The 141903-nt window shown below is 38.3% G+C and overlaps 4 protein-coding genes, 2 long non-coding RNA genes and 4 pseudogenes across 9 annotated transcripts; 7 read left to right on the plus strand and 3 right to left on the minus strand.

Annotated features, from left to right (window-relative positions):
• Positions 1 to 3971: 3971 nt before the first annotated feature.
• On the plus strand, positions 3972 to 12420 carry LOC137002362 (tripartite motif-containing protein 16-like). 3 transcript variants are annotated; one of them, XM_067361931.1, is made up of 6 exons: positions 3972 to 5222; positions 7295 to 7390; positions 7467 to 7700; positions 9638 to 9788; positions 9984 to 10043; positions 11718 to 12420. In XM_067361931.1, exons 1-6 carry the CDS (start codon positions 4632 to 4634, stop codon positions 12251 to 12253), a joined length of 1668 nt encoding a protein of 555 aa, XP_067218032.1. In that variant the 5' UTR covers positions 3972 to 4631; the 3' UTR covers positions 12254 to 12420. The 3 variants fall into 3 exon arrangements, with proteins under 3 accessions (XP_067218032.1, XP_067218033.1, XP_067218034.1); XM_067361932.1 differs by having other exon boundaries at positions 9638 to 9782; XM_067361933.1 differs by having other exon boundaries at positions 11704 to 11951.
• Positions 11936 to 23861, plus strand: LOC137002361 (tripartite motif-containing protein 16-like; annotated as a pseudogene).
• An 11869-nt stretch (positions 23862 to 35730) lies between these two features.
• Positions 35731 to 43633, minus strand: LOC137003729 (tripartite motif-containing protein 16-like protein; annotated as a pseudogene).
• Positions 43634 to 44163: 530 nt separating this feature from the next.
• On the plus strand, positions 44164 to 63425 carry LOC137002365 (tripartite motif-containing protein 16-like; annotated as a pseudogene).
• Positions 63426 to 67248: 3823 nt separating this feature from the next.
• LOC137002363 (tripartite motif-containing protein 16-like) lies at positions 67249 to 79302 on the plus strand. 2 transcript variants are annotated; one of them, XM_067361934.1, is made up of 6 exons: positions 67249 to 67870; positions 68495 to 68590; positions 73307 to 73540; positions 74038 to 74188; positions 74375 to 74434; positions 78401 to 79302. In XM_067361934.1, exons 1-6 carry the CDS (start codon positions 67280 to 67282, stop codon positions 78934 to 78936), a joined length of 1668 nt encoding a protein of 555 aa, XP_067218035.1. In that variant the 5' UTR covers positions 67249 to 67279; the 3' UTR covers positions 78937 to 79302. The 2 variants fall into 2 exon arrangements, with proteins under 2 accessions (XP_067218035.1, XP_067218036.1); XM_067361935.1 differs by lacking the exon at positions 68495 to 68590.
• A 3363-nt stretch (positions 79303 to 82665) lies between these two features.
• On the plus strand, positions 82666 to 86075 carry LOC137002367 (uncharacterized). The gene is made up of 3 exons (XR_010891840.1): positions 82666 to 83121; positions 83320 to 83465; positions 84449 to 86075. It is a non-coding gene; the product is annotated as an uncharacterized lncRNA (long non-coding RNA).
• A 1589-nt stretch (positions 86076 to 87664) lies between these two features.
• Positions 87665 to 94495, plus strand: LOC137002366 (tripartite motif-containing protein 16-like protein; annotated as a pseudogene).
• A 441-nt stretch (positions 94496 to 94936) lies between these two features.
• fzd8b (frizzled class receptor 8b) lies at positions 94937 to 97367 on the minus strand. The gene has a single exon (XM_067361927.1). It carries the CDS (start codon positions 97251 to 97253, stop codon positions 95529 to 95531), a length of 1725 nt encoding a protein of 574 aa, XP_067218028.1. The 5' UTR covers positions 97254 to 97367; the 3' UTR covers positions 94937 to 95528.
• A 12495-nt stretch (positions 97368 to 109862) lies between these two features.
• Positions 109863 to 118662, minus strand: LOC137002357 (uncharacterized). The gene is made up of 3 exons (XM_067361926.1): positions 118621 to 118662; positions 114673 to 114784; positions 109863 to 114550 (listed from the first exon to the last, which is right to left on the minus strand). The coding sequence occupies exons 2-3, from the start codon at positions 114764 to 114766 to the stop codon at positions 110736 to 110738; spliced, it is 3909 nt and encodes a 1302-aa protein (XP_067218027.1). The 5' UTR covers positions 114767 to 114784; positions 118621 to 118662; the 3' UTR covers positions 109863 to 110735.
• Positions 118663 to 119527: 865 nt separating this feature from the next.
• On the plus strand, positions 119528 to 131074 carry LOC137003643 (uncharacterized). The gene is made up of 3 exons (XR_010892017.1): positions 119528 to 119731; positions 121155 to 121225; positions 121813 to 131074. It is a non-coding gene; the product is annotated as an uncharacterized lncRNA (long non-coding RNA).
• Positions 131075 to 141903: the final 10829 nt, after the last annotated feature.

A 141903-nucleotide genomic window follows, 5' to 3' on the forward strand; every position in this document is an offset into this window, starting at 1 on the left:
CCAGTAGCATCAGTTATCTTGTGTCGTCTATCTGAGTGAAACTCCTCATGACGCTCAAAGTGAGTTTGACACTAATACGACTCCAGACACAAACACACTTGGCAAAGGGAGCAATGAAAGACAATGTAATTTTCCTCATTATCTTCACCTGGGATGTTCCCATGACAACACAGCAAAGTGTCCATTAGCTGATTGCTGTTCTTATGACAGAAATTACTTATTATTGCTGTTAACATAAATGTTGCAAATAAATATACATTTTATATACATTTTACTTTAAAAAATAAATTTACAAGGTCTCATTGAAAAACAAGTGTACACAGTTATTAAGCATAGTAGCCTATCGAGTTTGCTTTATTATTATCTTATCAGCACTTTGAATCCACAACAGTTTATTTAAGGTGCAATATGTAATATTTTCTGTCCGCTAGAGGTCTATTCAAAACAAAGGTGTAGCTTGATGATGCCAAATTTGAGCACAGAATCTTGGGACATGTGGTCTTCACATCACAGCCGGTGGAAATAATCGGGATAAGACTTATTATTAATAGGATGCGATTATTAACGTTACTGTAGTATGAAGCAGAGCAGGACCGAGTGTTGTGGGAGCTGAACGAGGCCACTAGAGCGATTGCGCAACACACGCCTCAAGAGCATCAAAACTTTTATTATGCCACAGTAGACGGCATTGTGTATGAGGTTACGCAGCTCTGTTTATCATATTAGATACATCTGAGTGTGTTGAAAATGTTATAACGTTAGCTCGTGGCACCGTAACGTATGCGTTCACTTGGTGGCTGCTGTGAGACACTGCTGCACACTGCAGTAAGATAGATCGATTTTAGAATATCATATTAAATGCTGGATGACTAGTGTTGATAAATGGCATGCAAATAATTTTAAAACGTATGATGGAGAAAATTCTGTATTACTGTTACTAAAAACAAAGCTGCATCAGATCATGCTATGTTTGCTACTTGACAAATAGTGTTTTTCTAATGGTAAAGCATGGTACTCGCATAATATCAAGAAAATTAGATTTCAACAATAAGACTAAACGTGTTGAGCTATATAACAATAATTCGTTTTCTGTGTATAAATGAAATCAAACAGTTGTTCCCTTGTCTATAAAAACATTTAAATATTAAAGAGTCTTTGCGTAAATTTCATCGGACAGTAGGGGGGGGACAATAAACATAAAATTTCTCAAGAGCAATTTTTGAAGGGGACACAAATAATACAGCCACAATTTTACTTATAAAGGATAACGTTATATGTAACGTAATGTTACACAGAAGAAAACCTTACTACTATTATTAGTGTAGCATGTAGACTGCCATTATGCTCAATGTTTCTCTTTGGTTCAATAAAAAAAAACTTCAAAATCATTTATTTATTGGAATATTTTTGAAGTTTTTTACAACCAAGTCACCAAAATACGATGAATATACTTTGAGCAAAACCCAACACACAACAGTAAATCTTCTAGCCTTATTACAGTTCACATATTCTTATCACACGGTTAATTGTTGTTGGTGTGGGTGACATAGTATCCAACAAACTATTGTAAACAAGCTACCAAACACGCTAGGTAACATTATAATTGCTAAAATATCTCACGGAAAAAAAAAATCATGTTATCATCTTGCTTTTTTTGTTATGACTAACTTAATTACTCAGCGTCGTCATCATTAAAGCAAAAATAACCACTTCATCCGATGTTTTTGAATAAAATAGCCTTAACAGCCGACTTACTAGAGCTCCTCTCAACCACCGCCTGTGTTCTCCCCCGCCGGCGCCGCCGGATTTCTACACGCACGAGTGTGACGTGCGCGGTGGACCAAACCACTGTGAGGCAAGGGAGGGGTGACTCAAAATGTTTCTAAACTTAAAACGCCTGTTTGCATTTGTATTGCTTTAATTCTTACACAATTATTTTAAAAATATATCATTTATTTACAATACTTAGAGTGGTATTTAATTATATTTTTTGGGGGGGACAGCACTCAGATAAGGGGGGTCATGTCCCCCCCGTCCCCCCCGCGATTTACGCCCCTGCCCGGAACCTTAGTTAAAATCGCAATTTTCTCACGATTTACAAGTAGTAAATATATAACACATAAATGCAAACAACATGGAAAAGAGCGCAGGCGTCGAGACGTGTTTTCAGAAGTTGTACTTTTAACTTGACACAGCGTTTTAAAAAGTGGCACGAGAAACTGAAAAAACAGATATGCAACGGTCTGCTTAACTCATTCATCTATAAAGGGTATGCAATTGACGTCACCGTCGACCGTTATGACTGCGGGTACGCCCACTGAGTGGCAAAGCGGCAGCAGCGTGAATGCCGCGGAAAACACTCACTATACTCCAAAACGGGAAAGAGTTGTGATTGACTGTACAAATAGCTTTGACACAAAACCTGAGGTATATATTTAAAAACTGCCGACAGCTACAGAAAAAAGCAAATGGATCACATAGAAACAGCGGACTCCAGGCAGAGAAACATGGATTTGCAGTTATCATTTTGTGTCGAATTGTTGGATTTTAAGGTAAAATCATAGCCTACCGCATACTGTATTGTTATATATTGTGTTGACTTGACAACTCATCAATTAAATATTTACATTCTGCATAAATTGGTGTTTTTAAATAAACTGACAAAAACTATACAAGTTTTATGGCCGGACAATATGACGATATATAGCATTGATATCATTGATCACTTGGATTTAAATTCTACCTATATTGTAGCTACAATATTCACAGGCAGATTTGCAATATTGTCGAAATCAAATACAAATACGAAATCAAATGTCGAATCAATACAAAGCTGAAATTGCGGCATCTGCAGCCACAGACTTTCTCCGGCAGCTGTCGCTGTTTGTGTCACCTGCCGCTGATCATTAATTCTGTGTAATATTTTCACTTTAAAACTATGTTTGAAGAAATTAATATTAAGATACACAGGACTGTCATTACATTAGCGACTGTTATATACACATGGAGTAATTTCAGCGTGCTCTGATAGCAACTGCAGCGTCAGAAAAGGTCTACATATTAACAAACTTAATGATAAATGCTTACAAATGACAGTCATGTGATATATAATGCTATTTTGTTGCAATGTAGCTTTTTAAAATTAGAAGAATATCCGTGGCTGCTGGAGATGCCACCTGAAATGCCGCTACGAGATGCCGCAATTTCAGCTTTGTACAGCATAGTCTATCAGAAATTAATTTCTGTATTAACTAAATATCAGTTTATATTCATGTGCATTTCAAAGCAATGGATAACATTGCAGTTTTTACTTTCTCTTATGTAGTGGAGCATCAGAACGTTATTAACAAAATTTGTGATAAATGCTGAGCCTTCTGGTATATTAGGCCTATGTTATTTTGATTAAATGTAGTTTTTAAAATAAAATAAAAAACAACATCGAATTATAATGGCCAGCTGCAGGTGCTGCCGAATAAACTGGCTGCTCTAGATGCCGCTCTAGCGACAGCTGCCGAAGAAGTCACTGGCCGCTGGAGATTCCGCCGGAAGTGCCTCTACGAGATGCCGATGCCGCGGCCGCTGGAGATGCCGTTCTAGCGATAGCTGCCGAATAAGTCCCTGGCTGCTGGAGATGCCGACGGAAGTGCCGCTGCGAGATGCCGATGCCGCATTTTGCGCTCTCGAATGGGAGTGTATGAGGATCACAGAGCAGGAATTCTGTCCTTCTCTACAGCTTAAATAAAATAATTTTTTTGATCTTTTTTGTTGTTGTTGTTGTTGTTTGGTCTCTTTGGTCATTTTGTGCAAGATGCTAACGGTCTCATCAGATCTGAACTATGCTAAAAGTGGTACCGCCAGACCCGGAGATTGGCTGAATGGATTTGAAAACGGTAAAACTCAACTGTTTAACTCTAGGGGAGTTTGAAAATGAGCCTATTTACAAAAAAAAAAAAAAAAAGTGGAGTGTTCCTTTGAGATAACTTGAGGTTACCCACAAAATAATGTTTTGTCTTACATATTTTACCATACAGTAGTGAAATGGATCACAATTAAATAATTTTGCTGTTTAATGTATGATTTTCTATTGCCTACCAAAATATTGACATTTCTTACCTATAGATGTAAACACTGGCCCAACTAGGTTAGCCTAGGGCAGGCATTGAAAAACACGTCTGCGTTTCAGTGGCATCTTCTGTTCCATTTATCTGTGTATTTTCACAAACTACTACACTGGTGAGGTACTTTCAGTTTCTCAAGAGCGGAACCAGGGAACGCTTCAGTAAACTTAAGGTCTTAGTGTGTGTAATTTTGTATACATAAACGATATAATTTTGTATACATGCTGTGGAAAATTAGAAGTGAATATTAAGGTGCTCAGGACCCAGCTGTTTCTGGATCTGCTGAATCTCGTGCATTCAGGTTGCTACACAGCCTATTATATCCACATGTGCAACGCAGTGATCTCTCAAGCAGTCAGACTCGTGTATGTTCTTTTATGATCAAAAGCAGTCACACCTTACAAACACCTCTTTTGCACACGTCTCGAAACAGGAAGCACTTCTCAGTTGAGAGAAATAGAAACTTATGTGTTGTTCAGCCGTTGTCTAGTGTCTGTGTGTTCGTGCAGTAAAATGGCAGAATCCAATATTCCAGTGACTGAAGATCAGTTCAGCTGTTCGATCTGTCTGGATCTACTGAAGGATCCAGTGACCATCCCCTGTGGACACAGTTACTGTATGAACTGCATTACAGACTACTGGAATAACGATGATCAGACGAGAGTTTACAGCTGCCCTCAGTGCAGACAGACCTTCACTCCAAGACCTGCTTTAAACAAGAATGTGATGCTGGCTGAAATGGTGGAAAATCTGAAGAAGAAAAAGGTCAAAACAGCTCGTTCTGCTCTCAGTTACGCTGGACCTGGAGATGTGGGGTGTGACTTCTGTACTGGAAGGAAACGCAAAGCTGTGAAGTCCTGTCTGGTGTGTCTGAACTCTTACTGTCAACATCATTTTAAATGTCATGAAGAATCTCCTTTAAAGAAACGACACAAAGTGACTGATGCCACTGGACGCCTGCAGGAGATGATCTGCCCTCAACACAACAGACCTTTGGAGGTTTTTTGTCGCACTGACCAGCGATGTATTTGTTTGATATGTGTGATGGATGAACACAAAAATCATGATACTGTTCCAGCTGAAGCAGAGAGGACAGAGAAACAAGTATGAAATTAAAATTATTTTATTTAATTGATTGCTTTTCAAATTAAATGACATGAATGTGATCAAAAGTTAAGACTTCACTTGTTGTTCATAACAGCATTTTTCTAATGGGTGATTAACATTGTGTGCTTAGAGATGAATTGTTATTGTTTTGTTTTGTTGCTTCAGCGCATATTGATAGGTAATAAATGAATAGTAAAATGTGGTGTTTCATGCTGTCAAGACGAGACAACTTAAAGGGTTAGTTCACCCAAAAATAAAATTTCTGTCAGTATTACTCATCCTCATGCCGTTCCACACCCGTGAGACATTCGATTATCTTCGGAACACAAATTAAGATATTTTTGATGAAATTCAATGGCTCAGTGAAGCCTGCATTGCCAGCAAGACAATTAACACTTTCAGATGTCTAAAAAGCTACTAAAAACATATTTAAAACAGTTCATGACTACAGTGGTTCAACCCTAACGTTATGAAGCGACAAGAATACTTTTTGTGCACGAAAAAAAAAACAAAATAACAACTTTATTCAACAATATCAAGTGATGGGAGATTTCAAAACACTGCTTCATGAAGCTTTGAAGCTTTACGAATCGGTTATTTTGACTTTGGCAGTTTGATTTGCTCTGAACCACTAATTTGAAACAAAAGATATGTAAAGCTTCGAAGCTTCATGAAGCATTGTTTTGAAATTGCCCATTACTAGATATTGTTGAATAAAGTCGTAATTTTGTTTTTTTGGCGCACAAAAAGTATTTTCGTCGCTTCATAACATTAAGGTTGAACCACTGTAGTCACGTGAACTGTTTTAAATATGCTTTTTAGTAGCTTTCTGGGCATTTAAAAGTGTTAATTATCTTGCTGGCAATAGAGGCCTCACTGAGCCATTGGATTTTATCAAAAATATCTTAATTTGTGTTCTGAAGATGAACGAAGGTCTTACGGGTGTGGAACGACATGAGGGAGAGTAATTAACCCTTAAATGCATGACAGTTTTGCCAATCATTCTTACATATTCGGGTCTTTAACGACCCGGAACTATATCTAACACTGAAGGATCTCTACCTGTCACGATAATATAAAACTCCTCTGATATTTGAGCAACAATTACAGAAGAATAAAATAAATCATATTTTGTTACCTTTTGGAGCTTGAAAGGGCTCCGTTTGAGCAGATGTTTTATGCTATCACCACTGTCCTCGTCAGAGCTCATTTGCCAGTAAATTCAGCAAATAATAGGCTAGTTTTATGTTTGAGGTCACAAATATGAGCCCATTCGCGATCTCAAACGTATTCTCAAAACAATATAATTTTCAACATCTTCAAAATCAATATTTCGATCGCTAACAGCTTCACCAGATCCATCCAGTGACAGTTACAGTCATATTTGATTGCGTTCATACTTGCTCTGCAGTAAATCGCTGAGCCAATTCATGTTTTTCTTATTATTTCGTTTTCTGTCTGAATGAGTCGTCACTTCAGCATTGTGTATCAGACATTGCCACCTTGTGGAATAAAGGTGAATTGCAATTATTCCATCATCTAAGATTCAATTATTGTTGTGAAGAAAAAATATACCTACACATACACACCTCGGGTCATTAGAAACCCTATACAATTTTTCCAAAAAATGAATACAAAAATAAGCATTCTTTTATAATTTTATGATTTTTTTCTTGTTATATTCTTTATAATGAATTGATTGAGGAATACCAAGAAGGTTGATATCTAACTTTAAAAATGAATGAGGAGGAGGGTAATGAATGATGTCCCGGGTCACTAAAGACCTGAGGTATGCATTGAAGGGTTAATGACAGAATTTTGAACTAACTCTTTATTCAGGAATATTGCAGTCAGCCATACAAAAATTACTTTTGTTTTTCATGAGTCTCTTTCTTCAAGTCCAAGACTAGAGTCAGTAGTTCCCGAGTCACGACTTAAGTGCGACTGGAGTCCAAGTAGCAGACTCGAGATAAATTCCAGTATAAAAAATATCTAGATGTAGTATGTGAAATCTATTGAGAGAAAACTGAAGTCTTCTAATGTTTACAATTATTTGTTCATCCTCTCAGAAACGGGTTGGAGAGAGAGTAATAATATTACAGAAGAGAATTCAGGAGAGGCAAACAAAGATCCAGGAGCTGAGAGAATCTGTGCAGACTCACAGGGTGAGTTTTAAAAAGAGGAGGAAAGTAACTGTCATATTGAATGGACTGATTCTAGTGGTTCTCTGTGTCTCTACAGCGCTCTGCACAGGCGGCAGTGGAAGACAGTGAGAGGATCTTTGCTGAACTGATCCGCTCTATTGAGAAAAGCCGATCTGAGGTGACACAGATGATCAGAGATCAGGAAAAGGCTACAGTGATTCGCGTTGAAGAACGACTGGAGCGACTGAAGCAGGAGATTGATGATCTGAGGAGGAGAGAAGCTGAGCTGGAGCAGCTTTCACACACAGACAATCACATCCATTTCCTACAGGTTTAGAATGATTTTAATATTATGGAGCAGACTCTTTAATTGACATTTGATTTGAGACACCATTATAGTTTACTGTTTAAGGATAGGGAAACACCAAACCGATGCCAAAGAAATATCACTGATAAAAGCCGACTGCAAGAGATCCTGTCAGCCAGCATTGCACATTCTGCATAATTCAAACTGTCAACAAAGCAGCACATGCTTACTGTTTTGAATATCATTCATGCTGATCACTTTCTATATTCCACTCGGCTCATGCTACACTCACTCAGGTAGGCTACATGATGTAAAATTAGAACAGTCTTCTGTCTGTACTGCCTTGACTTGTTTACTCATTTTCATGCTTCAACTCATTCACTAAACTCTCTCTCTCGCCTGACATCCCGACGCCGATTCTACATGTTAAATTGGACCCAAAAAACCTGACAGCATCCTACTAGAGCCAACATTGCCCAATGGCCGATCGTCGACCCAAAAATGAAAATTCTGCATTAATTACTCATCCTCATGTTGTTCCAAGACCTTTGTTCACCTTAGGAACACAATTTAAGATATTTTTGATGAAATCCGAGTGGTATATGACTCGTCTACAGACAGCAATATAATCAACACTTTCAAGGTCCAGAAAGCTACTAAAGACATTATTAAAACCAGGGGTGTCCAATCCTGCTCCTGGAGGTCCACTGTCCTTCAGAGTTTAGCTCTAACCCCAATTTAACACACCTGAACCAACTAATCAAGGTCTTACTAGGCATAGAAACTTCCAGGCAAGTATGTTGAGGCAAGTTGGAGCTAAACTCTGCAGGACAGTGGCCCTCCAGGACCAACTTTGGACACCCCTGGTTAAAACAGTCGACGTGACTGCAGTGGTTCAACCTTTATTCAACAATCTCTTCTCTGTCATTATCTTTATCTAATTGCAGCTGTAAGCACAGTGAAGGCTTCAGTGTTTAGGTCCGAATTCTGCCTCAGTATTGGCCAAATCTGATCACATGAGCAGCACGACGTATGCGTATGATGCTGATGCAGGAGCTGGCCAATAATGAGTCACGAATTTTAATTTTTGGGTAAACTAATCCAACTGCCAGTTGTTCTGCTCGATGTGAATGTTGACAAGATTGTATTAGACCAGGTATTCCAAAACTTTTCTGTCAGTTGAACCCTGTAACCTAAAATATTGACTTGAAGTACCCCCTCAGGTTTTAAAAGGTTAGTTCACCCAAAAATGAAAATGTATTACTCACCCTCATGCCGTTTCACACCGTAACACCTTTGTTAATCTTCAGAACACAAATTAAGATATTTTAGTTGAAATACGATGGCCCCATGAGGCCTTCATAGAGAGCAATGACATTTCCTCTATCAGGATCCATAAAGGTACAAAAAATCTAAATCAGTTCATGTGAGTACAGTGGTTCAATATTAATATTATAAAGCGACAAGAATATTTTTGGTGCGCCAAAAAAAACAAAATAATGATTTATTTAGTGATGGCCAATTTCAAAACGATGCTTCAGGGAAGAATCGGCTCATAAATGAATCAGTGTGTTGAATCTGCTGTTTGGAGCGCCAAAGTCACATGATTTCAGCCGTTTGGCAGTTTGACTAACGATCCGAATCATGATTCGATACACTGATTCACTGTGCTCCGATGCTTTCTGAAGCAGTGTTTTGAAATCGGCCATCACTAAATAAGTCGTTATTTCGGGAACACGAGACCGGACAATGAACATAGAGAAAACAGGAAATTAAATACACAGATGAATTAACCAAAATGGCATACAGCTGTGAAGGATAACGTTAGTGTCCATGGTGACAGATGATTGCGGGAAAACGGAACAAAGGAGAACATGTGACAGATGACAACCAAAACAAAACAGAATGTGACTTAGTCCATGACAATATTTACCATATGTCTGTTGTCTTTTTGTATGTAGAGTTTCCAGTCTTTTTCTGTTCCTCCTGCATCTACAGACGACACTGTCCATTCTGGCTTGTCTTATGATGATGTGAGAAACTCTGTCTCTGAGTTAAGCAGTAAATTTATGAATTTCTGCAAAGAGGAGATGGAAAAGTTATCTGGTAAAGGTAAAGTACAGAGTACAACAAAATGAATGAATAAATATTGTGTGGATGTGAATAGAAAAATAATTATTATTAATAATTATTATTATATTATTATTTTTGTTATTATTGTTTATTATATTATTGTTTATATTTTATTATTGTTTAGATACTTTTATCAGCACAAATCACACTTTAAATATCTGTTTGTTTCTGTAGCGCAATACATTCAAATCTGCTTAGTCACTGGACCCAGAACAAGGGAGGACTTCTTACACTGTAAGTGTTATAAATATTCATACAAATAAAGCAAACACATACTTAAAGGTGAAGGGTTTCATTTCTGTGTCACTATCAGCAGGGCCGCGTTATCCTAATGGGCAACATGGGCTGCAGCCCAGGGCCCCGAACACTTGGGGGGCCCGCGAGACAATCCTCTTTTGCGTTTTAAAACGCATCGTTGTCACACCCGAATCAAGAGTCACAGGCGCGCAGCGGACACGCACGCAGGAATACAACCAGGACAGTGTGCGTAGCGTCTGGATATGCACGTGCATATGGGTGGATTGGTGGCCCGCTATTACATGCTTAACACCAAGGTATACTTCGGGCGTTCGCATCGCGTAATTTTCGTCATCAGGAGGGTTCGCAGATGTCCGCGCTCCCCGTCCGCGTGCAGCCCAATTTTTGTGATGGCACGGACCGTGTGTGTACTGTACAACAGCCCATGCAAAAGTGAATTGAGTGCTTGAAAACAAAAGTCCACTAGATAGTGCGCAGTGCACACGCCGAACGCATCTTTCCGCAGCCAAATACTTTTAGCACGCGCGTCTGTGCGCGAGACAGAAGCCGTGTGCATGTTCATAAAAATGAAGCATAATAGAAATAATGTTGTCAATAACTTGCTAAAGCTTATCTATGTTGTTACTACTAAAATCATTAGTAAATGGACAAAGAAAGGGTCCATACAATGTCTTAACGATGATCTATTGCATTTGACCGTCATTTTTAAGGTGGGTTTCTGAAACTTATGCATGCAGTAATGTTGGTACAGAATTTTAAACGAGTCGTATTGGTTTTCTGAAAAAAAAAAAAAAAAAAAAAACGGCCACATCTGCACATTTTAAGATATTGCACAAGTGAATAAATGTAACTCGTACACTCGTTGGGGTGGATACTTTTTATTCAACGAAATAAAATGCACATAAAACGTGATGAAAACATATTTAGAGAAGAAACTAATAGTACATTTATTAGGTATAAAACGTGCATTAAAAAAGTCTGTGACAGAATAATTAACTAGAATAATCTTCGGACACATCGCATCTGAAATGATGCTATGACCATTCTGAAATTCCAAAGCCAGAGTCGAATCGGTCGAATTTAAACTTGGACTTGGTAAAAAGCCGTTTTTAAATTTAAATTTTATTTTTTACATTTTTAGATCAGCAATGCAAAGTCATAATGATGGAGGAGCGCATATGAGCCTGTTGTTTTTGTCAATCCATCCTAGAAATGTTTTTACCATTTTTGTCCGCATGTTTTAAATTGATATCTTATTCATATTAAAATCTTCATTCGCATAAGACGCGAGATTATGGATGTCGAGGGGGAGGGGGGCCCCCTTTGCGTTCGTTAGCCCAGGGCCCCGCGAAGGCTTAACGCGGCACTGACTATCAGCACCAAACCCTATTGCAGTGGTCTGACATGTTTGAGTTTGGGGTTTGGATTAGCTACTCTACAAACTATTGTTTGAAAGTTGTCATGAAAGCAGTCATTATTTTGCTTTCATTTTTAAATAAACTTAATAAAATCATTTCACTTGAAAGCTTGTGGAATAGATCAGTGATCTTGTCGCTATATCTCAATTATATCTCAATTAATGCTTTGACAGTATTACGACATTACTGTACAGTATTACAGTGTTTTTTAAATGCAGATTGTGTGTTTCAGATTCCCATCAGTTTACTCTGGATTCAGAGTCTGTGCATAAAAACCTCCATCTGTCTGAGGGGAACAGAGTGGCTACTTGCACTGCAACAATCCAACTGTATCCTGATCACCCGGACAGATTTGATGTTTGGCCTCAGGTGTTGTGTAGAGAGAGTGTGTGTGGACGCTGTTACTGGGAGGTGGAGTGGAGCGGGAGTCGTGGTGTGGGAATATCAGTGTCACATAAGAGCATAAGCAGGAAGGGCAGGGGGGATGAGTGTAAATTTGGAGGTAATGATCAGTCCTGGAGATTGTTTCTATTTCCCTCTGTATACATATTAAGTCACAATAACATTAAATCTGAACTCCCTGTGGTCTCCAGCTCCTCTAGAATAGGAGTGTATGTGGATCACAGTGCAGGAATTCTGTCCTTCTACAGCGTCTCTGACACAATGACCCTCATCCACAGAATCCAGACCACATTCACTCAGCCGCTCTATCCGGGGTTTGGCTTAAATCAGGACACATCAGTGAAACTGTGTCATCTAGAAGTATAGATGATATAGAGCTTCTACAAATCATCACAATGATATGACATTTAGACTCAAATTAAGTTATTAATGATTTTAGTATTACAATCATTCATTTCTCCATTTCACATGAGCTTTATGAAAGATTTTAAAGGATTAGTTCACTTTTAAATAAACTTTTCCTGATAATTTACTCACCCCCATGTCATCCAAGATGTTCATGTCTTTCTTTCAACAGTCGAAAAGAAATTTAGGGTTTTTGATGAAAACATTCCATTATTTTCCTTATAGTGGACTTCAATGGCCTCCAAACAGTTGAAGGTCAAAATTACAGTTTCAGTGAGGCTACAAAGGGCTTTAAACGATACCAGATGAGGAATAAGGGTCTTATCTAGCGAAACAATCGGTCATTTTCGGAAAAAAAAATACAACTGTATATGCTGTATACACAAAATACCACCTACGGACCTACGCCTTCCTTATTCTACGTTCAAAGCGATATTTTGTGTTTATAAAGCATATACAGTCGTTTCACTAGATAAGACTTATTCCTCGTCTAGTATCGGTTAAAGCCACTGAAGCTGCACTGAAACTGCAATTTTGACCTTCAACCATTTGGAGGCCATTGGAGTCCACTATAAGTTGAATAATCCTGGAATGTTTTCATGAAAGCCCTTAATTTCTTTTAGACCGAAGAAAGAAAGACATGAACATCTTGGATGACATGGGGGTGAGTAAATTATCAGGAAAAGTTTATTTAAGTGTGGACTAATCCTGATTGATAAATTTTCTTTTCTACATTGCACTTTCACAAAACAGAAATAACTTTTTTTCTTTTTTTTTTAAGGTAACGGTGTGGATTTAATATGTTATGTTTTTTGTTTTTTTTTCCTAGAAATATCCCAGTACAGTACACTTTGAAATATTGTAAAATAAATGTGAACACAATTAAATCTATATTATATTGAACGGATTTTAATTATTTATTGTGGGTCTTGCTGTGAGTTTAGACCTCACATTTTCGTTTTAGACACTATATATGATTGTGGTTTGTAAATTAATAAAACGTGTCATACTTTAATATGGTTATGAGACGGAGTTTAATGTAGGCATTGTGTGAGCGCCCTCTACCGGCCACATTGACTTTGCATTTTCACAAAATAAGTATCAGACAGTTCCTCAAACGCAGAACAAGTAAACAGTCGTTTATATATTTAGGACTTATTATCTATTTAACTGTCTGTCTACATGTCACTCTCTCTAGAATCTATTATCTGGACGTTGTTGACAACATATTCACAGATTCGAATTTTCCGGATAAAAACTTGTGAGATAAACATCTCTTTTCAATCGTAGTAACGTAGACAACGAACTACACCCTAATTTTCCTTAAAAACAAGCCTTCATCCGCACTGGACAATAGCTACATTGATCTCTATTAGATCTTAAAGGTGCCCTAGAATCAAAATTTGAATTTACCTCAGCATAGTTAAATAACAAGAGTTCAGTACATGGAAAAGACATAGGCCTACATTGAGTTTCAAACCCCACTGCTTCCTCCTTATGTAAATCTCATTTGTTTAAAAGACTTCCGGTGTTACAATATATTCGGTTCCTGAAATATTCTGTTCCACTGGGTGGCGCTTACGCGAATATTCATGATATCCTTCTATTGTGGGCGTGTCCTTGAGACAACGCACAAGCGAATGGAACTGAAGATATTAGTACACGCTCCTCAAATCACAACTGTTTAAAATATGCAGTGTTAAGCAACAGTTCATATGTTCAAAGCAACCGGTCTCATGGGAGAGACGTACCAGTGGGCAAGTTTTCGCGAGACAAAATTACGTACCTGCGAGTATGTCTCGCCGCAGTTTCTGACAGAAACGAACGCTAGAGGCCGACAAAACGTTGATGAACGCTTTTGCTCGTTTTCACGCACGGTTTCGAGGACGGCCGGGGTCGGATTATGGATTCGTAAAGACTCGTTTTGGCGTCTCCTCGCGCAATATCACGTCACGGCTTCAAAACGCATCCGACCGGAGTGCCCGATTTGTAAATTAATGTACTTTGGACTCTCCGGCTCTACGCGTTTCGCTTTATTTGACCGTGACCAAACTTGCTCGGTAGCTCTGCCGATACGGAGTCGGACTTAGGGCGAGGAGTTGACTCCCCCTGCGAATCCCGCGAAAGGCGACTGACGGCAAAAAAAAAAAAAAAAAGAGCTCAAAGAGAGATCTAAACTAGCTGAAAAACGAACGCTTCTTACGTCACGTTTGCTTTTATTAACACTATCGGGTAGGTTTAGGCGTGGCGTCGGTGGGAAGTTATTTTAAAACGAAACGGAGCGCAAATGTCAAATCGAGAACCGCGGCGATTCGTCTAAAAAGCAACGTCATAAAAACGTACCGCATTCACCCTATTATCTGCTCCGGCAAAAAAATAGCGATATGTACTCACTGGTACGTTTTTTGCGACTCGCGAAAACGTGCCCACGGGTACGTTTTCGTCATGAGACCAGGTTGGTTCAAAGCAATGCATAGTTTGTGTAATATGATCAATCGTCAGAGCTATTTTGCCTCATTGAGTACAGTACCGGACAGGCATTCAGATAAACAGTTAACGTAATGATACATCAGAGCAAACATGAGCAAATAACCTTGTTTTACACTGTGGTTTTCCGTTTAGCTTTTTTATGTGTGAAGCTTTAAAAAGTTTTTGAATAGTTTGATTAGTTTGCTTCCTTTGTTGTAATTCTGTGACTAGGCTACTGCATAGTGTTGACAACTTGAAACAAACCTCTACAAATGTATCTGTGGCCTAATAAAAATATTTTCAGTGTTTATCACCACAGTAAGACTTACTACCCTTTATCAACACCAAACTACAAATATGTAATGTTTTCTTACTGGATATCATGACAAATTATCATTATAGTCCAACAAGTAAATGCACACTTGATGTTATTTGTGACATATTTTTGTTGCAAAGCAATATCAATTTTTTTGTTGAGTTTTTCACATTCAACTGTTTTTCCAGCAAATTTCGTAACGTGTAAATATTTGTACAAACAAAAAGATTCAACAACTGAGACATAAACTGAACAAATTTCACAGGCGTTTGATCAACAGAGTATCTGAAAGTCTGATGTGGCACCAGCATATCATCCTCATGGACAGCACCAGATTTGCAGTTCTTGCTGTGAGATGTTACTCCACTCTTCCATCAAGGCATTTCACATTCTCAAACATGTCTGGTGGGACTAATGGTTACATGTGGTTTGGCACTGGAAGGACAATCAGCTGTCCTTCTGTCTCCCTGTAGCACTGTCTCAGGCATCTTCATGTGGGTGTGTGATGGAGGGATTCCCACCGCTGTTTTGACTCCTTTACACATTTTAGGAACACTGCAGTTTATTTCTCTGTTCTCGTCTGCAGTCCTCTTGTCTCCTTCAGCAGGACTATGGCACTTTGCACAGGTGATCAGAGACCCTGGGCATCTTTCTTCTGGTGTTTTTCAGAGTCAGTAGAAAGGTCTCTTTATTGTAACTGTGACCTTGATTGACCTATAGACCTTATTTACCAGAGAAACAAGTGCACCACCATCTTTATAAAATTGTCTTTGAACTTCCATTTTGCGGTAGCCCTGTACATTTCTATGGCATCGCTGTCAAAGAATAATTAGTTGGTTAAGTGGATTTACTTGTTGTAGAGTTAATGAAAGATATCATGAGCATTGTTGGTAACACTTTAGATTACTGCCCGGAAAGTACTGCGTAATTACAACAAATTTACAGCGTAACTTTTAATAATTATAGTGTAACTATACAGTAAGTATGTGTAAGTATAGGGGAACAATATGTGAAGTATTGGGAAAGCGGTAACAACCAGGAAAAATGACAAATTATTCATACTTTTAATATTTTATAACTAAGGGTACGTATGACATAACTAAGGGGTAAATATGACATTACGGGCCGTAAATTAAAGTGGTGCTTGTTACACTCTTGTTTCATGTAGTTACAGGGTAAGTAATTAATACAAATAAATAAATAAAAACGCAGTCATATCACTTGGAAAACTTTATTTGAAAAACAACTTATTTCAAAACAGATTTAAAGTTGCAACACTTCTTATTCGTTTCTCTTGTTTGGCTTCCTCCTCCTCTTGTTCCTCTTTTTCTTTCTTTCCACTGATGAATCTTAAGAGGGAATCCCATTTGCTATTCTGTATTTAAAAAATACAGAACACCCGGAAATGTGCTCACCGTTTACTCATCTTTTACCCTCATGCCATCTGAGATCTATACGACTTTCCTTCTTAAGATGAACACAAAAAGGATTTTAAGAAAAAAATTAATCATCTGGGAACGCTTAATAATGCAAGCTCACGTGTTCCTAAAAGTCGATGCATCAAACAGAACAGCAATAACTACAGTAATCCATACGACCCTAATGGATGAATCGATGTTTTCTGAAGTGAAACGGTACGTATTTGTAAGAAAAATACCAAATATTTAAATATTTTTAAAACTTTCGACCAGCTGTCTTCTGCACGTGCATGCGAGGGTTGAGAGCTCATGCTTGACGTAACTTGAAGCGCGACGTAAGCGTGCCGAGAGACTCCGAGAGTTGGATGCCGTCAGGTTTTTTGGGGTTTTTTTTTTAGTAATGCTCATAAACAAAATACACAGAATAGCAGATAATGAGAATGAGAAACAAACAAGACAGAATAACAGAGACGGCAGTTCTCGCGCGAGTTACACACGAATCTCCCGCGAGAACGTCATGAAGCTTCACGTTGCTCATTTCAATGTGCTTCATCGAACGCGAAGTCGACTCTCATGCAGGCTCTGGTGACAGTTGGTCGGAAGCGAAAAGATGAATAGCCTATCATGAGAAAATTTCGGGGTGTACTGTATTTTCTTATAATACAGAACAGCAACGGGATTCCTTCTTAAGATTCATCAGCTGAGAAACAAGAGGAGGAGGAGGAAGCCAAGCGAGAAACAACAACAACCAAAAAACGGACAAAACTTGTTACTTTCTGTCAGGACTTTAGAGTTTGAAATGAAAAGTTGATTTAAAAAAAATTAATAATACGTTTTGTAGACCTGTTTTTAATAAAGTTGTTTTTAGTCAGTGACATCAGATTGTTTGCATTTTATTAATTACTTAACCTGTAACTACATGAAATAAGAGTGTAACAAGCTCCACTTTAATTTACGGCCGTAATGTCATACTTACCCCTTAGTTATGTCATAAGTAGCCCCTAGTTATAAAATATTTACAGTATATATATATAATTTGTCATTTTCCTGGTTGTTACCCCTTTATTCCCAATACTTTACATATTGTTCCCCTATACTTACACATACTTACTGTATAGTTACACTATAATTATTGAAAGTTATGCTGTAAATTCGTTGTAATTACGCAGTACTTTCCGGGCTGTAATCTAAAGCGTTAACTCATTGTTATGTTTAAAGCAGATGTCTAAACAAATGTCAGTAGTTCGGGAAGATTTTAAAACGAGCAGTTCATTCATAAATGTAATATCGCTGTGGAAATACAAACCGGAAGTCAAAAGACAACCAACGCTGAAAAGGGGCGGAGCTACATAAGGTCTATAGGTGCATGTGCAATAATTGAATAACATGACAAACATTGTTAAATAACAAATTCAGTTGTAGCCTATATAAATATTAATTACATTAAATGTTATAACAAGTACAGAAGTAATTAATCTATGAATTCTCTAAAATACTCTAACATTGAAAAGACATTTAAAAATTCAAAACAATGTGTGAAAAGAAGCAATGCTAAATGTGAGGATCTGAGGTAAATATTAAAACAGGTCCTTGGCACTCGGGAACAGCCTTCATGCATGTCCAGATCACACACTGCCAGAGCTATCCAAGACTTCAGCTCTCACATCCAATCTGAAACAGACAGTGACTTTACAAGATGATGAGAATAATGTGGAAACATCACAAGAGCAAAACAGAACCATATTATGACATTGGTGATGATAATAAAAAATAACGTCATCTTGTAAAGTAGCTGTCTATTTTTTTTCTGTGTATTTTTGCTGTATTACCTGACAGAAATAAATGTTATTATTATTATCAGAATTATTTTATTTGACTGCTTTTTAAATTGTTTTAAATAAGATGCATAAAGTTGTTTGAGTATGTGTTATTTTTGACACATTTCAGGGTTTTGTGCTGCAATATCCTGCCTTGTCAAACTTCGAATATAACGAAACTTTACGAATTATAATTTCATAATTATAATATTTTAAACAAAAATAACGTTCTTTAAGTAGCTGCTGGCATGTCCAAGAAGACTGTCATCAAAACAAAGCTCCAAAGATTTATATTCCAAAGGAATATTGTATTACCTTTTCGAAATAATCTATTACACAGTTTTGAGGAGCGTGTACTAATATTTTCAGTTCCATTCGCTTGCGCGTTGTCTCAAGGACACGCCCACAATAGAAGGATTCTATTGAATATTCGCGTAAGCGCCACCCAGTGGAACAGAATATTTCAGGAACCGAATATATTGTAACACCGTACCTGAGCGTGCAATGACTCCTCCCCTATTACAACATTTATTAGCCTTTTTTTTTTTTTTTTTTTTTTTTTTTAATGACTTTAAAACCTAGCGCCGCCACTGTTACCTATTAAACTTAATTAAGCTTTTAACTTTAAAATGAATAACGAGTATTTGCTGGGTCACATGACCATGAAATTATAAAAATGACTTCCTAGAAGTGACTGTCTGTTTTGCACACGTCTCAGGACAGGAAACACTTCTCAGTTGAGAGAAACTGAAACTTAAGTGTTGCCATTGTCTGTATCTCTCTGTGTGGCACAGAAAATGGCAGAAGCCTGTATTTCAGTGGCTCAGGATAATTTCAGATGTCCAATCTGTCTGGATCTACTGAAGGTTCCAGTGACCATCCCCTGTGGACACAGTTACTGTATGAGCTGCATTACTGACTGCTGGAATAAAGATGATCAGAAGAGAGTTTACAGCTGCCCTCAGTGCAGACAGACCTTCACTCCAAGACCTGCTTTAAACAAGAATGTGGTGTTTGCTGAGATGGTGGAGAAACTGAAGACTGCTTGTCCTGCTCCCAGTTACGCTGGGCCTGGAGATGTGGGGTGTGACGTCTGTACTGGAAGGAAACGCAAAGCTGTAAAGTCCTGTCTGATGTGTCTGAACTCTTACTGTCAAAGTCACCTCGAACAACATGACAGTCTCTTTAAAGATAAGAGACATAATCTGATTAATGCCACTGGACAACTGCAGGAGATGATCTGCCCTCAACATGACAGACTGCTGGAGGTTTACTGTCGTACTGACCAGCGATGTATTTGTTTGATGTGTGTGATGGATGAACACAACAATCATCAGACCATTTCAACTAAAGCAGAGATGGCTGAGAAACAGGTACGAGAAGCACATGTGGTGTATAAACTAGAGATGCACTGATATATCAGCCAATAATAGGTACCAGTCAATAAAAGCTAATTTTCACACTATTGGCCGATTTTGCAAGAAGTGTTTGTGCACGAAGGCACCACATGAAACGATTTCGTACAGACTTCTGAGGCAGCAATGGTTTAATGATCTACAGCAAAATAGCACAAGTTTTGGTGATAACTAAGCAAATATTTAAGCAGCCTATTAGAATTAGGGCTGGGCGATGTATCGAATGCTTTTGTCACGCGCATTTCGTCAGTAAAGCCGGTTCCCTGATTGCCGCTAAATCCCCATCACCTGCTTTCAAATGGAGCGCCATTTAATAGACAGAGCCGTAGTTAACTGATAAGACACGCAATATCGCGTCCAATGTAATCGGCTTTACTGACGAAATGCGCGTGACAAAAGCATTCGATATATCGCCCAGCCCTAATTAGAATAGTAATTTCTCATTAGAAAATTACATCAAAAGTGGAAAACAATGGTCAAAAAAGTACATTTACACACAAACTGACCACCAACTGCAACTTTCAGATGCCATCTTTATTTTTTAGCTCAACTGTTACAGAATGGAAAGCACAGGATTGAGCGTTGTGCGCATTTGTGAAGAGCTTTGTGCAAGTTTACAGCAGTTTAACTTTTGAAAATCCAGCATTTTGTTGATCCTGGTAAGCACTCATTGTCACAGTTGTAAACACGACGACGGCATCAAATTCTTCCATGAGGGGGTGTGGCATGGCATTTGTTTCCAGGCGGACCATGAGGCCCCGCTTAGTGCGTTTTTGTTTTAAAGTGGCGTTTTTTTTTTTTTTATCAGACATTCAGCCAATGGTCCGTGGGTGGCTGAAGCTAGAGGAGGCATGGGTCTATAACTTCTCCCTGAATTTCCCACTGCCCTGTATCTTGCTCTCTCATTGGCTGTAGGTCATCGCCAATTTCACACAACAGGATTTTGAATCGCAGACAGATCCAGGTATTTAGCATGTCAAATATCTCACTGGCGTCGGCAAGGCGTCAGTGATTCTCTCAGATCGCGTCTTTGGTAATTCACACTGCCTGATTGTCACTCGTGTGAACGAGCACTGATTTTGGACATTTGTCGGCAATTTCAGTGAAAATCAGGGCATCGTGCAGTGTAAACTCGCATAAGGGCTTACCTAAAAAGGCACGAACAGTTCATCAAAAAAAAAAAAAAACTTCAATGTACAGATTAAAGATTATCTGAAAATCTCTGTAAAAAGATTAGTTTACACAGAAATTAAAATGGTGTCATCATTTATGAAAATGTGCAAGAGCCATTGCCTTTTGCCAACAAATGCTGTCAAAATAGTATTTTATATCCAGTACCAATTTAGTTGATTTTAGAGTGTTGGAGAAGAGGAAGATTATCAGTGAATCATGACTTAAAATCACACAAAGTTATTGTGTGACATCAGAAAGAAAAAAAAAGCACAAAAAAAAAGCATGGATTTAGTCCCTTTCAATTTTATAATACATAAAAGAATGTTTAGAATATTTTTAAAAACATTTTGTGAAATAAAGTCATACAGATTTGAAACAACATGAGGCTAAGTAAATTATTTTCATTTTGGGTGAACTATCCCTTTAAGGAGGATTGCTGATATTTACTGTTATCTGTAATAGAAACTTTTGAGTGACATTCAAACAAAGTTCCAGCAGAGAATCCAGGAAAGAGAGAAGGAGCTTTGTGAGCTGAAAGAGGCTGTGAAGACACATAGGGTGAGTCTTAAGTTTTAATGAGAAATGTTTCCAGTTCTGTCAGGACTTTTAAGGTCATTACATCATTGTGTCACCCAGTGTTGTTGGGACACTTCCAGTCTCACTGAAGACCATGAGTGACCTATGAGTATCTTTACAGCGTTCTGCACAGGCGGCAGAGGAGGACTGTGAGAGGAGCTTTACTGAACTGATCCGCTTCATTGCGAGAAGCCGATCTGAGGTGACACAGATGATCAGAGATCGAGAAAAGGCTGAAGTGAGTCGAGCCAAAGGACTCTTGAAGCGATTGGAGCAGGAGATTGATGATCTGAAGAGGAGAGACACTGAGCTGAAGCAGCTTTCACACACAGACAATCACATCCATTTCCTACAGGTAAGTATAGGAAAACAACTTTAGGATGATATTATTACAGGGAGGTTATTAGGGTTAAACCAACTAAAACATAACCTTTAATTGACCCTAAATTACATAACATTTAAAACCTAAACTGAAGTATAATTAGCAGTTGTTATTCTGACAGGAATGGTGTCCTGAATTGGGTACGTTGTGTGTTGTGTATGCATGTAATGATCAATATGTAATGATCTCTCCGAACAGAAACAGACCTCTCATCTGCAATTTTTAAAAAGTTCTTGAACACTGGAAAACTTTTCTTATTCAATTCTGTTCTGTTTTTGTCCCTTTTCCAGAGTTTCCAGTCTCTCTCTGTTCCTCCAGCATCCACAGGCAACATCAATGTCAGTTCTTTTGCCTCTTATGATGATATAGGAAAATCTGTGACTCTGCTAAAAGAGAAACTTGAGGAACTCTGCAATGAGGAGATAAAAAAGATATCTGGTAAAGGTAAGTACTCATTTGTTCACTTTAAAGGAGTGATGTATCATAAAAACCTCCAAAACAAGCTAAGAGAATTTAATGGAGTTGATTTAATATTGTGTTTACATGTGAATTACACCATGTATGTAATTTTTTCATTAGTGACATACATTGAGATCATTACCACAACTGAACCCAAGTCCAGAGATGAGTTCTTACAATGTAAGTGTTACTAACAAAAAGCAAACACAAACTGTCAGACATTTATGAATTCTCAAGAAGTATATATCAGTTGTTAGCCTGAATTCTAATCTTTGTTATCATCTGAATCTAATTTTCTAGCTTTACATTATTTAAAGGCCACACATCACCTTGGTACTTAACTTCAAGTGTATTTTTTCCCCCATTCAGATTCCAGTCAGCTCACCCTGGATTCAAACACTGCACATAAATACCTTCGTCTGTCTGAAGGCAACAGTGTGGCTTCCTTTATTGGGGCTGACCAGCAGTACCCTGATCATCCGGACAGATTTCATGATTTTTCTCAGGTGTTGTGTAGAGAGAGTGTGTGTGGACGCTGTTACTGGGAGGCTGAGTAGAGTGGGAAGGCTGGGATGGGAATATCAGTGTCATATAAGAGCATCAGCAGGAAGGGAGATGGTGATGATTGTGTCTTTGGATTTAATGATCAGTCCTGGAGATTGTCCTGCTCTGACTCCAGGTGTGCATTTAGACACAATAAGAAAGAAATTGAACTCCCTGTGGTCTCCAGCTCCTCTAGAATAGGAGTGTATGTGGATCACAGAGCAGGAATTCTGTCCTTCTACAGAGTCTCTCATTACACAATGACCCTCATCCACAGAGTCCAGACCACATTCATTCAACCACTCTATCCAGGGTTTGGGATCAGTTTAGGATCAACACTGAAACTGTTGTCTTAAAAGATTCTATGTCATATTACAGGTTTAAGCATCATGATAAAACGGATGGATATTATGTTGTTAGCAGTGTCCTCTCTCCCATCAATCTGGGTAACAATCCCACATACATTTGAATCTGGACACAAACTGTGCAGTAAATCTGTGTCTGATGCCAATCAATCAATCAATCAATCAATCAATCAAAACTGCTCTGTAAAGCTATATGGATCTATTAAAGGATCCAGTGAACACTGTAACTGTATGAGCTATTATTGATGAATTATAAATGGACTGCTTTGCTGCTAGTATTCACAACTACAGTATGTACTTCAAATCACAGAACTCAGATGTCTTATGAATTTGTTAAATAAAATAAAACATTTGTTAAAACTGTAAAATATTACAGTAGCTTATTTTACAGAAGGCTTGGACAAGATAAAATACTCTTGCAAAATTACTTTGATACTAAGGACATTGTTAATTGTTTTTCATTATAAAGTTATTTTATAAATGTCATCGACTGGGTTGCTGTATTTGGCCAATCAGATACTAGCAACAAAATGTTGTATAATGACGCAATAAAGCTCACATGTAATAAGCCTGATGTACACAACTAATAACAAAAATAAGAATAAACAGTTAACTTAGGCCTATTTAATAAAAATATCAGCACATTTGATGACGCCATTGTATTGTTTTTTTAAGATAACATGAGGTTAGCCACATGTACATTTGTATGGTTCTTAAATAATAATAAAAAAAAACAGATATACATTTAAAAAAAAAAAAAAGAGGTTAGCCACAAAATGATGTTTTGTCTTACTTATTTTACCATACAGCAGTTAAATTGATCACAATTAAATAATTTTGCTGTTTTAATTTATGATTTTATATTCTATTACTAAAATATTGACATTTCTTACCTATATGTAAATACTGGCCGAACTAGTACTAGGGCAGGCATTGAAAAACACGTCTGCGTTTGAGCGCCACCTAGGCTAGGCTACTGTCTGTACCATTTTAGCTGTGTATTTTCACAAAATTCACTGGTGACCTACTTTCAATTTCTCAAATGCAGAACTAGGGAACGCTTCAGTATCAGATAGATAGAAACGTAAGGTCTTAGTGTAGGCTATATATAATTTTGTATATATGCTGTGGAAAATTGGAAGTGAAAATTTAAGGTGCTCAGTCAGGACCCAGCTGTTTGTGAATCTGCTGAATCTCGTGTATTCAGTAGGTTGCTACATAGCCTATTATATAGGCTACTATGCTGTGTGCAACGCTAGTGAATTACCTCAGAGAAGCAGTTAGACTCCCTTGTATTTTCTTTATGGTCAAAAGGCGAGCCACACCTTACAAACACACCTGTTTTGCACACGTCTCGAGACAGGAAACACTTCTCAGTTGAGAGAAATCGAGACTTAAGTGTTGTTCAGCAGTTGTCTAGCTGTGTCTTTGTGTTCGCGCTGTGAAATGGCAGAATCACGTATTTCACACGAAGATCAGTTCAGCTGTTCAATCTGTCTAGATCTACTGAAGGATCCAGTGACCATCCCCTGTGGACACAGTTACTGTATGAGCTGCATTACTGACTACTGGAATAACGATGATCAGAAGAGAGTTTACAGCTGCCCTCAGTGCAGACAGACCTTCACTCCAAGACCTGCTTTAAACAAGAATGTGATGCTGGCTGAAATGGTGGAGAATCTGAAGAAGAAAAAGGTCAAAACAGCTCGTTCTGCTCTCAGTTATGCTCGACCTGGAGATGTGGGGTGTGACTTCTGTCCTGGAAGGAAACGCAAAGCTGTGAAGTCCTGTCTGGAGTGCCTGAACTCTTACTGTCAACATCATTTTAAATGTCATGCAAAATCTCCTTTAAAGAAACGACACAAAGTGACTGATGCCATGATAAATATTACTGTTTATATTACTATAAATATACTTTAAATAATAAATAATAATAAATAATATTACTATTGTTACTGTTGTTGTTCATAACAGCATTTTTCCAATGGGTGATTAACATTGGTATGCTTAGAGATGAATTGTTGAGTTTTGTTGCTGCAGCGCATATAGGCTAGGGAATGAATGAATAGTAAAAAGTGGTGTTTCATGTTGTCAAGACGAGAAAACTTAAAGGGTTAGTTCACCTAAAAATGAAAATTATGTCATTAATTACTCACCTTCATGTTCTTCCACACCTGTAAGACCTTCGTTCATCTTCGAAAAAGCTGATCTGAGAAAAGCCGATCTGAGGTGACTAGTGATGGGCATTCCGGCTCTTTTTCGTGAGCCGGCTCGTTTGACTCAGCTCCCGGAAAAGAGCCGGCTCTTTTGGCTCACAAACGGCTCTTTAAATAATACATGTTTTAACTATGACTTTGATTATGATAGGTGTGAAAACAGTTCTAATTAAATTATTAAATGAACTCATACTCACAATGTCTCACAATTTCTTTAAAAATGCATTGATTTGTTATAAAAAAGAATACTATTAAACATTTGTATTTAAATTACAACTTTTTAATGTATAGAACCAACATTCAAAACAAATAAAATCTGAACAACATAATAGAACCCATATTAAATATTAAAGAAAAATAAATAACTGAAAGGATTAAACTGGTCCCTCTTTTTCTCTTTTTTTATTGCCATATGAGCTCTCACTAGTTAGGATATATTATTCATAATGAACACACACACACACACTGCGGGCCATATTTTTTATTTTATGAGAGATTTGCATTCAGAAATGCTGTTTTTCCTCTCCTCCGAGTTGGCTGCCTGGATAATTATAGACCTATAGCATTGGCCAGTATTTTATCCAAGGTAATGGAAAGAATCCTCCTTGATAGAGTGAGTGGGTATATCTCTTCCCTGGATAATCAGTTTGGATTTAAGCCAAACCATGGCACAGACATGTGTATTTATGCTCTCAAGGAAATGGTGAATTTGTATAAGTCAAAAAATTCCACTATTCTCATGTGTTTTATTGATGCCTCCAAAGCATTTGATCGAGTGAATCATAAACAGCTTTTTATTAAGCTAAAACAAAGGGGAGTCCCTGGGTATATTGTGAGGGTTCTTGCCTATTGGTATGCCCACCAGCAGATGCATATCAAATGGGGGGGTAGTATATCTGCCCCCTTTAGAGTATCCAATGGTGTTAGGCAGGGAGGTATCTTGTCCCCTCTTTTATTTAACTTATATATGGATGAACTGTCAAGGAGACTTAATGAATGTAATACTGGCTGTATGATTGGTGGCATGCTGGTGAATCATCTTATGTATGCAGATGACCTTGTTACTTTTAGTCCGAGTAGTGCTGGGCAGCAGGAGCTTCTTAATATATGCTCTGATTATGGGGTGGAATTTGATATAAAATACAATTCCAGCAAAAGTGCTGTTTTAATATGCAGAACGAAACAGGATAAATTGCTTAATTTTCCTGTGTTCATGCTAGCCAATAATTGCCTTGAGGTCTGTAAAAAGATTAAATACCTTGGTCATTGTATTGCAGATGTTATGAATGATGATGATGACATATACAGACAGTGTTATAAGTTATATGCACAGGCAAACACCATAGCACGTAAGTTTAGTTACTGTTCTACTCGAGTTAAAGTGGCTCTGTTTAAAGCTTACTGTACACCACTCTATACAGCCCATCTGTGGTCTTCTTACAAAAAATCTAGCATGCAGAAGTTACACGTTGCCTACAATGATGCAATGAGAATTTTACTCAAGGTTCCCAGAGGAGGGAGTGCTAGTCAGATGTTTGTATCTGTAGGAGTAATCACACTGAAAGCACTTTTAAGAAATTTGATGTTTAAATTTATGCAACGTCTGGATGAGTCTACTAACAGTATCATGGTGGCACTCTCAAATCCCTTAGTGAGTTGCTACAGGTACACATCCAGACTGAGAGTGCATTGGCTGAAATGTCTGTATGTATTTTAATTATTGTATTTGTTTTTTACTGTTTGTTTGTTTTTGATCTGTCCTGTCTTGTGTGGCTTTTGGACATGAGTCTGGCAAATAAAAATTGAATTTCGACTACAGACCGTGAGGCTGATCAGACAGTCGAAACGAAAGAGTGTGTGTGCCTAGGCTTACATAGCCTAATTATAATTTTTGTGTTGTTCTTTGAATTATTAGTCTATTGTTTTAAATAAAATTAAAGTCATTCATTACATAATGATTTAATTTCTATAGGCTATATTTTGAAAAATAGAGTCGGCTCTTCAGATATGTGAGCCGGCTCCCGACGTTCACATAAAAGAGCCGGCTCTTAGAGTCGGCTCGTTCGCGAACGACCCATCACTAGAGGTGACACAGATGATCAGAGATCAGGAAAAGGCTGCAGTGAGTCGAGTTGAAAACAACTGGAGCGACTGAAGCAGGAGATTGATGATCTGAAGAGGAGAGAAGCTGAGCTGGAGCAGTTTTCACACACAGACAATCACATCCATGTCCTACAGGTTTAGAATGATTTTAGTATCATGGCTGTTTTTACAGACTCTTTAATAGACATTTGAATTGAGACGCCATTATAGTTTACTGTTTAAGAGTAGGGACACACCAAACCGATGCTAAAGAACTTGCTGACTGCGAGAGAACTACAGCCGACTGTCAGCCAGCATGCGTGTTCTGCGCCTGTGTGTAAAGAGATCGCTGTCTATTTTAGGCCTATTCATCTATATTCGTAATTCTGAAAGGGAGACCAGCACTGCAGACTGCAGATAAACAAACCGTAAACAAAGTAGCATGTGCTTACCGTTTTGAATATCATTCATGCTGATCACTTTCTATATTCCACTCGGCTCTCGTCAATATTAAACATTCGCCCAGTAACACTCAGGTAGGCTACATGACATAAAATTAGAACAGTCTTCTGTCTGTACTGCCTTGAATTGCTCGCTCACTGTTTTGCTATTATTTTCGCGCTTCGACTCGTTCACTAAACTGATCTCTCTCTCTCTTGCCCGATGTCCCGACACCGATTCTACATGTTTACCTGACGGAATCCTACTAGAGCCAGCACTGCCCGATGGCCGACTGTCGGCTTGGTGTGTCCCGGGCTGAAAGGTTACTTCACCCAAAAATGAAAATTCTGTCATTAATTACTCACTCTCATATCGTTCCAAGACCTTCGTTTATCTTTGGAACGCAAATTAAGATATTTTTGATGAAATTCGAGCGGTATATGACCCATCCATAGACAGCAATATAATCAACACTTTCAAGGTCCAGAAATGTACTTAAGACATCGTTAAAACCAGGGCTGTCCAGTTCAGCTCCTGGAGGGCCATTGTCTGCAGAGTTCAGCTCCAACCCCAATTAAACACACCTGAACCAACTAATCAAGGTCTTACTAGGCATACTAGAAACTTCCAGGCAGGTGTGTTGAGAAGTTGGAGCTAAACTCTGCAGGACAGTGGCCCTCTAGGACCAACTTTGGACACCCCTGGTTAAAACAGTCGACGTGACTGCAGTGGTTCAACCTTAATTCTATGTAGCGATGAGAATACTTTTTGCGCATAAAAACAAAGCAAAAATAATGACTTTATTCAACAGTGTCTTCTCTTCCCTGTCATTATCCTTATGCAATTGCCATAGTAAGCACAGTGAAGGCTTCAGTGTTTACATCCGAATTCCGGCACAATATTGGCCAAAACTGATCACGTGAGCACGACGTATGCGTGTGATGCTGACGCAGGAGCTGGCCAATAATGAGTCGCCATTCGGACGTAGAACCTGGAAGCACTGGACGTTAACAACGTATGAGAATGACAGGGAAGAGATTGTTGAATAAAGTCGTTATTTTTGTTTTGTTTTTGCTCACAAAAAGTATTCTTGTCACTTAATTAAATTAAGGTTGAACCACTGTTGACTGTTTTAACAATGTAGTACCTTTCTGGACCTTGAAAGTGTTGATTATATTGCTCATATCATATTGAGTCATATACCTCTTGGATTTGATAAAAAATATCTTAATTTGTGTTCTGAAGATTAATGAAGGTCTTACGGGTGTGAAACGACATGAGTAATTAATGACAGAATTTTCATATTTGGGTGAACTTACCCTTTAATGAATCTGAGAACAACTGCCAGTTGTTCTGCTCGGTGTGAATGTTGACAAGATTTTATTAGACCAGGTATTCCCAAAATCTTCTGTCAGCTGAACCCCATAACCTAAAATAGTGACTTGAAGTACCTCCTGAGGTTTTAAAGGAACACTCCACTTTTTTTGAAAATAGGCTCATTTTCCAACTCCCCTAGAGTTAAACAGTTGAGTTTTACCGTTTTCGAATCCATTCAGCCGATCTCCGGTTCTGGCGGTACCACTTTTAGCATAGCTTAGCATAGTTCATTGAATCTGATTAGACCGTTAGCATCGCGCTTAAAAATGACCAAATATTACTAAAATATTACCAATATTACTTTAAATATTATAGGACTTCTTACACTGTAAGTGTTATAAATATTAATACAAATAAAGCAAACACAGGCAAATATACATACTTAAAGGTGAAGGGTTTCATTTCTGTATCACTATAAGCACCAAACAGCATTGCAGTGCTCTGACATAGCAGTCTGTGTAGGCCTGTCACGATAACTACTTTTTGTTGTGTAATATGTTGTTCCAGAAATAATTGCGATAAACAATATTATTGTCATTTTAAGACCATTATATTTCACCAAATACATAATCATAATACAACAGCATAATAAAGCAAAATAGGCCTACACACTTTCAAATGACAACCAACATTTAATTCATTAGATCATGGAAATGAAGGATCAAAGAATGTAATATCCTAAATATAAAAACTTGAATAAATGGTAAATATTTTCTAAAAAAGTGCAAAGTAACAATAAAAAAAAAAAAAAATGCACAAAAGGCACTATGGAGATTTTACAGATTTTTCCCTAACCTTCCTTTCCCAGTAAAGAGTACTATTGCTGAAAATACAAATCTTACTAAGCAGACAGATGTCCGTGTGAACGAAGACATTTATATTTGCACCAGAACAGTGGATTGCGGCTTTGAAAGCGAGAACATTCTGACTTGTTCTTCCAAACTGTCTGTAGTTGTCAGGAAAACACTGTAACGTATTTTTTTCACCTGTCAATGACTGCTCTATGTAGGAACTGCAGATGACAGCATGATTGGCAAAATGTTGGTGACATTCATTATCATGTAAACACAATGGCCGATATATTGCGTCACCAAAAATTATTGAGGTCATGTACATATATTGCGCTATAAGTCGATATATTGATTATTACGACAGGCCTAAGTTTGAGTTTGGGGTTTAGATGAGCTGCTCTACAAACTAGTGTTTGAAAGGTGTCATGAAAGCAGTCATTATTTTGCAGTACTTTATAACTAGTAGTCAGGAAAGTAAAATTTGCTTAGCGAGGTGTTAAAGGAAGAAACAATTTGTAAATGTTTTTAATTGTTTTGATGATGTGTCTTATTGTCATGGTGATCTTTACTTTCTTTTTCTTTTTTGACATTGTTGTGATCCTCATCTTGGCCGGTTCACTTCTGCAAAAGAGATTTTCAATCTCAGAAAGTTTTATCTGGTTAACTAAAGGGCAATAAATTTGCATTTATATTAAATTTATGATAAAATCATTTCACCTGAAAGCTTGTGGAATAGATCAGTGATCTTGTTGCTACCTTTAATTAATGCTTTGACAGTATTACAACATTACTGTACAGTATTACAGTGTTTTTTAAATGCAGATTGTGTGTTTCAGATTCCCATCAGTTTACTCTGGATTCAGAGTCGGTGCATAAAAACCTCCGTCTGTCTGAGGGGAACAGAGTGGCTACTTGCACTGCAACAATCCAACTGTATCCTGATCACCCGGACAGATTTGATGTTTGGCCTCAGGTGTTGTGTAGAGAGTGTGTGTGGACGCTGTTACTGGGAGGTGGAGTGGAGCGGGAGTCGTGGTGTGGGAATATCAGTGTCACATAAGAGCATAAGCAGGAAGGGCGGGGGGATGAGTGTAAATTTGGAGGTAATGATCAGTCCTGGAGATTGTTTCTATTTCCCTCTGTATACATATTAAGTAACAATAACATTAAATCTGAACTCCCTGTGGTCTCCAGCTCATCTAGAATAGGAGTGTATGTGGATCACAGTGCAGGAATTCTGTCCTTCTACAGCGTCTCTGACACAATGACCCTCATCCACAGAATCCAGACCACATTCACTCAGCCGCTCTATCCGGGGTTTGGCTTAAATCATGACACATCAGTGAAACTGTGTCATCTAGAAGTATAGATGATATAGAGCTTCTACAAATCATCACAATGATATGACATTCAGATTAAGTTATTAATGATTTTAATATTAAAATCATTCATTTCTCCATTTCTCATTAGCTTTATGAAGATTTTAAATCATTCTCATGAACTTTTTAGATTGATAAATGCTTTTCTACTTTGCACTTTAACAAAACAAAATATAAAAAAGATAACGGTTAAGATAATGGTCTGGATTTATTTCTAGAAATACCAGGAACAGTACCTGCACTGTGAAATTGTAATATTAATGTGAACACAATTAAATCTATTATTTTTGAACGGTTTTTGAATTATTTATTGTGGGTCTTGCTGTGAGTTTAGACCTCACATTTACAGTTCAGACACTATATATGATTGTGGTTTGTTAATTTAATAAAACGTGTCATACTTTAAGGGGCTCAGGACCAAGCTGTTTGTGGATCTGCTGAATCTTGTGAAGTAGGTTACATTGCCCATTATATACTATGCTATGTGCAACGCAGTCAGACTCCATGTATGTTCTTCATGATCAAAAGTTGAGTCACAAATACTCCTGTTTTGCACAGGAAATTATGGAAGCACATGTGTAGCAATATTCAATTTAAAATGTAATATGCAAAATGGCAATTTTGTATGACATTTCTGTATTTAAATTTACATTTTCCATACTATATGTGCAATGTTTGGAGCAAAATGATCAAAATGAAGAGCTGATAGTTTCCTAGTGTTTAAGAAACGTGTGCAAAACAGGCGTGTCTGGTGTGACTCGCCTGTATTTTAGTGCAGATAATAAGGAACACCCACTAAGTGTCAGTCTCATGTTGAAGCCAGGACTGGATGATAGACAACATTCAGCAGACACACACACATTAACCCAAATCAATAAACAATTTTTTTTAGTAACTCACTATTTCAACTGTTAAAGGTGCTCTAAGTGATGTCACGTGTTTTTAGGGGGAGGGAGAGCCTCTGTTTTGTTTGACAACACTTTAAACGTCAACAGGAAGCTACTCCACCCAGGATCGCTTAGAGAACCTTTAAATAAGCAATAAACTGATTAAATTAGCAATATACACTGTAAAAAATGGCCGTGATTTTAACAGTAAAAGACTGTAAAAATGCTGCGGTGAAAAACTGTCAATTGGTTTACAGAAAGTTTCTGTACTATATACGGTGAATAACTGTAATAGATCTAACGGTACATTTAATGTAATTTTACGGTAAAATACCGTTAAATTCACAGTTTTTGGAAGTGAAAAATAACAATTCATTGTAAAATTTACAATGAAAAACCGTAAATTGACATTCCCACAATTCCCTGCGTGACACTTCACAATTGATATATTTTCGTTGAAATAACTCAATATTTTTTTCTAATCAGTTATGTACAGTTATGTTACATCTAATGTTGTTAAATTAATGTTTATTGCACTTTTAAAATTTCATGCATGTTACCATGATGGTGTTTAGTGTGTGTGTGAATGACACTGTGTGCACCTTCTATATGTTAGTGTTGTTCTTCTCAACCTGTGGAAAATCTGCTTGTGATAAACTTTGATTTATCATGTGACTCTTATCACCACTGTGTTTGGTGACTGTCAGTGTATTATAAAGGTACAAAACAGATATTAGTACTTCATTAGGTTGGTAAATTAACATTATATCAGTTAATGAAATACGTTATTTTACCGTAAATTTAACAGATTTTTTTTTTACGTTGCTACTGTATTTTTTACGGTAAAGTTCTGGCAACCACAGCTGCCGGTTTTTTAACGTAAATTTTACTGGGATTTTTTTTTACAGTGTATATACACACACACCGAGCAGAACATTGCCTAAACATCACACTGCCTTTGCTGGCTTGCCTTCTTCCCATAGTGCATCCCAGCCATACACGTGATATTAAAGAAAACGTGATTCATCAGACCAGGCCACCTTCTTCCATTTCTCCATGGTCCAGTTCTGATGATCATGTGCCCACTGTTGGCGCTTTCGGCGGTGGATAGGGCACCCTGACTGGTCTGTGGTTATGCAGCCCCATACACAACAAACTGCGATGCACTGTGTATTTTGACACAGGCTTGGCCCTTGTGCCCTACTTCTAACACATTAACTTTGAAGACAAAATGTTCACTTGCTGTCTAATATATCCCACCCACTAACAGGTGCTGTAATAAGGTATTTGATGGGGAAAAGATGCAAATGTAAAATATATAGTGACTGAATGTTACTGGGGAAAATTGAGGTAAGAAAGTAAATATGTGTGCAATAGAGACAGAAACCTGCTAATCACTTTCCAAAATATTTTGAGTTGTCTTTAATTTCACCTACAGGGTTAAAATCCCATTGGCTGCATCATGCTCATTTGCATAGCCCTGCTCAACTTTGTCAGATTGCAAATGGGCTCTGCCACATGTGATACTCGTTAGTACAAAAATCTTGTTGAAAATGAATGATGTCTGGTTGCTGCAGCCACATACTGTGATTGTTTTAAAACGCTTTAAAATGACATATCAGAACCTGGAGATAATTAAACATACTGTATATTGATATGAATTAAAAAATTGAAACATTGTTAAAGCGGAACATTTAAACCCACAAATCCTTTATTAATATTTCATAGTGCTGGTAATGGTGAAAAAACAAATAATTATGTTATATATGAGAATGATTATGTTATATATAATAAAACAAAATGAATATTATAAGAGCAAACAGTAACTGTAAAGTTAAATATGATATTATACATTGTCATGCGGTTGGTTGTATTGAATGTGCATGACAAAGGAATAAGAAAGAACAGTCTTTTGTAAATCTCAGGAGATACATAAACAACTTAAAGGTGCCCTAGAACTTTTTTTTAAAAGATGTAATATAAGTCTAAGGTGTCCCCTGAATGTGTCTGTGAAGTTTCAGTTCAAAAAATTTTTATTCATTTTTTTAACTGCCTGTTTTCGGGCATAATTAGAAATGAGCCGATTCAGGGTGTGTGGCCCTTTAAATCTGGAGCTCTACGCCCCAAGAGCTCGCGCTTGACTTAAACAACATAAAAAAAGTTCACACAGCTAATATAACCCTCAAAATGGATCTTTACAAAGTGTTTGTCATGCAGCATGTCTAATCGCGTAAGTACAGTGTTTATTTTGATGTTTACATTGATTCTGAATGAGTTTGATGGTGCTCGTGGCTAACGGCTAATGCTACACTGTTGGAGAGATTTATAAAGAATGAAGTTGTGTTTATGAATTATACAGACTGCAAGTGTTTAAAAATGAAAATAACGACAGTCTTGTCTTTGTGAATACAGTAAGAAACGATGGTAACTTTAACCACATTTAACAGTACATTAGCAACATGCTAACGAAACATTTATAAAGACAATTTACAAATATCACTAAAAATATCATGATATCATGGATCATGTCGCTCCATCTGCCATTTTTCGCTGTTGTCCTTGCTTGCTTACCTAGTCTGTTGATTCAGCTCTGCGCAGATCCAGACGTTCTGCCCTTGTCTAATGCCTTTCATAATGTTGGGAACATGGGCTGACATCGGCGTACACCCCGACTGTTACGTAACAGTCTGTATTATGTTGAGATTCGCCTGTTCTTTGGAGGTCTTTTAAACAAATGAGATTTATATAAGAAGGAGGAAACAATGGAGTTTGAGTGTCATTTCCATGTACTGAACTCTTGTTATTCAACTATGCCAAGGTAAATTCAATTTTTGAATCTAGGGCACCTTTAACATCGACGATAATGGACAAATGAACTAGGGAACTCAAGGTTTATATACAGTACACAGAGAACAGAACAGGTGGAATTAGGAACTAAATAATTAACAAACAGTGATACTAGGGAACTAAGGAGAACGGAAACAGAGCAAACAGAGTGAAAATGAAACAAAAACAAAATACATGTTACATAAAGTTAAATAATATTATTTGTGTAAATACAGATTTGGAAAAAATCTATATTAATGTAAGACAGCAGTTTAAATTTGATATTAAGAGGATTCACAAACATATCATGCACTGATATTTGTTTTTACGGCAAGCAATTATTGACATTACATGCATTCTTATAATTGTTTGCTAAAAAATGTATTTAATAAGCCTTTATTAATTTCTAGTAATATTCAACATGCAAGAATGGAATTAAATAACTGAGAAGAAAATAAATAATTTCATTGTCGACAAATATGACAACATTATTTATAAAATCCCTATTACCTTACATGACACAGTTTCACTGCTGTGTTCTGACCTACCCAAAACCCAGGATAGAGCGGTTGAGTGAATGTGGTCTGGACTCTGTGGATGAGGGTCATTGTGTCAGAGATGCTGTAGAAGGACAGAATTCCTGCTCTGTGATCCACATACACTCCTATTCTGGAGCTGGAGAATATATGGAGATCAGTCTTTATCTTATTGTGACAGAATGAATAACGGGATTTAGAGCAGAACAATCTCCAGGACTGATCATTTAATCCAAAGGAACAATCTCCACCCTTTCCCTTCCTTCTGATGCTCTTATATGACACTGATATAGTCACTTCACCACTCCACTCAACCTCCCAGTAACAGCGTCCACAAACACTCTCTCTACACAACACCTGAGGCCAACTATCAAATCTGTGTGGATGATGAGGATACGGCTGCTCTGTGTCAGTGTAAGTAGACACTGTTTTGTCCTCAGACAGATGAACATGTTTATTCGCTGTGTTTCGATCCAGAGTGAGATGATGGGAATCTGATAAAGATGAAAACACAATCATTTAACCTAAATCTGTTTCTCAGTTTGTACATGCATTGCATGAGTCTGAGTATGTTTATTTTCAGGGGTGGTAGAGTTAAAATGTAATAACATGAAACATAAATTCAGTTCCATATATAGTATATAAAAACTTTGAAATCTATATTTATCGTCTCTCTCATTGACTTTATTTGTTGCAACATTATTAGCATGTCATATAACCTTTTCATAAAATGATGTTGTCTTCTCACTCAAAAGTATGTGGTGTACTCTATTTGAATATTGTTTTGAAATTTCAATATTCAAAATGCTGTTTTGAATATTTGGATACCCCATGACAAACAGCACTCGTGTCTCAAATTTCGAAGGCTGAAAGTAAAGCTCTAGCAGAGGTGCTAATTAATTAATTAATTTTATTATTTTATTTTTACTATGGAAGGTCCAAAAATCAACTATTATCAACTATTATATACACCTTCTATAGTAAAAAAAAAAAAAAAAAAAAAAAGCCATCCTGCAAACCAGAGGCTGCATATCTGCTAAATAGCATTTTGCTTTGGCCGTGCTAAAACAAGGCAACAGCCTTTATGCAAAACCTTCTAAAATGCTCAGTCATGATATTTTTAATTTTGCTAAAACTAGACATAGAACCTAAGTTAGTATTGTGAATACATATCTTGGTTTCATAATCTGAAAAATCATGAATTTGTGTTATGTCTATTTTCACATTCTCTGTGTGTGTCACTTACACTGTAAGAACTCCTCCCTAGTCTTGGGTTCATTACTGGGAATAATGTTGATGTATGTTACTAAGAAAATAAACACACTTAATTAGAACAATTCTAATAATTATACAAAAAAATTAGGTAAAATTTTAGAATACTGTTCCGCCATCAATGAATAACAGAAACAAATGAGTAACAGTATTATCATTCTACAACTACTATTAACTACTCTGATTAATTCAGTAATAGCAGTTAATAGCGAATTAGTTAATAGCAGTTACTAGAATGCTTATTGTGGGTTACTCATTTGTTCCTCTGTAGTTATTCATTATGGTGGAACAGTATTCTAAAGTGTTAAGTAAATGTTTGTCACTTTACCTTGACCACATATTTTTTCCATCTCCTCTTTACAGAACATCTCCAGTTTTTCTTTCAGTTGAGAGACAGATTTTCTCACATCATTATAAAGGTGGACAGAACTGCTGGTAACTCTGGGTATGCCTGTAGATTCCAGAGGTTCAAAGAGAGTCTGGAAAATCTAGAGAATATAAATACACACAAATATTAAAGATAGAAGATTTAGGCTATATTGCACTTATTTTTACAAATTCATCTGAAGTGATTCTGTACATCCAGCATGAGGGCTGTCAGTCAGGGGCCTGTGAAAACCTTCGAAGAATAATGATATTTATAACTACACTGATCAGCATAATAAAATCACTATATGAGCATGCACGATTTCTAAACCGATTTCTCCACCATGCCCCTTAGCATGCAATGGGAACCAATCAGAATGCAGTGCACCTAAATCCTTCTACAAGCCATCGCTCCTACACCTTTACCAGCACTTACACACATTATCAACACATCTCTCCACACTGGCATTTTCCCTAACACATTCAAGCAGGCTCGGGTAACCCCACTGTTATAGATCTGTCTCTCTCATACCATTCATAGCAAAAACAATTGAACAAGTTGTTTTCAACCAGGTGTCATCTTTCCTCTCACAGAGCAATCAATTGGATGTCAATCAATCTGGTTTCAAGAATGGCCATTCAACCGAGACTGCACTGCTGTCGGTCACTGAATCCTTGCGGATTGCAAAGGCTGATTCCAAATCATCAGTTCTCATTCTGCTCGATCTATCTGCTGCCTATGACATGGTGAATCATCAGATCCTTCTGTCCACCCTCTCATCACTGGACATCACAGGTACTCCACTTCACTAGTTTGAATCCTATCTCACAGGTAGGTCTTTCAGGGTTGCCTGGAGAGGGGAGGTATCCAAAACTCATCAACTGACCACAGGGGTTCCTCAGGGTTCGGTTCTTGGACCACTCCTCTTCTTCATTTACACTTCATCACTTGGTTCCATCATACAGGCACATGGTTTGTCCTACCATTGCTATGCTGATGACATGCGGCTCTTCCTTTCATTCCAACCAGGTGATCCCACAGTAGCTGCACGAATCTCTAGCTGTCTGGCGGACATCTTGGCATGGATGAAAGAACATCATCTGCAGCTCAACCTTGCAAAGACTGAGCTTCTAATCTTCCCTGCCAATCCAACTCTAAAGCATGATTTCACCATCCAGCTAGTTACATCCTCAATTACCAGAAATCTTGGAGTAATCCTTGATGACCAACTGACCTTCAAAGACCATATTGCGAAGACAGCTCGGTCATGCAGATTTGCACTATACAACACCAGGAAAATCAGGCCCTTTCTAACAGAAAATGCAACACAACTTCTCATCCAGGCCCTGGTCATTTCTAGGCTTGATTACTGCAATGCTCTTCTGGCTGGACTGCCATCATGCACAATCAAGCCTCTACAAATGATTCAATACGCTGCAGCACATCTTGTCTTTAACGAGCACAAAAGAGCCCACGTCACACCTCTCTTCAACTCTCTGCACTGAATACCACTTGCTGCTCGCATCAAATTCAAGGCGTTGATGCTTGCTTACAGATCTACCACAGGCTCAGCACCCTCCTACTTCCACTCACTCTTACGAATCTACACCCCTACCAGAAGGAGCTCACTAAAGGAGCAAAGGCTTGTGGTACCATCACAGAGAGGCACAAAATCACTCTCAAGAACATTCTCATTCACTGCTCCATGCTGGTGGAATGATCTTCCTGCCTTCATCCAGAATGAAGAATCCCTGGCAATATTCAAAAGAGTCTGACACTGATGGAGAGACTCAGGAAGAAGTTACAACTTTTAGAATGCAACTGGACGTTTCTGAATGGTTAGTGGATAAATTTATGTAGTTGTTGTGGAGTTGATTCAACTCATCGACTAGCATGTGCCGTCACGTTAATCTTTTGTTAAAATCCAGCATTGAATTGGCCTTGTTTGTGAAGCAGTCCTGAATAGGACTGTTTGAATCGGATTTGTTCAGTGTGAATGCAGAACAACTCAGAGGAGTAGAGAGAAAAAAAAAATGTCTTGGGTGAGGGAGAGGAATAGATGAAGGAGCAGAGGAGCAGTTGGATCAGAACAAGGGAGAAGAAGAGGTATATGAGAGAGGAGTAAGAATGTGTACTGGATTGTGCACATTTTGTGTATAGTTTTTTTCTCTTATACATGTGGAAACTATGAAAGCTTAGTTCTGCCATGCATAGAAAAAAAAAAGTGACTTTTTTCTGTCAGTTCCTATAGTTTATATATCACAATTCTGAGGGGAAAAAATCAGAATTGTGAGGTGTAAACTCATTCATAGGGGACTCATTTGACAAGTGGCTGCCCTGAGCAATTCTGTTACTTTCTTCCTCTTTTTTCTACTGTACATTCTATAAAGTAATGACTCATTCACTTTTAGATAGTATGGTATGCTGCCAAGAAAGCACACATTTAACACTCAACCAAACATGTAGAATGGCTACTTTTGAATGTAGAAGGATTCTACATTTACTGCAGTAAAAGGAAACTGAATTTTAAAACAATGGATTTCATATTTTCTGCAGGTAGAACTGTAACATGACAAGTAATGCAGTTTTCATAATGCCATGTCATTGCACTGTGATGGGTAGAAAACTAGTGCTAGTGTTTTGACAGGACGACTCTCTTTTAAATCAGGTTTGCTGTGTTTTGATACAGTTAGTAGATGTAGAAAAATGTTTTTAGCATTTTAAAATATAGAGTTTATATATATTTTTTTAACAAAATGGTATTGGGCGTAAAATTAACTATTTGTGTGATGTAGGTGTCACAGTTCCCTCGTCTCCAGAACTCCATTTCCCATGATCCTCTTGTCTCCTCACCTGCACTCACTTCCCTCGTCATCTCCTCATCGTCACGGATCACCTGCACCTGTTCCTTATCATCATCACCTCCTATATAATGGACTCACTCCCTTCCATGTCTGTCCTAAATGTTGCTTTATGTGTTTGAATGTTGTCTCTCCTCTAGTTATGTGAATAAATACCCATTGATTGTGGAAATCCGTAAACGCCTCATCTCTACAACAGCAAACCGTAACAGAAGGACAGACCAGAACCGTTGGATTGCCACACTGAAGGAATGGGTATATTCCTTGTTCCCTTACCCCCGAGGCCTCTCCAGGCGGACGAATGACTTTGCCATCTGCGGCAGAGTGGCAGGCCGTTGGAGAGGTATGTGGAGGAGTTTTTGGAGGTTTCTTATTTGGTGAGCTGGACTGATGCCTGCCTTAATGCTGTTTTTCTGATGGGACTGGACAGGGACGTTATTCGTTATAACGAACCAGCCTGTAATTTCTCCTTAGTCGATTCCCTGAATATGATTCTCCTGTTAAATGGTTCAAATCTGGAAGTGGATAGAGTTCTAGAGAACCAGAGTCCTTGTTCAGCCCCATCAGCAGCTTATCAGGCATTACCAGCTCACCTTACCCCAAAGCCCTGCACATACCGCTTCAACGGTCCTGCCCACTCCTGGCCGCCAGCAGCCGCCGCCGCCGCCGAGCAATCCGCTCCAGCCTTTCACGAGCCACCAGAGGATGCTGGCTGGTTGATAGACTTTATCATAGAGCCCATCGCTCCAGCCCTCAACGAGCCCTCAGCTCCAATAGCAGCCGCCGAGCCCGCCGCTCCAGTCTCAGCCGCCGAGCCCGCCGCTCCAGTCTCAGCCGCCGAGCCCGCCGCTCCAGTCTCAGCCGCCGAGCCCGCCGCTCCAGTCTCAGCCGCCGAGCCCGCCGCTCCAGTCTCAGCCGCCGAGCCCGCCGCTCCAGTCTCAGCCGCCGAGCCCGCCGCTCCAGTCTCAGCCGCCGAGCCCGCCGCTCCAGTCTCAGCCGCCGAGCCCGCCGCTCCAGTCTCAGCCGCCGAGCCCGCCGCTCCAGTCTCAGCCGCCGAGCCCGCCGCTCCAGTCTCAGCCGCCGAGCCCGCCGCTCCAGTCTCAGCCGCCGAGCCCGCCGCTCCAGTCTCCGCTGCCCATAAGCCCACACCATTCCGCAGTCTCCTGAAGGCCCTCCTTAACCTCCCCAAGTATTTTTTTGGGGGGGGCCAGGTACCCAGGGGTGGGATACAGATGGGTGGGCCTCAAAGAACACCTGACCCGCCGTGGCAGCCCTCTGCGCCTGACCCGCCGTGGCAGCCCTCTGCGCCTGACCCGCCGTGGCAGCCCTCTGCGCCTGACCCGCCGTGGCTGCCCGCTGCGCCTGACCCGCCGTGGCTGCCCGCTGCGCCTGACCCGCCGTGGCTGCCCGCTGCGCCTGACCCGCCGTGGCTGCCCGCTGCGCCTGACCCGCCGTGGCTACCCCCTGCGCCTGACCTGCCATGGCTCATGGACCTGCCCAGGGCGCCCACCCCCCCTCCCCGGTGTTACATCTACGGCGCGTGGTCGCGCCTACCGGGAGGGGGCGGTACTGTCACAGTTCCCTCGTCTCCAGAACTCCATTTTCCCATGATCCTCTTGTCTCCTCACCTGCACTCACTTCCCTCGTCATCTCCTCATTATCACGGATCACCTGCACCTGTTCCTTATCGTCATCACCTCCTATATAATGGACTCACTCCCTTCACTCCTTGTCTGTCCTAAATGTTGCTTTATGTGTTTGAATGTTGTCTCTCCTCTAGTTATGTGAATAAATACCCATTGATTGTGGAAATCCGTAAACGCCTCATCTCTACAACAGCAAACCGTAACAGTAGGTGTGTCGCTGCGTTAAGAGTTTAGAAAAAGTACTTTAAGTATTGGTAAACGCTTGTTAGCAATTGTAAAGTAAAAAGAAAAAAATGTAAAAGTGAAATCATAATCAACCACCCCTTTAAAATCTGATAATTGTTTTAGTATTTGCTTAAGATTAGAAAAGAAGTCCCTCTCTAATTAAAAGAATTCATGCATGACCACTGCACTGTTCTATTTATCAGCTTTCTTTTACCTGTATAAAATGTATGTGATCATCTGTGTGTAAAAGCTGCTTTAGCCCAGCATCTCTCCTGCTCAGATCATTAATCTCCTGCTCCAATCTCTTCAAGAGCCCTTCAGCTCAACTCACTTCAGCCTTTTCCTGATCTCTGATCATCTTTGTCACCTCAGATCGGCTTCTCTCAATAGAGCGGATCAGTTCAGTAAAGATCCTCTCACTGACATCCACTGCTGCCTGTGCAGAACGCTGTTAGGACACAGACAATCAGACTGTTCACTCAATGTCAGCCTATTAAATACAATGGGTTTCAGTGCAACTGGAAACTCGTCTAACTCTGAGCTCCTCTCACTGGTTAAAGTAAGGTACTTGCTTAGGCTAAGTCTCACCTTGTGAGTCTTCACAGCCTCTCTGAGCTCCTGAAGCTTTTTTTGTCTCTCTTGGATTCTGTGCTGGAATTTCCCTTGTATCTCTCCAACCTTTTTCTGAGGGATGAAAAACTAACTGTAATCCTCCTCAATGGACTCAATGTCTCAGTGAGGAGACTTAAAGATAAATTATCAGTCTGTTTGAATGATTTCTAGATATAGCAAATGTATTATTAATATTAAGATTTAGATTATTGTGTGAAAATGTCATCATCAATTGCCTAATTGGCATAACTTCAAGAATCAACACAGTTTATAAATGTGTTTTCAGCTCATACCTGTTTCTCTGTCCTCTCTGCTTCAGCTGAAACAGTATCATGACTTTTGTGTTCATCCATCACACACCTGAAACAAATACACTTTTGGTCAGTGCGACAGTAAACCTCCAGAAGTCTGTCATGTTGAGGGCAGATCATCTCCTGCAGTCGTCCAGTGGCATCAGTCACTTTGTGTCGTTTCCTTGAACGAGATTCTTCATGTCGCTCGAAGTGACTTTGACAGTAAGATTCCAGACACATCGGACAGGACTTCACAGCTTTGCGTTTCCTTCCAGTGCAAACATCACACTCCACATCTCCAGGTCCAGCGTAACTGAGAGCAGGACGAGCTGTTTGGACTTTTGTCTGGTTGAGTTTCTCTACCACTTCAGCCAGCATAGTATTTTTACCTAAAGTAGGTCTTGGAGTGAAGGTCTGTCTGCACTGAGGACAGCTGTAAACTCCTTCCTGATCATCTTTATTCCAGCAGTCTGTAATGCAGCTCATACAGTAACTGTGTCCACAGGGGATAGTCACTGGATCCTTCAGTAGATCCAGACAGATTGAACAGCTAAACTGATCCCGAGCCACTGAAATACGGGCTTCTGCCATTTTACTGCACACAGATAGACTGATACATACAGCGGCTTATCTACACTTAGGTTTCATTTTCCCTGAAATGAAGAGCTGAAATTGTTTCCTAGTGTTTAAGAGACATATGCAAAACTTGTGCGACTCACCTGTATTTTAGAGCAATATAACACATTCACTAGGTGTCAGTCTCAAGTTGAAGCCAGGACTGGATTACAGACTATGCTAAGAGCCTTGTCATTCAGCAGATATATCATAAGCCAAAGTAAAATTTGTGTACATAATTTGAGTTCTATAAATCAGAGGAACTTTTTTTTTTTTTTTTTAATCGTAGCTCTCTGGTTTATTTATTAATAAACTATATATCACTATTTTAATGCATTGAGCTACGTTAAGCTTTTTTTTTTCTCTCTCTCTCTCTCTGGGGGAGAATGCTATAACTGTTTTGCATATGTCTCTTAAACACTAGGAAACTATTTCAGCTCTTCATTTCAGGGAAAACGAAACCTAAGTGTAGATAAGCTGCTGAATGTATCTCTCTATCTGTGTGCAGTAAAATGGCAGAAGCCAGAATTTCAGTGGCTGAGGATCAGTTCAGCTATTCAATCTGTCTGGATCTACTGAAGGATCCAGTGACCATCCACTGTGGACACAGTTACTGTATGAGCTGCATTACAGACTACTGGAATAAATATGATCAGGTGGGAGTTTACAGCTGCCCTCAGTGCAGACAGACCTTCACTTCAAGACCTGTTTTAGGTAAAAATACCATGCTTGCTGAGTTGGTGGAGAAACTCAACAAGACAAAAGTCCAAACTGCTCGTCCTGATCTCAGTTACGCTGGACCTGGAGATGTGGAGTGTGATGTTTGCATTGGAAGGAAACGCAAAGCTGTAAAGTCCTGTCTGATGTGTCTGGAATCTTACTGTCAAAGTCACTTCGAGCGACATGAAGAATCTCGTTCAAGGAAACGACACAAAGTGACTGATGCCACTGGACAAATCCAGGAGATGATCTGCTCTAAACATGAGACTGTTGGAGGTTTACTGTCGTACTGACCAGAGATGTATTTGTTTGATGTGTACGCTGGATGAACACAAAAATCATGATACTGTTTCAGCTGAAGTAGAGAGGACAGAGAAACAGGTATGAGCTGACAATAGGCCTAATACATATATCTCCAATTATGCTAAATAAAAATAGTGCTCAGTGTAAATGAGTGCACCCCCTTTTGAAAAGTTAAATTTCTCAATGAACACAAAAACAATTTCCAAAATGTTGACAAGACTAAGTTTTATATAAAATCTCTTTAACTAATAACATGAAAGTACGGTTAATAATATAACTTAATTCAGTTTTACTCAAAGTCTCTGGAGCAAAGCTAAAATTTGGACTACAAATGTCTAATTTAACAAGAATTCAACCACAGGTGAGTCTAATTATTCATTCCACAGGTGTCCTACAGACTATAAAAGGGTGTTAAAACCCCTTCTCATTTCATGCTGTCAGCAATGGCACCACATGGAAGAGAAATGTCAAAAGACCTGAGAAAGAAAATAATTTCTTTACACCAGAAAGGGGAAGGCTACAAGAAGATCAGCAAAGCTTTACTTATCAGTCAGAATACTGTAGCAAAAGTGGTACAAAAATTTAAAAAACATGGAATTGCAACCATCTCACAGAGATGTCCAGGTCGTCCACGAAAGTTAACTGCTGTTAACTTCACAAGATTTCGGCATACCAGACAAAATGTTCGAAACAACAGGCCGCAATTCTCCAGTGAAGCTGGAGAAGCTTTTGTGGTACATACGATATTCAGCACATTACATCAAGTCTGCACAGTTCACAAATGAATGGGCTGCAGATCAGGCAGTTCAGACAACGAAGAACATTCTAAAACAGGATGAGACCTCAAAAAAATGACCCTATAGGTCTTCAAGCACCTTATTACGACCAATATGTACATTTTAAAGTCATGCACCCACTAGCTGGCGTAAAAATAATGACAATGTCATGTTACGTCTGTCATCATGAAATGACGTATGAAATTATTGGCGTATTTAAATGCAATGTGTGGACTTTTGACACAGTTCCTTACTCGTGATTTGTCCTATTTCCATTTAGCAAAACTCATTTTTTTATTACTACACCTACCCGAACCCTAAACCTACCCTTACAATAATGCAAATACAGCATTTATGAGCACATGCGTTCCCTGAGATCGAACCCACGGCTGCACAATCACATGATTGCATAATGTTATAAATTGCAATTCTCTACCAACTGAGCTATGCAAATCCCAAAATATTATGCAGATAAAAGGGTACAGTGCATTAAAATGATAGAGGCGTAACTTTAGTAAATGCTCCTATGAATCGTCGTACATGTTGTATATAGGACTTACCTGTTCTTAGACCATGGAATTCATACTTGTTAAAGCTGGATGAGGAATCAAAATGGAAAAGACCTGCTATGGTGCTGGCAGAAAGCACTACTCCAAGGTTATTTCAGAATTTTGGACTCCCTGAGGATATAGTGTCAGACCGAGGACCACAGTTCATATTCAGGGTATGGAACTCCTTTTTCACCCTCATAGATGTGACCTTAAGTCTGTCCTTTGGCTACCAACTGCAAAGTAATGGACAGATGGAGAGAAAGATACAGGATATTGGTTGATTCCTCAGAACCTTTTTGCCATGTTCCATTTACTCACCTGCATTGTTACCATTGTATCATCTGTGCAATAAACTACTGTTTGGGTTCACTGATCTGTCTTTAAGTCTGGTTTATCATGACAATGGAAAGGTGAACAAAAGTAATTGTTTCATAAAAAAATATTTAATTTACTAGATCCTTTCCAGTATAAAGAAAGACCTAGATGTAGTTCCTGTCCTGAGTCTTATTGCGAGATTTTGAGTTTCTTTGTGGTAAAACAAAGTCTTGTTCACAATTATTTGTTCATCCTCTCAGAAACGGGTTGGAGAGACATTAATAATTTTACAGAAGAGAATTCAAGAGAGGCAAACAAAGCACCAGGAGCTGAGAGAGTCTGTTAAGACTCACAAGGTAAGTTTTGAAAAAAAGAGAAAAACAATTGTCAGATTTAATGGACTGATTTTAATCACTTTTTGTGTCCTAACAGCGCTCTGCACAGGCAGCAATGGAGGACAGTGAGAGGATCTTTACTGAACTGATCCGCTCCATTGAGAGAAGCCGATCTGAGGTTACACAAATAATCAGAGATCAGGAAAAGACTGCAGTGAGACGAGCTGAAAGACTCTTAAAACGACTGGAGCAGGAGATGGATGATCTGAGGAGGAGAGAAACTGAGCTGAAGAAGCTTTCACACACAGACAATCACATCTATTTCTTACAGGTTTAATTGCCATTTGATTTAAGACACCATTAAAACTTACTGTTTCTCTATAATTGCTAGCTGTTCTGATCAGTGCAAATGTTATTGTTAGTTCAGGGCTTTCCAAAAAGTTTCTTAGCTGAACCCTGTAACCTAAAATATTTAGGCCCACTTGAAGTACCCCAAGATTTTAAGTTACTATTTTATTAATTTAACAACATAATCATATGCTCACATTTCATTTCTCCATTGTGTCTGTTGATGGTCACATGACATGCAGGTAAACAAATATTTATATAAAATATTTAATCTTTTTAAATAATGTTTTATTACATTTTGGGAGGAGTATATTTGGATAATGTATCCAATCAGTGTGAGAGGAGGCTTATATATAGAGCCAACTTACCTCTGTTCCATGACAGTTTTTCCTGCACTTGGCCCAACCCTAGGTGCCCAAATTTGAGCTCTTCCCATTCAAATAATCTTTCCTCCATAGGAAATCTGCACCGCAATCTAACATCCTAAAGAGCTGTGCATTTAAACAGTACCATTACAGACAAATCTTCCTGGACTAACTCTGTCAAAGCTCCATCCAGGGATAACAAATGCTTACTTCCTAATCCTCCCAGCTCTTTCAACCAGACAGCAAGATTTAAAAAGCATTACAAATCAGAAAAAAAAAAAGATTATACATAAAGGATTTATATAAAATCGGAGTTCGGACATAGCACAGTGCTCAATCAGTAAATGCATATGTTTTGAGTCTGGATTTGAATGTGCCTACTGTTGGAGCACATCTGGGGTCGTATTCACAAAACATTTTATCTTACCACTAAGAGTTCTCCTAAATTGCAGTAAAAGTTCTTAGCTAAGAGTTTTCTCTTAAAACCTATTCACAAAAGCAGCTGAGACAAACTTTTACTAAGGAATAGTTGAAGTTTTAAGCTAAGAGTAAGGGCGGGGTTGACCTCATTGTTATGGAGTATACACACAGTGATTGGCTGATTGGGGGGGGGGGGGGAGTCAGCGATTTAATCATAGAAATAGCCTATTGTAGAATGAGGTGTCATGTTTCTATATTAAAATAAAGGTTTTGAAATACAAAATGTTGCCCTATTCAAATAAATATTTTTTAATAAAAATGTTGCCATAGTCAATATAAAATGTTGCCATATTGTTGCCATAAAGGTTTTAAAAAGTAGGCTAAGTGTCACTAATTAAACTATTATATACAGTTAATTGTGGACCGCCTCTTGGATGTGTGCATCTCAAGAGATTGCAGAATTCAAGCGACAAATTATGTTTTATAAACAAAGTTTGGGAGAAACACATTCAAACGGCTCCTCACTCTCGGATGGAGATACAGGGAGAACTTTGGGTTTGGGCTAAATTGGAGCCCTCAATCCCCTTGGACAGCACACCAAATACGTTTCTTATATATATATATATATATATATATATATATATATATATATTTTTTTTTTTTTTTTTTTACTTTATTCAATCATTTGAAAGTGCGAACTCATGAAAACCACTGCCACAGGTAATCAGACAATATTTATTTATTTGTTAAAGATTTATTTTTGGCGTCTCCTCTTAGATTCAAATCTATAAATCAAAATGTAGTGAAGTGAAGTGAAGTGACATGTGGCCAAGTATGGTGACCCATACTAGGAATTTGTGCTCTGCATTTAACCCATCCAAGTGCACACACACAGCAGTGAACACACACACCGTGAACACACACCCGGAGCAGTGGGCAGCCATTGCTGCGGCGCCCGGGGAGCAGTTGGGGGTACGGTGCCTTGCTCAAGGGTCTCACCTCAGTCGTGGTATTGAAGGTGAGGAGAGCGCTGGACATTCACTCCCCTCACCGACAATCCCTGCCGGACCTGAGACTCGAACCCATGACCTTTGGGTTACAAGTCCGACTCTCTATCCATTAGGCCACGACTGCCCCTTAATTGCATTTATGAAGAAAAGGTTAAGCACCCAAGACTCCATCGCTATTGCCTCAGTGGTGTACAGTGTCTTTGGGTGGATTAGGACTGTTTGTGGTTTGGTCTTAGTGACTTAGGAGTCCTCTTGACTACTCCTAATGTTTTACAGACTTAGGAGCTAGTTTTAGTGCTAAAATGCTTTGTGAAATACTCTGAGAGCAAAAATTTTCGACTCCTGAAATTAGGAATGACACGCCCATTATTTTTAAGAGTTTCTCCTAAATTGGCAAGTTAGGAGCTACTTTTAGCCTTAAGATGTTTTGTAAATATGACCCCAGATCTCTTCTGGAAGCTGGTTCCAGCTGCGGCTGGCGTAACAGCTAAAAGCAGCCTCTCCTTGCTTTGAGTGAACCCTTGGTATTTCTAAGTGACTTGATCCTGATGATCTGAGTGATCTGTTAGGTTTATATTCTATGAGCATATCTGCAATGTATTGAGGTCCTAGGGCATTGAGTGATTTATAAACAGGTAACAGTACTTTAAAATCAATTCTAAATGCAACTGGAAGCCAGTGTTCATGTTTTCTGGTTCTGCTCAGGATCCTGCTCAGGAGCTGCAGCTGTCTTTTGGTCTTTTTGGGAAGGCCAGTGAGGAGTCCATTACAATAATCCACCCTGCTGGTGATGAAAGCATGCACAAGTTTCTCTAAGTCTTGTCTGGAAACAAAGCATCTAATTCTTGCAATATTTTTCAGATGATAGTATGCTGATTTAGTTATTGTTTTTACATGGCTACTGAAACTCAGGTCTGACTCCAAAATCACACCAAGATTCCTGACTTGATTTTTAGTTGTTTGACCCCTAGAGTGAAGATATGCATTCACTTTGAGAACTTCATCTTTGTTTCCAAATGCAATGACTTCAGTTTTGTCTTTGTTTAACTGAAAGAAGTTAAGGCACATCCAATTTTTAATTTCATCAATGCATTGGCACAGGGAGTCAATGGGGCTGTAGTCGTTATGTGATAGGGCAAGGTAAATCTGGGTGTCATCTGCATAGCTGTGTTATGCAATTTGGCTCGTTCTCATTATTTGGCTCAGCGGCAGCATATATAGGTTTAACAGGAGGGGTGCAAGTATTGAACCTTGAGGGACTCCGCATGTCATGGATGTCCATTCTGACTTATGGTCACCAATACTCACATAATAACCTCTCACATAATACCTGAACCATTTAAGGACTATACCAGAAAGCTCAACCCAGTTTTCAAGCCTATCAAGAAGTATGTTGTGATTGACATTGTCAAACGCAGCACTGATCATTTATTATCTTTATGAGCGCTGTCTCAGTGCTGTGATGTGGTCGGAAACCAGATTGAAAGTTGTCAAAGTATTCATTCAAGCTTAAGAATTTGTTCAGCTGATTGAAAACAACTTTTTCAATGATCTTGCCTATGAAAGGAAGATTTGAGATTGGTCTGTAGTTGCTGTTATCCAGATTGCTCTTTTTCATGAGGGGCTTAAGGATTTTGGAAAAGTCCCAGAAAGAAGTGAGGGGTTTACCACTAGAAGATCTGCTTCTAAACAGTTAAACACACTTTTGAAAAAAGATGTGGGAAGTGTGTCAAGGGCGCAGGTTGATGTTTTAAGGTGCTGTAATGTTTCTTCCAAAATTTTTACCATCAATTGCTTCGAAATCAGACATAATATCTACTTTCTGAGGTTGTGATCTGATCTGTTTTACCCCAGTGCAGCTCAAGGATGTGCTGATTACCTTTCTGATATTATTGATTTTCTCAGAGAAGAAGGAAGCAAACTCACAACATTTGCTGTCTGAGAGCATTTCACTGGGAATCTGACTTGGGGGGTGTTGTCCAGTCATTGTTTAAGTTGCTGTTTATAATATTTGAGAAGAAGGTCTGTCTAGCTTTGCCTAGTTCCACATTGAAAGCATGAAGGTTATCTTTATAGATGTTATAGTATAAGTTTTGTCTTTTGCCACATGCACTCAAGCTTTTCTGCATTGTCTTTTCATATTTTTTGCACTTTTAGCTTAAAAGCATGCACATTTGGAGAAATATTGATGGATTCTCATATGTTTATGTCAATTTTCTATACAGAGGAGTAATTTATTCAATATTTATTGTAGGGATGTCCAGATCCGATCACATGATCGGAAATCGGGCCCGATCATGTCGTTTCAGACATTGGACATTACCTCCCGATCAGGACTCGGATATATATGTATTAGGACTGTAAAGTTTGGAATCGGTTGGTTCAGGAATGTGCTACCAGGATGGTGTGTCCATTAAAACACAGTGGATCTAGTACTCAGTCCATGATCTTTATTTGACATTTGGAGGCATAGGAATTGAGCCATGGCAACAGAAGTTTCTGACAGAGTTGTATGGTGTATAATCAGAAACGCATCAACTCTACTAGAGGCTCTCTTTGAGGAGAAGGACAAGGAATGTCAGGTTCAGCTGCATGCCTCACACACACCAAACAACATCAGCTAAATAATGATTCTGTGCACCTGAGGAGACTTAGCTCCACCCCTGGCTGACATTGTCATGTGACCACCTGGGAATTCTCAACAGCCGCCCCCAAATATGGCAACATATTTGCATTTAAAGAATTCTGTACAATTATTTTGAGTCATCTGAAAACTTACTAAGTTCCACCAAACGGCTGACAGGGCGTACATAGGTTTTCCCATCAATAATAACTTCCACAACCCTTATCCTGCCATCAGAACTTGGCAAGATCTTTGTAACAGTTCCTATAGGCCAGAGTCCCCGTGGAAGCTGAGGATCCACTACCATAACTACAGCATCACTTGAAATTGAATTCCCATCCTGTTTCCACTTCTGGCGACTTGAGGAAGGGAAGCATCTTGCCGCCCCATCAACAGTATATTTGGAGTTATAGGATCAGGGTCTGTGATATTAGAAGACACATATCCAAGGGGTTTAGAATTTAACATCTCTTCCACTTCAACAAGTACTGTATATAGAACTTCCTCTGAAAGCATCTGTGAACCCAGTGTCACCCGTAAGGCTGTCTTAATGGATCTGACCTCTCTCTCCCAGCAGCCTCCAAAATGTGGAGAATATGGAGGATTAAAGTTAAATCGAATCTGATATTGAGAAAGCAACTCCTGAAGAGCAGGACTAAGTTGATCAAAGGCTTCTCTGAGCTCTCTCTCTCCTCCCCGGAAATTAGTTCCTTGATCCGATATGAGCTCATAGGGACGACCTCTACGAGCTATGAAACGTCGGAGGGCTAGTAGGAAACGGTCTGTATCCAACCCAGATAGAAGCTCGAGATGAACACATCGTGTTGTCTGACATTTGAAAAGAAGACCCCACCGTTTCTCCTGTCTACGACCCACAATGATACTGAAAGGGCCAAAACAGTCCATGCCTGTTGACCAAAAGGGGGGCTTATAAAGGCGGAGTCTTGAGGGAGGAAGGTCTGCCATCCTAGGGACTGAAGGAGAACCTTTCCATCTCCGACATTCACAACATAATCGTTGAACTGACTTTACTGCTTGCCGTCCACGTAAAATCCAATATTTTCTTCGAAGTTGAGCGAAAATTCTTTGTGGTCCTGGATGACACAAAGTTGAGTCAAAATATGCAATCAGAAGCTTAGTAATTGGATTCTTAGGATCCAAAACTATTGGATGGAGAGCTTCTGACTCCAAGTCCTTACTCTGACGGAGGCGTCCTCCTACTCTTATAAGACATGTCACAGGATCATACTCGGGTGCCAATTCAACAAGCCTACTCCGTGCAGAAACATTCTGACCTAATTGGAGTAACTTAAACTCCTCAGGAAAATCTTCTTCTTGTGCATGACGTAGTAGTAACAGCTCTGCTTGATTCTGACTGAGTCGGTTCTCTGGTGTAGAATCAGGAGAAAAGTTCTCGATGGTATATGAAACAAGCTGTGACCAAGTGTTGAATTGGGAAGGATTTAATTTGGAAAGACTTGATGAAACTTGTGTCTGGCCACAAAACAAAGGTTTCCGCAATTCCAGTGCCACATCATCAGAAACAATACTTGGATATTTAGGCCATTGATGGGAAGGTAAAGTGAGGAAAGGAGGTCCTCGAAACCAGCGACTAGTAGGGGATAACTCAGCCAACCTCTTTCCCCTAGTAATGTCATCTGCCGGATTGTTTCCAGTGTCCACATATCTCCATTGTTCTGCTGTAGTGTGGTCTAAGATCTCAGTGACACGATTAGCAACAAACACCTTATACCGGCAAGATTCAGAGCGAATCCATGTCAAAACTGTAGTTGAATCAGACCAAAGTGTAACTTTATGAAGGGGCACAGAGAGTTCCTTTACTAGGAGATTTGCTAGCTGAGATCCAGAAAGAGCAGCACATAGCTCCAGACGTGGGATGGATATGGTCTTCTTTGGGGCGACCCTAGATCGAGCCAAAACAAATGAGGTGATAACTTCATTCTCATTTGAAAGACGAAGATAGGCTACCGCTCCATAAGCCTGCTCCGATGCATCACAGAATATGTGCAATTCCCTCATCTCGTCATTTGATCCTGCTGATCCATACCACCGTGGAACTTGAAATTTACTCAAGCAGGATAGCTCATTCTCCCAAGCTACCCAGCTCACCTTAATGCCTTCAGGAATATCTGGATCATCCCATCCTCTTCCGGGTTTGATCCACAACTGCTGGAGCATAATCTTAGCACGGGTAGTAAAAGGAATAATAAACCCTAAGGGATCATATTGCCGGGCAAGGATGCGATACAGAACTCGCAAAGTAAGGGTCTGATATCCCACTGGACGATGCTTATACCCCAAAGTATCTTGCATACAATGCCAACTCAGTCCAAGTGTACCCTCACATGGATCATTGCAATCATGGCTCAGCCATAAGTCGGTCTGCAGGGAACGAGCTTCCTCCGGTAAATGGTCAATCACAGAGGTATAATTACTGATCCACTGCCTAATCTCAAAGCCTCCTTCACTCAAAACAGAACATAATTTCATGATCATTTCCTTTGCTTCACCCATAGTAGGAAAGCTTTGCAAGCAGTTATCCACATAGAATGAGGTAAGGACTGAATCTTGAACTTCTGGATAGGTCATGGATAAACCTTGTACATGTCTTTGAAGGGCATAAATAGCACAACAGGGACTTGACGTAGTACCAAATGGTAGAACTTGCCACTCATACACATCAGGTGGAGCATCTCTGGTCATATTTCTCCACAAAAAACGTAATAAAGGCCTATCCGAAGGCAGTAATCGAACTTGATGGAACATGGCTCGAATATCACCACTAATTGCAATTTGATGTTCTCTGAAACGAAGAAGAACTCCAAGAAGAGACGGGCCCAAGATAGGGCCAGGCAACAGAGAGGAATTCAGACTTTTGCCATTATACTGGTAGGAACAATCGAAGACTAAACGATGTTTCCCATTATGTTCAACTAAATGATGGGGTACATACCAGGATTCATCAGTGAGAACAATTTCTTCTGGAGTCAATTTCTTCACATAGCCAGAGTTCACAAGTTTTTGAATTTCCTGATCATATATTGCTGCACGCACTGGATTCTTTGCAAGTTGCCGTTCTGTGCGACGCAGTGATGGCATTACTGATTGCTGGGGAGCATTCAATTTCGGTGCATGTTTGGCTCGAAGTAAGGGAGTAGCATATCTTACAACACCATTGATCTCTAGAAATTCTGTTCTCTGCTCCAGGCATTCGAGAGCCTCTTTGTCTTGCTTTGATCGTAAAGCAGCCTTTGATGTCTGGGAATAAGGTAGTACATCAACCTGCCACAATCTTTCCACATCCCCTTGTAACTGATCTCTAGTTGAAGCAGCTAAAAAATAGCACTGAGAGGTAGAAGTAATTTCTGGTATCAAAGAAGTAGGACCTTGCAATACCCATCCTAAAGGAGTATGTAGTGCAGCTGGACTTCCGGGAGGACCAAACACTACTGGTTCAGTAGAGCATAGCAGGTGGGGATGGTCTGCTCCTACTAACAACAGAGGCTTAACCTGATTAAATTCTTCAAGCGGAATACCTCTGAGATGTTGATAACATCGTTGAAGAGTACGGACAGGGTAAGTCTGTTCAGGTAAATCCAACATCTTGGATGTGAATGCTGCTCTGATCCGATATTTCTTTTGCTTAATGGAAGCTGGAGAGATCGAAAATGTAACATTACTACCTTCAATCTTCTCCGAACCCTGTCGAATTGTTCTCAACCTCAGGGACTCAGCCGCCCCATTCAAACCCAGCATATCCGCTGCAGGAGAAAGGAGCATAGTTCTTTCTGAACCATCATCAAGAATGGCATAGGTCTCCACAGTCCTTCCTTGATAACTCAGAATAACTTTTGCCACCTTCAAAAGGACAGAGTTAAGACCACTTGGTCTACTCAAATAGAATATACCAGAGTCAGGTTTCCGAACATTGATTTCGTGCAGGATTCCTAGATGGCGCCCTTCACAAGAAGGACAATACTTCTTCAAATCACACTTCGATGAATGATGTGTCCGACCACATCTCCAACAACGACGATTATCCAGGATCCATTTTCTCTTAGCATCTACATCAAACTGTTGGAATTCCGGACACTGACTCAGGTGATGAGCTTGATTTCCACAGAAGGCACAGAATGGTTTGGTTTCTACTCGTGGTTTGCGATATGAACTATTAGATGGAAACCTTCCTTGTTGGTTACAGCTCTCATCTTGATTTACACCCTGCATAAAAGCAGCTGTAGAAAAAGAAGACTTCATAGGTTTCCCTTCTCTCACTTGAATCTTGGGTGCCCCTTTTGACTGATCGAATACTTGAACTACTAAACTTTGACATTCTGCTTCCTCTTCAAGCCATTTAGCAAAATCCACAAGATTATAAGGCACATCTGGATTGACAGTTCGAGCATGTCTAGCAAAACTGGAAACATGATGTGCTGGAAGTTTACTTAAAAGCTGATGAACATGAGAAGCACATGCCAGTTCCTTTGCCCCTTCATCCTGACCCCATGACTGAAGCATGCCTACAAATGCCTGGACTCGTAATGCAAACTGACTGAATCCATTGGAATCCCCGGAACGAATAGATGGAAGGCTCTGAATGGAAGCAATCTCCCGCAACACCAAGTGATGAGGCTGACCATATTTCCTTTGGAGGGCTTTTAGTGCTGTAGTATAAGGCTGGGGATCATGAGCATAGGCCAAAGCTAGTAGGGATCACTGATGGACGGCCAAATGATGTCTGAGGTACAGACACAGGAACATTACTAATAGCGGTCACATCTGAGGGTCTAGTAAAAGGCCCTACTGGTCTCATCGAAACTGGAGGTATCGAAGGAACTTGACTAGTTGAGGATGTTACTGCCATTGGAAAGAGAGAGCTTGGATGAACAAATGGACCATAAGGTGGATATAATGCAGGAGTAGAAAAGGGCGCTGGATAATTTGGAAACATCCATGGGAAGAAGGCATTACCCGGCATCTGACTGGAAACAGGCCCAACACTTTGTGTTACATGCTGATCATTGGATGGATAGATTGGATATAATGGGTGTTGTACTGATGATGAAAACCAAGGAGGAACATTGCCAAACTGAGTTGGATTCATACTCATTACAGGAGGATTTTCTGAAGACTGAGACTGCAAATGAATATGCTGTGTAGCAACAGGTTCAGTTGACATTTGTGTATCAGGAAGCTGTAGAGAACATGGTTCTAATGACCCTCTCCCTTCTTGTGGCAATGGTGTAGGCAGCATAGATCGTGGTGGAGGAGGGAGAGTACTTTGTCTGCTGAGTTTAGGAGGAGATGTAGATGGATCAGTATCTTGTTTTGCCTCATGTTGTCTTAGGCATTCACCCAATTCAAGGACAAGAGAAGCTCTGGTTTTGCCATCCTCTTGATTAGGTTTAACAACAGGAGATGATTGATTAGAACTCTGGTCAGAACTGATTGAAAAAGAAGAACTTCTACTTCTTATATGCATTGTTCTCATTGTCTGACTCAGTTCTGACAACATTCCTTTTATTTGCTGTACATCTGCAGCAAGACTTCTCACCTCAGCTTGAGTCTCAGATATGGCAGCACCCTGTGATAATTTCAGAGGCACAGAATGCTCAGAAGTGATTTCTCCTTGTGTACAAACTGGGATACGGGGCTGAGTCAATAAATAATCCTGATGCCATCTAGGAGGTTTTGATACACGTTTAGGTCTCCTAGAATCATCATCCTTCTCCATCCTAGCAGCCTCTCCGGCTCGAAGGACCATGTAAAGTTTGGAATCGGTTGGTTCAGGAATGTGCTACCAGGATGGTGTGTCCATTAAAACACAGTGGATCTAGTACTCAGTCCATGATCTTTATTTGACATTTGGAGGCATAGGAATTGAGCCATGGCAACAGAAGTTTCTGACAGAGTTGTATGGTGTATAATCAGAAACGCATCAACTCTACTAGAGGCTCTCTTTGAGGAGAAGGACAAGGAATGTCAGGTTCAGCTGCATGCCTCACACACACCAAACAACATCAGCTAAATAATGATTCTGTGCACCTGAGGAGACTTAGCTCCACCCCTGGCTGACATTGTCATGTGACCACCTGGGAATTCTCAACAGGACGGTTCTCCACTTACGGACCGCACTTGCACTGCGGTCCATCTCGAATGACGACGCATCTATTGGTTATATGGTTTGTTTAAAATAGCAACGTGGAAAACAGACAGAGTTCAGATAATGTATGTTTCAGTCGATGGATGCACAAAACGTTACAACAACGATAATCAGAAAGCGTGGACAAAACAGTCACTCTTTGTAAGCTGTTAACTGCGAGTGCCGTCTGCTCTAATGTCCAGTCATTTACGCCGTCATCACTCGGGTGTTGATAGCGCGCGAGCGCAGGTGAGACCTGAACAGCACACGTTGCTATCTGTGTTTAAACTAACTCATTTAAGCCTTGCTGATTTAAACCTTAAAGAACAAGACGCGAAAGAGAACTCGCACGCGCTGTGAGAAGATTTGTGTGCGCTCACCCGAAGCGCGCACACGCTTATTTCAGTCAGCGCGCAAATACTGAGTTCTCTTTCAAGTCTTGCGCTTCGGCGGCCACATTCATACAAAAATTATGTCAACATGCCCGTCCTAGCGAGCATCCTAGCAAACATAGTCGGTAATGTCTTAAGTGAACGTATATTAGTCGAGAAAGACAGCGCATGTGGAACAGTAGCTATATGTACGGGATCGTGCATGTCTTAAAGGGAAAACAACTATTCCTGCTGCCTGTATTTAATGTTAAATCAAACAACAAAAAACAAAGAAATCACTCACTGCTCTTGACTGAATACTGAATAGTTTTTGTAACTTCAATAATGATTAATCTTTATTTATTTTATACAGTAAATATAATATGCAGTGATATTTTATATTTGATTACTATGTGAAAACTGAATACCTGAAAAACCTGAAAAGCACTGTTCCTGGATCTGTTTTTTTCGCTCTTCTTTATTCTTTTTTATGTATGCTATTAAGTATCGGATCGGGACTCGGTATCGGCAGATACTCAAAATCAAATGACTCGGACTCGGACTCGAGGGCAAAAAAACGTGATCGGGACATCCCTAATTTATTGTCATCACTATGAGCGCTGGATACTGTGTTTTCAATTCATACTTGCAGACGGAGGGCGCTCTGTGCACATTTAGTCCACAAATGACTCGTCATGAAGAACAAGCATACCGTGTGACATTCCAGGAACTAACAGAGGCTTCCAGAGATTGCTATTACCATGGCTATAACATGCAGATAGACACTTTTGAAGATAATAAATACACGATTGTGAAGATGTATACATGTATTGCCTCAGAATTTGCATCTGAATAGCGCTCACTCTGTGGGCGTGGCCAAATTAGTAGATAATGAGCTGACTCATGGACATCTGACATGTCTCTCTTTTCATACAGATTACATAAAGAGAGAAAATTTGTTTTCGACTTACACAATTTAAAACCTGACATTTCAACGTTTCTTTAGACATAAGTCTCATTTTTGTGCGATTAGTATTTACTAAGTTATACTTCATTTTCTGAGAACTATCAGATTGGACTTCGTTCAGAGGGAGATGACAGATCACGCATCATGTTAGTTTTCTTTATTTTGCAAAAAGTATTTTTCTGTTTTGCTGCAATGTGAAAAAAATCCTACAAAACGCAGTGGCGCATTTCCCGACACCAAAGGGTTAAATAGAGCAGCTACACCTCCACCTCTCCTAACAGCTCTGCAGACATTCATAAAAGTAAAGTTAGGAGGGTCTGTTTAATTCAGGATTGCTGCACGGCAGCTGTCTTTTAGCCATGTTTCATTTAGGAGCATAAAAACTTGGTTGTTTGTGGTTATTAAGTCGTTGACTAGAAGTGATTTATTTTTAAGTGAGCGGATGTTTAAAAGTGCTAACAGTCTTACAATTCTGTCTCTACAGTAATCTTAGTTTGAAGTGTAATAGGCAGCAGATTAAATGGGTTTGCCAAACGGTTTGAGAAGGCCTTAGGCTTTCTATCACGTAATAAAACAGAAATAGAGTAAGCAAAATGCACACTGGGTTTCCGCTTGTTCTGTAAACATTTGACAAAGTCACTGTCATCATAGCGGGGACCCGACACATATCACTGAGAGCTTTGATCGGTTGTTTTTGGTTCACCTAGAACAGATGGAGGAGGGTGAGGGCACTGGCGTTGTGGCAGGGGCCGAAGAGCTCTCGCAGGAGAAGGGGGAGGCTGAGCTGGACCCACAGGCTTTGGTGGTTGAGGGGCTTACTACTTTTCTGTTGATATCTGGGGGCTTGCAGCAAAAGAATGGGAGAGTTTGGTTCCAGCATACACCAGTTCCTCCATTTTCTCTGAGAAACACAGAAGAGGGGATGCTGGAGAGAGGGATAATGTGTTCGGTGAGAGGGGCTGTTGCTCTGGTGTTACTGGAGGCTGTAATATGCTGTCCTGGCTTCCCTAGCCGTTTTCCCGAAAGTCATCCTTGGGTGCTGAATCTTGGAGCAGTTGTAAAACGTCACTGTCTATTGGTGAGCTCTGTGGGCAGGGCTCAGTCAGGATTGTGTCCGTGAGCAGTGGTTGTTGTGGCTCCGTGGTGTTATCATTGTCCTTGTGGGATGTGTCAACCGCATGTCCATTCAGGTGCTGAAATTAAGTCCTGTGGTCAGTTGTACTCTGTCCAGGTGTGTTTGTGCCATTCAGGTTGAGTGGATTTGCACACACTGCTGAAGGATGATGGAGGGAGAAGTAGATATTGTCCTTTAGCACTCTTGAGCCCAGTTTGTTAGGGTGCAGGCCATCATGTGTGAACATTTGTCTCTGACTCCAGAAAAGATTGAAATTGTCGATGAGGTTCAGTCACTTTATGTTGCAGTTTTTTTGCAGCCATGTGTTAAGCCCAAGCAACCATGAAAATCTATTTGTTCCTCTTGCTGGTAGTGGTCCACTGATGAATGACTGAACTTTCAGTCTTCTAAGTGTTTCAGAAAGTTCATTGAAATCCCTTTGAAGGAGTTCTGACTGCTCTTTCCAAATATGATTAGTCGATTTGCAGTCTTATATTTAATCAGAATGTTCTTAAGTTCCCTGTTCACATCAGAAACTGTTGCTTGTGGAAGGCAGCATGTAGTTGTATCCCTGCTGCTAATGTTTCTGATTATGGAGTCACCCACTATCAGAGTCCTGGGCTCGGCTGCACTATGAGCTGAGTACCTTTAGCGGCATTTAGCATCGGTGTTTGCTGCTGGCTGATTTGATCTCTGATTTGATTCCTCACCCACATTCATCACATCTGGAGATTCCTCACCCACATTCATTAACACTTCAAATCTGTTCTCCAGATGTATTGGCGTTGGTAGGGAACCAGTGTTTGTGGTAGAGGATGCTACTGCAGCAATATGTGATACTCATGACAACCTGATGTCTCGAGTGCCTTTGAATTTCGCTCCCTGTTTGTGCCATCGATTAGTATTTTGATCAGTTACGGCACTCAGTATGGCCTGTTTAGGAACACTAGATTCATGGGACTCACCGGCTGTGTGCTGAGGATGTCCATGATGAAGCTCTGTTATGTGTTCCATCTGGTTTGGTAGTCCCGCAAGTAACTTTTTTTCAAGAACTGCAGTCCTTTGTAGAAGTCTGTGGCAGTTTGTGCAGCAGGTAGATTCTTTAACCAGAAGAGGCATATTCTTTCTAATCCTTTTGAATATAGGCAGCTGGGTTTCCCTTCGTTGGAATGTAAGCGGATGGCTGCTGTCAGTGGGATGCTGGTCGAATAAAAATTCCCCTTTTTTTGTAGCAAACTCCCAGTTAAAAATTTTGTTGCTGTCAAGATTTGTCGTTTGAGTGGTGGTAATTTGGGATTCACTGTGGTGATTTGCTGTAGTTAAAATTAGGAGATAAAATATATAAGCAATAGAGCAAAGCGTGGAGCTGTAAGCAAGAGCATCCAAACAGTAGCGAAGCGGGAAGCAGGATTCACACTGATCCCAACACTCGGCCTAGCTCTGTTCCCATGACTCTCAGGCCCGCCCTGCTTGCCACAATCCCATAGACTCACATTGACTGAGAAATTAAGGTTTTATTGTACTGTACTAGGCTTTACTGTTGTTGTCCCTTAGAGGAACTAGTCTACTCTTTACTCTTCATGTGGCAGTGTGGAGTGCAAGTGAACATGATCATCCCTTCCTCTTTAATACTAGTTACAGAATAAACATAATTGAACACCTGAAGGTATGTTGAAAGATAAAGTACAACTTACTGAAAAGTATCTTGTGTAATCACTCAATCAGTGTTTCCTTTATAGAGTGCTCTGGGTTCGGACCAAATTCCGAGCTCGGAGCACCCATATGTGTGAACTTGTGAAAAGTAAACTATTTAATTTGATTTTGTATTTTTTATTTATTTATTTTACATTTTCATTTAATTCATTATTAGCTTTTTATCAATTCACAAACCCCCTGCAGTTCCCCCACGAATCCCCCATATGATATGATGCACAGTATAGAGATCATTGTAATGAACAGGAATAGCAGTCGTACTCTCATACATGTGATCCTCCAAATTCCTTGGCTTTATTTTATATTTACTTTATATTTCTGTTATCTTTTTGTAGAGTTTCCAGTCTGTTTCTGTCCCTTCTGAATCTCCAGACAGCACCATTGTCCGTTCTTTTCGCTCTTATGATGATGTAAGAAGCTCTGTCTACATCTTAAGAAGGAAGTTTGAGAATTTCTGCAAAGAGGGTATAGAAAAGATATCTGGCAGAGGTAAAGTACTGACTCATCTTATAAAATGAACACAACAAAATGAATGACTAAATATTGTGTGGAATCAATAAATGAATAATGGTTAATAATAATTAAAACATTATTGGTGTTAAAAAAAATATATGGATACATTTTGTAATATCATATTTTAAATATCTGTTTGTGTAGTGAGATACTTCAAAATCCTTCCCCTCAGCGAACCCCAAAAAAGGAGGACTTCTTACACTGTAAGTGTAATAATAATAATATAAATTAAGCAAACAGACAAACATGTGCACACATAAAGCTGAAGTGAATGATTTCTGTTTCACTATCAGCACCAAACAGTATTGCAGTGGACTGACATAGCAGCTTGAGTTTGAGGTTTGGATTTAGCTGCAAACTTTAAACAACAGCAGACAGGGGGGGGGTGTTTGAAATTGTTTTTGAAAACAGTAATTATTTTGCAATTCTGACCCATAAGTGGCCAATAAATTACAATTTGCACTTTTAAAAGGCTTTTAAATAAACATTTTAATAAAATCATTTAATCTGAAAACTTACAGATGGATCAGTGATCTTTTTTTATCTTTGATTGTTGCCTAACTTAATACTTTCACTTTGACTACTCAGATTTTCACATTAAAATGCAGATTGTGTGTTTTATCTCCATCAGATTCCCATCAGTTTACTCTGGATTCAGAGTCAGTGCATAAAAGCCTCTGTCTGTCTGAGGGGAATAGAGTGGCTACTTGTACTGACACAATCCAGCAGTATCCTGATCATCCAGACAGATTTGATGCTTGGCCTCAGGTGTTGTGTAGAGAGTGTGTGTGGACGCTGTTACTGGGAGGTGGAGTGGAGCGGGAGTTGTGGGCTCCATATAGCAGTGTCATATAAGAGCATTGGCAGGAAAGGGCGGGGTAATGAGTGTAAACTGGGATGTAATGATCAGTCCTGGAGATTGTCCTGCTCTCTCTCTCTAAATACTTATTTAGTCACTATAACAAAAAATCTGAACTTCCTGTGGTCTCCAGCTCATCTAGAATAGGAGTGTATGTGGATCACAGTGCAGGAATTCTGTCCTTCTACAGCGTCTCTGACACAATGACCCTCATCCACAGAGTCCAGACCACATTCACTCAGCCGCTCTATCCGGGGTTTGGCATAAATCAGGACTCATCAGTGAAACTGTGTCATCTAGAAGTGTAGATGATATAGAGCTTTTACAAATCATCACAATCATGACAGAGTCGCTTATGGAGTTATTAATGATTCTAGTGTGCATATTAATTGTAGTGTAAAAATAATCAGCTTCCGGTAATGGTGGCAACACAAACAGTCTTTTATCTACCTAACAGTCTATTATCTACCTTTCCCCATATTTCTCAAACACCATATTTTTCTACACTATTGTTAGTTTATCATGCCCAAACTGTTAAAGCAGAACAAACCGGACCATTCCCAAGGCTAGTGCTAGCAGCGACCATGCCTGACTTTTCACAGGAGGCTCTGCCACATTGCAGAAGTTGTTGCAGAAGAAGTTTGGTGCATGCAAAGGATGCTCAATTACTCTTTCGCTAAGCTAGAGTCTGGGCTGGACATGAAAGTTGACAGTATCATCAAATGTATCGATGAGGTTGCTGCAGCCTTCGACTCCCTCGTGACTCACCAGGCCGAAATGGAGACTCGTATGTCTGCCTTGGACGATGATATTGCTCAGCTAAAAGGGAAACTGGCTGTGTCTGCACTTGAAAAACTTAACACAACACTTGCAGAGAAGATCGCAGATCTGGAGGGTCATTAAAGATGGGACAATATCAGAATTCTAAACCTCAAAGAGTCCATTGAGGGAAGGGATCCTAAACAATTTTTTTGAAACATTCATCCCAAAACTGCTTGAGTGTGACAGTGAAGGGAGGGCATACTTTCTCTCTTATAATCTCATGTTATCTCTCTCCTATAGGACAATGATGGTATTTTCAACCACATGTGGAATATTCTTAGACTTGTTCATCATATTCTATCCTTGAGTGGACCACCAACACCCTTTTACCAATTACTCCCACAATACAAGTTCAAGGATCAGTTTGAAGAGAGCCTTCAACCTGATCTGGGCTGAACTCATTAAGAGAGGCATCGTTTCCAAATGAACTTTCCAACCATGTTGGTCTTCAAGGTGAATGGCATTCAGAAAAATTTTAGAGATCCGAAAGATGCCAAAGAATATATGGATGGACATTTCATTTTAAGAATGTGAACTCATTTTGTTTGATAGTGGGTTATTAAATTAACAATGGGTGTTTGGTAAAAATGGGATTTTTTTTTTTTTTTCAGGTATAAACTTTTGTTTGCCATGAAGCTTTTAGTTTTTGATAGCTAGGATAGTGAGTAGGTATGCATCTTTTCCCTGTGTTTTTGAATGATTAGCAGATCATAGTTTTTTATTTTGCTCTACAGGGTGTTGAAACATGCTGAAGAATTGCTTTCCTTTTCTTTCTTTTTTTTTTTTTTTTTTCTTTTCATTAGTTAGGCTAGATATTGAACTTAAGTTAGATTGGTTCTTTTCTTTTTTCTTTTCTTTTCTTTGGTGCCACTTGTGTCCTTTACTACTGGTTTATTTTAATTTTTTTTCTTCTTTTGCCTATGTAAACATTGTACATATTTTCCATTTTGTTATTTTGATACTTTTTCATTATTTCTATTATTATTATTATTGTTATCTCACACCTTTTCCTTAATTGTAAAATAAACCATATTTATTGGCAGTTTTGTGTAGAGTTTTGTCTATTGCCACCATCACCAGCACAAATGATCACAATCTCAATGTTGTCTCTTCTAACAATAGACCAAAATTAGGAAGTTGTAACACTACATTAGACACATCATTTAAAACTAATAGCTCTTGTGTTTAATTTAGAAAACAATGTCATTTAAATGCCATATTCATTTTACAATTACCTACACTAAATGTTCATGTGTGAAAACACTTATACATAAATTGATCACTTAGAAATCAAAACTCAATGTTTTGAGAAAGAAATTATTTCCCCCCTTTCAAGTGTAAATATACCTAATTTGATCTCTTAGAAATCAAAACTAAATGTTTTGAGAAACAAAATTTTCACCTTTGCATTTCTGTTTATTTTGTAAATATACTGAATACATGTTTTTTATTTATCATCTGCATGTACTTTTTTGCTTTACAATATTTAAAGGTGCCCTAGATTGTTTTTTTACAAGATGAAATACAAGTCCTAGGTGTCCCCTGAATGTGTCTGTGAAGTTTCAGCTCAAAATACCCCATAGATTTTTTTTTTATTAATTTTTTTAACTGCCTATTTTTGGGCATCATTAACTATGCACTGATTTTTTCAGCACGGCCCCTTTAAGAGATGCGTTCCCTCTGCCCCACGAGCTCTCGACTATACATTGCATAAACAAAGTTCACACAGCTAATATAACCCTCAAATGGATCTTTACAAGATGATCGTCATGCATGCTGTATGCATGTTTTGAATTATGTGAGTATAGTATTTATTTAGATGGTTACGTTTGATTCTGTGTGAGTTTGAGGCTATGCTCTGTGGCTAAAGCTAACATTACACACTGTTGGAGAGATTTATAAAGAATGAAGTTGTGTTTATGAATTATACAGACTGCATGTGTTTAAAAATGAAAATAGCAACGACTCTAGTCTCCGTGAATACAGTAAGAAACGATGGTAACTTTAACCACATTTAACAGTATTAGCAACATGCTAACGAAACATTTAGAAAGACAATTTACAAATATCACTAAAAATATCATGATATGGATCATGTCAGTTATTATTGCTCCATCTGCCATTTTCGCTGTTGTTCTTGCTTGCTTACCTTGTCTGTGCACAGATCCAGACGTTAATACTGCCTTTCCTTGTCTAATGTGTCGAATGGGCTGGCATATGCAAATATTGGGGTCATACATATTAATGATCCCGACCGTTAAGTAACAGTCGGTGTTATGTTGAGATCCGAGTGTTTTCCGGAAGTCTTTTAAACAAATGAGATTTACATAAGAAGGAGGAAACAATGGAGTTTGAAACTCAGTGTATGTCATTTCCATGTACTGAACTCCTGTTATTCAACTATGCTGAAGTAAATTCAAATTCTGATTCTAGGGCACCTTTAAAGGCCACACATCACTATGGTACCTGTACAACTTTTTTTTTTTTTTTTTGCACCATCAGATTCCCACTAACTCACCTTGGATTCAATCACTTCACAGTTAAGGCCTATCTAATAAAAAATATCAACACATTTGATTATGCCATTGTGTTTTTTTTTTTTTAAGATAACATGAGGTTAGCCACAAAATAATGTTTTGTCTTACATATTTTACCATACAGTAGTTAAATGGATCACAATTAAATTATTGTGTTGTTTTAATGTATGATTTTATATTCTATTACCAAAATACTGACATTTCTTACATATGTAAATACTGGCCAAACTAGTACATGGCAGGCATCGAAAAACACATTTGCGTTTGAGCGCCATCTACTGTTCAATTTTGGCTGTGTAGTTTCACAAATTACTTCACTGGTGAGCTACGATCAATTTCTCAAACGCAGAACGCTCCAGTATGAGAGAGATAATATTGTATCTACATGCAGTGGAAAATTAGAAGTGAATATTTAAGGGGCTCAGGACCCAGCTGTTTGTGGATCTGCTGAATCTCGTGTATTCAGTAGGTTACAGTGCCTATTATATACTATTTCCTATGTGCAACGCTAGTGAATGATCTCAGAGAAGCAGTCAGACTCCCATGTATGTTCTTTATGATCAAAAGGTGAGTCACAAACTCACCTGTTATGCACACAAACACCAGGGGCACGTTCAGGCTCAAACAGCTGCGCAACGTTTTGGTTACATGTTTCCTGGAAAAGGTGTGCAACGGGGTTTGTTTGAGACAGCCATAGAGAGACTAGTCGTCTCGAGACAGGAAGCACTTCTCAGTTGAGAGAAATCGAAACCTAAGTTTTGTTCAGCCGTTGTCTAGCTGTGTCTGTGTGTTCGTGCAGTGAAATGGCAGAAACCCGTATTTCAGTAGTCGAAGATCAGTTCAGCTGTTCAATCTGTCTGGATCTACTGAAGGATCCAGTGACCATCCCCTGTGGACACAGTTACTGTATGAGCTGCATTAGAGACTACTGGAATAAAGATGATGAGGAGGAAGTTTACAGCTGCCCTGAGTGCAGACAGACCTTCACTCCAAGACCTGCTTTAAACAAAAATGTGATGCTGGCTGAAATGGTGGAAAATCTGCAGAAGAAAAAGGTCAAAACAGCTCGTTCTGCTCTCAGTTACGCTGGACCTGGAGATGTGGGGTGTGACTTCTGTCCTGGAAGGAAACGCAAAGCTGTGAAGTCCTGTCTGGAGTGCCTGAACTCTTACTGTCAACATCACTTTAAGTGTCATGCAAAATCTCCTTTAAAGAAACGACACAAAGTGACTGATGCCACTGGACGCCTGCAGGAGATGGTCTGCCCTCAACACAACAGACTGCTGGAGGTTTTTTGTCGCACTGACCAGCGATGTATTTGTTTGATGTGTGTGATGGATGAACACAAAAGTCACGATACTGTTCCAGCTGAAGCAGAGAGGACAGAGAAACAGGTAGGCTTTGAACTGAAAAAGCTTTGGATTAATTGATTGCTTTTCAAATTAAATGACATGTTCACAAGTTAAGCCTTGGCTATATTGTTATTGCTTGTTGTTCATTTGTAACAGCACTTTTCCAATGGGTGATTAACACACTTGCATAGGCCTAATGCTGCATGGATTGGTGTGCTTAGAGATGAATTGTTGTGATTTTTTTTGCTGTAGTGCATATTGATTTGGAATGAATAGTAAAATGTGGTGTTTCATGCTGTCAAGATGGAATATTGCTGCCAGCCATACCAAAATTACTTAAAGTAAAGTCACCAGAAAGTCGCAAGTCATTTTTTGTGACTTAAGCGAGACTGGAGACCAAGTTGCAGACTCGAGTTTCCATCTCTGTTAATAGCCTAGTATAGTATTTTTATTAGCACTTTAGTTCTTGCTCTGGGTCATTTGTCGTGTGTTTATCTTATTTTCTTATTGTGAGTTCTTTGTCAGAGCAATGGAAAGGTGAACAAAAGTAATAGTTTCATGAAAATATTTAATCTAACAGATACATTCCAGTATAAAAATATCTAGATAGTATGTAAAAAAAACTGAAGTCTTCTAATGTTTACAATTATTTGTTCATCCTCTCAGAAACAGGTTGCAGAGACAGTAATATTATTACAGAAGAGAATTCCAGAGCGGCAAACAAAGCTCCAGGAGCTGAGAGAATCTGTGCAGACTCACAGGGTGAGTTCTTCCTCTAACATTCTTTCAGTATCTCACTATGGGAACGCCTCCGGCGCAACCGATCGCGGAAGCACCAATAACACTACGTCTGCCAACCATGGCAGACCAATGGCTGCAGCGATCAGGGTGTCCCGCCTCCCTGTATATAAACTGCAGCTACCTGCCTTTTGTCATTCTCGCTCTCTTCCCCGTAAAAGATTTCGGAAGAAGTTCGCAGTAGTCTTCGGGAATTATTTGCTTAACAGTTTACAGATGGAGCCGCAAGGTAATGTCCCAAATGAGATACATTCCTAACGTTTGTTGAGTGACTTGTCGCTTAGAGTGAGATAACTAACGTGTCAAGACAAGTTTTCTATTTATTTTCCAAGTTTTTGGCATGCTCGCCATGCACCAAAAAGAAGGAAAAGGAGGGCTCTCTATTGCAGAACAGTTCCGTAGTAGTTGTCACATTGTGGCGGGCTTACCGTACGAAGAGAGTACAGGTTCCATCATGGCCACTGAAAAAGAGCCAGAGAGCCCCGGAGGAGAAGGTCATCCTCTTCATCTGTGTGATTTCTGCAAAGGATTCACACGGTCTCTGCATCTCCTGTTTGGGCGCTTAACACGCTCGGGCAGCTCTGTCTAACCCCGAGGGCCGCGGTTAGATTGTCGATCGACTGGCCATCCCAACCGGCAGGTCAAGGGGCTGAAAGAGACCTATATCATATTATATTATTTGGGTCCGATTCGCGGTTCGTTTTCGTCATCAAACCAGCAGCTGTTTACTCTGTTGCTTAGTAATAATGGCACAGGAGAAGGTGGCAAAATGCATGAAGCTGCTCTCCTCACATATTTTTGTTTTTGAACCATTGGTTTTGTTCATAACAGCACTAGCGTTTATCAGCAGTGAATGTAAAACGCTGAAGGTGAGCATGGTATGGTTCACGGGTGCGCACCCTTGTTCGGGAAGACAGTGTTCACACAAACGCACCAAACCCTGACATCAATCAAACCTGGGTGCGCACCAAAAGTGCTAATGTGAAAGCACCCTTAGACTCCGGATCTCCCATCCCATTGCCTGGGAGGAGATATGAGAGATTTAAACCTGCGCACGTCCCGCGGAGCAGTTCAGAGTTGCGGACGGAGTATGGGCTTAGCGGTTGTGGGAGAGAGATCGCTATGGCTGGGTTTGTCAGGCTTCTCTGACAAAGAGAAAGTGGAGTTTTTGGATGCCCCCATTGATCCAAAGGCCTTGTTAGGCACAATGGTAACAGTGATGCGTCAGCAATGTGACCTGCAGAAAAAAGAGGGAGAGGCATTCGAGGACTATCTCCCCAGAAAGCCGGCAGCTCAGCCTAATCACCCGAGCCAACTGAAACGGAAACAGTCTTTTGCAGCCGCAGCAGCGAAACACTGGTCGGCTACCCCTCAGGGGAACAAAAAGAGGCGATCGACCTGAGACATTAGTTTGGGTTTTGGAGACGCTCAGGGTTTCTCTGTCCCATCCCTTCAAAACGATTACTAAAGTTCATAAGCATTCAAATCTTCACATTCTTCACAAAAAAACAAATAAAAAAAACTTGAATGTTCAACAGAAGAAATGTATTCAGGTTTTAAACAACTTCTACGGTGAGTAAATAATGACAGAATTTCCTTTTTTTTTCTTTTTCAATTTCTTTAATACAGTAGCTTTAACAAGTAACTCATAACAATTGTGATATATAAATTGCAATTCTGATTTTTTTGTGCTAATTTATATCTCTCAATTTTGACTTTCTTTTCTCAGAATTGCAAACTTATATCTATAATATATTGTATATATTCTGATTTTAAGTCACAATTACGATCCATATAATCCTTTTTTTAACTCAATTGCAAAATGTATTTTTATAATATTCTATACTCTATATTATAATGTTTTTACTCAAGTAATGATTCATAAAAAATGAAAACCAAAACTAGTATGGAATAATTGGTAACTTTAGGGATAAGAAAGCTGCAAACTGTTAATATATTCCCAAAATTAATGTACAAATGATTCTGCACCTCTTCTGGATTAAAATGGATGCAAATACAAATGTTAAGTACTGTAAGAGGTCTTTCATGACGCTCCATATGTAAGGTGAATTTGATAGGTGCTTGATATAAAACAAATGGTGCTTTAAAAAGTTCTTGAAAGTCCTTGAATCTGGTGTTTATGAAAGAGTGGGAACCTTGTGTGTTTCCAGGACTTTCTATATATTTTCTACAGTTAGGCCGTGTGTCCACCAGAGCGTTTTTAGCCAGCTGAAAACGCTAGGCGCTCTGCTTAAAACGCCCGTCTGTGAGCGCTTGAGAGCGCTTCTGCAGCGTAGCGTTTTTTTCCGTTGAGACGCTTTGTTGCTATGATACGGAATATCCGTGTCACTGTTACTTATAACTGATTTTGCAGGTAATTTGTTTCAGGCTAAAAATGTTCACACAATGTGGAATTACTTGCTATGTATGTTCGGAGACCAGCAATATTAATTTCTCATCCATTTTGTTTCTGTTTGTTGATGTCGCTGTACAGCAAGAATGTGACAGTTGGTCGGAGTTGTATTTGTCCCGCCCCTCCTCTACTCTGATTGGATGGCTGGCTAAAAAGTGACAGTGATGAGCGCAGCGTTTTACTAAAAGTTGAACATTCTTCAACTCGGGGCGACCAGTAAAAACGCCCAGCTCTCAGTGCTTGAGCGTGAAAAAGACGCTCAGCGCCTTGTTACGCTCTCTGCGTTTAAAAAACGCGGCGTTCCCATTGAAAACAATTGAAAAAATACGCTAGCAACTGGAAAAAATGCTTAGGTGGACACACGGCCTTAAGGTTTATCTGTTCGCTATCTCATATTGGTCTTGACATGGGTACTATTGTTCAACACCCTCTTGTCTGTCGATTTATGAGAGCTGCACATAGGCTACACCCAGTATCGAAGCTGCTGGTCCCGCCTTGGTTCTGAACGCGCTCTCTAAAGCCCCTTTCGAGCCCATTGATAACATTGTCCTGAAGCTGCTTGCTTTAAAGACGCCACTTTTACTTGCTCTCACTACAGTAAAAAGGGTGAGTGAACTTTATCAGTTCATTCCTCATGATGTTCGCTCCGGGTGGTCAAAAAGTAACTTTTAGAACTAACCCGGCATTTGTGCCTAAAGTGTTTGATCACGCTGGTGCAGTTCAATCAGTGGACCTGCTAGCTTTTCATTCACCACCCTTTTCATCCCCAGAGGAAGAGAGGTTACACTGTTTATGTCCGGTTCGTACTCTCTATACGTATGTACAGAGAACCTGCACACTTCGCAAGAGCAATCAGCTATTTGTCTCGTGGGCTGACCCTTACAAAGGAAAACCCTGTCAAATTTTCCATCAACGCCTTTCTCACTGGGTGGTGGAGGCTATCATGTTATGTTACAATAATGTAAATATAGAGCCCCCAATAGGACTACAAGCACACTCTACTAGAAGTATGGCTACATCCTGGGCTCTATTGAAAGGAAATTTTTATTTGACAAATTTGTGTGGCAGCCAGCTGGTCTTCTCCGCACATATTTGTTTTATTAAGTGCAAATTCTTCATGTTATTCTGTTGTCATCTCCATCTGGAGCTATGATTCAGATAATAACCCACTCATTCCTTAGTCTGGTTTGTCAACATAATGATGCTTTATTAACAAGATTCGTAACAGCAGGTTCAGATAATTAACCTTTATTAGCACAGGTGGAAAGCATTCAATTAATCAACTCGACCAATAACAAGAGGTATAAATACAGCAGACTTACCTCTGTTCATCTGAGAGTTTATCAGTATCCCTCCTCCACCCCATCTCCTCACTTCTAGTTCTATCTATTTTTACCACACCAGGGGAGTTCTCTAGGGCTGCGTTCCAGTTCGGTTTTAGACACGCACTCGCGAACTTCCCTAAACACTTCCCCTCGGGGGAATCCCTGCCGCCATTTTGAAGTGCGTTCCACTTCGTGAAGTGGACGAGGGAAGTTTATATGGACAGACCCTCGCTCCCTCGATTTTGACCGAGGGAGCGAGTCTACTTCATATGTACACTTCAGGCAGCTCCATAACCCACAATGCAACACGATTGTGTCGTCACCGCATATCGCGTTTAATTTACCCCACCACAAACAACTCTATGATATATTAATTATTTTTTAAACATTTAAAACACACATATATACATATAGAATGCTGTATCAAACAATTTTGTAAGGGGAAAAAATAAATAATAAATCAGCTCCAATGCGGATTCCAAGTGATCAAGGGCTTAGGACGTTTCATTTCAGCCCATACAAAGGTTCCGCCAGAAGTGGGCACTCGTGCAACGTAAGCAATGACGTACATCCGAGTCAACGAGACCAAGTAAAGTTAGCGAGGGAAGGGCATTTAAAAACCGAACTGGAACGCAGCCTAGGTTCGGGCCAATTATCCAAGCTCAGATTATTGGATTCAAGGCGGGCCAATAATCCAAGCTTCGATTATTAATCCAAAGTGGGACTCCCTGATCAGTGATTGGTCTGCCATGGTTGGCAGACCTGGTGTTATTGGTGCTTCTGTGATTGGTCATGCCTGAGGCGTTCCCATAGTGAGATACCTCACTTCATGTTATCAGAGAAACAGGGTTACATCAGTAACCTAATGTTTTGAAAAGAGGAGAAAAATAACTATCAGATGGAATGTACTGATTTGGTAATTCTTTATCTGTGTCCTAACAGCGTTCTGCTTATGCGACAGTTGAGGACAGTGAGAGGATTTTTACTGAACTGATCCGCTCCATTGTGAGAAGCCGATCTGAGGTGACACAGATGATCAGAGATCTGGAAAAAGCTGAAGTAAGTCGAGCTGAAGAAGACTTGAATCAACTGAAGCAGGAGATTGATGATCTGAGGAGGAGAGAAGCTGAGCTGGAGCAGCTTTCACACACAGACAATCACATCCATTTCCTACAGGTTTAGCATGGTTTTATTATTATGGCTTATATTGCAGACTCTTTAATTAACATTTGAGATGCCATTGAAGTTTACTGTTTAATGAATCTGAGAACAACCACCAGTTGTTCTGATCAGTATGAATGTTGTCAAAATTGTATTAGATTAGGATTCAGGGATTCCCAAACTTTTCTGTCAGCTGAACCCCATAACCTGAAATATTCACTTGAAGTACCTCTGGTGGTTTTAAGTGAATATTTCAATAATTTATCAGCATAATCACATGTTTATGATTATCTGTGTAAGCAAATGGAATATTTCATCTTTAAGTATATTTATTTGCATTTGCATGATTTAATTCATTATTAGCTTTTTGTCAACTCACAACCCCCCGTACCCCCCCCCCCCCACACACACACACACACAAATGCCCACATTGATGATCTCACTGTAATGTGTCAGTCATACACTGTGTGATTCATATTTACCATATGTGTTTTGTCTTTTTGTATAATTAGAGTTTCCAGTCTTTTTCTGTCCCTCCTGCATCTACAGATGACACTGTCCGTTCTGGCTTGTCTTATGATGATGTGAGAAGCTCTGTCTCTGAGTTAAGCAGTAATCTTGAGAATTTCTGCAAAGAGAAGATAAAACATTTATCTGATGAAGGTAAAGTACATACTCATAAAACAGAGCACAACAAAATGAAAGAATAAATATTGTGTGGATGTCAATAAATAAATAATTAACAAATTATTGTAAATAATAATTAATACATTATTGTTATTAAAAATAAATACATATTATGGATACCTTTATTAAAATAACACTTTAAATATCTGTTTGTTTCTGTAGTTCAGTACATTCAAACCTGCCTCACCACTGAACCCACAACAAGGGAGGGCTTCTTACACTGTAAGTGTTAAAGATATTAATACAAATAAAGCAAACACAGGCAAATATACATACTTAAAGGTGAAGGGTTTCATTTCTGTCACTATCAGCACCAAAAGTATTGCAGTGTTCTGACATAGCAGTTTGAGTTGGGGTTTGGATTAGCTCAAAGAACGGCAGACGGACTGTGTTTGAAACTTTTCATGAAAGCAATTTTGCAATTCGCTACAGTAGCCAGGAAAGTAAAATTTGCTTAGTGAGCTGTTAAAGGAAGAAATGTTTTTAATTGTTTTTAAGATGTGTCTTTATGTCATGTGATCTCTTCTTTCTTTCTTTTTCTTTTTTGACAATGTTGTGATGCTCATCTTGGCCAGGTCACTTCTGCAAAAGAGATTTTTTATCTCAGAAAGTTTTACCTGTTTAAATAAAGTGCAATAAATTTGCTGTTATATTAGGCTTTTAAAAAAACTTGTAATGAAATCATTTCACCTGGTCAGTAGATCAGTGATTTTGTTGCTACCTTTATATCTCACTTAAAGGGTTAGTTCACCCAAAAATGAAATAATGTCATTAATTACTCACCCTCATGTCCTTCTAAGCCAGTAAGACCTTTGTTCATCTTCGGAACAAGATTAAGATATTTTTGATGAAATCCGATGGCTCAGTGGAGCCTCTATTGCCAGCAATGTCACTGAACCTCTCAAGATCCAGAAAGGTACTAAAAAGACATATTCATATTCATAAAACAATTCTTGTGAGTACAGTGGTTCAACCTTAATATTATAAAAAGACGAGAATACATTTTGTGTGCCAAAAAAAAACAAAAAACAAGCAAAAAAAGACTACTTTTCAACAATATCTAGCGATTTCAATACACTGCTTCAAAGCTTTACAAATCTTTTGTTTTGAATCAGTGGTTTGGATTGTGTAAAAAAAGCCTCGTTTACTGAAATCACGTGACTTTGGTGCTCCGAACCACTGATTCGAAACAAAAAATTCGTAAAGCTTCGAATCAGTGTTTTGAAATCGCCCATTACTAGATATTGTTGAAATGTCATTATTTTTTTATTAATTTTTTTTTTTTTTGGCACACAGAATGTATTCTCAGCGCTTTATAATATTAAGAATTGAACCACTATACTCACATGAACTGTTTTAAATATTTATATTTCAGTATTTTAGTACCTTTCTGGATCTTGAGAGGTTCAGTGACATTGCTGGCAATAGAGGACCCACTGAGCCATCGGATTTGATCAAAAATATCTTAATTTGTGTTCTGAAGATGAACGAAGGTCTTACGGGTATAGAACCAGGGGTTAAATTGGGCCATAGGTTTACCAGGGCTCGACATACGATCGTCCGGGACTGCAGGACAAGTGGATTTTTTTTCATGTGAAATAGAATTTTACTTGCCTGACTAGATAAGTAGCTTGATTAAAATGACAATAACAACCAAAACGCGAGAATGATTCATTTAGCTTAAGTGGCGATAGTGCTAGGCTAGTGGATAATATATGTAATGTATATTGGCGGTGATAGACTATTGCGCTGTTGAGACGCATGTAACCTCTTGAGAATTCAAAACAAATGAGCTCTGCTCACACAAAGAAACTCAGTTATCATGTTGAAATAAAAATTCAATATGTGGGGTTTTTATAGCTTGCTATTTACGACATATGATAAAGTTAAGCATCACACGACCGAAAGTGTTGAATTCCTGAATATCACCTTGATTGAAATTGACAATAATTTCATACAACAGTTCAATAAACAAGTAAACAAGTAATTCATATTACTTACGTTTTAGGTGCAATATTGCCTGTTTGTTGTTGTTGTTGTTGTTGTAGGGTGAATTGCCCTAATGTGGGACATTTTTTGCATTTCAGACTTCTGTGACATATTGCAATTTGTAGCCAAAACATTAAATTCACACACAATACCATTTTAAAAAACCCAGGATGTCTCCTAATCAAATCAAAAGAGAAAATGGAGATAACACATTCATAAAAGAAATTATAGACATTAGTGCTCTTAGTACAAGTCGTCTAAAAAAAATCTGGTGCTTCCTAATGTGGGACAGTTGTGTCCCTAATGTGGGACACTGAAAATTCCATGATAAAAGGCCAAAATCTGATGATGATAATAAGAATAATGATAATAATGATGTTAATAATATTAATAATAATAATCATAATAATAAAAGGTCTATGAAAAGGCCAAAGTCTATTATAAAAGGCCAAAATCATTTGATTCATGCAGAATAGTAAAAATCTTCTTAAGTTAGTAATTCTCTTCTTGGTTATGGATGGATTGATTGATAATTGAACATCATCAGAAAAATAATACAATATGATAGTTTTGATGCATTTATTGTAAAGACATTAGGCAACTATTTTCATAGGCTATGTAATGTTATATATAGAAAATAATTAAATGCACAGTCAGAATTCTTTACTGTTCTCTTCAACATATAGCCTAGGCTTATTTGAAGGCAAAATATAAAATCTTGCAACCTGCAAAAAATTAATTTAAAAAAGCCTTGAACATACTTTAGGCTGGATTTAACATTGAGTCAAAATTCATAAAAGTGCTGTGAACTGCATAAATGTTTATTTGGCCTAATGTTTTCTATTTCACTAAACAACAAACACACACAATCATTCATTTAATACATAGCAACACTGAAACACTGTAAATAACAATTTTTGTCCCAGAAACCATGCCCCACCACACATTTTTGACTGACTAAAGTACTGTCCCACATTAGGCAATCATACTGTCCCACTTTTTGAAACCATATTTCCTAAAGTTTTTTGATGGACATACATTTCATAAGCACATTAGGCCAAAAGATATCATGATTTTTTTGTTTAAAATTAATTTATACTCCTTAATGTCAAGTTTGTCAAAACTCTATGTCATTGACCTTTGGGTGGCTTTAACACAAGGTCCTTCCTTTTTGATGATTGCTACAGTCTCATATATGACTGGACATTTGAGAGGCTATGTGATTTTGATCACATGGCACCACAGCTTCAGATAACCTAGTTTCACTGACATTCATGTATTTATGCGGGACCTACAAACACTAAACCTTAGGTGTCCATATTAGGCAGTGTCCCACTTTAGGGCAATTCACCCTACTGTAGCAGCGAAAATAGTTTCAGACAAAGCAGAACCAGCGCATCTCGCAGCTACGCTCAGCCGTTTCGAATGATTCAGCGTTTTGAACGAATCGGTTGAGTAAAGATTCAATGGCCCAATCATAAACAACTGCTTCATTCTTGATTCAGCCTTTTGAATGAATGAATCGTTTGAATAAATGACTCAGTGGCTCACTCATTAAGACGGTCACTTGCCGCCATCTACTGGCGGTTTAATTTCATGTTTAAAAGTATACATTTCCCACCAACATTTCTTATTTGTATATTCAAAAATATTTAAAGAATCTCATAACATTATTGAATGCAGTTGTACTTTTTCAGTGTAAATTATTTAATTTGGTTGCCCTTTATTATAGGTTAATAAAATACCCCCAGGGTAAATAACATAAATATGCAGATTTAAATATATCACTGCTGATAAAATTGATGAGAATGTTGCTTGTTTCAGAATAAATTATATTTACAACACACACAAAAAAAAAAATCTATTTTTTTTCCAGACAAGCTACTCTGACAAGTAAATGACCATTTTAGTTGTCCAAGGGACAAGCACAAAACAAGGCTTAATGTCGAGCGCTGTATTTTGTATTTATATTTGTATTTGTATATATATTTGTATATATATTTATAAACCACAGAGCCCCCCCCCCCAATTTAACCCCTGTGTAGAACGACATGAGGGTGAGTAATAAATTACATAATTTTCATATTTGGCTGAACTAACCCTTTAATGCTTTGACAGTATTACAATATTACTGTACAGTATTACAGTATTTTTTTTTTTTTGTATTAAAATGCAGATTGTGTGTTTTATCTCCATCAGATTCCCATCAGTTTACTCTGGATTCAGAGTCAGTGCATTCAAGCCTCTGTCTGTCTGAGGGGAACAGAGTGGCTACTCGCACTGCCACAGTCCAACTGTATCCTGATCACCCGGACAGATTTGATGTTTGGCCTCAGGTGTTGTGTAAAGAGAGTGTGTGTGGACGCTGTTACTGGGAGGTGGAGTGGAGCGGGACGTGTGGTGTGGGAATGTCAGTGTCATATAAGACTATCAGCAAGAAGGGTGTGGGGAATGAGTGTAAATTTGGATGTAATGATCAGTCCTGGAGATTGTTTCTCTGTCCCTCTGTGTACATAATTAGTCACAATAACATTAAATCTGGGGTCCCTGTAATCTCCAGATGTTCTAGAATAGGAGTGTATGTGGATCACAGTGCAGGAATTCTGTCCTTCTACAGCGTCTCTGACACAATGACCCTCATCCACAGATTCCAGACCACATTCACTCAGCCGCTCTATCCGGGGTTTGGCTTAAATCAGGACACATCAGTGAAACTGTGTCATCTAGAAGTATAGCTTCTACAAATCATCACAATCATATGACCGAGTCGCTTATAGAGTCAGATTAAGTTAATGATTTTAGTGTATATTAATTGCAGTGTAAAAATAATGACAGCAACACCATATCAGTAACTGGCAGGCTGTCATTTTGCATTTTTATGTAAATCATTTTAACATTAAATATCACGAGTAACTTAATTTCTCCATTTCTCATCAGCTATATGAAAGATTTTAAATCATTGTCATTAAATACTTTTTAGACTGATATTTTTTTTTTTTTTTACATTGCACTTAAAAAAAAACACATTTGGAACATTTTCACTGATAATGCTCTGGATTTAATAAATGACAATTTTTTTTTTATTATTGTCTAGAAATATACTGTACCTGCACTGTGAAATATTGTAGGCTAATATAAATGTGAATACAATTAAATCTATATTATTTTTAACTGTTTTGAATTATTTCTTGTGAGCACTCGGTTTTGCTGTGAGTTTAGATCTCACATTTACAGTTCAGACCCTTTATATATTATTGTTTTTTGTAAATGAATAAAAAGTGTCACTTTAAAATGGTTATGATTTGGAGTTTTATGTAGGCAGTGTGTGAGCGCCCTCTACCGGCCATTTTTGCCTTTTCACAAAATTAGTTTCAGTTCCTCAAACGATGAAGCAGGAATACTCGGCCAGGTAAACCATGTTTTATTTATATATTTACGACGAATTAGACTGTCTGTCTACCTGTCACTCTGTCTTGCAGTCGACCTATTCTCTGACCGTGCTGTTTGTAACACATTCAAATTTCTCGAAAGCTTTTGACTTCGGTAACGTTAGCACCAAATTCACAGATTCGAATATCCCGGATAATAACTCATGAGCTGAAAGTTGTTAAAACACAACACTTATTTTCAATCGTAGTAACGCAGACAACGAACTACATCCTATTTTTCCTTAAAAACGCAAAGCGGCTGAGAGACAAGTACGAAGGGACCGTCTGCAAAGTGGAAAACTCGAAAAAAAAGTTACTACAAAAATATTTCATAACTTCTGCGTTATTTAGTGTAATTGAAGCAGAACAACTGCACAGTCACTTAAGCATAGGCTGTTTGAGTGAGTGTGCACTCTTGTTCTCTTTCAATTAGGCTATAGTTTTTCCCTTCGCACCTCTATAGGTGTGCGTTCGCTTTGCCTTACTTTATTCAGTGTAATGCCATCAAATTCAGTTCAGACATAACTGCTCCTTTGATGTTTTACTATAACACCTAGTTTAAAAAAATGTGCTTTTGCATATTTTTTATTTTTTTATTATGAAATAAAATCAATAACTGTAGCACACTGTACTGTCACCAGTTTCAGTTCACACATCACTGCTTTTCTGCTGGTTATACTAGTGCAGCACTTGTCTTATTAGGCTACAAAAAATATTCAATACTGTAACTTCACTGTAACACACTGTTGTCACCAAATTCAGTTTACACATCAGTGCTCTCCTGCTGGTCATACTTAAACACTTAGTTTGAAAAATGTTGCTTCTGTATGATTTTTTATAATTTTTTTTTTATTATAAAAAAATTCAATAACAACTGTTATTAGAAAAAATATTCAATAACTTCACTGTTATACAGTGTAATGCCATCAATGTCAGTTCACATTGCTCTCCTGCTGGTTATACTACATGTTTTAGTTTAAAAAAAATGTGCTTTTGTTTATTTTTTATGATTTTTATTATGAAATAAAATCAGTAACTTCACTTTTACACACTGTACTGTCACCAAATTCAATTCAAACATCACTGCTCTTCTGCTAATTGTACTAGAGAACTTTGTGTAAAAAAAGCATGCTTTTGTATAATATTAAAGGCGCAATGATATTACGCAGCGCCTCTCACAAATGTCTCCATGGTTGCAAGGCAGAAGGCACACTCTCTGTGCAAACGGGGGCACAGGCAGTGTGTAATATCATTGCACTGCTGCACCTATGGTACGGCAGCAAAGTTCCTTGATTATTATGCCGGAATGAGAGTATAGTTCCTAGCCATATCGGCCTAGAAAATCGCAACTTTCCTTTTTCCGTCGGTCTTAGTACACGATGTAACTACAGAAGAGTCAAGTTTTAAATAGGAAAAATATTGAAACTCTTTGTCATTTTTTTTTTTTTTTGAGCAAGATGTTATTGGTCTCATCAGATTCAATGAATTTTGCCAAAAGGGGTACCGCCAGACCCGAATAACAAGAGTTCAGTACATGGAAATGACATACAGACATACAATGAGTCTCAAACTCCATTGTTTCCTCCTCCTTATATAAATCTCATTTGTTTAAAAGACCTCAGAAGAACAGGTGAATCTCAACATAACACCGACTGTTACGTAACAGTGTAACGCGGTGTACGCCCCCAATATTTGCATATGCCAGCCCATGATGGAGGCATTACACAAGGGCAGAACGTCTGGATGTGCACAGCTGAATCATCAGACTAGGTAAGCAAGCAAGGAAAACAGCAAAAAATGGCAGCTGGAGCAATAATAACTGACATGATCCATGATAACATTATATTTTTAGTGATATTTGTAAACTGTCTTTCTAAATGTTTCATTAGCATGTTGCTAATGTACTGTTAAATGTGGTTAAAGTTCCCATCATTTCTTACTGTATTCACAGAGACAAGAGCCGTCACTATTTTCATTATTAAACACTTGCAGTTTGTATAATTCATAAACACAATTTCATTCTTTTTAAATCTCTCCAACAGTGTAGCATTAGCCGTTAGCCACAGATCACAGCCTCAAATTCATTCAGAACTAAATGTAAACAATATAACAGTATACAAAACTCACATAATCCGACGCATGCATGCCGCATGCATGACGAACACTTTGTAAAGATCCATTTGAGGGTTATTTTAGCTGTGTAAACTTTGTTTATGCACTGTTTAAGGCAAGTGCGAGCTCTGGGGGCGGAGAGCGTGCGATTTAAAGGGACATTTCTAATTATGCCCCAAAATAGGCAGTTAAAAAAAATAATTTAAAAAAAATCTATGGGGTATTTTGAGCTGAAACTTCACAGACACATTCAGGGGACACCTTAAACTTATATTACATCTTGTAAAAAAACATTCGATGGCACCTTTAAATTAATTCAATTATGGACAGTGGTTCCACACAATAAAATCATGTTATCTCGACACAGATACTTGAAGTGGGATGAACATAACAGAATTGAGTCAACTAAACTAAATTTAAACATTGATTGAACTAGTTTGAATCAAGTTACTTTTCAGTCTACTGTAGCAAGTAATAGCACATAGCATTAAAAATAAGTATTCTTTACACAAATTATGTTGGTAACCAGATAACATACTAGTAACGACTATAGTTTTTGAATGATCCTTGAAAAAAAAAAAAAAAAAAATGCAAAAGCACATTTTTATCAAAGTAAGTGTTGTAGTTTAACAATTAGGAGAGCATTGATGTGTGAACTGAATTTGGTGACATTGTGTTACAGTGAAGTTATTAAATATTTTTCATAATGAAAAATCATAAAAATGATGCAAAAAGACATTTTTCCAAACTAAGTGCTGTAGTATTTAGAAGAGCAGTGGTGTATGAAATTAATTTGATGACAGTACAGTGTGTTAAGTTATTGATTTTATTTCAAAATAAAAAATGATAAAAATTTAGCAAAAAGCTCTTTTTTTTTAAATCAAACTAAGAATTGTAGTATGACCAGCAGGAGAGCAGTGATGTGTGAACTGAAATTGGTAACCGTACAGTGTGTCCAGTGCGTCAGTGCTGCTTTTTTAGGAAGGCATAGGGCGTAGCAGAAGTGTTTTGAACTGCAATAGTTCTACACTTTCCTCGTACATTGAATACGGAAGGCGGAAGCTGGATATTTTACTTTATAACTTGGTAAATATGGATATTTTTTACACAAAGGCATCGCTTCACTTCAGAAGGCCTTTATTAACCCCCCCACTCCGAAGCCGTGTGGAGCACGATTATGATGGATGGATGGATGGATGGATGGATGGATGGATGGATGGATGGATGGATGGATGGATGGATGGAATTTCTCGAGCTTCATACTCATTGGTCCTGTTCACTGCCATTATAAAGATTGGATGTATCAGGATATTTATTAATATAACTCAGATTGTGTTCATTGGAAAGAAGAAAGTCATATACACCTAGGATCGCTTTAGGGTGAGTAAAGAGTAATTTTCCTTTTAAAGTAATCCTTTAAGTAATTTATTTAATTTCATTATATAAAAATCATAAAATAAGCAAAAGCATGTTTTATCAAACTAAGTGTTTTAGTATAGCCAATAGGTGACCATTGATGATTAAACTGAATTTTGTGACTACAGTTTGTAACATTGAAGTTATTGACTATTTTTTTAGGTACGCTTTTTGGGTTTTGCACTTTGCAGACGGTCCCTTCAGACTTGTCTCTCAGCTGACTGCATGGAGTATTGCAGTGCGGAGGAAGGCTTGTTTCGTCATTCGAGGTTGTAGCACGTTGCCTACGTTGCTATGATTGGAAAGAGGTGTTATTTGTTTTTAACAATGTTTAGCTCACAAGTTATTGATCCGGGAAGTTTGAATCTGATCTGTGAATATATTGTTAACTGAAGTAAGTTAGATTAGTGAACTATTTTAAGTTTTGTATTCCTCTCTTAAAGGGTTAGTTCAACAAAAAGAAATAATGTCATTAATTACTCACCCTCATGTTGTTCTACACCCGTAAGACCTTCGATAGTCTTCGAAACAAAAATTAAGATATTTTTGTTGAAGTCCGATGACTCTGTGAGGCCTGCATAGCCAGCAATGACATTTCCTCTCTTAAGATCCATAAATGTACTAAAAACACATCTAAATCAGTTCATGTGAGTACAGTGGTTCAGTATTAATATTATAAAGCGTCAAGAATATTTTTGGTGTGCCAAAAAAACAAATTAACAACTTATATATTGAGTGATGGCCGATTTCAAAACACTGCTTCAGGAAGCTTCGGAGCATAATGAATCAGCGTATGGAATTATGATTCGGATCGTGCGTCAAACCGCCAAACTGCTGAAAAATCACGTGACTTTGGCGCTCCGAACCGCTGATTCAACATGTTGATTCATAACTCTCCGAAGCTTCATGAAGCAGTGTTTTGAAATCGGTCATCACTATATAAGTCGTTATTTTGTTTTTTTGGTGCACAAAAAATATTCTCATCGCTTTATAATATTAATATTGAACCACTGTACTCACATGAACTGATTTAAATATGTTTTTAGTACATTAATGGATCTTGAGAGAGGAAATGTCATTGCTGGCTACGCAGGACTCACTGAGCCATCAGATTTCAACAAAAATATCTTAATTTCTGTTCCGAACATTAACAAAGGTTTTACGGGTGTAGAACGACATGAGGGTGAGTAATTAATTACATTATTTCATTTTTGGGTGAACTAACCCTTTAAAAGCATTAAGCTCCATAGAGGAACTGAACCTATCTCTTTCTTTCTGTGTGTACTTGCAGTGAAATGGCAGAAGGCAGTATATGGACTAGGGATCATTTCAGTTGTCCGGTCTGTCTGGATCTACTGAAGGATCCAGTGACTATCCCCTGTGGACACAGTTACTGCATGAGCTGCATTACATACTGCTGGAATCAAGATGATCAGACGAGAGTTTACAGCTGCCCTCAGTGCAGACAGACCTTCACTCCAAGACCTGCTTTAAACAAGAATGTGATGCTGGCTGAAAATGTGGAGAATCTGAAGAAGTCAAAAACTGCTCTCAGTTACGCTGGACCTGGAGATGTGGGGTGTGACTTCTGTCCTGGAAGGAAACGTAAAGCTGTGAAGTCCTGTCTGATGTGTCTGGAATCTTACTGTCAAATTCACTTTAAGTGTCATGAAGAATCTCCTTTAAGGAAACGACACAAAGTGACTGATGCCACTGGACTGCAATTTTGGATAGGCTACAAATAGTAAGCTAGCTTTGAAAGCATAAGATCCCACCCTCCATTCAGAGCACTCCATGGCCCTGTCCCAAATGGCACCCTAAACACTCCCGGTCTTCCTTTCGTGACAAAATGCTGCTTTGATTGTTGGGAATATTTCAGATGCGGAGCTCACACCAGAAATCCAGCTAATTTTTTAGCTAATTTCATTTGTTAAGGTTGGTGATGGGTAGGTTTGGGGATCAGTGTTTGGTGTAGGCAATAGGCTATAATACTGTGATTGAAATGACCAATAAAATAAGCTGCAGGGCAGCATGGGCCTTGCTTCTGATGTCACACTTGGAAGTGTGCTGGGTTAGACGTCTAAATAAGCCACACACCCTCCAAAACACATGAACGTGCAAAGCCAGTGCAGAATCTGCAAAGTGCCATGACAGACAGCCTTAATATAATGTAAATGATGTCTCTTGAAATATGTATTAGAAAACCTATGAAAAGATTTACAATGTACAAACATGTTGACAAGATGCTGCTGTTTTACGCTATCATATCCCGAGCATCACGGCACACACAAACTTCATAGGGGACCTATTATGCCCCATTTTACAAGAGTCTCTGATGTCCCCAGAGTGTGTATGTGAAGTTTTAGCTCAAAATACCTCAAAGATAATTTTTTATAGCATGTTAAAATTGCCACGAGCCATTTCAGCGTGGGCCCTTTAAATGTAAGTGAGCTGCTGCGCTCGGCCTAAGAGGGCGGAGCTTCAAGAGCTCGTTCTCCCCTGTCAGGATTCAGTCAGGACCTATGGTCAGGACGCGCTATAATGTCAGAAACTGCGAATATATGCTGCATGGAAATAGAACAGGTATAGTTTAGTTCAATTACGGTTATAACATATATTGTCGTCTTTTTTATCCACTATATTAGTACAAGCCTGTTGTAGCGTCCAAATGATGGCCAAAACTTTACAGATGAGTTTTATAACGTTTATTGTACTTCACACAAAAGATGAAGCGTCTGTTTTCACTCTAGAAAAACCCCGGTAAGAGCTTAATAAAACACTGTGCAAGTGTGCATTAAAATATTATCCATAAACTCTCTCTTTTCCTTGTATTATCCACAACACACATAGTGAAGTACAGAGAAACACTCATTACAACTTAACAGTAAACAAATGCCTTTTCGGGTGGTGCTTAATAAACTGGTACATTTTATATTTGTAAATAAACTCAGATGAACTGTAATAAAGTGCCCTCACCTTCATTACTGTCGTATCCAGTATCACTCTGGAGACTGTAAGCTGGATCACAAACAGTTTTTACTTGTATATTCTTAAGTAGCATATTTTTAGAACAGTCTCTGTTTTGTATTGTCTCTTTGTATTGATATTCGTTCACAAAGCAGTGTGGTGTGAAATGATTTGCGCAGACATAAACGAATTTAGACAGAACTGAGGGAGCGTTTTTCTGGAAAACCAAGTTAATCCACCCCGTTTAGGGAGTAAATGGAGCGAGCTATGTGGATTAATCCATTCAGCTACAGAACATCTAAAATGCTTGGGAGACGTTCTCGTCAGTGCAGCAGTGGCAGACTGTTTAAACTCGCTGTAAACGCGCTCAGGGCGGTTCTATGTTCAAACGTCAGTGTCTGTCAACATTCGTGGGCAGGGCCTGTGGCTGTTGTGACGTCACACTGCCAGGGATCTGGAAACAGCTTGTTCTGAGACACTGCTTATGATTTATGGGGATTTAAAAAAAAGGAGTGGGTGGATGTTTATCACTATAGGGTGGTTGTGTACACACACTGCCAACGCACATTTATGTACAAACACCTTTAAGGCTGTCTGTCTCAATCAAGATGTGTAATGGGCTGCCCTCGTCAGTCTCCATGACAGGCGCAGCATTTGGTTAAAGCATACACACTTACATCCATCACCAACTGTAAGCTCTTTCAGCTGTGGTCTACTAAAAGCCTCAAAGGCATCAGGGCTAAAGTGAGGAGAACAAAGACGTATATAAATGCCTCATTCATTCATTCATTCATCTTTAGGAAGTTTTATTCATCAACATTCTTCACTACTTCCCATTCTTTTCTACTATTATCGCTTAAGGCCCTGGTATACTTCAAACAAAGTTCTTTTTCGTTCTTCGTTTAGGGGTAAAACGAAGTTCGAAATGCTTGACCAGCGATATACTGTAAACGAACATCTGACGCCACCCACACTGCTGAGAGCGACGGTTAGATGAATATGTAAATATGTGCTGTGCACTTATATCTCAGTAACAAAATAAACACAACAAAAAAACAAAACAGCAAGCATTTTTTTATAGAAAGCATAAGAAAAGTGTCATAACAGCATGGGAATGTTAGCAAGAGCTCTGCAAAGTAGCACTCCAGTCACGTCACGTCTTCATATAGCACTAACAGAAAAGTCACTTTTTTTAAAAGTATGGTTGTTAAATATTGTAGACATCGATCCGATCCAATCAAAATCCATGTAAAAACTTATATTTAACAAAAGGAAATGACATGTATGGGTAGCGCAAATATGACTAAGCCCCGCCCCTCACTTCCGTTCTGTGGCTGCGGTTCTGAAACTGCTGGTGCAGCTGGATATGTCTCTTCTACCTTGAAGGCAGCATTTTTCATTTTTCGGATGCAGCCCCTATCATTGCATTCGGACTGAATGCAATGATTGGGCGACCGTTTTTTGGTCCTGACACTTCCACGGAAGATATATGTTCATATTTTAGACCATTTCTATCATTGATTGCTATCAGGATGTGAAGAGAGTTTCAACCAGTACTTTTTTGTTAGCTTTAATAATTATATTTTCCACAATGCAATCTAAATATATCTAATATATTTGCATTATCCAGAAACCAATTAAACAAATAGGTGATAATTGATCTAGTCTACTCACTGAGACATTTAATTTAATGTAAATTTTTTTATTAAAAGTTATTTTTTCTTCCCTCAGAAAAATGTTGAAGCGATAAAAGGAAAATTCCAGCAGAGAGTCCAAGAGAGACAGAAAGAGCTCCAGGAGCTCAGAGAGGCTGTGGAGACTCACAAGGTGATACTCAAACTAACCAAGTACCGTATTTTAACCAGTCAGAGGAGCTCAATGAGTGAACGGTCTGATTGTTTGTGTGTCCCAACAGCGCTCTGCACAGGCGGCAGTGGAGGACAGTGAGAGGATCTTTACTGAACTGATCTGCTCCATTGAGAAAAGCCGATCCGAGGTGACACAGATGATCAGAGATCAGGAACAGGCTGAAGTGAGTCGAGCTGAAGGACTCTTGAAACGACTGGAGCAGGAGATTGATGATCTGAGGAGCAAAGATGCTGAGCTGGAGCAGCTTTCACACACAGACAATCACATCCATTACCTGCAGGTAACTGAGATCTTAATAATCTAAACAATGGAAATTTGATTTGAGCCACCAAAACATCTTCAAGCTTTAATTAATTTCTTTGTCTTTACTGATGCATCTTTATTTTATATGTCTATATGTAGAGCGTCCAATCTCTCTCTGTTCCTCCTGGATCTACAGACAGCATCAGTATTACTTCTCTCACTTTTGATGATGTGGAGATATCTGTCGCACAACTAAGAGGGCATCTGGAGGATTTTTGTGATGAGGAGATAGAATATATATATGATAAAGGTAAAGTACTGTAAGAAAATTAGTTGATTTATTGATTTATGATGAGTTGATATTGCATTTTAATATGCTCCCGTTCATAGAGATTTTTAGATGGATGCATGGCTGCAATTCGCTGCATGTGTTTTCCGCCAACTGGCAACCCAGGGTGGCTAAATACTATTGGGTAAATTGGCAACATGCGGTCTTGCACAGACCAAAACTGAAATTCTGACACAGAACACAAATTTCAAAGTAAAATAACTGGCTGGAGCAATGGTTTTCAGAGAAACAATTATGTGAACTCAGCATGTTTAATAAATATCTGCAAGCATATTATGGTATTTTTATGATTTAGTACAGTCAAAACTTACACAGAGCACCTTTAATGTCTTAAAAATATATAATGCAATTACTGCAGGATCCATTTTTTCTCCCTGATCATCCTTTTATTATTGCAAATGCATTTAAACCATTCAAGTGCCACAAGACAAAAAATAACTCAGTGCGGTGTACTGACGAACTTACTGAATAACTTTTGTAGCTTTAATGAGAATGAATCTATATTTAATTTATAATTTATGCATCATAGACTGTGAAGTGTTTGATAACTTTATTCAATTTCTGTAAATGTCCTACCCGTTAGACCTACCTGAAAATGTTAAAGGTGCCCTAGAACGTTTTTTTAAAAAGATGTAATATAAGTCTAAGGTGTCCCCTGAATGTGTCTGTGAAGTTTCAGCTCAAAATACCCCATAGATTTTTTTTTATTCAATTTTTTTAACTGCCTATTTTGGGGCATCATTAGAAATGAGCCGATTCAGGGTGTGTGGCCCATTAATTCTTGTGCTTCACTCCCCAAGAGCTTGCGCTTGCCTTGAACAACAAAAAAAAAAAGTTCAAACAGCTAATATAACAAAATGGATCTTTACAACAAAATGGATCTTTACAAAGTGTTCGTCATGCAGCATGTCTAATCGCGTATATACAGTGTTTATTTTGATGTTTACATTGATTCTGAATGAGTTTGAGGCTATGCTCTGTGGCTAACAGCTAATGCTACACTGTTGGAGAGATTTATAAAGAATGAAGTTGTGTTTATGAACTATACAGAGACTGCAAGTGTTTAAAAATGAAAATAGCGACGGCTCTTGTCTCCGTGAATACATTAAGAAACGATGGTAACTTTAACCACATTTAACAGTACATTAGCAACATGTTAACGAAACATATAGGACACATATAAGACAATTTACAAATATCACTAAAAATATCATGTTATCATGGATCATGTCAGTTATTATTGCTCCATCTGCCATTTTTTGCTATTGTCCTTGCTTGCTTACCTAGTCTGTTGATTCAGCTGTGCACATTCAGACGTTACTGGCTGCCCTTGTGTAATGCCTTGATCATGGGCTGGCATATGCAAATATTGGGGGCGTACACCCCCACTGTTGAGATTCGCCTGTTCTTCGGAGGTCTTTTAAACAAATGAGATTTATATAAGAAGGAGGAAACAATGGAGTTTGAGACTCACTGTATGTCATTTCCATGTACTGAACTCTTGTTATTTAACTATGCCGAGGTAAATTCAATTTTTGAATCTAGGGCACCTTTAAAGCACTGTTCACAAGGTTACATGGGTCAAAAGCTTTGTGTAATTTGGCAAGTAAACATCTGAAACCGGACTGGACCAATAGAAAAATGTGCGATTTAAATAGGGATTTTTTTTTTTAATCGATTGACAACACTAATAAAAATATATTAAAAACTTTAATGTTATGTGCGATTAATCACAATTAATTACAGAAAATGTGTAATTTAATTGATTAATGCGAAGATAGCGCACGTCACTCCTCTCTTCATCAGTCTGCATTGGCTGCCAGTAACTGCTCGCATCCAATTCAAGGCTCTGATGTTTGCCTATAGAATGACCGCTGGCTCTGCACCGCCATACCTTAACTCGCTACTTCAGACTTATGCGCCCTCCAGAAACTTGCGTTCTGCAAGTGAACGGCGGCTTGTGGTGCCATCACAAAGAGGCACAAAATCACTCTCACGAACCTTCTCCGGGTCTGTTCCTGGCTGGTGGAATGACCTGCCACGCTCTATCCGGGCAGCTGAATCTTTAGCCACTTTCAAAAAAATGCTAAAGACGTATCTTTTTCGTCAGCACTTGACCCAGTAATAGTTGCACTTACCTTGATTTCTATTTTCATTCCATCTATTTGTGTATTATGTAAAAAAAAAAAAAAAAAAAAATCCTTGCTACGAGCACTTTACTGTCATAACTGTGACTTCACACAGCACTTACATACTGTTGTTCTCATGTTGATTTGATTGATTCTACTGTTCTCATTTGTAAGTCGCTTTGGATAAAAGCGTCTGCTAAATGACTAAATGTAAATGTAAAGATTTTTAAGTGAGGCTTGAATGCAGTAAAATATGAAGTAAATCACATTTTCAACTCCTCTCGGTTTCTATAGTGAGTTGCATCAAAATCATTTCCACCGCTCAACCCAAAACCCGAGAGGACTTCTTACAGTGTAAGTGTCAATTATTATAATTATTATTAAAAATAAAGCAATCAATTATACAGATACACACTTAATAATATGTGTTAGATTTTAGATCCTAGAGGTCAGTTCATTTTTTAACAGTGTGACAATTACATTTTTTATTTCCAGATTTCCATCAACTGACTCTGGATCCAAATACAGCAAATTAAAAAATCAGTCTTTCTTGGAGAAACCGAGTAGCTACTCGCAAGCACACAGTCCAGCCATATCCTGATCATCCGGACAGATTTGTTGTCTGGCCTCAGGTGTTGTGTAGAGAGAGTGTGTGTGGACGCTGTTACTGGGAGGTGGAGTGGAGTGGGGGTGCGGTGGGTATATCAGTGTCATATAAGAGCATAAGCAGGAAGGGACAGTGTGATAAATTTGGATGTAATGATCAGTCCTGGAGATTGTTCTGTTCCCACTCCAAATACCTGTTCTGTAGCAATCACAAAAAGACTAAACTCAGTGTAACGCCCAAGTCTTGTAGAATAGGAGTGTATGTGGATCACAGAGCAGGAATTCTGTCCTTCTACAGCGTCTCTGACACAATGACCCTCATCCACAGAGTCCAGACCACATTCACTCAGCCGCTCTATCCGGGGTTTTTGTTATATCAGGGGATCATCAGTGAAACTGTCAAAATAATTGGCAAAATAAGTGTTGTAGAGCTTCAACAAATAATGCTTATATTGTCATAGTTTGAAGCTGCATGAGAAGCGTTAATGTGTTACTTTTTAATCATAAATTCTGTACTATAGTCCAATGTTGAACCTAGTTTAATTTTTATTAGAAATCATTGTGTCATATCAACTCTATTAAATTTGGATTAATTTTTCCCAGTGCAGTCCTAATTCTAACCTTTAATTAAGTAAAACAATTGAAAATGGGGGAAAAAGCTCATTATGAAATAAATGTTTTTCTCTAGTTCACATTGGCCACAATTATTGGCACCCAATTATTATAACATCATTTTGCCAAGAGAACAGCTCTGAGTCTTTACCTATAATGCCTGATGTGTTTGGAGAACACCGGAAAAGAGATCAGAGACCATTCCTTCATACAGAATCTCTCCAGATCCTTCAGATTCCCAGCTCCATGTTGTTGGTGCTTCGTCTCTTCAGTTCACTCCACTCATTTTCTTTAGGGTTCAGGTCAGGGGACTGGGATGGCCATGGCAGAAGCTTCATTTTGTGTTCAGTGACACATTTTTGTGTTGGTTTTGATGTTTGTTTTGGATCATTGTCCAGATGGAAGATCCAATCACGGCCCATTATAGGATTTCTAGCAGAAACGGTCAGGTTTTGATTTTTATCTGTTAGTATTTGATAGAATCCATGATGCCATGTTCCTGAACAAGATGTCCAGGACCTCCAGCAGAAAAATAGGCCCACAACATTAAAGATCCAGCAGTATATTTAACCGTGGGCTTGGGGTATTTTATCCCTGTTTGCACCAAACCCATCTGGTGGGTTTGCTGCCAGAAAAAGCTCCTTTTTTTAGCTTCATCTGACCACATAACTAGGTCCCTTTTGAAGTTCCAGTCGTGTCTGACAACTGAATATGCTGGAGATTGTTTCTGGATGAGCGAGGAGGATTTTTCTTGAAACCCTCCCAAACAACTTGTAGGGAAGTAGGTGCTGTTTGATAATTTTTTTAGGCTTTCTAAAACTCAAAACTCAACTAATCTCTAGAGTTCTCCAGCTGTGATCCTTGGAGAGTCTTTGGCCACTCACCACGCATTAGGACGATTTAGACACACGTCCTCTTCCAGGCAGAATTCTTAATTATTTCCCTGATGGTGGAAATGGGGATTTTGAATGCATTAGCTTTTATCTTATAGCCATTTTCTATTTTGTGAAGCTCAACAATCTTTTGCTGCACATCAGAACTATATTCTTTGATTTTTCTCTTTGTGATGAATGATTACGGGAATTTGGCCTTTGTGTTTCCCAGGGGCGGTTTCTTCATTAGGGCAATTGGGCGACGCACCACCAAAAGTGAGAAAGGGACGGATTTTTTCAATCAAATTCAACCACAGAGTTACGCTAGCTGTCACTGCTAGGCTGTTTGTTCTGCCTCTGGATGTAGTCCAATCAGCGTCGAGTCACGCTCTGTGGAGTACCGCCTCTTTTTGGGCATTTCAGTCTGGCGGAGATTTACCCAGTGCCCAAGGAAGTCGACCGGAAGTTGAAGTCGGCCGGGTGCCGCCATCTTGTAGCAGAACTTCACTTGCGTTAGCATCCCCATTGACTCCCATTCATTTTGGCGTCACTTTGACAGTGAATAACTTTACATCTGAGACGTTTAAAGACTCCATTTGTCCATTATTTATTTCCAAAGATACACGACAATGTATAAAGGGCTCCATTACCTTCTATGTTACATTATGGCCCCGTAGAAACAGTTTTTGTAAAAATAAGCTAACGATTGCGTCATAACCACTCGACTCTCTGTCGCACAGTACAGAAATTACTGTATAGACAGGAGGAGAAGCTCGCAGGCAATCGGGGAGACGTAAAGAGAGAAGCCTACTGGTGTTACATTTTAAAATACTATACAAAATAATTAATCAGAATACTTACTCCTGCTCACTCACGCCAAAGAACTCCCCACTCAAGCTCGCCGTCTCTGCAAGATTAACGATGGCAGTTTGCACGCACAGCTACTAGAAGATTTACATCTGTCAGACAGGTTGCGGACGTCATCAAGCTTAGTGTGAATCTGCGCGTCAGAAACGGAAGTACTAAAAATCGCTAAAAATGGGCTTCACTTGACTCAATTGAGTTCCAATGGGGTCGCTGTGTCCATTTCTTTTACTGTCTATGGCGCTGCCGCATACATGCGCGCCAAACATACAGAGTTCAATCTGAGTAAAATACATTTTGTTAAAAATATTTGTTGTTGAAAATTTGTTTTTGTTTTTTTTGGCGAACATAATAATTATGCCATATGTAGAATTTCGAACATACAACTAAGTGTATTTGTACGATAGCAGTAACTGTGTAAAGTGACTGTTGTAGAGTAATCAAAATAGCCTAATAATTAGTCTGTTATTTTGTTTTTATTTATTTTCATTTTTAGTTTAGTGTATTTAACTTCTGCTTTAAAAAAACATTTAAAATTTTAGAATATAGCCTAGGCCTAATGTGATTTGACCCCTTTTTTGCACATAATATAGCATAGCCTAATATAACATACATTCATGTTTTTTTTTATATATAGCCTTCAATATGAACATTGTTTCAAGGACAATATTGGGCAGGATGTGAAATAAGTTTTTTTTTGCATTTCTACATTTTTTTTATTTTTATTTTTTTTTATTTTGGTGTTTCCTCATGTTTATACTCCTGTGGAACAAGAAGTCATGGCAGGACAATTTCATGCTCCTAGTCACCCTGGTGTGCTAAAAAATGTAAATATGAATATGAATATACTTCAGAGATATTTTACTCATAAGAATTTCTAGGGGTGCCAATAATTGTGGCCAACATGTATTGGAGAAAAACATTATTTTATAATGCGAGTTTCCCCTTACTTTCAATTATTTTACTTTGAGGATTTTGAGTATATTTTTTTTTTTTTTATGAAAGATCAAAAGGATGAACAATGCAGATTTATTTTTACAGCCACCTTTGCTCTTATTTACTAAGGGTGCCAATATTTGTGGAGGGCACTGTAGATAATCATAAATCATTTTATTAACATTAAATATCAAAAGTACCTTAAATTCTTCATTTTATACAAGTGTGATGAAAAAGTTATCTTTTTTATTTTTAGTTATTCGTTCATATTTTAGTATTCTATGTGTCGTGTACCTGTACTGAGAAATATTTAATACTTGCTATTATTTTGAACTAAGCCAAATATTCACCATTTTTTATTTCTTATGACCAATAGATGGCATTGTCCCTGCTGTGGGCTTAGGCTTACACCTCACAACGCCCACTGGTACAGTGCAGGTCATCATGACCTACAAGATCGAGTTTGTGAGTGTGAGAGAGCTGTCTGTAAACATGAAATACACATATAATAAAAGATGCTTTGGCAATATTTCACAGTGTTTTATTGTCAAAATAATTTTCTGTAAAAGTAAATGATAAATACACAATCTTGTATAAATGTTAAACATTCTATGTCGTTGTTTTAACAATAAAATATTAATATAAATACATATAAAAACCCGTATAACACTTTTAAAGGCACATTCATATAACCTGATAAACAGGTTTAATAACTGGTAGGCAATTTAGTGTAGATGAAGAGATCGGGAATAGTCGTCACACTTAAGAATATTTCTCGCAGTAGTGTTATAGCAACTTCCCCGTGTGACAACTAGCCCCGGTCTCACCTAACCCTGGTATTATGCATCTCTCATCTGTCAGGAAAGCAGCAGTCAGTTTGCAAAGTCTTTTTTAAGAAGTTAAGCCTCACCTATGCCCTAGTCATCAGACTCGCGACAGTGGCATTTGTTTTGGAGGGTACAAAACCGAACTCGCTGTGCCGGATCTCCATGTCAGTCCCGTGCTGCCGTCACTGTAAACTGACCCGCTCGTGCCTTTACTTCCCCAACTGCAGCAGCAGCGCGTGCACAGGGCTCGCCAAGAGTCCAGCGTTTTACCGGACCACGTCCACGCGCCTGACGTGATCCCAACCACAAGGCACATGAAGTATTTGAGCATAAACACGGCGTAATCAGGTTTCAGGGTTTTTTTCTCCGAAGAGCAGTTACACGCGTGCGCTTTTTCCCACGCTTCACGATTGTGCTGTTCGTAAACGTAACACGCCACAATCACCATGGCAACGACCGTGTACAGCACTGTAAACACCCCGATTCGGACCATCAATCTTTCGAGTTTGTCCGTTTTCGTTCCTCCTTGTTTAATGACGCTCCGTATCCGAAACATAGACACCAAGCCCGCGAATAAAAATATCGTTCCGATAAAAAGATAAATCACCAGTGGTGCGAGCACGAATCCCCGCAGGTTATCCAAGTTCTGGTTGCCCACGTAGCAGATCCCCGCAACCGAGTCTCCGTCCACCGAACTCAGCGCGAGCACGGCGATAGATTTAACGCTCGGAATGAGCCAAGCGGCCAAGTGAAAATACTGCGAGTATCGCGCGATTGCTTCATTTCCCCACTTCATTCCTGCCGCGAGGAACCACGTAATCGTCAGAATCACCCACCAGATGGCGCTCGCCATCCCAAAAAAATAAATCAGCAGAAACACAACCGTGCAAAGCGCGGGACCCGTAGTTTCATAGTGGATATGGTCCACCTCATAATTCTGGTTGCACGCGACCCTTTCGTGTCCCGCGATGAGTCTGATGATGTATCCCATGGACACGAACATATAGCATGCGGACAGGAAAATAATAGGGCGCTCGGGGTATTTAAACCTCTCAATGTCAATGAGGAAAGTGGCAACTGTAGCGAACGTGGACAGGAAACACAAAACCGACCAAATCCCTATCCAAAATGTGGCAAAGGTCCTTTCCTCTTGAGAAAGATAGGGGTTGTGGCACGGCATGGCGCAATTGGGGATCTGCCCCGTCTTGACCCGGTTATACAAGGGATGACGGTCATTCACGGTTACCATAGGCGCGCGACAGTGACACTCCGGTTCGCACGAAGAAGATCCATGACTGCTTTTATTTTTCCGGTTGTTTGGCTTCCCCTGGCGGCTAGTTGGTTTTGCAGGAGCTGGTGATGCTGTAGTGTCAGTTCTGTTGTAGTCCATACACAGAGTGTTTGAATCCCCCTGCACGGGTAGAAGATCGCACCTCATTCGGTCCGGCCACGGGAAACCGTATTGCCTCATCAGCGGCGCGCATCCCGCTTTCGCCCGTTCGCACACACTCCTGCACGGCGGCAAAGGCTTCTTATAGTCCTCAAGGCAAATGGGCGTGTACAGACTGCAAAGAAAGAAGCGCAGGTCGGGGGAACACTGGATCTCCACGAGCGGCCAGAACTGGTGCACCTCAAGTCCGGCTTCATCCTGGGTGTCGTGGTTGAATTGGTTGGGCATGTATGTGTAGTTATAGCCGATCCCTCTACACAGTGGCACCGAAATCTCCTGACAGACCGGCTCACGAGCACACACGGAGCTCCACAATAGCAGGGCACAGAGCGCGAGAGGAAGCCAGTGGGACCCCTGCATAGGCGAGTCCATCCTCGGTCACTTGCACGCACCCGCTCTCTGTCTTCTAGGATGCGCTTGCATATGCGCAATAGTAGGCTAGTGTGGTTACTTAATTCTAAAAATAAAAATAGCTTAACACTAAAGAAAAACCTGCTGTGTCTACTTGGTGTCAATTCAGTAGGCTACAGTGTCTCATTTGTTTTGACTGTCAAATAGTGGAGCGCGTGTGTATTTATACAGAGGACAGCCGAGGCACGCCCACTTATCTCAGCGCCCAATCATAGGACTTGAGGGGCGGGACCTTATCGTAATTTAATCAAGCATCCCCTGAGAGTTTTGAGTAAATGTTTGCGCTGCTGACGGTTTGTATGTCTTAAATTATTTTGCCTATGTTTACATCCCACCCTATGTCCAAACACGGAGTTTGTGGTTGTAAACAAGTCTCATGGCATGTTTAGGTTGTTCCTAATCTCTCCAGAATGTGTATCCTCTGTAAAAATTTAATTATTGCATAGATGAGTTCACATTTAGTCTACATTAATAAGATTTAAAAGGAGACTGAAAAGCAAGAGCTGTACCAACGAGGCTTACTGAACAATAAAAAAATGTAGTTTTCGTGCCAGTACAATAACAATTACCCAATTCCTGCTGTTAATTCGCTATTTAAAGCATCCCCCCAAAATGTATTTGGACACTTATGCCACGCTTTAAATTATTCATTGCCACTGGATTTGAAAACAAAATACCAACCCCACACATTTCCCATTTTTAAGCAAAATATTTTGGAAAAGTTTTCATTTAAAAACAATAGCCCGATTGTTGAGAGATTGTTGAAAAAAAAAATCAGTATAGGCTATAATAATAATAAAAAAAAAAAAGTTTGGTAGTTTTAATTAATTAACTGAAAATGTAGGCTGTGTTGACCAATGTTGAGTTATATGAGGAGAAGATTGCCCCTAAATATTTAAGATCATATTAAAGATATCAGTCGAAGTAGGCTAATTGTTGAAATATGTTACAAGTTGACGTTGAGGACTTCATATCCATTAAAAATAATTTATATCAATAGCCAATGGTCATTGAAAAAAATATTAGTTCTGAAAAAATCTCTAAAATCTGAAATCTTGTCACTTGCATATGTCACTTGAAGTGTGACTCGAGCGTCCAGAAACTTGTTGGGGCCACCGAACGCATGCAGACATGCGCGACTCCAGCTCCAGAAGTTGCATGCGCTCTTGCTGACAGCGCGCGCAGGGGGAGAGAGAGCTGTCGCGCGCTGCGAGCTTCTTGTTCGCCCTAATTGCGTCGCTGATGTTCCGCTTAGTGCCTCAGCGGGGTGCGAGCAGCGGGGGGCCATTAACATACAGCCCGGGACAAGCTGGGTGATGAATACTCGGATGCCCTGGTTTCCTGCGTGTGACAGACTGCGGATACAGTGAGACTCCTCGTTCATTCAAGTCTACTGATTATTTGAAACGAGTCCAAAACAAATTATTTATGGATAGAGTAGGGGAGACAAGGGCTAGTTAAAATCACACTTCTTTTTTTTCTTTTGGAAGTCCCTTTTTGCATATAGGCACAATATTTGGCTACAAGAGTGCAGCAGGGATGACATTTGTAGGCCAACACTGAAGTTAGCATCACTCTAGTTCCCTAGACAAAATGCAAATAGAATTTTTCTGTTGACTTTTCGAATAGTGCAGAAAGTAAGCTCCGTGACCAGATTCTTACACACTGTCCTCTGGTTTCACAGACTAAAATGCATGTTTGAGCTGTTTTAACTGAAAGTAACTTGGACTGACATATCTTAAAATATTAAAATATATCAATTGTTGCCATTGTTTTGTCTTAAGATGCACATCAGTAATATTTTACGTTTAGTGTACATTTATAAAAGTTACTTAAATATGAACTAAGGCCTAATCCTGGATCATAGGCTAAGCCCTGTCTGTGAAACCGGGCCAACATTTATCAAGATAATCTTCGCAAATGAACAACACTTTTATGGATTTTAAAGTTTAAATACAATCAGTTAAAAGTTTGTTTAAGCTTGATAAAGTTAAAATCGACAAGATAAGTTCCACTTAGAATAGTTTTCAGGAGGGCGATTATAAACGCAACAAGGCTGTAAAATTGAGTAGTTGAATTTACTTGTTTGGTTTGATGATGTTTAATGTCCCTGACAACCTCTGTAGTCCTATCAAGCCACTTCGCAGCCCCTTTTTTAAGACATGGGGGTATATAATGTGAAAATGTCTCGAGCTTTAAAACCAATCCAAAAAACCCATTGATATCAGGATGATGAAACAGGATGTGCAGAACATGTTTTCCTATAAATGGAGCCTATTAAATATCATATTATGGGCTGTAATGGTAAATTAATAAAACAACTAAATGAAATGCCTCATGACAGAGCACAAATATACAGTAAAAGATAACAGAGAAAAATATTAAATCATTGTTTTCCCAACAGAAATAGCTATTTTAATTAATAAATTGTATAAAATGTAACATTTAAAACACATGTGACATACTTGTCTGACATTAATGAACACCTTAGACCTGAAAACACAGTTAAACCTTTCAGTACCTTTATTGATATTATCACTGTATCCAGTGTGGTTTTATGGTTTCATTTTTGGTGAACTTGTTGCCCCAACATTTACAGCTTCAATGCTTTTATTGGTGCTCTGTTATTTTGTCCCAATTCCCATTTTCTCTTTAATCAGTAAAATGAACTGTTTTTGAAGCCACTGTACAGTACATTCTAATGTATATAATGCTCATGAGTATCTGAGTCCGATTCAGAAGATTTCCATTTGTGTCTGTAGCTCAAGGCAGTGAGAGAGAGAGAATGTGTGTGTCTTATTCTGTGTAGCGTAGCTGAGCCTGTATTGATTAACACTGATAGGCTCACAAGTCTGGCCACCAACCTTTTCTCTTCTCTTTCTTTGTCCAGGTAATGATATTACCTTGAGTCTGGATACACACTGCCTCCACCATTCCATTCCACTGCAAACGACACTGCATTCAATTTTTCTCCCTCTCCCTCTAAAATGTGTCTGTGTGACGAGTCTCTTTATCAGAGACACAAATCAGCTCAAGTTTCCACCTGGCTTAGACACACACACACTCAGAGGAAGCATTTAAAGGGATACTTCACCCAAAAATGAAAATTCTGTCATCATTTACTCACCCTCGTGATGTTCCAAACCGTAAGATTTTCATTCACATTCATAATGCAATTTACAATGTGAGCGAGAACTATATGTGTCATGTAAACATAGCCTTTAAAGGTACAATATGTAAAATTTTTGCAGTAAAATATCCAAAAACCACTAGGCTAGTGTTATATATTTTGTCCAGCTGATTACAAACAATATCTCTAATGTTTTCAACTACTTGTAAATCATGAGAAAATTCCCATTCTAAACAGTGACACGGGGCAGTGCAGTCGCCTGTCAATGACGTCAGTTACCTTTGTTACCGCCTTTACTGACGTAGAAACCATATGACAATAGTGCCGTGGACAAATGCGGAAGTAGTGTCTAGCGTCCAGCAAACCACTAGCTTGCTTCAAGCAGTTCCTTATTTACTTCTTGCACGTTTTATGGTGGATTGTGTTACTTATTTATGGAACATAATTACTGTTTACCATTTGCCGCTGGTTCTGTCGTCAAGGACAGCTCCCGTAAACTCATGACCGGAAAAGCGGAAGCGGCGCCGGCGACTGTGTCATAATAAAAGTCCCGCTGCTCGTGAGGCGTGTGTTGATCAATCGCTCCAGATCCTCGTTCAGCTCCCGCAACACTCGCTCCTGCTCTGCTTCATACTACAGTAACGTTAATAATCGCATCCACGAACATGAGTTCTTCCAGACTCCAATCCCTATTCTTTTGCACCGTCCGTTGAGATGGAGACCACATGTCCCAAGTTTCCGCTTTAAAACTAGGCGTCATCAAACTACGCCTTTGTTTTGAATAGGCTTCTAGCGACCTCTAGCGGAAAAAAATATCACAAATTGTACCTTTAATTAGCTGATCAAAGAGTGACAATATAATATACAGAAAATGTTTTAAAATTGCCAACATAATTGCGTGGTAATTCATGACTATTTTATGTTTGGCAAATTGGTGGCTAATTTAAATGAATTTGTACAATCTTGTGTGTTTTCGTATCTGCTTACACCCCTGTCTGTGGCAATTAGGGGAGGACCTTCATATTTACGTTCTTCTAAAAATTTTATATTTTTGTATGATTCACATTGTACAAATTAATTCGAAATTGCCACCTCCTAAAATAGTTGCGTTTTCCTGTAAGACTGGGTTGGAATTGCTTGAAAAATACACGCTACAGGGATATTATATTCCATATTTGCTTGTATATACAAACTTTTTATTCAAAATTTGTTCCCAGAAACACTAGAAAAACAGGGCTAAATGGCACCTACACAACAAAACTATTTTAGACCATGAAATGACCATAAATTTCACACACACACAATTTTTGGCCCAATTCCAGTGATCACTGTTATGTTTGCTCCTGTCAGAGTCTTCCTACATCTTCTCTGTCCTTTTCCCCCTTCCACCTTTCTCAAATGCATTCACCAGATTCCTCACCATGGCAACAAGCCCACCCAGACGGCACCTGGCAGTCTAGTCTGAGACACACTGTTATGGGGTTTCCAAACAGAAAATGCAATACACTGACATCTATATCTCCACTTGGTGTGTAGACTATGTACATAACTCATATACCATTTTTATTTGTCATTTTGCAGCTTGTCAGCCCCTGTCCTTTGTTATTAATTTTATTTTAAGCAAGGATATTTTTCTAGATATGCTTAAAAAAATTCAACCTTTGTGAAGAAAGTTATAGTTTGGAACAACATGAGAATGAATAATGGCAGTGAAAACAAAATCCCACTTCACCTTTAACCACAGTGTTTGAAAGCATGACATGGGTCACTCCTGAAAGTCTGAGGAGAGAAACCCAATCAGCCAAGAAATGCAGATGGCTGTGTTTGGAATGGAATACTTGAGCACTGCTTACTGAATATTTTTTTATTAGTAATTCAAATATATGTTACATTGTTTGTGCATCCATTTTTTTGTGTGTAAAAACAAAACAAAACAATGTCTTAATAATATAGTTCACCAAAAAATGTTAAAACATTGTAATTATTTAGTCACCTTATGAGATTCCAAACTTATTACTTTCTTTCTTATTTTGTTTTCATGTTTTATGGGGACTTTCCATACTTCCATAGACATAATACTTTTTATATTGTACAATATTCTGTCCCCTTACCCTAAACCTACCCACATCAGAAAACTTTCTGCATTTTTACATTTTTAAAAAAAAAAAAACAATCTGTATGATTTATAAGCTGTTTTCCTCATGGGAACCCAAAAAAAAAAAAAATCACCACAAGGACAAGGATTTCAGATATTGTCCTCCTTGTGAGAACATTACATGGACTTCCGTTGATTTTATATTATGTAAATGATATATTCTATGACCTAACCCAACCCCTACACCCAAACCTTCCCTTCACAGAAACGTGCAAAACACTAGGTTTATATAAAAACATGTATCTGCTGATTTAAGACTTTTTAACTTGTGAGGATTAGTAAAATGCCCTCACTGTCCAAACCTACACACACACACACACACACACACACACAGGTTATGAAGAACATCAGGGTCCAAAAAACATTGGACCCCACTGACTTCCATTGTATGCAAAAGAAAAACCTCTGATATATTTATATCTTCTTTTGTGTTTAGAAGAAAGATTATTTGGGTGAACTATCCTTTTAATAATATCAACAATCAAAATATCAACTGATTTTTATCACATCCCTATTAATTTAACATGGATTGACTTTATTATATTAAATAAAGAGATGTGATAAAAATCACAGCAGAAATTGTGGTTCATTTAATACATTGGAAATGGACCATCAAATCGAGGCCTTTGCATCATGGGACACAGCATTTCACAAAATGTCTTCTGGTTGTATACTGCACTTTCCAGCCAAGTTGGTCATCCAGAAATTCTGCAGGAAATCTGCATAATGTACACAGCATATTGCAGAAATATAAATATGATATAGAACACTTTTCTGAACATATATCCAAAGACTAAAGTGAATTTTTCTGAGGAAATCAGATAAGAGTCAATCTGTGATGAATTTACAGTATTCATCTCACAGCAAGGACAGCAATGTGAATGATTGCATGTCAGGTGTATAATGCATAATGATTAAATACATAATGCTAAATGAATGTTAAAAAAAATGTAAATACCTTATAATAAATGTAGCGTTCACAGTTAATCTCTGAATGAGACATTGTGTGTGTGTGTATTTGCCATTAAGTCTATTGTATACAGTCCTCCACATCATAATAGAAAGCCTGACTGAAAGTATTGCTCTTGTTTTTCTTTTGTGTATCTAGTGTTCTTTCCTTCCTCTCAACGGCTTTTCTTTTTCTATTTGTCTGCCTGGCCCTCCCCCAACTCTCTCTCTGTCATTCTTACGTCTGTTTAGTTTGTCTTCCTCCATTCATCTGTGGCTTAAGACCTCTGCTCTCAGACTCCTCCAGGCACTTATGTCTCTCCTCCCCCTCTATTCTCTCTCTCCCTCTTCCTCATCCTGCTTTTCCTCTTCTTCATTCTCTCTTTCCCCTCTCCTCTTGTCCTGGTCTCAAAGGACATAATTAGGCAGCATTTTCACGAAGACACATTTATGTCTCCACAATAGCCTTCTCTCCATCCCTCGCTCTCTTTCTAAAGCCTGTTAAATGGCATGGAATAAGAATCTGTGAATGCGTCTGCTTAATTAGAGCAGTAAACATCTTCATTATTCTCTTCCCAAGAGAAAAGACAGACAAAATCTATCTATCTATCTTACCATCTATCTATCTTACCATCTATCTATCTTACCATCTATCTATCTTACCATCTATCTATCTTACCATCTATCTATCTATCTATCTATCTATCTATCTATCTATCTATCTATCTATCTATCCAATTTTGTGTTAGGCAGTTCAAATAATGCATTAAGAAAGAGATGTATATAATCTATTTTTAATCTCTATAATAAAAATGTATAATTCAGATTTTGATCTCCATATCCATTTACATATATTATATATATCTTCCAAGGGTTTTTTTCCCTCCCAGGACTTTTTTCCCAGTGCTAGCACGCTGGGTTTTTCTCCTAGGGGTTTTTTTCCACCCCTGGGAGTCAGCCGACATTGGCTTAATGTAGCACCATCTTGTATATGTTACATATTACCACGCTTGGTTGTACAACTTATTTTTAACCACTTCCCTTTTTCTGTGCTTCTAATATGTAAAGCTGCTTTGAACAATTACCAATTGTAAAAGCGCTATATAAATAAATTTGACTTGACTTGACTTGACTAGATGTTAAAAAAATCTGAGCTGATGTTTGAATGAATCTCATCCTTCATTCAGCATAGCTGTTGATGTGTGTGCATGTGTGTGTAAAGGTTACCCAGTACAGTTTGCATTTCAGCAAATGTAGAACATCAACATTGATCTTGACCTGAAACGAGGCTATTGATTCCTCTGGATGTGGACTCATGAGAAATCATTTGGATTGACTGATCTTTTTTCACCATTTGATTGATGTCATAAATTGGACATGCAGCTGAGTCAGTTCCCTAACAATTACATAAAAAGGGAAAACATTTAAAACTGGGTGGTAGAACAAGCTAACAGGAGCTATATGCTAAAAAATATATAGCCATGTTGATGCTGTTAGTCTTGCTTTTGGATGAAAGCATCTGTCAAATACAAATGTTGGTAACCCCAACATTAAAGTAAATTCTATGTCTTGGGCTTTATTGATTGAACACAAACAGTCATTAGAAGGTTTAACAAGCATTGGGTTGTTTTTGGCCCACAAGTCAAAGAGACTTGGCACTCTGCCCAGACACACACATTGAGACTCTGTCTGTTTTACTGTAGTGCTAGGTTTAGTATATAGCTTAACATTAGTTTAAATATGTGTCCACTTTCTGTATTTAGGCTGATGTGTGTGTCTAATTTGTCACCTAATGGTCCTAATATATGTAATCAAACTCATTTTAGTAAGTTCATTAATCTGAGAACATACTTTCAACCACTGCCAACACGAATTATGTGGTGAAGGTGTCTAATGAGATTACCAACAAAGAGGAACATCTGATGTGTTCAAGTTGAACAGGGAAGGCTAATTTTATACTGTTTTGAGGAAAACTAAACATCAAAAGGTCAGTCAAAACAACCCTACCACGCACATATACACTCCTTTACTCACACACACATGTGCAAATAAAACCAACAACTTTTAAACATTGAATTGGTTTCAGTATGCCTATTATTATCGTTCATAGCAATAAAACACGAGATAATTCTTAAAATAATAATCGTTTATTAAAGTAAGTGTAATTTAATAATAATAATAATAATAATAATAATTAAATATGAATGAATTGTCACAAAACAAATGTAAACAAAATGTAAGGTCGCAAGTCAGCCGAGTCACTGCAGCACGAGAGCCAGTAGAAATCTGCTGGGAAGCAAAATTACAACAACAAAAATTCCTGATGAGGTATATTGCCAACTTTCCCATGATGATTCTTTAACAATTATGTCGTGTACACTTTTTTTTTTCCGATTACCGATAATCAGGTGTCCGATTCGCAAATGAGTCACTCTTGAGTTGGTTCATCTAATTGAATCTGTAAAACGTGCTTCTAACAAACGGTTACTGAATCGGTTCGTGATTCAGTCTAAATCATTCATATAGCTCGCGAACTGAATTCCTTTGCGCGGTTATTTTCTGTTAAATTTGGATGTTTCTGATCACAGAAAAGAATAGAGTGAATAATGAAGTGGATGTTTACTTTTTAGTCAGCTGAAACAAAACCTACAAATGCCTTTTATCGTTTACCAGGGTTGAAGAAAGTCTTTGGTTGAATACCTTCACGTGCGACGGCGTCTTAACGATGTTGAAGGTAAATACTTCTTAACGATTTAAACCCTACTGTACAAAAAAGCACTTAAAGAACCAAAACAGAGATGTGGCAATTTTTGAGTACTGAGATGTGGGAACGAAGAGAGAGAGAGGGTAAAGCCCTAAAGCCAATATTGTCTTAAATAGCCATAGCACTTCATCTTTTTATAACATTATGATTTGACCAAATGTAGCCTATCTTGATTTTTGTGAAATGTTGCAACATTTTTCCCCCCTTTTTTGTGACAAGGTAATAACAAATAAAAATCCCTTAAACTAACTACAAGTGTGAGCATGTAAAGCAAATATCTGTTCGGAGCATGCCCCCGCCCCACGCAATCAATGTTCTCACCATAGACTGTAAGGTTCTCACCTTTTCCCCCTTACTTGTTTGCAGGCCCGGTTCTAGGATTGCGTGACTGGGGGGCATTTCGAAAACTTGGTGGGGAAGCATAATATCATTCATGATTCATAGGTTTATGATCCCCCCTACCCCCTTTTAACTACTAAACAGTTTCCTCCATTTTTCAGATTAATAACCGCTTCAAATTTAATATTAGCTAATCACAAAAGTACTTTCTATAATTCTGAAATTGAAACATTTGTTTTTTGACTATTTAGTTAGTACAACTGTTTAATTGGACTGTTTAGAGACTTTTGGTCTTAGATACGAATGGCGTAAAATTACAATTAATTTGATTACTTTATTTTCTAAATATTACATAACTTTTGGTATAATAATGGAAGATGAACACATTCAATGTCTACTGAACAATATTTTCATTTTGGGAAAATGTTATATTCATGTTATATTAATTTACTGTAAGTTCCTTAAAACAAAGCCATTGTTTTCTGTTTTGTAGAAAGAATTTTGGATTTACTCTAAATCTTTAAGAATGGTAAAATTTAAAAGTGGAAGAAGACAACTTGGTTCATTGAAGAAATTTAAACCATTAGAAGACCTGGTTGCATGATTCTTTCTTTTTTCGTGTTTTATTATATATTGTGGACTATATGTAAACATCTCATAATAATACATTTTTGTTGCAGTGCCAAAAAAAAAAAAAAATTTGATCTCACTTATTTATTTTTTAAATTATTGATATTTTGCAGGTTCTGAAAGGTGTTATCACATCAAATAATAGGCTACTATTCAACAAATAGCGCAATATGCTGATAGAATATTTTAGAGCTGAACATAACTTAGCAAAACTATTTTATATTTTACTATAATAGTTGCATCTATATATTTTTTTAAGTTTTTAATTTATTAATTTTCAAGATTTTTCATGACTTGGAAATCACATTTTTAAAATTCCAAGCTACATTTCCAAGTGTTCCATGATCGTGTAGCAATGTATTAACGGTGTGTGCACGTTTAAATATTGACTAGTGTGCATTTATAAAGGAGCTGCATGTCATCTGCTCAAGTGATTGTCAATGGCCGTCTTGAGAAGTGATCAGATAAGGTGTGTCTTGGAAAACTGCTTAGAAAAAGGATGTGGATGAGGACATGAATGCTTTTTACAAGTTGAAATCTTGTAATTATGGCAATTCTAGCATGGTGTGAGTGAGCACCTGAAGTGCTGAGCATGTCTGTGAGGGAGAACTGTAAAAGGATACTGTAAAAAATACAACCGCACAATGTTTCTAGTAATTCCTGTATGAACTAATTTAGTGTTTATATATTTTGTACATTTTGAGTGCTATCACAAAAAAATTAGTATCCTGGGGATGTTGGAGGGGCACTAGAGAAATCTGGGGGGGCTCAAATTAATTGAGAAACAACAGGGAAAATTTGCATTTCTTAATGAATGTTACACTGCAAGACTGTTTAAAATAGTGAAAAACTTTTAGAAGAATGGCGACAAGTTATAAGACAAGACCTAAAATATATTTTATACATTTAATATAAATATTAAACTTGACATTGATCGAGAAAAGGTCTACATGTCCACTACCCAATTACACAAACTGAAATAGCATTTAAAAAGACATTCGAATAATGAAATTAGCTTATCATGTCATTGGCAGGGTATTGATGTTTGTTTAAGAGTTTGATTGAATGAAGTTTTCAGGAGATGTACTCGGATGTATTGGTCAAGTGAGTTGTGTATTCAAGACTCATTACCCCTCTGTGTGGTCTGTGTTTGAGGGGCGATGGTTGATTCAAACTGCCCAACACTAATCTTTGTCGTCAGGACTCTAAACACACATAATGAGATTCGCCTCCCCCTTAATGAGGCTGATAATCACTGTTTGACAACCACCTCACACTAATTGTCAGCAGATGTTTGTGTATTTGTAAAGCTGTATTGTGGTGGTAATTAGGAGTAATGTTAACTAAAGAGACAGACAAGCTTTATTTAGCCCTTGTCTAACACAAACACACACACATAAAAGCCATCGGCCTCTCATGTTTGGCTGACCTACAGTTTTCTGATCAAGTTTGCTAAATTTTCACTTTTAACTTTAACCCTTTTATGTGTTTCATGATTTTTTTTTTGCAGTTTCATGACACTATTGAATTTTGCATTGATGAAAACAAGGCTGTGAGGGATACATGTCCATTCTTTGCAATGGCATGCACTAAAGGTTCTAGGGTACATGTCATTTTCAAAATTCATAACATTTACAAACGTTTTATGGAGGTTTGTCTACTGCCAGTTAAGTCAGCTGAAGAATTGGCATGTTGTTAAACAGCTGTTACTGTACAATACACCGAACACACAGTACTTCTGTCCCTCACAACCTTGACTAAGGTCTGTAACAAGAATTAAACAAACCCTGGTCTGAACACATTATGGTAATGAGAATTTGTGAGAAAATTTAGATGATTTTGATGATCCAATCCACTAGATTTTAGTGGCTAATTATGAGGGATAACACTGAAAGGGAGCGAGAGATAGAGGCAGCATTTAGATGAAAAAATGTGGCATTTTAGAAAAAAAAAAACAATCCTGTGAACGACTTTTGGCTCTGACCCGGTCACTGGCAGGTTTTTTGTAAATAACCCTTCTGATGATTTATGTATTTTAACAAGTGCTTTCCAAAATACACCTTTTTCCTGTTGACATTACATTTTTGAACAAACTCTGTCATTTACTCACCCTCATGCCATGCCTGATGTATATGACTTTCTTTCTTCAGATAAACAATCCAAAGATTTGTGAAGTCGATATAATACTTATTATAAGAAAGAAAATTTTTTTTCTTTTCTTATAATAATTATTATGCAAATTTATTTTTGGGTGAAATATCCCTTTGATTTAATTCACCATGGAGGTTACAGCTACAAAATGTAAAGTTTTTGTCATAATCTATTTTTATTTATCATTTATATAATATTTTATTTCCTTGATCATTATACAGATATATACTGTTCCATTTAGGATATATAAAAACAATTTCACCATGACTTGTATAGCTCTATTTGGAAAGAATTCATCATTCTAGAATTATTGGGGGGATTTTGTAGTGGAGTGTATCTGCATAGAAAAACATAAACAAATTGCAATTATAGATAAATACACATTGAACAAAGATACAAATGAAATAAGCAGTGCTTTATTTATTTTCAGGTAAAGCTACAAAAGTGATCTCATGTTGTTTTGTTGTTTGATTAACGCAAATTGCATACAGGATTTTGGATATTGTTTAAAAGTCGCAGTCCATGTTCTGGAACTGGATTTAGCAAAATAGGCTTCAGAAAAATTGAAACTTAGGTTTAAAATAGTAAAATTATGTACTAATGATTAAGTTTAACAGTTAAGTTCTATTTATTAATTCACAGAGTTGAGAAAATTACTTTTAAAACAATATTACTAATAATAAAAATAATTATGATACTTAAGTTGGAATTAATTATAATACAATTGCTGATAACTTGTGAACAGTAGTACATTTTCAGGGAATTGGGAAAATTTCATGTTGACAAGCGTTGCGGCAAAACAGTATAAGCTCATAAGAAAAATCCATATTTCTTATTTTCAAAATGTTTTATGCCAGACTAATACAACTTACTCATAATTTCTTGAAAACTATAAGGAAGTGCTTGAAATCATACATTGTGTTTTTATAGTAATTCATAGTGTTTTACAGTGTCTAAATGTTTGCATGATTTTGGAAGACTAAACACAAAGATGAAAAAAAAAAAAATACATTTATGCTTTTTAATCTTAAAGCATTTAAGCTTATTTCTTTTTGATCATTTCATGCATTCACCTGGAGCCATTTCTGTGTTGCTAGCACTACTCTACCAGTTGAGCTACATTGATTGTTGTGGGTTCTTGAGAAATTTGACATTGCATGTTTGAAAGCACAAATACAAGCATGACATTACTCTTAAATTCAGTATTCTTGATGTTAAAAGAGGATTAATCCATACATGAATGAAGCATTGATGTCTAAGTAACATCATGTTAAGCAACTTTTAAATTTTTCTTATTCTCATTGAACTAATCAGCCTTTATTTAGTTTAGGACATCTCCTGGCCCTCAAGGCAAGCACTTCCATCCTTTTGATCGGATGTTTTTTGATTGCTCTGTGACTGGAAGGCAGTGACAGCTTTCTTCATTCTCATTATTTTCAAGGCAACAGTTTTCATTCGCTTCTCTCTCTCCTCCATAATGCGGCGCTCTGTTTCAAGCAAATTTTCTCCTTTAGCAATTTTTTCCAGGATAAGAGTTTCTTGTTTCATTTTCTCGAGTCCAACAATCCGGTCCTCAAAGCCAGGACTTTTCTCCTCTTTCTCGGTTTTGATCAGGATTTCCAGATATTCAGCTGTGGAGAGAGATTTTGGCTTCAGTGCAGTTTCATCCAGTCTTCTTAGGCAGTCAGAGGACAATTTTATCAACTTCCTTAATTTTTCCTCAATTCCATGAAGTTCCTCTTCAAGTGCATCAAGTATTTGCTTAGAGTCCATAAACTTTCCTTTTGCCTTCATGAAGTTGTCTTTCAGCTCTTTAATAGTTTTTTTCTCTATTTTTGTTTCATATGTCCACATGAAATTTTCCTTTGAATGAGCAGAGTAATGGCAGTTTTCAGGGCAGATAATGCAGTAGCCAGCCTCCATCACAGCACAAGTTTGCACAGAATCTTCTGCAGGGAGGAAGCAGTTGGAGTGACATGTGAAGAAGCAGGTGTTGCAGTTCATGGTAAAACAGTTTACAGGAGTTCTGTTTGCTTTCATCACCTCTACATCTTGCTCAAAATCCTCATTTTGTGCCATGTTATCACTCTCGTTTTCCAAACATTGTTTGAATTTTTTTATTTCACTCATTTTAGAGAGTCCAGCAGTTATTTGAGGGGTCAGACTTGTCATGGCTTTCTCAAGGCGCTCTCGTTCCTCCAAGACTTTTATAGTCATTGTCAGATCTTTACTTTCAATGGTCCCCAGTGCCTTGAAAAAAGCCTTCATCTGTTTAAAGGTTTTGTCCCAGACAAGCTCAGTCAGTTTATCATCTTCATCATCATTATCATCTGAATCACTGTCAGAGGTTGTAGGCTCTTCTACTTTTTTGTCTGCATACACAGCTGAATTGTTGAAATTGAAATGGGTGGGTTGTCCCTTTTTATTCTTTTGACAGGGCAGATCTGCTGCTTTGATGGCCTCTAGAACTGGGATGTCTTTACCATCTGCAAATGTCACCAAAATTAAGATGTTCTCTGCAACGTCTTTGCCAAAAATGGACAGGATTGAGTCAAAGATATATCTCTGATTGGCACTCAGGCGGGCAAGAGAGGCCTGGACAACAAAGCAGATGGCATCGATGTGATCGATTCCCAAAGGGCTACAAAGAAAGCTTTTGACCTGCTCTGTTATCAGTTTATCATGTGTGATTCCTCTTGTATCACCAAATCCTGGTGTGTCTACAATTGTGAGGGAATAGGGGATTTGAAAGCCAGGCTGATTGTACAGCTCATAAGAGGAGACGTTATATGTCTGACTCTCGGCCTGTGAACGATTGGTCACTTCATTGATTAGTTTGAAGCGATATGAATCCTGCCACTTTACGCCCATTATGTAATTGATCATTACATTTATCAGTGTGGTTTTTCCTGCACCTGTTGATCCTACAAGAAGAATTACTTTGTTTTTCACATCCTCAACCTTTCTTCCGAAGACGTACTGATTAAAACTTACATTTTCTGCCAATTTTTTGTGTAGTATCAGTGCATGGATTACTGGATTGCCCCTTTTTATTCGTATAGACTGATTCAACAACGATGCACTCCCATCCTTCTTTGATTGTTTACCCTTAAAACTGGCTGAAAACACAGTTTCAGGGCTAGAGAGACTCACTCCATCATTTCCACAGTTTGCAAAAACTCTGATTGTGTAAATTGTGTCTTCTTTCAGTCCCTGAAGAGTGCACTCCCTGTTTGTAGATTTGACAGACTTCCATGGCTTTTCATTTTCCTGATCTTTTGTGCATTCTCTGAATTCCAACACATATCCAGTGACCAGAACATCTTCACCCACAGATGTAGGAACATCCCAAGCTACAGTTGCAGACTCAGATTCTACTCGTTTCACTATAGGTGCTCCAGGTGGGGCACATGGACGAGTCTTGAAGAATGATGTTGTGTCACTTGTCAGACTTACTCCAGGACGACACACCGCCTTACAGTTGAAACAATATTCTTTATGTGGTTGTAACTGCTTGACAGTGACCTGATCAGAAACCCCATCAGTAAACACTTCTGTCCATTCAGGGCTCTGTGCAGACTGATATGAAATACAGTATGAGGCCACAGAACTAACACCGTGGTCAGGGGGGTTGATTTGCAGATACACGCAGTCATGCTCAGCACTCAAGAAGACTGGTTTTGGGGGTTTTGAGGGGAGCTCATATTGTGAACTTATGAGTCTCCCCCTTTCATATACATGAATTGAAGAGGCAGTGTTGAGTTCATCCGGGATTGATGCAATACAGAATTCAATGTTCTTTCTTCCTTTATTGGCTTCTTTGAAATCTAGGAAGGACTGTATGGTTTCCCTGGTAAGTGTAGTTACATCTCCTGATGAAAACCATTTTTCTATCTTTTTTGATGAGTCTTGATCATACCTTACTTGCTCTCCATTGTTACATGATTGTTTTTTCAGGTAATTCTCCAAATCTGAAAGGTATGGTTCCTTTTCATTTAAGGAGGAGAGTGCAAAAGCTACCACATAGTTATTGGATGCTTTCAAGACAACCTTGTCCAAGTCATTGCTGGATGAAAGAACAGGGACTTCTTTCATGATTTCGAGGTAAGATCTAATGACATTCATCTCTCGCTCTCTCTCATTTAGATGCTTGTGTACCAGAGCACCCTGAAACGGTGATCTTTCTTTGTCTGTGAGAGCATCAGCAAGCTCTTGTTCTTCTTTTCCTCCACCCCTTATAGATGGAAGAAGCTTGCAGAGATCTTTTTTAAAAACAATTTTGTACTCTGAGCAGAGGTCCTTAAATTTTCTGATTTTAGTTTTGATTTCAGGGAATTGAATGGCGACATTGTCCCTCATCAGATCTTGACACTGAATGTCACAATTATCCAGTTCGTCCATGATCCGTTGGGCATGTCGTACTAGGCTTACACTGATCTCCCTGACTAACTGAGCAGCTGCTGAATCTAGTTTTTTCAGAGGGTAAAGCCACACGGTCATTGGCACAGCATTCTCTCCATGTTCTCCCAACAGTTTTGGCAGCTCTGAGTACACCTTGATGGCATCTGCATAGGAAACTGGATTGTTTTCCAGAGCAAAATCTCCATGAAAAGTGCAGCTGAATTTGTTTATTTTCTCTTTTTCTGATTCAGTCATTTTCAAAGATGCTTTACCTTCAACTGATATTAAAGGTATCTTTTTGATTGATGCTTGAAGGTCCCCTTGTATCTCTTGATGATTTTCATTGGATGAAACTTCACGGTCAAAAATAAAGAACGCTTGAGCTCCATACAATAGAGCCGTAACAACATGTGTGGCTGAGCCCTCCTGAAATACATTGCAATGCTTTACGTTCCCTGCTCCAAGATGCTCCATAGTTAACTGCTCAAAACGTGAAGTTGTCCGATACTGTAAGGTGACTCGAGACTGATGTCTGGACTTCTTTTTATCATTTAAAAAGTCAGCTGACCCTTTCACACTAACTAATCCACACAGAAAGCTGGCTTCAAGAGATGCAGAGACCTTAAGAGCTTCTACTTTGTCTTCACTTGAATCTGAGGCAATGATTTTGAAGTCAGTGTTTGGCTGTGGACGCACATTAATATTCTTCTGCAACATCTCAGCATCCCAAAGAGTTATTCCTGGAGGAAAATTGTATAATCATTAGCCCAAAGGTAAAGCATAAAATCTAATAAAGTAATTAAATAGACCCTTTTGATTGTTTCCTCCCCAGTGTCATCTGTGTCCATGTGCATTTTATTACCTGGAATGAGGACATCTCTTCGGCAGTCATAAAGCATTCCCAACTGAAAGGGTCGGCCAAGACAAGCAAGTTCAATGGTTTCAGAGTCAGACATCTTTCTAGTGGAAAAGTCCTGTGGAAAAATAAATAAATAAATATATATAATATATATAGGCCTACACATCTCAATCCAGGACTCTGAACCGGTTCAAGGAACGAAAATGAGAAACGGAACAAAATTTTGACCGGAACGTAACCAGAAACGGAAACGAAATCGAATTTAATCGCTCTGAACAGAAACGCTAATTTGAAATGGTCATTAACCGGTTAATAAGGTTATTTTTTGTTCTGTTTAATATTTTGATCTGGCAGTTAACCAATGACGAATCCAAATAGTATAGCCTATGCAGACTTGACTCTCACGCATCCAAAATGTGTGAAATGCCCGCGCTGACGCGCTCAGGCTTAGCTGTCAAGTCATATAGGTAAGTCACAATTGGCATTGCCCTGGCATTAGTTTTTTTCGATGATATATGTCACCAACCGTCAATTATTATGCTGCGCTCACACCGAACGTGTCTGATTTACATGTTAAGTCAATGTAAACGCGCGTCCAGTCATCCTGCGGTGTGAATCAAGCATATTGAGCGTCTGACGCCTGAGTTGCAAAAATCTGAACTTTGGCGAAAATTCGCAGTGCGTTAACCAATCAGGGACTCTGCTTTGGTAACGTGTTTATGACGTGATCAGCGGTGGAGACCAGAACAAAGATAATAGTCTGTGTGTGGCCACCTATGATGTGTCATCATATTTTTATAGAGACAAGAATAAAAAGGACCTTGCCTGGAAGAGGATAAGCGAAGAAATCGGACAATCTGGTTAGTTGTAAAACGCTTTGCATGATTTTAGCCGTTGATCATAGCCCACCTGCTCGCTAGCAAAAGTCGGCCAGCATAACGGAGTTAAATTGCCGCTACTAGTTTTCAGCTGACAAGATGATGTGTTTAATCAGTGGATCTGTGCAGAAAGAGATGGAAGCCCCTCCCATGACTCGAATTCGCGCCTGAACACACTTTGTTTAGATGTGCGAATAGAGCGAATTTGATGCGCGTCTGAAGCGTCCAACTAGACGCGTCTGACGCGAATTTGACGCCCCAGACGCATTCGGTGTGAACGCAGCATTAGGCCTACATTTAAGTGAAAATGAATGTCAAGTAGGCTAATATGCAGCTTGTTGTGCGTTTTGGAGCCAGGGAAAAATTGCAGGATATGTAACAAGTTCACACACATCAAAACGCTCTTCTGTGAATGGAGAAAACAGAATAAAACTGTTAAGGACATTTAACCAATCAGTGACGAGCTTATTGGTGATGTTGGAAAGGACACTAGGTGGCGAGCTAGGAAACTTCCTGAACAGTCAGCCAGTGCAGCACGCAGAAAACGCAGCATATTATCCTAAACCTTAAAGGGGCTATACATAAGATTTTCACTTTAATAACACATAAAAATACCCCAATATGTTTGCAGATATTTAGGAAACATGCTAAGTCTGTCTTTGTTTAGGTCTGTGCAAAACCGTGTGCTGCCAGTTTATCCAATAGTATTTCGACATCACAGGTTGCCAGTTGGCGGAAAACACTGCGTATTGTAGCCATGGAGACCAGCAAACAAACTGGGTCAGAGAATCGCAGATTTTACCTGACCTAAAAAGCTTTCATTGTCAATTGCGCTCCCTCTTGTTGCGTGTCCTCAAACGAGGGGGCGGGGCAAACAAGATTTTGAATTTGGACTGCAGTACCTATTTCGACCACTGGGTGTCATTCCTACATAGAGCCCCTTTAACCTTCAAAGTTTACCTCATGTGTGCGTTCATGATCAAATGTAAGTTTGTTTACATATTTGTGCTCTTTTAGTATAGTTATCTGCCATGTTACAGCTTTGGTTAATGTAAATTTATTTAGTTGTTTATCTCCTTCGTGTTCTCAGCATTCATGCTGTACTCACACAGCCATAAATATAACAGAGATACAAAGTTATTTAAAGCTGCAGTCCTTGATTTTTCCTCTTTGTCGCCATCTCTGTTTGAAACCTGCAATTGCAGTCATATGTGGAATAGTTATCTATACGTGCGTTGTGCTCCGGCACGGCTTGTCAGCGTGGATGAATCTAATGTTTGCTGTCAGTCACCGCACCGGTGTGGATACTGTACTTCAGAATCACAGATTCTACGTCTTGAAAGTATGACCAATATAAGAATTTTCACTGGAAAATATCATCTGAACAAGTAACATGTCTGCCACTTTTGTTCTGACCAACTGAGGAAAAAGCATTAGGCCTACAATAAAGTGCGCTGCCAATGATGATTAAATCTAACGATCGCTTAGCTCTGATCACGTCAAACCGTTCAAATTATTATTGTTATACTTTGTTCTCAAATTGTTATTGTTAACAACAACATCAGCATTGCATGACTGTGTATTTAGTGTATATTAGCGTTACATGTAGATTTCAAACAAAGTAACTGCGCTAGTGAAGTTTTTAAAATGCTTCAAACAACCATTCATTTTTTTTGTAATCTCAGTGTTGTTCATCACAGCACCAAATACTGAATACTTAAAAAAGACTTAAAACGATATTTATTTTCAAACCTAAACATTTTTATATTTTAATCTGGACTACAACATGCCCTAATGATTAGAAATGTTCTGATTAATTGTTATTGTTCAGTAAAACTTTGAAAACATACAGCTTCATGTTAATTTATTATCACTAAACTGACAATAAAAATACTTATGAAGTATTAATTATTATTAATTAATGTTAATTTCTTAGTTACTATTTAATAACATTACTAAAATCAAAATAACTTATTTAATGGACCTGAGATAAAACTAACAATGATCAGTTGTATTTCTAAACTATGCTGTATTTCATGTTTTTGTTCTTCGAAATACCCTACTATAATAGTTAAAAGATATAGCTAAAAGTGAGATTTTGTTTATCGTGACTGTATTCTGCTTGTTAAAAATCTATTATGCAATAACTTACATTATTGCTCTGAGGGTGTGCGTGTCCGTGATTCAAGCACATAGCCTACATGTCAGTCATGACGTCTGACTGTTTCTATAGAAACCAGTGATTCTAATGGCAGCTGAAGTGACGCATGACTTTACCAGTCGGCGATTGGCTCTTATTTAAAGGCGGGACTTATTCCGCCATATTGCGCGTTACACTTTCTCCCATTCAAAACAATACGAGTGACACGTCTTGTGTTATTCTATAGTCTTTGGTAATATTATGCTGTAAATCAGGCAACAAGATGTTTTATTTATTAAAGACAACATAGTTATCGTAATGCAGTTTCTTGGGTCATTCACTAAGAAACCTGCACAAAAAACAAAACAAAAAAACTTTTTTCGTATTTCAATTTAAAGTTTTAATGTTTTTGAGCAATTTTACCAAGCCAGGAAAGTTCCCTGCTCAGTTTCCAAATACAGCTTATTTGATACAGTTGACTACTACGGCGCAGTGTCACCTTATGGGGAGGTTGTTAATTAACATTGATTTAATAACCATACTTTTTTGAAATATGAAATATTATCTAAAATCTATGAAAGAACAGCATATCTGTATCTGTATTGACTGCTGCTATCTCTGTAATACAGTTATGAAACAAAGCCTATGAAATTATAAGCCTTTGTTTTGGTCGACAGATATTGTAATTCATTATAATATTACAGAATTTAAAACACAACTGGCAACTTCACCTCACCTAATATATGAAAAATACTGGTGTCCTGGGAACACAGTTCGATGGTGTAGTAAAAACATACATTATATATTTTACTAAAATCAGTGTGGTTTTATTGTTTTCACTTGTTTACCTAGCAGCCATTAAATAATTATGATATTTGAATTTTGGTTTGGAGGACAGAATTGACAAAAATGATTTTAATTTTAGCAACATACCTTTTTCCCCACTATATTACTCCAGAATGATTTGTCCCCTTCAGGTTCAGACACTGTTAATTTACATCTGAACACTGTGGTTTTATAGACCTTATGTAGTCCCGCCCCTTTTCAGCACTGCGCTCGTTGTCTTTTGTCATCTGGTTTGTATTTCGCCAGTGATCTTGCATATTTTTGAATGAACTGCTCATTTTAAAACATTCCTGGTCTACTGACATTTAAGACATCTGTTTTAAACATTACAATGCACACGATAACTTTCATTAACTCTACAACAAGTAAATCCACTTCACCAGCTAATTATTCTTTGACTGCAATGCAGTAGAAATGTACAGAGCTACCACAAAATGGAAGTACAAAGACAATGTTATGAAGATGGCGGCGTGCTTTTTTTCTCTGCCAATTAGGTCTATAGAGTGTATCAGGGCCACTCCTTGCAACGCTGTGATTGGGCAGGCAGCAAGTCTCAGTCAATCTACCTTCTCACGGAGTTTAGATATGTAAATAAGCTGTAGAAGCACAGTATTACTACACAAATATCTTTCATAAAATGCTTTCATAAAAAATGTGAGAGAGGTTGTAGTTTCAGCAAAGTGACAAGTCATTATGGAAAAATGTCTGGTCTGATCAGGTCATGCTAGGCTGGTAATATGAGCAGGTAGATAAGGTAACTAAACAATGAATTATGTAACGGCGACCTTTAGTATTGTATGAACTCATCCCCAACCTGCCATTAAAAAAATTGGGATCAGCAATTTTCCTTCACTTTCGAATTTCATTCCAATTGGTATCTTATCAGAAGAACCTCATCAGAATATTGTAAAGTCCATAAAAAACCCATATAATTTATGACCAGTGACCTACCTTCCATAAATGGAAATAACAGACATTCACTCAGTTTCTCTTTTCCACAGATTATATTGTCATACAATCAATGATTTACAACAAGCAAACAGTACACTTTATAACTGTTTTTATGAAAGTGTATGATGTACAAAGGTACTTCAGCAGTGACAAAAACAAATATGATCATTTCTCATTTTAAGTGAGCACACATGTGAAGGATCTGTTCATCACACCACTAGTGTTTTGAAGTTACAGTGGAAATAGTGTGAGTGTCAAATCTTTTTTGGATGCAATACAGTTCAAGAAAACAAATATGAGTGTACAATGTTTTTATATATAGATTATTGAACATTGACTTAAGGATGTCACAGTTCTTATTATCTTTGATTATTTAATGACAAAGTATTTTCTGTTTGATGAACAGATCAACAAATGTGTCCCTTCAGTAGATTTTAAATGGCATTTAAGAACTGTTGGGTGAAATGTAGTTGGTCTCATCTTGTTATGAATTTTGCTTTTCTATGTGAATTCTTTTCTTTTCATCTTGTTCTCTCTTTCTGTTCTCCATGTCAATTTTCTTCTTTTCTTCTTCTCTCATTCTCTGGAATTCTTTTTCTTGTTGTAGTTTATTAATTTGATCCTGAAGTGCTTGTTTTTGTGCTTGAGCTTCGTTGCGCTCTTGCTCTGCTTCTTTGCGCTTTCGCTCTTCTTCTTTGCGCTTTCGCTCTTCTTCTTCTCGTGCAGCTCTTTGCTTTGCTGAGTCATTCCCCATTTTCTGTGAGTCCTTCGATTGAAATACTGCTTTTGATGATTTTTAGATATGTGATACTTTAAAAGGAAAAAGACAAAGAACTTTTGTCACAAAGTAAAATGATGTTTTTCACAAAATTCAAATTTCCATCACAAATTTTACTATAATATTATATATTCATCAGATTCAGAGGCATGTGGTGATCTTCTGAAATGAACAAACACAGATTAATCTAAAGTGAATTTATTTCCAGTTTTATTTGATGTGTAAATGGCTTCTATGTGGAATAGCATTTACATTGTTAACTTGAATTCAGTTATTGCAAAATACCTATTAGAACCTAACTTTTAACAAAAAGAGAAGACTTATTATTTATTAACATAAATTTGTATTAACACTGTAAGAAACATACCCATTTCTCCTAGATACTTTAGATAGTTACTCCTAGATAGTTTTTCGGTGTCTTTTCCCCTTCAGAACTCAGCTGGAGTTTATAGACTGCTAGAACACGGTACCTTTATAGAGCGGTGTGGTGTTACAGTGCTGTGATATGATAGATCAGAGGTCTATCACAGACCAGCCAATAGGACTGCAATGGTAAAAAATTTGAAATTTTAGCACATTTTCAGAAAGGAGTAAACACATTTTTATCTATTTTGTGTGTGTACGTGAATGCACACATGCTTATGCTTGTGTGCATGTGTGTGTACGTGTGTGAAAGAGAGAACATATTCCATATTTGGCCTCATTTTTTTGTCTACTGTTATATCTCAAAAGCCTATTTATATCATACATTCACACGTTTTGTTCTTTTAGATTGCCAGTAGTAATTTTTTAGGGTCTTTTATGCATTTTGGGAAGAGTGTCAATATATTTACCTCTGATAGTATATGTCTGATTGATTAAGGATTTAAATAGAGTTATTGGTTCCATTTAGGTGGATTCATTGGCACTGATACAGCCTTAATCATGATACAAGAACAGTTTGACACAAAAGAGCCTTGTCAGGTATGTGTACTTGCAATCAACATTACTACATTTTGATTGGTTGACTTTTAGTTTTGCAAATGAGGACAATTTTTGTAGGATGAACAAAAATGTTTTTGGTCATCATATTAAAAATAACACTTAAATTGGATAATATTCAGACTTTCTAGCTTTAAAGTGCTGGAAACAGTTGTGTGAAGAAAGTGGGACTGTCAAGCCAAGGGAGTGAGATTGGATGATGTCATCAGGGACTGCCATCATACCCTGGCTTTTGCTGAAATGACGCCACTGCTAAAAGCTGTCTTAACTAGTTTAGGCCAATACCCACTAGTGTCCTAACCTCAAACCTTTTTGAAATCCAATGGTAAAAATCAGAGTACAAAAGCCTTGAAAATGGCGTTACATTTATTAATTATACAAGATGAAGAGCAAAGACAACTTTTGCCCACTCTCTTTCCTTATCTTCTTGAGTGAGCGAAGGGGAAAACTTGCCGAATAAAACAGGCTTTTCAACCTTTTCTTACTTTTTTAACTGAGCTTATCAAAATTTCATTCTCTGCCGCACTGAATTTAAAAGCACGCCGTGGTTTTCTCCATTTTGATTTTAGGTTTACCTCAGAAGCAGTTTGCCTGTCGTTGGTTGCTTGGTAACAAACCTGACAGTTGATTACCGAACTCGATGGAGTGGTAAGGTTTAAGATTTAATAACTTAAGATAAGATGACATTTTGTAATAACTAAATCAAGTTAAGATTTGCTTCTGTTATACGAATTTGTGAAAATTCCTAAAATAACTTATAATATCTTAAGTTAAGACAGAGCTTAGAACCCAAGAGGCATCACTTTGGCCCTGTCCCAAATGGCGCACTTCATGTGGACTTTCGGTCTCGTGGACTTAAATTGCACGTGCTCGCCGAGTCTACGAGTCCGTAGGCCTTCCCATTCAGCATTTTAACGCCCTGAAGTGTGCTCAGCAGCGCCCCCTTTGTACCCTTGAAGCGGTTTTCCGCGAAGCCCGCATAGATGCAGGCTCCGCACACTTTAACTACCCAGGATTCCTTGCAAAATGCCAATCAGACAACGGATGGGAGGAGATTTTGCTCAAGAGCAATTGATGACATGGCTGAGAAGAAAATATTTAAGTGTAAGGGTTTTTATGACCTAGGTGTACATTTCACCAGTTGTTACCTACAGTTTATACAAACATTATGGTCATCGACCAGTGGTTGATATCTCAAACATAATAATAGCACGTTGAATAATACGATCGCATTATGATTAATTAATAAATAGAACCGAATGTCAGGGCTTTACTGAGTCATATGTAAACCTAGTATTTATATTTAAACCTGTAAATTCATCTGAAACTCACACACATGTTTATTATGTGTATTATTTACTTAATGCACTAACGACTTTTGACAAGTTATAACGTTTAGCTACGAAGTCAATAACTTTTATTTCCTTACCCTTTCCTCAGTGCATAACATCAGCATTTGTATGCACAAAAAAATAATCTCGTCTTCTACTACGACGTCGGAGCACAAAAATATGATTTCTCTGCATGACAAGCCATCTCGCAAACACAATGGTAAAAACAACAACAACAATAGGCAGGATATTCCCCCAAAAAACAATCGGACCGTTATTTCCGGCGTGACGATCAAGTCTGTCCCAAAAATACCTCTCAATGCGCCCTCGTGGACTCGCGCCAAGGGCCCTATAGGTCTGCACTACATGACGTCACCAAAGTGTGGATTCTGAGGAAGTCCACAAGTCCGGAGTGTGCCATTTGGGACAGGGCCTTAGATACTTTTTGGGTAACAGCCACTAGATCGCGCTCCAGTAGCGCGGCCGCCATTATGGGGTGAAAATACTAACTGGACCATAGAATCCTTCACATCTTATGCACCCAAAATCGGCGAATGTCACTGCCAAATCAGAAGCGCAATAGAACAGTTTTTTAAATTAGGTCACCAGTAAATTGTATGGCTCCCACAGTAAATGTTGTATTGTCTAAAATATGTTTTATTTTACAAGTTGTGAAGTTTCTTTGCTTTTCTGTGAGCACAGCTGTTGCTGTGGCACTGTGGTGAAAGAAAGCCACGACTTTTCTAACGCGACCAAGCAAGAGACTGAAGTGAGAAACGTTTAATCCTGCTTTCAAGATTCGGTGTGTACACGAAACACTTACTGAACTAGAGAGCTGATTGAGACACACCCTTAATATACGGTGACAACCCAGCTCAACCTCCATGTTGCAGAGTACAGTGGGTACGGAAAGTATTCAGACCCCCTTAAAATTTTCACTCTTTGTTATATTGCAGCCATATTGACAGAAAAACACAGAATTGTTGACATTTTTGCAGATTTATTAAAAAAGAAAAACTGAAATATCACATGGACCTAAGTATTCAGACCCTTTGCTGTGACACTCATATATTTAACTCAGGTGTTGTCCATTTCTTCTGATCATCCTTAAGATGGTTCTACACCTTCATTTGAGTCCAGCTGTGTTTGATTATACTGATTGGACTTGATTAGGAAAGCCACACACCTGTCTATATAAGACCTTACAGCTCACAGTGCATGTCAGAGCAAATGAGAATCATGAGGTCAAAGGAACAGCCTAAGGAGCTCAGAGACAGAATTGTGGCAAGGCACAGATCTGGCCAAGGTTACAAAATAATTTCTGCTGCACTTAAGGTTCCTAAGAGCACAGTGGCCTCCATAATCCTTAAATGGAAGATGTTTGGGATGACCAGAACCCTTCCTAGAGCTGGCCGTCCAGCCAAACTGCGCTATCAGGGGAGAAGAGCCTTGGTGAGAGAGGTAAAGAAGAACCCAAAGATCACTGTGGCTGAGCTCCAGAGATGCAGTCGGGAGATGGGAGAAAGTTGTAGAAAGTCAACCATCACTGCAGCCCTCCACCAGTCGGGGCTTTATGCCAGAGTGGCCCGACGGAAGCCTCTCCTCAGTGCAAGACACATGAAAGCCTGCATGGAGTTTGCTAAACACCTGAAGGACTCCAAGATGGTGAGAAATAAGATTCTCTGGTCTGATGAGACCAAGATAGAAGTTTTTGGCCTTAATTCTAAGCGGTATGTGTGGAGAAAACCAGGCACTGCTCATCACCTGTCCAATACAGTCCCAACAGTGAAGGTGGTGGCAGCATCATGCTGTGGGGGTGTTTTTCAGCTGCAGGTACAGGATGACTGGTTGCAATCGAGGGAAAGATGAATGCGGCCAAGTACAGGGATATCCTGGACGAAAACCTTCTCCGGAGTGCTCAGGACCTCAGACTGGGCTGAAGATTTTCCTTCCAACAAGACAATGACCCTAAGCACACAGCTAAAATAACGAAGGAGTAGCTTCACAACAACTCCATGACTCCAAAAGGGTGCTTCTACTAAATACTGAGCACCATGTGATATTTCAGTTTTTCTTTTTTTAATTAATCTGCAAAAATGTCAACAATTCTGTGTTTTTCTGTCAATATGGGGTGCTGTGTGTACATTAATGAGGAAAAAAATGAACTTAAATGATTTTAGCAAATGGCTGCAATATAACAAAGAGTGAAAAATTTAAGGGGGTCTGAATACTTTCCGTACCCACTGTAGGTCACGTCGGCAGCTCAACCTATAAGATTAGACTGTCGTCATATCGTAAAAGTATCGCCATCACTTTACGATACATATCATAACATATTTTGCATTGCGAAATATCGTACTGCGATATATCTTTACACCCCTACCTGTAACTGTATTGTCACGTGTCAAATTCATAGATCCATAACTTCATAATGCTACAGTAAAAATGTCTAGGTGACAGTTAAGTACATTGGGAATAAGGCTCCAGTGCAACTTTTAACGCACACTCAAAGGCAGCTGAGATACAGCACCTCCAACTGGGCCAATACTGCAATTTCTCCTGTAACTGTATTGTCACATTTGTCAAATTCATGGGTCCATAACTTCGTAATGCTACAGTACAAATGAAAATTTGAATAGTGACATTCAAGTGCATTGCGAATAAGGCCCCAGTGCAACTTTTAATGGACCCTCATAGGTAGCTGAGATATAGCGCCTCCAATTGGGCCAGTGATGCAATTTGTCCGGTGACTTTGTCACATCTGTCAAATTCATAGATCCATAACTTCATAATGCTACAGTAAAAATGTTTGAACGTGAATGGTGACAGGCAATTGCCCCGGGAAATAAGGCCATGATGTTATGAGTCCATAACATTATAACGCTAGAGTAAAAAAGTCTAAAAATTTGAATGATGATAGTCAAGCACCCCAAATGAGCCAACAATGTAATGGCTCTCCAAACTGTAGTGTGAGATTGGGTCCATAACTTCAAAATGTGATGTGAACTGCCTTTAACTTTAGTCGCATTCATCGTGGAACTTGCTACACACTGCCAACACACATTTATGTCCACATATATGAATTTTGCATCTGATGTCCCCTTTAAGGTGCTATATAAATAAACTTTGACCTTGATTTTAACATTTACTTCTAGAGTCTGCTGGGAGTGGGAACTTAATCTGCTGTAACTAATTCTGCTTAATAAAATTAATTTATCATCTTTGAGTAACAAAGGTATAGTACGCAAATACAGATTACCAGATTATGACATTAAATCAAATAAAGTGTAAGTTCGGACATTTGTTAGGTTTTACAGGATGGCAAATGTTCCCAGTACACTGCTCATCCTTAACTGAAATAAATTTGTTGCACCAGTTTGCTCCAACCTGAGAGATGACATTCTACAAATCTTCACAGCACATCTGCACCAGATAATCATCTTTTTAAAAACTGCCACCTTAGAGCCGTTTCCCAGCAGACTGCATATCTTCCTCTTCCTGCTGGATTTAAAATGCTCTGAGATTCCCAATGCAGTTTGAAAGACAGTGAAAGATTGAAATATGTGACAGGAGATGAATTTGGATGGTGAAGGGACAGATAACACCAGTCATGCAGCACATACACTTTCCCGCTGATTATTTGAACCATGGGGTTGAAGCCTCTTGGTGGAAAATGCCGTACACCATGATAGATACAGATCTATAAATCAAGCTGATACATATTGAGTTTCTACAGGTGGTTTCTTATTGTTCTTATATTTTTGGTGATGCTCACATACATATTTGAGTCCTATTTCACTCCAAAAAATTTCAAAAGTAGAATTTAGAAGATGAAATGGATGTAGAAAATTAAACCTTTTTAGGGCCATTCAATTTAATGTAGTTTTTTGTTGTTGTTGTTGTAATTCCCAATACTCTAATCAGTACAAAAAATACTGTATAACATGCTTTTTAACAATTTTCTTTTTTGTTAGGTTAAATATGACTGGGACATTTTATTGACATGTTTTACATGAATCACCCATTTGTAGACTTTTTCCATATTTAAGTGCTATTATCGGGTCCCTGGTGCATCTACCAACCCAGAAAATGTAAAAAAAGGACAACCCAGTAAGCCCTTCTCTCTAAAAATTGAGCTGCCCAGATTTCGCTCCCCTAGCGACATAGGAATTGGATCTTATTACAGTTTTACTGGCCCTTAATCTGAACGTTTCCACCCACAACGCCGCCATTTTGTTTTCACAAATGACAACGGTGTAAGAGATCTAATGCCATGGCAAAAGTTTGAGCAAAGCATGTCAACTGTTCTGTCGTTGGCTGCACAATCAACCACATAACACTATTTAGAGTCCCATCCTCAGAGGAGATGAGACAAACAGTAAGCAAAAAACCTTGTGCATGCTAATCACGTCTCTCCATCAGTGTCCGACTCTGGTTTGAACAATGTAAGGCTGAACTCCGTTACTGACAATCCTCATTTTGGCTGCGTGAGATTCTTTGTTGTTGTTGAACGACCAAAGCGCAAGCTGTTAAAGCTCCGCCCTCTTTTGGAAAGCGGGCGGGAGCAGCAGCTCATTTAAAGGGACACACACACAAAAAACGGCTTGTTTCTGCTCACACCCAAATAGGAGCAAATTACAAGCTATAATAAATTATCTGTAGGGTATTTTGTGCTGAAATTTCACAGACACATTCTGGGGACACCAGAAACTAAGATATTACATCTTGTGAAAAGGTGCATAATAGGTCCCCTTTAAACCATACTTTTTATGATGATTCTTTCTTCTCTCTTCTCCCTCCTCCCTTTTCTTTGTCTGCCCTCTCATGTTTGTGAGATATTAAATATTTGCTGCATTTCAGCAATGGAAACGATGGACATTTTGTAAATGCATGCATTTAGACACAAATCCAATAAAAAGAGATAATATGAAGAGTGCATGAGTGAACAACATGAATGTACAAGGCATCTTTCTCTTCTCTAGACATTTTCCATACCAATTCTCTAGGAATACGTTTTTGACTCAGGAAACACAGCTAACAGGAAGACAGACAACATGTGACCTGAACAAACCAAAATAAATAATCCCTTAAATTTCCAAACAAATATACACATCAAAATAGACTATTTAGTCTGTCTCTCAATTTGGGTTTTTCAGTTCACTGAGTGTGACATCCGTCTGTTTTCATTTATTTTGAATTCCATCTCTGAGATATCCTGTGGACTTGTTTCTCTCCTCCAGCTGCCGTCTTGTCAAGTACATTTCTAAAAAAATCTGCTCAAATTGTTTCATTTTGTGCTCATTAACATAATGATTAATGATCCTTTGACAAAATTAGATCTAAATGTCCATTAGCTCTAAAATATCTTTACATCAATAAGCCAGATCAGCCAGACATTCCCAATTGACTGGGGATGAGCTTCATGACACATTTCCTGTCTGGTTTTCCTGTTGGCATGGTAATGAGTGAGTTTATATTGTATGTTTCCTGTGTTTGCTGGTCGTGTTTATTAAACTGAAGTGATTGAGTTGCTGCACATGTTGCCACACTTAAACTAGAGCTTAAACTAGAATCTAATCAGGCACCATCAAGCCCTTAGTGTGCACTAGAAACACAGGAATTCAATGGAAACCTCTATCAAAAAACCATCACAAAGTCAAATCAGTTAACAGTTATCTTGCAGGTTTCTAGGTTCATCTGAGCTTCTTCAGCAGGTCCTTGCATTGCCAGGAACCCAAGAGCTGCTGAGAATTCAGTCCTATTTCCTTTCCATTGTACCCTAGACCAAGATACTTTTCCAGGTTGCTTCAAGAAACTTTCTCTGCAATTTATGAACTGTAAGCAGTTTTGGATTCATTCAAATTGACTGTTATAATGGCAAGTAACCAACCTTTCACTATTCATGTCATCTGATATAATTGTTTAAAACGATAGATTCTGACAGGGCAAGTGTATAAGTGTGAAGATCTGTTCACATCAGTGATGTTAACGATAAAGACAACAAAACTGTGGATACCAATTATTGACAATAATATACAATTATAATATATAATAGGCCTATAATAATATTTGTTTTTTCCTACCTACCCTAAAATATCACCATGCATGATCATGTGATCATAAACAGCAAATTTGACCATCCTTACTAACGTTGATGAACAGTTGTTTGCGCAACAACCATTTGAGTCCTGTATCTAGAGATCTTCAAGGGTTTGTAATGCTGTTTGGAATTTATGTGAACAGGTGCTGGTTTAGATTTCTAGCTTTCTGAAATAGTTTGTCGCCATCTGCCAGTGTATTTGAGATAATACATTGCATTGATGGAAAAAAGGTCTGACTAAGTTGCTGGTAGTGAGGACAATATTAGAGCTTAGTGTTTAAAAAATGATAGTCTCAAGGTTTTTAAAGGTTTTTCCTTAAAACACCTAGTTTTTAAAGTTACAGAAATTAGTATATCAATGATATCATGCACTATAAGTGCCTGAGCTAGACAAGAGCATAAAGTCTGAGATGCACTTTTATATTGGAATACTTTCCTAAATTTCAGATCATATAATTTTGTTCTGTTTATTAATTTTTGCAGAGCTCAGAAGGAGCTGTATAGCAGGAATGACTGAAGTATGTATGGCTCTACTTCTACTGAGGTAAATAATAATAATAATTCATTTATGCAGTTTTATTTTATCATTTAGGCATGATAATATTTCCCTGTATTTTTTCCAGGGCTCCATAACAATGCATATAGAAAAGCATTAGCACCAGATATCAGAGAAAGGCTTTAGATATCTTGGCATTTTTGTCACAGCTTCACTTAATGAACTTATAAACAACAACTACACTCCTCTTATAGAGAAAATTAAGGCTAATTTGAAAACATGGTCTTAATTTGAAAACATGGTCTCCCAATTTCATTTCTGGGGAGAATAAATGTAATAAAAATGAATGTCCTTCCCAAACTTTTGTATTTATTTCAGTCTATACCTAGTTATTTATCAAGTTCTTTTTTCAAAGACCTCAATAAACACCTTTCAAAGTTTATTTGGAATAATAAAATGCCACGAATTAAACTTTCCAAACTAATGAAACCAAAAGATAAGGGTGGGATAGACTTGCCAAATCTTCAGTTATATTATTGGGCAGCTCAGATAAAAAATATGACTAGTTGGTGCAGTGAGAGGACCAATTCTATCTGGTATAATATGGAAGCTTCAGTTTGCGCCCCACTATCAATCAGGCTTTTACCATTTGTTAAGAACTACACCAAGCTAAAAAACATTTCAGAACATTTTACCATATCAAACACTCTTCGAGCTTGGAGAGACATTAAGACATACTTAAAAATTTTCCCTCTCTTTCCCTGTCCTCCCCACTTTGTTTTAACCCTGATTTTCCTTTAACATTCCAGAATATTGGTCTGTCGACATGGCTGAAACTCGGAATCTCTCAAATATCTTGTTTATTTTCAGAGGGTTAAAATCTTTCCAGCAGATTATGGAGGAATATAAAGTTCCAAAGTCCAATTTTTACAAATATCTTCAATTAAGGCATTTCTTAAAAGCAAAAATAGATAAAGAAGAATTGAGAATGGAAACAACAGAGATTGAAGACCTTTTATTGAATTCAGTCAGTTTAAAGGGATTGATATCAAGGACATATAACATCTTGTCTAGTAATTGCACCTCTGCCTTATTGGGACTGAAGGGTGTCTGGGAAAAGGATATTGGTCAAACTATCGAAGAGAATGAATGGGTTGTTATATGCAATAATGTATACCCAAAATGTACTTCTCTGGGGATCCATGAGCTCAACTTTAAATTTTTTAATAGGATATATCTCACCCCGATGCGTATTAAGAGGATGTTTAGCAATGCTACAGGCCTATGTTTCAAATGTAAAAAAGATAAAGGTACATTCATTCATTGTTTTTGGTTCTGCGACAAAATTTTGCCATACTGGAAGAAAATACACAGCGTAATTAAAGATCTTCTCGGACTGAACTTTGATATGACCCCAGCTTTGTATTTATTGAATTTTAATGTGAATAATCTGTTTAAAAAAGATGCAATACAATTATTCATTGTCTTGGTATATTTAGCTAAAAAATGCATTTTGTTACTTTGGTCTGCATCACAAGCTCCTTCCTTTAAAATGTGGATATCACAGATTGCAACTTGGTTGCCACTTGAAAAACTCACCCACGATAAACACCAAAAATCAGAAAAATTCTGGCAGATATGGTCTCCCCTTTGGGAATACATAAAATAGCTCTCTTGATGAACATACAGAACTGTTTTTAACTTTCTTTAATTTTCTTTTTATTTCCTATGTAAAGACTGCTCTAAAATACTGTGACCTTTTTGTTTTGTTTTTTTGTGTTGTGTTTACATTTGAATACATCCTTTTTTCTTCTTTTTCTCCTTTTTTAACTTGTGACTCTTGATTTCGTACAATCTGTAACATGTATATATATGTTGTGATACTGTTAATGTTATGTTGATAATATGGGCAAACAATAAAAAAAAAAAAAAAAAAAAAAAAATAAAAGCATTAGCACTAATAGTGTCTACCATTAGATGTACAATGTTTTTGGGAAATAAGCCCTGGTGGATTAATATCTTAAAACATAAAACAAAACAAGCCGGGCTTATTTTACTTAGTCAGACTTGTTGTCAGCGAATTCTGTTTCATAAAACAAACTTAAATTAGTTCAAACTCAGTTACTCTGGCAACTTATGCTGGGAAACTAGCCTGGTCTGGAGCAGGCTAACTGTCAACACTGACCAATAGGAACGCAATGATATTACAGCCGACTCTCTCACATACAATTTTTTTACCTTATTAACACACACACACACACACACACACACACACATACATTATATATATATATATATATATATGTATATATGTATATATATATATATATATATGTATATATGTATATATACACACACATTTACTACATAGTGCTAAATAAAAAAAAAAATATTGGTTTAAGGCTTTTTTTTTATTAAAAGGTAAGTATGATGAGAAACAAAACATTTAAAGATAAGTAATTGCTTAAAAATTAAGTGTTATATAGCCCACTGAATCATTCTCAGACTTAAAGGAACACTCCACTTTTTTTGAAAATAGGCTCATTTTCCAACTCCCCTAGAGTTAAACAGTTGAGTTTTACCGTTTTCGAATCCATTCAGCCGATCTCCGGTTCTGGCGGTACCACTTTTAGCATAGCTTAGCATAGTTCATTGAATCTGATTAGACCGTTAGCATTGCGCTTAAAAATGACCAAAGAGTTTTTATATTTTTCCTATTTAAAACTTGACTCTTCTGTAGTTAAATCGTGTACTAAGACCGACAGAAAATAAAAAGTTGTGATTTTCTAGGCTGATATGGCTAGGAACTATACTCTCATTCAGGCGTAATAATCAAGGAACTTTGCTGCCGTTCCATGGCTGCAGCAGTGCAATGATATTACGCAGCGCCCGTGAGCCGCTGCTTGCACAGGGAACGTGCCTTGCAACCATGGAGACGTTTGTAAGAGACGCTGCGTAATATCATTGCACTGCTGCAGCCATGGAACGGCAGCAAAGTTCCGCCGGAGTAGAGCGCAGTCTCGGGAGTACCCCCCGGCCTGCGAGGGGCGATGGGGGTATGTGGCGACCAGGGCGTGCGAGAGCCGTGAGGGAACGGCGCGAGGCCGGTGGCGCGAGTGTTAATGAGCTTCACCTGGGAGGCGCACCGGCCTTGAGTCCCTCACGGAGGAGCTCCGGGAGCATAAAAGGAGGAGCGACTACCGTGGAGGACGAGAGAGGACCAGGCCTGGACTTTATTTTATGTTTTATTATGTTTGTGTGGCCGGCAGACGTCCGCAAGGGTCTGCCGGCATTACTTTCGTTTTGTTGTTTGTTTATTTTTGAATTAAAGTTACGTTGAATGTTCGCCGGTTCCCGCCTCCTTCTTCCCATATCTACTAACCTTGTTACATTCCCACTGTGGTCAAAGCACAATAAAGTCAGCTAGCCTTTTCCAAGGCCCATATTTAATCTATACTCTGGTCTATATATATATATATATATGGTCTATATATACAGTATATATGGAATTCAGGTTGATTGGGACACTTTTTGTTATTGAAATGACTGGGAAAAAGTGTCCCAATCAACCTGTATTATATAGGGCTCTTATTAAGAACCCTAACTTTACAGAATTATGTTACTTGGTGCCATAAAAAAAACTTTAGTATGTTTTTAATAATATTTCAAAAATTTGCTCAACCAAACAGTTGATTTGTCACTTTATGGTAAACATAGAAAAACAAAGGTAATCTTTTCAGATCATCCATTTCTGCAGTCAGAATGGACTATTTGCTGAGAAATATAAACTTCTGATCATTCTTAGCTATGAATATGACTTAACTATTGTTATTTCTTGATGAATATACATTAAGAGAGAATTTCTTAAGTATGTTTTTTTTTTTTTTGCCACACCCCAGCACCCTCACTCTCAAAACCGCAACCAGATGTGCGATATGACAGCTTGGGACATTGGCCACAACAGTGTGACAAGCAGGGGTGGTGCAACTACTGTCCGAAGGGTGTGTCAAGATTGAAATGTCAAAAATGCAATGTTTTCCTGTGCTTGAATGCAAACCAAGAATGCTTTGCAGCATACCACCAGAAATAAGGGGGAGTTCTCATATTCAGGAAGCACTCGTGCTGTTGCACCATTTCACATGTAAGAGATGTTGCTGAAATGTTCATTTATCTAAAAAAAGAAAGAAAAAATCCTGTTGCACTACCACACTTGATGGCGTGTTTCTATCAATATTACTATCTTTTGCTATTTTATTTTTTTTAGTTTTTGAGTGCATTGCAGAAAGAATGTAATGTCTTAGTTTTGTTACTTTTAGTTATTTGTGTTATTTATTTATTTTTTATTGTTAAAAAACAAGAAAACATATCATTTCCTGTTTTAAAATGAAAACCTGAAATATTTTAGGGCATACTTCAATAAATAAAGAAGATTCAATATACAAAACTATTTTATTTTGATTGTTTTTAAATAAATTAGTATTATAGTTAATATTTTCAGATTTTCATAGTAGGTGTATGAATTCCGGTACTTTTACCATAAAGTGACATATCAACCATTTGGTAGAGGCTGATATTTTTAATTTTTAATTTTAATTTGAAATTATGGGATGTGTTGAAAAAAAATACATTGAGTTTGGTAACTAGTGACATAAGGAGATAAGAAATGCAACCAAAAAAATTCCAAATGCCTTTTTCTTGGTGGGGCAGCTAAAGGGTTAAGGCATGACAAAATTAAAACCACTGTAGTCACTATCACAGCAAAGTAATTACATTATCTCAACTTATACAGCAATGTAAACACTCACAATCAACCATAAGAGTGTAAAACAGTTCAACACAATAAGCTAGGCAGGACACAGACAGCACTCTGGAGAATGTTTCTCAACTTCTCAGTCTCATCTATGCTTTTATGCTGCCCCACTCCTGGTTGGTAAGCAGACACAGCTGGGTACAGCTTCTGTACTGTTGATGAACCTGGACGCCTGCACTGTCTATACAATGTAAACAGTGTAGGAGAATGACAGGGAAGAGATTCGCCTGTTCTTCGGAGGTCTTTTAAACAATTGACATTTATATAAGAAGGAGGAAACAATGGAGTTTGAGACTCACTGTATGTCATTTCCATGTACTGAACTCTTGTTATTTAACTATGCCAAGGTAAATTCAATTTTCAATTCGATGGTACCTTTAATATTAAAGTTAGTTTTAGTTGGTGAAGTGTGTCAATTTTAGCGGCATATAGCGGTGGGGTTGCGAAATGCAATATAGAGAAGCTATGCTGGCCAACACTCGTCTGAGACAGTAGAGAGAAGCCAGTCAAGAAAATGGTGGGCGCAAAATAATGACTTAACATGTAAGGGGACCCGCAGTGTATGTAGATAGAAATGGCTCATTCTAAGGTAATAAAAACATAACGATTCATTATATAACTGAAAACATGGTTATGTATATTATATTGCATTTCTGTCTATAGATCCTCTTAAAATTTACACATTGCACCTTTACATAATTTGAAACCACTTTCCTGTGTATTTGTGGTATAATTTTGCACTACTTCATTTTGGCTAATTAGTGCTCATTCTGCAGGTACTACATGCAGGGTCATGCTTTAAAGGTGCTAAAGAGGATGTTTTGTTTTATACATTTTTGCAATATTACTTGAAACTGTCTTTACTAACTGATAAAAGACTATTTATTAGGTGCACTGAAAGGAATAATATTAAAGGTGCCCTCGAATGAAAAATTGAATTTATCTTGGCATAGTCAAATAACAAGAGTTCAGTACATGGAAATGACATACAGTGCGTCTCAAACACCATTGTTTCCTCCTTATATAAATCTCATTTGTTTAAAAGACCTCAGAAGAACAGGCAAATCTCAACATAACACCGACTGTTACGTAACCAACCAACGCCCCAAAATTTGCATAATACTAGCCCATGATGTTCCCAACATTATGAAAGGCATTACAGAAGGGCAGCCAGTATTAACGTCTGGAGCTGCGAATCATCATATTAACGTCTCACAGCCGAATCATCAGACTAGGTAAGCAAGAACAATAGCAAAAAATGGCAGATGGAGCAATAATAACTGACATAATCCATGATAGCATGATATTTTTACTGATATTTGTAAATTGTCTTTCTAAATGTTTTGTTAGCATGTTGCTAATGTACTGTTAAATGTTGTTAAAGTTACCATTGGTTAATTACTGTATTCACGGAGGCAAGAGCCGTCGTTATTTTCATTATTAAACACTTGCAGTCTGTATAATTCATAAATACAACTTCATTCTTTATAAATCTCTCCCAACAGTGTAGTGTTAGCCGTTAGCCACGGAGGACAGCCTCAAATTCACTCAGAATAAAACTTTAACATCCAAATAAATACTATACTCACATAATTCGAAGCATGCATGCAGCATGCATGACGAACATCTTGTAAAGATCCATTTGAGGGTTATATTAGCTGTGTGAACTTTGTAAATGCCCAGTAATATAGTCGACAGCTCATGTGGCAGGAAGCTCGCGATTTAAGGGGGCGGCGCCGAGTGTAAATCCGTGCATTGTTAATGATGCCCAAAAATAGGCAGTTAAAAAAATTAATTTAAAAAAATCTATGGGGTATTTTGAGCTGAAACTTCACAGACACATTCAGGGGACACCTTAGATTTATATTACATCTTGTGAAAAAGCATTCTTGGGCACCTTTAATATACATCATCTGTGCATGAGGTATAGGACCTTAAAAACATCAGCCAATCATTTACGCGATCATCACGTAAACGATTGGCCCTTTGGCTTGTCAATCACCGGTAACTTTCCACACTCTACAGGCGCCGCATGCAATGTTTTTGTCAGGAGACAGGAGTAACAACTGCAGATTATGAGTTACCTGCGGTGAGTCCAACATAATGAATCCACTAACACGACACAGCGAATGCCGGTGGTAAACACTCGTGTTCCAATACTCGTGCACAAGTTTTGGGAGGCGTTCCCTCGAAATGAGCTGTGAAGGAGGGGGGTTGTTCTTACGCATGCGCTCATTTAAAAAACTTACTAACAGTCTTTGGTTTCTCAGTCGACGAAAAGATCCTCTTTATCACCTTTAAGTGATAGTTACACAAAAATGAAAATTCTGTCATCATTTACTCACCTTCAAATTGTTCCAAACCTGAACGAGTTTCTTTCTTCTTTAAATACATTCTTTAAAGAATGTTGATAACCAGACAGTTGATGGTAGCCAGTGACTTTTTTTTCCTACTATGGAAGTCAGTGGCTATACCATCAGCTGTTTGGTTACCAACATTCTTTCACATATCTTCTTTTGTGTTTAAGCAGTAAAAAGAAATTCATACAAGTTTGGAACAACCTGAGGGTGAGTAAATGATGACAGAATTTTAATTTTGGGGTGAACTGACCCTTTAAAAAAGACAAGAAAGACAAGACCCATTAGAGGGCGCCAGTTCCACTGAAATAGACCAGAGAACTCCACTGATTCTACATATGAAGTACATGCGATTTATCAATCATAAAACATTGAGACTCAAACACAAGAAAACCTTATACTTAACCAAAAAAGACTGATTATGAAACATTTTCTGCTTTCTGTTAAATGACTGAGAACAAAAAACATTAATCAGCATTACAATTCACAAACAACATGTGACACAATTTTATTATTAGTGGTAAAAGTAGCAACAGCAATAACAAATTATTAATTAACAAATTATGTATAGTAATATATATATGGACAATAATAAAAAAAAACAATCCCAAAAGCCCCCAGTCAGAAAAGCTGAGTTCAAAGAAATAAAATCAGAAATTAATAAATAAATTGACTTATAGTGTTATATAATTGAATTACATAATTAAAAACATTATTTTAACAGATTGGGAGTGAGAAATATGAATATTAAGGAAAGATATACACAGTTATGTTAGAGCTTTAGTTTCACATTTTGTTGATGACTTCTTGAAAAATTTGGTGTAGAAACTATTTTCACTCAGAAATTGCTACAAAATTTCATAAACAATTACAAATAATTGGCAAATAACATCGAATTAAACATGACATTTTTAAATAAAATAACCGTGATAGTATTTTAGTCAAATGTGTGTGTGTGTGTGTGTGTGTGTGTACAGTATGTTTACAGGGTGGGTCTGTGTGCTGTCAGTAGCAGATTTGCAAACATAAATATTACATATCTCTGTCAGGAAGATAGCCAATAGTACGGAGACTTATGGATAATAGTGAGGATACACCCTCATGATTCATTGCCTCTTTCCCTCTCAAACACACACACACACAGCTGCTTTATATCTTGCTTCCATTAGGGCAATTACTGTGTGATGCGTTTGAGCTAGAACATGCTGTCCTCTCTCTGTTACTGTGCTTTCTGCTTACTCACAGCTGAAATATGGTCTGAGGGCAGACATATCGACAAGATAGTGTTCTGGCTTCTGTTTCTGAGTAGCCAGTGACTGTTTTAGAGAACCAGTTTGTATGCAATATAACTAATATTAGATGGCCTACAGATAGATAGATACATAGATACATACATAGATGTAGATAGATAGATGGATAGATAGTAATTCTCTATGTTTGAGAAACACATCTCCATGCTCCATCCCAACACATCTGACAGACACAGAGGGTGTGGGGCAGTGAGCCCTTTTATATCTGCTGTAGTGTATTCATTGCCCCATCAGCACTTTCATGTGTATCCCGTGCCCATGAACGAGTCAGCACAGGTTAATTGTATAACGTGATGCATTTCTAGGAATTTCAGGATGGAGAACATTGTCAAAAGAGCATGTTTGTCAATGGGATTCTTGGTAATGGTTTATCTTTCCTGAGAAAATAAAACAAGTTTATAACAGCAAAATGTTTAAATCGGATGACAGAACATCAAAGCACCATATCATAAAAGATCTCATAAAAAACAAAAAACAAACATGTGTTGTATGATGGCGAGCCTGGACTGGAACCACATTTGTTATTACAGTGTATGTTCTAAAGAAGTCTAGAATAATAACAGAACAAGAGAATGTCTCAAGCTTTAGGTATGTACAGTATGCTTGTGTAAAACTACTTCTAGGAACAGCCATTACCTCCAAACCAAAGTAGATGCTACAAAAAGGAATCTGTCTCAACAAAAACGCCCTTTTAAACAAGTCTGATCAAGTGTGTGTGGCTGTGTGTGCGTGTGTGTGTGTATAACGGACTGGTTGGTTTCATGTATCCAAACACTCAAGAAGGTTATTGCTTGAACCCAATTATCTGAAGATTGTGCAGAATTGTGCTCAGTGTTCCTGGTGGTTCTTCTGTTAGACTCATTGAAAAGAGCTTGTGGTAAAATGTTGGTTTTCTGGGCAAATACTTTATATCTGGCTATCTATCGTTCACTCTATATCGTTCAGTATCTTTTCAACCCAGTTTGCTTTAGCTCTTTCCCTCTTTCTCCCTTTGATTGATTATTTACATCTACTATAACTTACTTTGATAATAAATGTTTTGAAAGGAAAATAAAACTTAGAATATCATATAACACATTGAGACTTAAAGGGTTAATTCACCCAAAAATGAAAATTATGTCATTAATGACTCACCCTCATGTCGTTCCAAACCCGTAAGACCTTCGTTCATCTTCAGAACACAAATTAAGATATTTTAGATTTAGTTCGAGAACTTTCTGCTTTCAATCCACAGTGACACTTCTTCTTCTTCTACGGCGGTTGGCATCCAGCTTATTGGTGCATTACCGCCCCCTTCTGCTCCGGACAGTGACGCTGATGACATGTGCGCCCGAGCTTTGTTTACAGTCTGAGGGAGACGCACGCTGTATTCAAGCTATTCTACATTGTTTGTATTTTGGTGTTGCTATATTTTTTAAAATGGTGCGTAGGTGTGCATGTCACGGATGTCCTAATCGAGTCAATGTCCGGAGCAGAAGGGGGCGGTAATGCATCAATAAGCTGGATGCCAACCGCCGTAGAAGAAGAAGCAGCATCACTGTGGATTGAAAGCGGATATACACAGACCCGGAAGAGAAGACAATGCTGAATAAAGTTGTAGTTTTTGTTATTTTTGGACCAAAATGTATTTTAGATGCTTCAAAAACTTCTAACTAACCCACTGATGTCACATGGACTACTTTGATGATGTTTTTATTACCTTTCTGGACATAGACAGTATACCGTACATACATTTTAATTGGATGGACAGAAAGCTCTCGGACTAAATCTAAAATATCTTAAACTGTGTTCTGAAGATGAATGGAGGTCTTACGGGTTTGGAATGACATGAGGGTGAGTCATTAATGACATCATTTTCAGTTTTGGGTGAACTAACACTTTAAGAAGCTCCCAGGTATATGAATGCACTGTGCTTGTTAGCAAGCTGGAACAGAGCTTACACACACAGACACAGTCACATACACATACATACATTTATGGTATTTTAGTAATTCTTCTCACCACACAACAAAGAAATACATCACAAATCAAGCAGCAGAACACCACCTTAATGGAACAAAACCACAAAAGTACAGAACAAATATACTAGCTCATTGCATCAGTATACAATAATGTTGCAATGTCGATCCCTTATAAGGAACATTTTCCAGTCACATGTGTGTCAGTCTTGCTAGATTTCCATAACGACGAGTAACAGAACAATATGCTCTCTCATTCAGGCACGCACACCCTTGGCTGAACATTCAAACCTGTGCAGTCTTGTATGTCTTTGTTTTACTTCCATTAAATTCCATTCCATCTCATTAACAATGTGTTTTGTCAGGCTTGGTATGAGGGATCATGCATGGGAAAATAGCACACTATCACAATAAAACTACATTTCCCAAAGTTCCTGAGAAGACTTCTTGTTAAAAGCGCAACATGTAAGATTTTTTTAAATTAAAATATCCAAATCCTACTACAACATTGTTACATATTTTGTCAACTTATGTAATTATATGATCCCAAATGTTTTCAACAATGCTTAAATCCAGAGAAATCAGTCATTTTAACCAGTGTAACGCCCATGACTTTGCGTCGCCTGTCAATGACGTCATATCTGCAGTACCCTCCATTTCTGGTTATGTGTTTTATTAGACAGGTAAGCAACTGTTTGGATAAATTATCAACAGAAAACTAAGCATTGTTATATATATTATTGTTATAAATGATATGTTATGTAACGTTATTACCAGTGTTGGGGGTAACACGAGTTACGTAATCAGATTACTTTTTTCAAGTAACTAGTTAAGTAATGCATTACTTTTAAATTCACAACAAAATTCAGAATTATTATAAGTAATGCAAGTTACTTCTTTTTCCATTTGACTGACAGTTCTCCTGTCCACATGTTGAGAGAAATCGGAACTGCAGAGGCGTTGTGTGCGCTTTCTAAACATGATAGTTATTCTAGACTAGTTCTAGACTAAATGTGAGCATACATTTATTCATTTCTTCTCCTGCATCCTATTGTTCTGTATTCCAGAATGGCAGCAGGCGTGACAGGCATGAATTAGCATTTGAATATTGAATATTTGAATATTCATTTCACTTTCGGTGTGAATAGGCCTTTACATTTGCCAAAAATAGGACTTTTTTGTTGTTATAAAAACAAACAGAGAAAAGTAATACAAAAGTAGCGTAACGCATTACTTTCCATAAAAAGTAACTAAGTAATGCAATTAGTTACTTTTTTAGGGAGTAGCACAATATTGTAATGCATTGCTTTTAAAGGTAACTTTCCCCAGCACTGGTTATTTCATAAGTTTCAACGCACTTAAATGTATTTTTAGTATGACTGTTTTGACTAAGTAACATTGCTGCGTTATCCCACAATTTCAATTTGTCAAATAAACCTGTATGAGTAGTAATTCATCACTTGGGGCTATTTTAATAAAATGAAATAAAATAATGTGAATTTAAGTGATTAAACGTAACTGTAATAAAGTTCAAGTTCAGGGAAGGAATAGACGGGAACTGGCAAACATTAAACATAACTTTAATCGTAAAATGAACATAAACAACAATACAAAAGCAGCATATATAAGCATAATAAAAACATTGGTCTTGGTCCTCTCTCGCCCTTCATTGTCGTCATTCTGGGACTCAAGACCGGTGTGTTGCACAGTTGTCTTTCACTCCACCAGCCTCATTTCACTTCCACATACAGCTCTCGGTCCCACCCTGCCGCATACTATAGTAACGTTACTAAAACTTTAATACATTAGCTCATCCATGAACAGATGAGTCCTGTCGGGTTGCTTTCCATCAGCTGTGGAGGTGAAGACGACAGCTCCCATCATTCCACGCTCATTCAGGGCATCATCAAGCCATGCCTTTGTTTTTTGAATAAGCCACCTCTAGTGGCAAAACTTGCATAGGCTGTGTCCGAAATCGCCCCCTATTTGAGAGGACAGCCATTTGGTGTCCGAAATCATAGTGGATGATATCAAGGGCACTCATTCAATCCCACTATGCACTGCAATAAGGAGTGTACAACTGATGTATGCTCAACCATAATGCACTGTGAGAGTGTGCGAGAGTCGTGCAGCGAATTAATTCCCACGTCTGACCAGAAGATGGCGCCCGCAGCTGAACCATCCATCAATCCATTTTCCAAACCGCTGGTTAAATGTGGCTACAGCGTAATATCATACAGGTATAAATTCCATTTTAATTGATTATTAAATTGTTTAATTAAGGTTTATATGACAGAG

The sequence above is a fragment of the Chanodichthys erythropterus genome, chromosome 16 (genome assembly GCF_024489055.1).
Source record: "Chanodichthys erythropterus isolate Z2021 chromosome 16, ASM2448905v1, whole genome shotgun sequence".
Classification (NCBI taxonomy): domain Eukaryota; kingdom Metazoa; phylum Chordata; class Actinopteri; order Cypriniformes; family Xenocyprididae; genus Chanodichthys; species Chanodichthys erythropterus.

Bases quoted from the DNA above. Each gene is read 5' to 3' on its own strand.
- LOC137002363 (XM_067361934.1), top strand. From the start codon at position 67,280: ATGGCAGAAACCCGTATTTCAGTAGTCGAAGATCAGTTCAGCTGTTCA. The intron at 68,591-73,306 runs GTGAGTTCTTCC...GTGTCCTAACAG, and splicing joins AATCTGTGCAGACTCACAGG to CGTTCTGCTTATGCGACAGT. The intron at 74,435-78,400 runs GTAAGTGTTAAA...TATCTCCATCAG, and splicing joins AAGGGAGGGCTTCTTACACT to ATTCCCATCAGTTTACTCTG.
- LOC137002362 (XM_067361931.1), top strand. From the start codon at position 4,632: ATGGCAGAATCCAATATTCCAGTGACTGAAGATCAGTTCAGCTGTTCG. The intron at 5,223-7,294 runs GTATGAAATTAA...TCATCCTCTCAG, and splicing joins CAGAGAGGACAGAGAAACAA to AAACGGGTTGGAGAGAGAGT. The intron at 10,044-11,717 runs GTAAGTGTTATA...TGTGTGTTTCAG, and splicing joins AAGGGAGGACTTCTTACACT to ATTCCCATCAGTTTACTCTG.
- fzd8b (XM_067361927.1), bottom strand. From the start codon at position 97,253: ATGGACTCGCCTATGCAGGGGTCCCACTGGCTTCCTCTCGCGCTCTGT.
- LOC137002357 (XM_067361926.1), bottom strand. From the start codon at position 114,766: ATGTCTGACTCTGAAACCATTGAACTTGCTTGTCTTGGCCGACCCTTT. The intron at 114,551-114,672 runs GTAATAAAATGC...ATTTTCCTCCAG, and splicing joins AAGAGATGTCCTCATTCCAG to GAATAACTCTTTGGGATGCT.